The 121896-nt window shown below is 42.3% G+C and overlaps 1 protein-coding gene across 8 annotated transcripts; it reads left to right on the top strand.

Moving 5' to 3' along the window:
* Positions 1-371: 371 nt before the first annotated feature.
* Positions 372-63339, top strand: LOC115336504 (splicing regulatory glutamine/lysine-rich protein 1). 8 transcript variants are annotated; one of them, XR_005931801.1, is made up of 13 exons: positions 377-612; positions 11522-11655; positions 19967-20082; positions 27655-27819; positions 28849-29027; positions 29635-29765; positions 31230-31344; positions 33769-33888; positions 37917-38414; positions 45622-45708; positions 46540-46675; positions 52176-52351; positions 63136-63339. XR_005931801.1 is itself a non-coding variant. In XM_041121564.1 (12 exons), exons 1-12 carry the CDS (start codon positions 452-454, stop codon positions 48630-48632), a joined length of 1995 nt encoding a protein of 664 aa, XP_040977498.1. In that variant the 5' UTR covers positions 375-451; the 3' UTR covers positions 48633-51170. The 8 variants fall into 8 exon arrangements, 7 of the variants coding, with proteins under 7 accessions (XP_040977502.1, XP_040977498.1, XP_040977500.1 ...); XM_041121564.1 differs by lacking the exons at positions 52176-52351; positions 63136-63339 and adding an exon at positions 48480-51170 and having other exon boundaries at positions 375-612; XM_041121566.1 differs by lacking the exon at positions 52176-52351 and having other exon boundaries at positions 63136-63335.
* Positions 63340-121896: the final 58557 nt, after the last annotated feature.

The raw sequence follows: 121896 nt of genomic DNA, 5'->3' as shown, positions 1-121896 counted from the left end.
CGTCGTGCTTGCTTCCTCCGCTATGCAGGAGCCGGGGCTGCTCCTTCCTGCGCCCCCCCCCCCCCCGCGGGATCTGCGGTCCGGTCCCCTGGCAGCGTGTGCATGAAGGGAGGCCGGTGGAGCTGGTCCCGCCCTGGTAACGGCGGCCTGGCTGGCTCCTGGGGAAACAGGAGGGAAGAGAGATTTCCCCCCCCTTACAGGGGGGCCCTCGTGGCCGAGCTCGGAGTCTCGTCTGCGCGGAGCGAGGGTGCCCGCTCCCCCGTGAGCGCCAGCCGGTACGGGAAGAACGGTTTGCCCGCCCAGAAACATCTCTAGGGAGCAGTCGAGTTCGCCGCTAGAGCGCCCGTATGCTAGGACGTTCTGGCAGGCGCCGCGCGCTCTCTGTAGTCAGGCCCGCCTCTCCGGCCGTGTGTGGCACCGCCGCGAGCGGAGTATTCTTGCAGGCTCCGCCATGATGAACAGCGGAGGGATCGGGGTACCGCTAGGTTTCCCCTTGGGTCCCACGTCTGTCATCCAGGTCACTAACCTGTCCTCGGCAGTGACCAGTGAGCAGATGCGGACTCTCTTCGGCTTCCTAGGAGATATCGAGGAGCTGCGCCTCTATCCCCCGGAGTAAGTAGGGTCTACGCCAGCCTCTGGAGCGATAAAGACTTGGGATGAGGAAGAGGCCTAGAGGGGTCGAGAGGATGGAGGGAAGGGAAGAGGCAGAAGGCCCTATGTGCTATTTTGAGTGTGGGCACCAGAGTCTCCCGCACGGGGGTCGCGTGGTCCCACCCCTTTGTATGGGGCAGGAGCGTTAGGGGAAAGGGGCTTCGCCCGGACCTAAGATGGCGGCCCCGGTCCGGAGGAGGAAAGTAGCCGCGGCATCTCCGGAGCGGCCTGTAGAAACACGGCGGGTTTTGTGTTCTCGTGGTGGTGGTTAGGGCCGCGGTCACCCGGTGGGGGCTGCCGGTACTGAGTCGCAGCCTAAGGCCTGGCGAGAAGCGTGCTCCCAGGCTGCCCCGAAGCGCTTCCCCGGCGCAGGTCTCGTTTCCCCCCTTTTCCTGAAAACGTATTTTCTGTGGCCCACCTTTCTCTTCGCTCGGACTCATCCCAAGTGGAGGGGGGTCGCGCGGGAGTGTCCCAGGCCCGACCCCCGCCCGGCTGGCTGCCAGGCCGCGCCGCCCGGGCGATGCGTGCCGGCGGGACCAACTCTTTTTGTTCGAAGGGCTCTTTTCTCCTTCGAGAAAGGGCCGCTCGAATAGAAGCCAGCATAGCCGTTAACAGAGGAACGGTACCTGCCCTGTGCTCAGAAATGCCCCTGATAAGACGTTTGCAGTAAATGAAAGTTAATACACGTTTCTCTAAATTGTAGCTGTCCTCATTATGTCAGCTGCATGCGAGGGATCTGCTCAAATGGTAGAGAATATTGTTATTTTGCAAACCTCAGTATTTCTTCCAAGCAGATGGTGGCCAACAAAACAGGGGAGGAAAATAAATAATTTTTTCTTAACGTATCTGTTGTATTAGGAAGTGAATGACAGACATGATCTTTCAAACTATTTATCTTTTCCTTGTGAAAATTAAATGGGAATAGCAGAAAGGGGCAGGGGGGAGTCATTCACATCCATACTTCAATTTTAATACAAAGAAGACAGAGGAATAAAATTTCAATTTTTTTTTTAAACTAAATAGCAAAAAGGTTGGTATTTGTCCATTTTTATCTGTTACTAGATTATACTTGGCTGGGTTTGAATGAGGGCCATTCAGAAAAATTAAATGTGATTTAATATGTATATAAAGTTGTCGTGGTTTAACCCCAGCCAACAACTAGGCACCACGCAGCCACTCACTCACTTCCCCCCCCCACCCAGTGGGATGGGGGAGAAAATCGGGAAAAAAAGTAAAACTCGTGGGTTGAGATAAGAACAGTTTAATAGAACAGAAAAGAAGAAACTAATAATGATAACACTAATAAAATGACAACAGCAATAATAAAAGGATTGGAATGTACAAATGATGCACAGTGCAATTGCTCACCACCTGCTGACCGATGCCCAGTTAGTCCCCGAGCAGCGATTCCCCACCCCCCCTTCCCAGTTCCTATACTAGATGGGACATCACATGGTATGGAATACCCTGTTGGCCACTTTGGGTCAGGTGCCCTGGCTGTGTCCCCTCCCAACTTCTTGTGCCCCTCCAGCCTTCTTGCTGGCTGGGCATGAGAAGCTGAAAAATCCTTGACTTAGTCTAAACATTACTTAGCAACAACTGAAAACATCAGTGTTATCAACATTCTTCTCATACTGAACTCAAAACATAGCACTGTACCAGCTACTAGGAAGACAATTAACTCTATCCCAGCTGAAACCAGGACAAAAGTATATGTAGTAGGCATCCATTCATGTAAAGATAAAACAGCCTTACCAGACTTTAAATACTCTTTAATAGATTAATGGTGATTTTTGTACAGTTTTCTAGGTTTTTACTTTGGACTTGTTCCACAATACACTTAATACACTTGTTTTCTCCTGACTTAATATATTTTTTGGTATAGCTGTTGCTCTTATTTTTCACCAAGTTATATAGCTGATTTTAAGGCAAATAGATATTTTCTTGACATTTAATATGCAAATACTGTTTGTGTCTATGTATAAAATTTTGCTAGTCTGTGTATATGCATAAAATATTAAAATCCAGTACCATAGCATGGTTTGACTTGGAAATGTCAAGGTTATAATGCAGTAAACATCAATTCTAAATGATTAATGTAGTTTTCAGAGATAGGATGTGGGATTACTTATTTTACTCTTGGTTTTATTTACAATTTTTATGTATAACTTTTAGAAATATGCTTTTCCTTGCCAAATAATTTCGGATGTTTGACCTGACTTTCAAATTATTACCTTGGAAAAAAATTAAGCGTTTAATGCCCTTCTTGTGAAACAGTAAAAAAATGCTTCCTACTGAATCTCTGAAAATATATTTTAATAATATTATGATAAGTTCAGAAAATAGTGTTTCATTGACAAGTGCACGGGTAGCAAAGGTATCCCAAGAAAAGAGATGCTACAACAGATGTCTGTAATTTGTTAAAATTATTTTCTGCTCCTATTTTTTCCTTAGGTATTTAACAATTTAAGGCTTAGATTTTTTGAAAATAAATTCTTTCTATTAATTAAAAAGGAAGTTTGCTTTTTACATTAGTCAACATCAGACAAAAATTCATGTCATCCCAGTCTTAGCTTTAATAACGTTTCTATAAGCAATCCAAACTTCTGATGTATTCTAGAGCATGAATTTTGTTGCCTTCATGGAACAGTGGGAAACTTACTTTTCAATCTGGTTTCTAGCTGAAAAACATAATTCAGTAAATTGAATTAGTGAATTACAGGTCTCATGGATATTGACTACTGAATGACAAATATTAATGTGTCACGACCCAGACTGGACAGACCAGGGAGTCATGTTTAATTCGAAATTCCCTCGGGCTAAATTAAGGTGAAACGACACAAATAATTTATTTATGACAGAAGCAAACTGAACTGGGGAGGTGTGGTAGTAGGTGGCAGGGTTTCTCACAACAGGAATTGGCATAAGACTAATTCTGTAAACCGTGTAACCATATACATCGATTCAGGGAATAAGGAGATCCCTCCCGTCGAGTCACGAGGTTCAGAGCAGACCCCCTTGCTTTCTAGACTCCTCCTCAGAGAGGCTGGATCCACTCTTAGTCCCAGACTTGGTCAACGGTTTTATGTCTTAAAGGGATGAGGTGTAGGGATTGTGGAAAAGGAAAGAGAGAAGAAGACAGAGAGAGAAAAAGGAAGAGAGAAAGATTTCACCAGTCCTGGGTCCAGCGTTGGTTCAGTCAGCTGAGGGGTCCAGTCCCGGTGGGCTTGCACACCCGGGGCTTCAGTTTGTGTCCTTTTATCATCCTTGCCCCTCCTTCGGGTGGGCACCCGAACTGTCAGGTTAATGAGCAGTTTGTGAGCCTTTGGGCTTGGGGGTCGTTTGTGGAGTAACTTCTCCTTCCCTGCAGACACTGCCATTGTTTGATCTTTGTATCAGAACAGGTTATCAGACCAGGGAGCTGCGCACCCTCCAGCACGCCCTCCCCCTCCTGTTGCTGATGTCTGAGCTGATGGGCTTTTCACCTTGGTTCCTTGCTGTGCAGGGTTTGTCTTTAAGCAGAACTTGCCCCACCACGATGTTTGAGACATTAACTCTTTCAGTCTCTCACAATATGGTCTTTTAAATTTATTTCATGCTGAGGAATAAGAGGAAGGTGACATGGTAGCTTTCAGTCATTCCAGAATATTTGTGTTACCTAAGTTAAGTAAAAGTTTTCACTGAGATTGGGACCCCATTTGCTAGCCTTTGTACAGAAGCACATAGTTAAAAAAATAAAGCCAACAGTTCTTGTTTCAAGAATAATATATAGTGTAATATTAAAAGAGTATTATCCTAACTTTTTAATAGATAAAGCGATGTGGTGAAATAAAGTTACATGTTGCATTGTGTAGAATTGTAACCCGTTTTCTCTCTAATTCTGTATTGCAAATATTCAGTGTACACACAAAATGTTTTTACTTAGTCAAGCATGAGTTTGCAGAGCAGAGTGAAGTTGTGTTCTCTTCTGTATGTATCATCCTATATTAAAAAAAAGGGTATTCAAGTTAAGAGATTTACTGTAATATTTGTATAAATTATCCTTCACCTTTTCCACGTCAGTCATGTTTGTCAGCCTTCTACTTTTTCCCTTAATCTGCTGAAGTCTAATCCATAAAATCTGATTGTATTAAATACTCAAATTTTTTAATAACAAAACTACCTTTTTTTATTGAAAGGAAATAAATCTCATTCTGGTATTTGTGAATTAACTTGGTGTGGTGGGTTGACCCTGGCTGGGTGCCAGGTGCCCACCAAAGCCGCTCTATCACTCCCCCTTCTCAGCTGGACAGGGGGGAGGAAATATAACAAAAGGCTCGTGGGTCAAGATAAGGACAGTTTAATAAAGTGAAAGCAAAGGTCGCGCGCGAAAGCAAAGAAAAACAAATGATATTATTCTCTACTTCCCATCAGCAGGCGATGTCTGGCCACTTCCTGGGAAGCAGGGCTTCAGTACTCGTGGTGGTTGCTCCGGAAGACAAAAATGCCCCCCTTCCGTCTCCCTTTACTTAGCTTTTATAGCTGAGCTGACGTCATATGGTATGGAATATCTGTTTGGTTAGTTTAGGTCAGCTGTCCTGGTTATGTCCCCTCCCAAGATCTTGCCCTGCCCCACCCTGCCATTGAGGGGGGGGGCAAAAATGTTGGGGAGACAGCCTTGATGCTGTGCCAGCACTGCTCAGCAGTAGCCAAAACACTGGTGTGTTATCAACACCTTTCTAGCTACTAATGCAGAGCACAGTTCTATGAGGGCTGCTATGGGGACTATTAACTCCATCTTAGCCAGACCCAATACACTTGGTCAAGGACATGGACCATTTTGGAGCATTGCTCTTGATAATTTAATTTCTTTTTGAAATATTTTTTCCCAGTCTTGGAAGATGCAGCATTACATGTTAGCTTTGGATTTTTTTTTTTCTTCCTAATTCTCTGATATTTTGCTCTGTCAGAGTAATCCAAGAGGTTTGTAGAAGTGGTGAATTTGATCAGGTGATCATTTCAACCTTATAGGAAATTCCTTTGATAACACTGTTCCACTATAATTCATTGTGCAGCACCCTACTGCTGACTTGAATGGAGAAAAAAAAAAAAGAGGTGGTTTATGACTTACTGGGGAGTGAGGATGATGTATCTGGCACCTATAGGCTCTTCAATGATTGTAGAACAAAGTATAGGGCTATGCTATGGTTGTCTGAACTAGCATTATGAGAGAGAAGAGTTCCTTTTTATCCATTTTCTACATTTCTCCAGTTTCCTGTCATTAACATGTCCCTTGGTTTTATAGGGTGCAGCAGAATTTCTTTAAAAAACTAACAGGAAGTCTCAATTGTTGAATATAATTACTTACAGATTACATTAAATAGAAAGCATATTAATGTTAGATTAGTTCACTTAAAGTTCTTGTAAGCATGTAAAATGTGGAGGGGAAGAGAGAGAAACCACCTCAGTTTTTTTAATGCATTAAATAAAATGCAGGTTCTTTAAGATGATTCTTCAGTATTCCTAACGAGCTTCCTGAACCCGGTAGCTTTCCCAGCAATTAATATCTTAGGACTGTGGTTTTAAAGTAGCAGTTTCTGTTAGGGTCCTTTATTTTGTATACTGAATTGATTGGGTGGACTTTTATGAATGTTGAGTTAAATCACACTATGCTCTTTGGTAGTTTGTCACTTCATGTTTTATCTTCGTTCAGCAGTTTCTTCAGTCACTGCTAATCAGACATCCCTTTAAGAAGGATGGATTTCATACCTGTCATGTTCCTGAAAGCCTAGCTCTCTGTGAGGAAGTGTCTATCCCGTGTATTAGAGGCTTTCACACTTTATGCAGATGGCAGTAAATGCTACTTTGTTATTATTGTTATTTTCCGAAGAGACCTGTGTGAACTGTGAGTAGTCCACTTTCAGATTCAGTGTTGAGAGCATTGGAAACTCTTGGCACTGAAGAAGTTGTTTCCATATGGTCATCATCCTGATTTTAGCTACTTGTCACTCATTGGCACTGAAAGCAATATTTCTTTTTTATTGAAAAACCATTAACATGAATCATCTTTCAGTGGGTCAGAGATGCTTGTTACTAGTGGCTGTTTGTATTTACCTATATTCTTACAAGAAAACTTTAAATTTGACTTGATTGTGTAACTATATACTGTTCTGCTCTCTGGAAGGCTTTCCATTGAAACTTTAATCTAAAAACTTGAAAGCACCTATTTGATGAATAACATCAGTAAACAGGTATAAGTTATGTGGAGGTGGGAAAAGAGGTGTGGTTGTTGGTTTTTTTTTTTTAATCCACTCATTTTACTCTGAAGTAATTTGTATTTTATTATCAAACCTTAAAGAGACTAGCTGAGTTTGTTTTATCATGCTGTAACTGTCTGCTGTATTGGTTTAAAATTGGTGTCAAAAACTTGCCCAAGAAACTTTGACTTCATGAGATTTTTAACCCTTTCCTTGTAAGACTTGTCTCTCAAAGACTGCTGTAGGTGGCTTTCAGTGCTCAAAGACCCCTTTTATTCATTTCATTACTATTGCCAAGCATTCTTTTTTTTTTTTTTTACCAACTGCTCAGAAATGAAAGTAAGGGATGATTGCAAAATCCTTTCAGAAAATAGGATTTCTATGTTGTTGGGTTTTTTAATTTACTTGTACGTATAGTATTTTCCCTTTTGCTTACATCTTGAGGAAAATAGGATGACTGAATTGCAGGTTTCTAATTTTACCAAATGAGATCTAGTTTTTTCCTGAAGCTAAAGACTTAAATATCGTAAAGAAAAGTTAAAGGTGTATATGAAAATTACTTGGAAAATTATGGTTATATAGGGTGAAACAGTCAACAAGAACAGAAAATATTACAGTCACAGCCTGTGTAAGAGAATTAGTTTATGTACTAAGAGTTGTTACTATGTCAGGGTCTCGGTGTGGATTTGCTGCTTCTGCGTAGAAGAGGGTGGTTTTAGTGGGGCTTTGCTGTCAGCTTCAGTAATATTTTGCCGTCACTCTGAGGAAAACCTCAAGTTTTGAATACCTGTGTATGTCCCTGATTTGGCTAGAGATCTGAATTCCCATGTTGAGAATGGAGAATTGCTGTCATTGTTTAAAAAGTGCTCCCCTGTTTGTCATTTGCAAAACTTTCGGTGCTTATTGAGTTTTCTCAAGTGGGAATACACAGAGGCCATTAAGGAGGTAGGAGGGAGGCATCCTGCAAGCACCTGTGTGCAAAAGATCTCTGAGAAACCATGCTTGCGTGGTGATGCCAGGAGCATGAGAGGGTATGCTGTGTTCCCTGCTTTGTAGAGTATTTTCTGAAACTTTTGTCTCTTTGCTGCGTGTTTTTTTGTTTTGTTTTGTTTTTTGTTTGGTAGTGTTTTTTTTTAAATCAGCCTAAAGTTACTTACACTTAAACTTACAAAATGCATTGTCCAAGAAAGTATTAATTTGGTACCTTTCTGTTGGCTGTTTAAATAGACTTGTGCGAAGATGAAGTATGGCTTTTTCTCACAGTTCTGGACAAGACTGAGACCAGTCTTTATAGATCACTTTCAGTTTGCAGTACAGTTGAAATCTGAAGCTGGTTCGCAGGGTGTGACAGGTCTTTTGCCTTGGGTATGTACTCCAGTATGCCAACTACTCATACAGCTTAGAAATTTTTTTTGGCACACTAGGAGACCAGTGACGTCTGTAATCAGATTCTTAGTCCCAGTCATGCTTTTGCATTATGCTTGTCACCCAGTTGAAGTCTGTGTTTCAGAGAAGCCTTCAAAATTACATTTGTAGCGATAAGCCTTCAAATGTGGCTGTAAGAGGATTTTTGAACAGTGAAATATTGAAAAGCTTTATTGAGCAACAATTGAATTTTTGCAGAATGAATTGTTTGAAAGCAGGGAGGCACAAACTGTCTGCATTAGGTGTTGAAAGCCCTGCTATAATACTGTTTGCTTCCAGATGTTCTGGAGTGGTCTTGGAGGGTAGTACACGAGTGTTTCTTAGACATTGTTATATCCTGCAGTGACTGCAGTATAGATAAGGCTTTTGAGATAAAACACACAGAGTCTTATTTAAATGTGATCTGCACAATTATTCCAGAACATCTTATTTTGATAGGTTATTCATTTCTGTTGTCTCCACCACCACCCTGAGAAAATTTGGACCCTCAGAAGGGATGTTTTGTAGCCTTTTATTTGATTTTTCGCTGTAGCTTTCTGAATAGGTCATTCTTACGTTTTTGGTTGGTTGTTCTGTTGGGAGATGGATGTTACTGTCACCCTACAAAGGAAAACAAAAATGGCAGAAACATCTGAATACTATTCAGATCTTTATTTCCTTTTTGAGTTTTCTTGCTTTCCTAAAGAAACTGGATTATAGTAACCTTAAATCAGAGATGTAGGACTTGCTTTTTTGCATTGGTGCATTGTAACCCTAGGAAGATGATTATGACTCTACCTCAATTCGGCCTCAGAAAAGATTGGCAGAAAAAATGGAACAAAAGGAATTAAAACAGAATAGGACTTTTCTGTTTTAAGAGACTTCTTACGAAGCCTACTGGGGAAGTTTGAGGCCCACTTTGTAAAAGGAGAGGACTTGATCACTGTGAAACCTTTCAGAATTTTAGATCTTTTGTATCTTAATCATCTCCCTCGATGTAGATGCAGCATTGATGTGTTTTCAGCAGAAGTGGTCTCCTTATAAGAGAATTTCTCCTCTTCATCACTTCTCCAGTGAATTGCATGATTAGCTTAACCTTCAGAAAACACTTTGTGCCAAGACTTCTTTTTAGAGCCTTGTTGCAGCAGTGTTCTGATGTTAATATTTTTTAACATACTTTCCAGATAGCTTTTGTGATTGAAATCCAGGAAATACAGGGGGGGAAATATAAAAAATACACTCGTTGTAGCTGGCTCTATAGATGTTGAAATTTATAAGGATTATTTATGGAGCCTGGAACAGAATTATGTTTTTGAGTTGGCAATGAAAACAAAAAAGGAAAAAGCCAAGAGATGTTAGAAGTCTGGACCACAGAATCTTCAGTGGAGGCTTCAGCCATTTGGATTGTAACACTGACGTGTATTTAAAAACAAACCAACCCCAAAACAACAACAAAAAACCCAAAACACCCTCCCCCCCAAACCCACGCGCACAGACCCCCTTCTAGCCCCCCAAACCAAACAAAAAAACCTGTGGCCATTAAAAAAAAATAATAATCTTTGCAGTGAGCAGTCTGGCTCTTCAGAATATGTAAGATTACAAGTTGTATGCAAACATTACTGCTGAGTGCTGAGGAAGTCCTAGCTCTTTGTCAGCTCTGATGGAAAGTGTTCTGAACCAAGACCTTACAGATGGATCAAAAGCCATTTTATATGTTTATTTCCTTCCTGAACATGAAAGCTTGAAACTGTGAAAACATTGTCCACTACAGACAAACTAAATGGACAAAAGAAATATAGTCATCTTGCGATGTTTTTCTAAATTGTATAAGGTTGACTTTCATATTTATGTTTCTCCTCCTCCCTGTTTATTTTTGCTTCCTCAGTGTTTCTGTTTTCACAGAATTTTCTTCCTAATGTTTTCTTCCTAAATGTTTCTGATTGCCATTCTGAAGTTGGCCAGCTCTCTAGATATTTTACCTAGATGTTACATTTCTGGTTACCAGAAATGTGCCAATCTGCCTGCCTCGGACTAAGTTCCTGGTTCATTTATGCAATTAATATGATGAAATAATGTATCTAAAAGTTCTGAGTTTTAGTATTTAAATACTAAAGCCTAATTAATTCCATACAACAACTTTGGGAGCACCTGCTTGGAATTTGAGGGACTACAAGATAGATTGGGCTAAACTTGAACTGCTTCTGCTACTTCCAGAAAGTTGACAAGTGTTTCAGTTGAGGGAGGGTCAGGGTTAAACAGTTTATGCAGTGTATTTTCCATGATTTACTACTTTGCTAGAAGACAGATGTTTTGGGTTTTTTTTCAAATGGAACTTGCTGATGTTCCAGCAATATCCTATTGTATTCTGTCTTTGAAGGTTTCGCCTGTACTTACTTCATATGAGGGAATGAACTACTTGTATAGAGTATAAACCTTGACTAGGGAATACATTTTTTTAAAGCAAACTTCTTTGTTTTTGATCAAGATTACAAAGTTTACGTATTGTGCTTTCTGATGTCTCTGTTGGTGTACTTTCTAATGGAAAAGGAAATTACCCAACATACATATTTTTAATTTTCTTCCTTATTCTAGCTTAATAGTGAATTCCTCCTACCTCCTCCAGTGTTATCCTGTACTACACTATGCCAAACTAAGGCAGATGATAAAAAGGATTTTTGTTACGTTAGTGAACTAAGACTTAACATTTGAAAGAACTCTCAAGAACTGCTTTTATCTTAATATGAATTAATAAAACATTTGTGAAGGCCTAAGAAAGAGTATTGGTTAACATGGGCTAATATCTGAAGGACCTACTGAAAAATGACCGGGCTTATTGTTTGACTTTCTTAAACAAGGATTATTTGGAGGATAAAAGATAAACTATAAATTATTTACTCAACAAATGTGTCGAGTAAATGTGCTACTTGCAATAGTAATTTGGAATGTACTGGTGATTGTTGTTTAGCAAGATTTGTAAAGAAAATCAGCCTTGTTAATTTGGGATTCTGGCTTCTGTAAGTTTCCATTAAAAAGGAGGAGGGGCTATGCTATGCTTTTTTTAGTGACATAGTAAGTAGGCAAATTAGTAAATGTCTATACTCTTGTCTTTTGGGTAACTTTTCCAGGAAGTCTAAAACTTTTTTTTTTTTTAATTAAGAAATAATAGTTGAAAATACATGCATACAATTATTTAATATGGCTAATTGGTTTTTTTTCCTTTTATCTTGCAGCAACGCACCTCTTGCTTTTTCCTCCAAAGTATGTTATATTAAGTTTCGTGAAGCATCAAGTGTTGGTGTGGCCCAGCATCTAACTAACACGGTTTTTATTGACAGAGCTTTGATAGTTGTGCCCTGCGCAGAAGGTTGGTATTTTGGACATTCTTCTGTAATGTTGGTCTTTGTCCTGTCTGCTAATTGTTTTAAGCTTTTTATGTAAGGAGGTGGTGCTCTGCTGTTATTTTATTTTATTGCTTTTTAAAAAAGTCTTGAAACAAAATTGAAAATTGAATGAAGGAAACCCAATCATATAGATTTAATTGAAATTCAGCATTAGAAAAAATTAGTTTATTTAAATTAGGATAATTCAATTTTCTGTAGTTATTACATATTTTGGGGGAAAAGAAGGTAAAATAATTTCTTTCAATATGGTTTGTGTTGGCAAGCTTATTCCCACACAAAGTTCTCACTGAAGTCAATGGAGCACTGAAAAGATTAGGCAATTTGCTGGCATTGATAACACTGCAGTTTGGATCTTAATGTATTGCCCTTGTGGTGTTTTTTTTGTTTGGTGTTTTTTTTTAAGATACTAATTATTTTTCCTTTTTTTTTTTTTTTGACTGAATCCCAATTTTGTCTTGTAGACATGTAATATATGCATTTAACCATTTTAGATTTATCTAAAATATTTTGCATTTGTGGTGATAATTACTGTTTGAATATAAATGTTTACCTGCTAGTTTAATTAAAAAAAATTTCAGTTTTCCTTTCTTGTTCCTATGGAAAATATTACTTTGTGTACAATAAAAAGGTTTTCTTATGCATACTGGTACTCCTTTTTGATTTTAGATATCTCTTTAAAAATGCAGTCAGCTGTACAGAATGCTTCTAGTGTAAAATATTTTTATAACTCTTAATAAAATAAAATGCTTGGTGAATACTAAATTTACAAGTGTTCCTTTAACTAGCTTTGAGGTCATGCTTTTACAGATGTGTCGAATACAAGGTAGTTCTTATTGTTAGTATACTATCCCAGATCTGAATGCAGTTCTATGAAGTATGGCTCTACTGTAGGCAGATTGCTGGAGTTAGGCAGAGCCCCATTGACTTCATTGGGATCATTGTGGGAATTGAGCATCTGCCCATTTGGAGCTGGACTTTTTGCCTCTCTGGAGTGGAAACATTCCAGCTAGTGGTGTGAAGTTAACTTCACTTTTGAACATGGCAGCTGTTTAGCCATGAACAACAATATTTAGAATGATTGATCCATAAACTGCAGCAAGTCCAGAAGTATCTCCTATTAACAGGAATTTTCTAACTGCAAGAGTCAGGTTTTGGTTCAAAAAATACTGTTAACTACTTGGAGTTTGTTAACAGCGGTCCCAGAGTACCATTTTTTTTTGCATGTTTGCCACATTGTGATCTGGATGGTATGAGATTAGTGCTGCTGTAATAATGGTCTGGGGTGTTCCTAGCAAACTCTAACAAGTCTCCAAAATTTCATAGACTCTAAAATGACCTACAATATATTGTCTATTCTTGTAGCCTTGTTAATATGGGCATATTAACAAGTCTTTGTGAAGCCTAGATTTTTAGTTGTTTTTATGCTTTGTTTTGGGGGCTTTTTTGTTTTATTTTTGGAACTTGTTCTTAAACCACAAAGAGGATATTGCTGTATCCACTTGAAGCTTTTGTAGAGGCTTTGGGTAGGCAACATGTATCAGACCAGAGTCCTTATTATTGAAAAATTGCCCTTAAATAATTGACTACAAATTCTTCAGGATCTTAGTTTTACGTTTCATTGAAAAGACCTTAACGCTGGTTCAGTACTGCCAGAGAGGAAAGATTGCCGCCTAATGAATGAACAACACTTCCTGGTGTTTTTCTTGTGATGAGATCACTGCCTGACGTGATATGGCAACAGGCAGGTAAAGCTACATTTTTCTGTGTCTCTTGATGGTAGACAATGAGTGGAAGGAGAATAAAATCAAAGTTCTGAGAAATCTTGTTCCAACCCTGTTTGTAGCTGACTTATTAGGCATTTCTGAGAAAATGTATTACAGAAAAATTGTCACTGTTCCAGATCATTCTGGACCCCACAGAGATTTATGCATAATTAGGTGAACAAATTATTGGGTTGTGAGGTCAAATTTTTTTTTTTTTTAAGTCAGAATGCTGTTTCCATGTAACTTTCTAACAGAATCACTAATTTTAATTTGTAAAGATGTGAATTCATATAGGTTTAACTTTCTGAGGAATTTATTCTGTGGAATAAGCATGGCTTTGGAGACCAGTGCAACGTATTTTTATTCACTATGTATCATTGTTAACGGAGTCAGTGGAGTTTATCACAGGCTTTAAAAGTAGCAATGGCTCTATCCTACTGTAAGGTTAAATTATATCCATGGCTAACAGTGCCAGTAATAAAATGTTTCATGTGCTGATTCGAACATAGAGGAGGGGTAAAATGGAACTCTGAAAACTTGGTTTTAAAAACCAGAATAAAATCTGAAATTTGGAGTGTAAATCAAAGGAGTATGAGGAGGGAATTGCTACACAATGAAAACAATGTTAATTTTGTGACATTTAATAAACAATTTAACAAAAATGTAAATGAAGTAACATTATCGAGTTGTCAAAATATGACTTTCTTTTGTTTGTATCAGTAGGTTTTTCTTTAAATGTTATACTTTGAGAATGCAAAGGTTGAAAGATAAACAAAGATGCCACCCTAATCATTCTAAATTTTATGTCCACATTGTCTAGTAGATGGATTTTGACTATTAATTTGGTTTTGTATGTTTTCTCTGTGTGATATTTGTGCATTATTAGATGACTAGACTGGCCAAGGCAGACCTGTTACACTTGCCTGAGTTAGGCATTGTTTGCCATGCCACTAAACCTGCTGCCAAGTGAAACCTTCATGGGGGAAATGAGATCGAAGTCTGGCCTGCTGAAGATGGACGCCCTGTCTCTGTTTTTATTTTATTTTGCTTTCTTTCCTTTTGCTTCTTTTATTTTTATTTTATTTTTTCCCTTTTTTGTTTTGTTCTGTTAAATCTCTTTCCCTTGTACTTGTGAACTGGTAATTCAGTTCTGGAAAAATGATGTTTTGTAAAGGGTTCACAGTGTTTCATTTTGAAGTTGACCTGAAGCTGCTTGTGGATGGTATACACAGAATTTAGAATATGATTAGCTAAGTTTTATGCTGTGAATCATGGATAAATTTGGTTTGGAATACATTTAAGCATCTAAATTCAACAGATGAGCACATTGTATCAGACTGGAATAGTGAAAAATATATCAGTTTTAAGATGCATTCTTTCATATGTTATGCTTTATGAGCTTATCTTGGAAGAGGACAGTTGAAACTTACTTTCTGGAGAAATTAACTTTACAAAGTAAAATCATGATCTTTCTCTGCTATTTTTCTTCTCAGCAGAGTAGTTTTATTTTAGGTTGCATGGTCTGTTTAAAAGAAAGCTTTCTATTTATATCTAATATGAAGAGTTTAAAATAATTATTTCTGATATTGAACTTTCATGAATATGGAATGTCATGAAATATTTGTTTGCTTCTGATGAAACCTTGCTCCAGTGAGGTCAGTGGCAGTAAGGTTTCATCCTTTTGTTTTTGTAAGTTTTAGAAAAAAACTGTTTACCACTCATAAGTACAAATGCAGCCTGAGGTTTTGGTTGGAATGTGTTATGTGAGGCATGTTGTCTTTTAACCCTGTTATTTGTGGGAAGATTGAAAAGTTCTCTGTGTGTATGTATGTATGTGTGTATTGCACTTTTACATGCTCCAGTGGCGATTATTTCAAGAAGAGGGTTTTTTTTTTGTTTGTTTGTTTCTTTAAAAAAAAAACAAAACCAAACCAAAACCCAAAACTGTTATCTCACAATCTCAGAAGCCCTGACAGTTCATGCTGGAGTGATTGAGAAGGTTCTCATCCCTAAATGATGTTCGTTCTTGTTTCTTGTGAAATGGAAGCCCTGAAACAGAAGTGCTGGACCAGGTGGTGTGTCTAGTCCTCAGGCATTGCTCTTCCCAGCCAGCTGCATTGGGACCAATTGGTTTCACTCTGGTAATGCACCAGGCTGTGAACTGCAACTGGGAAGAGCTTTGCTTTGTGATCTCTGTTGGATTTAGCTGTGCCAGTCGAGGTAATTACCAGTAGTTGTAATCTCTTTAATCTCTGCTGCTAAATCCAATAAGAATCATGAACTGGATCATACAGAAATTATTTTATTTGTAACTGTGTGTTGTGGTTTAACCCCAGTCAGCAACTAAGCACCACGCAGCCACTGCTCACTCACTCCACCCCCCCCACCCAGTGGGATGGGAGAGAAAATTGGGAGAAGAAGTAAAACTCGTGGGTTGAGATAAGAACAGTTTAATAGAACAGAAAAGAAAAAACTAATAATGATAACACTAATAAAATGACAATAGTAACAATAAAAGGATTGGAATATACAAGTGATGCACAATGCAATTGCTCACCACCTGCTGACCGATGCCCAGTTAGTCCCCGAGCAGCAATCCCCCCCCCCCCCACTCCCCCAGTTTATATACTAGATGTGATGTCACATGGTATGGAATATGCCATTGGCCACTTTGGGTCAGCTGCCCTGGCTGTGTCCCCTCCCAACTTCTTGTGCCCCTCCAGCCTTCTTGCTGGCTGGGCATGAGAAGCTGAAAAATCCTTGACATTAGTCTAAAACACTACTTAGCAACAACTGAAAACATCAGTGTGTTATCAACATTCTTCTCATACTGAACTCAAAACATAGCACTGTACCAGCTACTAGGAAGACAATTAACTCTATCCCAGCCGAAACCAGGACAGTGTGCGTTTTCCGTTGATTTAATATAGTAGGTAAATAACAATTCCTTTAATTATATTTCGAGTAGATGTGAACAGGAAGTATTTTTAAAAGAAACGTACATACTTATTGCTGAAGCAGTTTTGGGGGGAGGATTAACCATGGAGTTTCAGTACAAAGAGTAGGAAATTAATTTCTGCTGAGCACATGGAGGGGGATAAAAATACTGTGATTAGTACTTGCTTAACACAGATACTTCTGTTCAGCATTTAGCAAAATGGATTCTGGTATGGACTCTTAAGCACTTTGATACAAAAAAGTAACAATCATAACATGTTAGGACAACTGTACATTTCTGAAGAAGCATAAGGTATATCTAGGCAATGCATAGCTACTCTACATTTGCTTGCAGATTCCTTTGCAAAGTGAAGAAAGAAATAAATGAATGATCATAGAATCTGCAATTTACTAAACACTCATAAGCTTCTAAGAAATATTTCTAAGGATGTGGTATAGATGGTGGTATATTTATTTTGTCTGTTTCCCTTATTAGAAAATAAATATCTTTACCTCATTTCCCTTCAGATTTTAAATAACCATGAGTTTAAAAACCAAAACAGTTATTCTTAAACTAAAGTGTCCTAATTTGTTATGTCATTACCCACATGTTTTGTTGTATCTTTGTGGGCTCGTATTCCTTTTATAAATAAATTCAGGAAGATAACACTCCAAAACTTAAAGAAACTTAAAGGCTGTAACTCATGAGGTTATTTGGCCTCACATATTAATTTGTTTTTCAGAACTGTCTGAAGAACAGGGAAGTAAATTTGTAAGATATTTCAAGTTTTGGTGGTGACGTTTTTTTTTTCCACCCACAACCGTTTATTTTCTATAGAATTGTTAAAAAGTTTGACCTGATCTTAAAAACTAGAGGGGGATCTTTTGAAAAGGCAGTATCTCTGAAAATACAGGCAAATTTTCAGGGTTCTGTCTGTAGAGATAGACCTTTCCTCATTCTTGAATAAAATAAATGAGCAGATCTTTGTTTGTGGCATGGAACTGACTAACTAGATTTTGTATTTAAAATAAAACATTACGTTGTTGAGGGACCAAAGTATTCTGGAAATAATACTGCTAACTTTATAATATAGGTATGTATGTTATTCATTTTTTGAACTGCTATAGTAGTTTACTTAACTGAAAGTGTTCAGTTGATTCCTTAAGCAATGTTTGAGCAAATGAATAATTCCAATTATTTCAGTAAGATGACCCATATGCTTAAAGTTTAGAATTGTATTTAACTACCTTTCTGAACTTGACTCCCTGTCTGTTTAGTTATGTGCATAACTCAGTTCCTATTTAAAGGGGCTAAATGCCTTAAGCATCTCTTAAGTTTATCTGGTTAAGTGTATATTGAATTGGCTGTATGTAAGTGCATACTTAAGTTAGGCATATGCTTATGTACATTACTGACCAAGGATCTAAGTTAGAATGCAGATGTACCACTTTAGGAGCCATTTCTGCCATTGGATTTACTTGAGCCATGTCTGTTGATCCTGTAGAAACCTGTATGAGTATCCAGTTAATAGCAAGATGCTGGCTGTTCAGGATAAGGTCTGGTTCATCAATCATTTGAAAACACAAGTATTTTGATTTTCAGAAGAACTGGTATATAATTGTATGCCTAATTTGCATGTACAGTTGCTGGAACTGTATATTTGGAAGCCTGTTAGTTAGCTACATGGTAGGCAGGATGTGAGGCAAGGTACCTGATTCTCATGAACAGTCAGGCAAATCAGGTACACCTCTCATTGCATGCCTGACTTCAAAATGAGACCTGTAAAGAGTGCTGAATATTGTGATGATAACTCAGATTCATGCATGTTTTTATAAAAGCCCTGGAAGACATAATTGCACAGTTAATTCATAAGTGCTAATAATTTTCCTATTTTTCTCCTTTAGATAGCAAAATCAAGTGGTTTGTTGCATGTTAAGGAGCAAGGTGCCTCAAAACTTAACATAAATAAAATAAATCTAAATAGGAGGCATGAAAAAAAAGAGTACTGTTATTTTATCTTTTCTATTCCACCCATGCTACATATAAATTAATTTTAATTTAGATTTTTTTTTGTCCTTTGGTCATATCCAACTGTAACCTAGTCCTTGCTGCAGATCTGTAGAACAGGTTTGCAACACTTGTCGTCTTTTTATTTTTTTAAAGTAGTATGATTTCTGTGGGGTTTATTGGATCTTGTATAGCTAAAATTGCATGGTGTGTTGAAACTTGTATTTTGCTTTTTGATAATATTTATATATTAATTTTTAAATCCTTAAGTTAATGTTTTTATAGTTAAAACATATACAGATTGAACCTAAGCAGTAAAAGCCTCTGGCACAGTATTTGTATATACCTTGACTTTCAAAACAATGTTTAAATAAAAGCACTTACTTGAATAAAGTACATGGGGTAATACCAAAGGGCTCAGTTGGATAGCATATATACAGTTACGCCAGTAATTTTGAATGCATCATAGATACCTAGTATAATTAGAACTTCATTTCTGTAGTTTTTCAGTTCAGTGTTTAATGTTTGTACCAGTTTAAATCCCTTTGCATTTCAAATTTAATACATACGTTTAATTGTATTTGTATTTTGATTTTTGAAGGTTTTTGGGGGGGGGTTCATTTAGCAGTCTAATTGTAACTAACTTTGAATGAAACCTGTGTTTAGTTCATATTAGATATTACTTAAACTTTTAGCATGCTGGGGAATATAATATGGTTGAAATAGTAGGAAATACATATTTTAGGAAAATATAGCTTGCTTATCTGATCAGTTATGATTTTCTTCAATCTCAGTAAATTTAAAGCTAATTTATCAAAGTTTCAGATAAACTGAGGTGACCTAGAATGTAAGACAGTACAAATCTGAATTTTTCTGCTCTCCCCTCCTCCACTTCCAACTTCACTTGTAGTATGTCTTGTGTGGAGTCACATTAGTTTTTATTTTATTTATTTTTACATCAAAAGTAAGTAACACCAGAGGGGGAAAAAGCACACAAATTTCAGTTAGCACATACTTCGTGGCTTGTTTTTTTTTTTTTTGTTTTTTTTTTTTTTTTTTTTTTTTTGTTTTAACTGATTTGGTTATTTGCCATTTCTGGGGATTAAACTTTAAAAAATGTTCTTCTTTTCTGTATCTGATGTTCTGTGTGCTATTAGTGATGCAGCCAACACGAACGGTTGTCATGTGTAAAACAACTTTCGATCACCGTGAAAACACCGCCCTGGGAAAGCGTCCATGCTTGATATCGTTTGGTTCATGAACGTTAAGTTTCCAGTACAGGTGACCCATAGCTCAAAGTGTTAAATAATTGTGTACATTATTCAGTTTTTAAAATAATAATCCATTAATGAGATTGCTAGTCTTTGAAGTTTTGCTCACTTCTGTTTTTCCTAGTAGAGGCAGGCTAAAAGGAAATACTTAAGTTCATATTTGTTTGTAAGGATCTGGTAGATAGATTCATTCTTACTTATTACTTATTTAAATGCAAGGGTAATTGTAAAATCATAGAAAGAATAACATCTGTGTAGTGTTCCAACTCTGTAACGCTTTCATTTGCTTCTTCAGGTAAAATCCCAGATGAAGCCAAAGCCCTTTCTCTATTGGCGCCTGCTCCTACTATGACAAGCCTGATGCCTGGTGCAGGGTTGCTTCCTATACCTACACCAACCCCTTTGACTACAGTAAGTAAAATTCAGTCCCTGTTTGATTTCTGGTTTTCCTCCATACTTGGTAGCCTTTCTGTGTACAGAGAACAAGAACTATCTGATCCGTGGATGCTGTCCTCTTAATGCTAAATCAATGAGGATTTAGCTGTGGTGCCTCTTTTGAGGGTAGATCACAAGATTACTACCTTTCCTGGCTGTTTCTTTCAGATTCTTGTTTTGCAGAATAGTGGGTAAATACTAGTTTTGGTTGTGTCCATTTTAATTGTTGTCCCTTCCCTAGACCCATTAATTTGATCCAGTGGCAATGCTATCCACCTCCTAAAAATTTGTTAAAACATAATAGTTAAATTGACACAGTTTTTCAGAATATTGAAATGCTGCATTAGGGGGCTTTTACTTGATATCTCTGTGACAGGGTTTTTGACTTAGCCTATGTCCCGATCCAATGTCGGGGAAGGTTTCGATATGATCCCAAGAGCGAGATTAAGACACAAACAAGGTCAAATGCCATATACCCAAAAGAGGTTTTATTATCAAAAGTAGAAAATAGTAGCAATAGGATAGAATGGAAGAAAAGGCAGAAATCAAGCAAGCAGTCGGGATAGAGTTGCAAGAATAGTCACCACCATGGATCCAGTGGCGTCCCGTTGGTCCTCAGTCTTCAATTCTTCGGTGGTGGGTGCACACCACGGCTTGTCTCCACGGTTTTTTATAGGGCATAGTCCGATGATGCATGCACATACGTACTGTTCATGCACTGTTCACGTGCTGCAGGTTTGTCTATCACAGGACCTTCCCATGATCAACACCAGAAACCAGTACATTATCTCAAAGACTACAGTTTCCATGAGAATGGTAGTCTCCACATTCTTCGCTGGCTCCGGCCTGTCTCCTCCCCTGGATGCCTCAGTGGCCTGATAATCATCCTTTTGGACCGAGGAGTGCCCTGCTTAAACAAGCCATCTCTGGGATAAGTGGCCCGTCACAGCAAACAATCCTTGAGAGGAATGGCTTGAGATGATAGTCCAGTCTCTCACACCTAACAATCTTTGAGACAAACAGCTCGAGATAACAATTCAGTGTCTCACAGCCTAACAATGTTTTCACTGCAAAAAGCCTAGGAGCTAGATGCTGCTGCTTCTGCTCAGTTCCCTTTTGCCTCTATAAGCCTTTCTTGACATCAGCAGGTTGCTGTGCCCTATTCAGGGAGAATTCTGGAAATAGTAAATCCTACTTCCAAAAAAATTGGGCTTAATGTCACTAACCCCGTGTTATTTGAAGATGAAAGTCCTCAGTCTTCCAAGCATATTGCAGCAGTGTGCGTATTGATGTTACTGGTAACATCCTGTTTTTTTGAGTTGTGTTAAGGGTGTCCTGCAGATTCCCAAACCTATCTGCCCTTAAATGATTCCTCATCTGTCTCCGTTACTAGAAACATTATTCCCACTCTCATATTCTTAGCTGATACTGATCAGCGTCCTAAAAGAAATGAATGTAATTAGTGTCTTCCTTCTTTCCTTCCTTCCATAAAAACATTGCTTTAACCAAGTTTTATTTCTTCTGCACTATTTCAAAAACCTGCACAAGGGTCAGCATCCTTTTTGAAGCTTGTGCTCCAACAGCTGTTTTAGAGTGTATATATAATATATAATGAAACTTATATAATGAAACAGTGGGACCAAAGTCACCAGTTAAGAGGTTTAGGCTAATTCTGTTTATAGTTCATAACTGTCATCGCATAAGAGATGTTGCATGACTTTGAAAATAATTTTTAGTTCACAAGTGTTGGCTTTTTTTGCCTTAAAATGGGTGATACTGCCCTCATTGATATGTGAAGTATATAGTTTAGTGATTTCATTTTTTAAAAAAAGTGCTTACTCATGGTTCCACTGCATAATTGCTGCTAATGAAGCATAAATAATCATAGAATTATTTAGGTTGAAAAAGACCCTTAAGATCATCAAGTCCAACAATTAACCTAACGCTACCAAGTCCACCACTAAACCATGTCCATAAGCGCCACATCTACACGTCTTTTAAATACTTCCAGGGATGGTGACTCAACCACTTCCCTGGGCAGCCTGTTCCAATGCTTGACAACCCTTTTGGTGAAGAAATTTTTCCTAATATCCAATCTAAACCTCCCCTGGAGCAACTTGAGGCCATTTCCTCTCATCCTATCTCCAGCCACCTGACAAAAGACCAGCACCCACCTCACTACAACCTCCTTTCAGGTAGTTGTAGAGAGCGAGAAGGTCTCCCCTCAGCCTCCTCTTCTCTAGACTAAACAACCCCAGTTCCCTCAGCCGCTCCTCATAAGACTTGTGCTCCAGGCCCTTCACCAACTTGGTTGCCCTTCTCTGGACACGCTCCAGCACCTCAATGTTTTTCCTGTAGTGAGGGGCCCAAAACTGAACACAGTACTCAAGGTGCAGCCTCACCAGTGCCGAATACAGGGGGATGATCACCTCCCTGCTCCTGCTGGCCACACTATTTCTGATACAGGCTAGGATGCGATTGGCCTTCTTGGCCACCTGGGCACACTGCTGGCTCATATTCAGCCAGCTGTCAACCAGCACACCCAGGTCTTTCTCTGCCAGGCAGCTTTCCAGCCACTCTTCCCCAAGCCTGTAGCGCTGCATGGGGTTGCTGTGACCGAAGTGCAGGACCCGGCACTTGGCCTTGTTGAACCTCATACGATTGGCCTCAGCCCATCGATCCAGCCTGTCCAGATCCCTTTGTAGAACCTTTCTACCCTCAAGCAGATCAACACTCCCGCCCAGCTTGGTATCATCTGCAGACTTGCTGAGGGTGCACTCGATCCCCTCATCCAGATCATTGATAAAAATAAAGATATTAAACAGACCTGGTGTGATAGCAGTGTTTAGAGACATTTGTTTCTAAACTAGCCTTCTAAAGTAAGTTCAATTTGTTTTTATATACATCTTTAATAAATTATCCGTACATTTTAGAATATCAAAGAGGAAGTCAAGCTATATAACCCTCTGTTCAATAATAAACAGATGATTTCAAGTAAAGATAGAGTAGTTTTCTGTTGTTCCATAAAAAAAAAATAACTGGTGATTTGTTGAGAATTTCTAACACTTGTTAGAAAATTTGTTTGCTGGAAAGGCAGTTGCTTTTTTGGGTGGAGAAAAGAAAATTCAAACCAGGAACTCAGCAGACCAATTTAGTACCGATTTTTAAGTGACTTTTTTTATAACATTCTGTCCTGGTTTCAGCTGGGATAGAGTCTTCCTAGTAGCTGGTAGGGTGCTATGTTTTGAGTTCAGTATGAGAAGAATGTTGATAACACTGATGTTTTCAGTTGTTGCTAAGTAATGTTTAGTCTGAAGTCAAGCATTTTTCAGCTTCTGATGCCCAGCCAGCAAGAAGGCTGGAGGGGCACAAGAAGTTGGGAGGGGACACAGCCAGGGCAGCTGACCCAAAGTGGCCAATGGCATATTCCATACCATGTGACATCACATCTAGTATATAAACTGGGGGAGTGGGGGTGGGGGGATTGCTGCTCGGGAACTAACTGGGTGTTGATCGGCAGGTGGTGAGCAATTGCACTGTGCATCATTTGTACATTCTAATCCTTTTATTACTACTGTTGTCATTTTATTACTGTTATCATTGTCATTATTAGTTTTTTCTTTTCTGTTCTATTAAACTGTTCTTATCTCAAGCCACAAGTTTTACTTCTTTTCCCAATTTTCTCCCCCATCCCACTGGGTGGGGGGGTGGAGTGAGTGAGCGGCTACGTGGTGCTTAGTTGCTGGCTGAGGTTATAACCATGACAGTCCATTTTGGCGCCCAATGTGGGGCCCAAAGGGTTGAGATAATGACAAACCTAACCAGAGCTTGTTAAAACACATTTGTTACAAGCATTCATTATATTGGTCTAATAGTCACTGGTCACTATGTTGATTTATGTGTTCTTAGAGTTGTTGCTCTGGTTTTTAAACTTCTGTTATGTATCACCTCGCTTGCTGTATGTAGTCCCTCTTCTGCTGCTTATCATCTGTGGGAGGTGGATTAAGGTTTTCACTTTGATGTATTGTGTAACACTGGTTTATGGTATGATAAAGTCATCGGTTGTGGGATTAATCTGGTATTTGCACTCAGCATTGTTGTCACCTCTATACTTCGGGAGCCATCTGTGGGAAACTATTAATAATTACACCCTTTACCTTTCCTCCTCAGAAAGCCAATCTATGGGTGGGGTACCTTTCTTCCCCTCTCCTTTCTCCTTCAGTCCAGTTACAATGGTGTTTGAGAATTTTGGAAAATTTGAATACCCTTGGGATGTTGAGACCAGCATGGTCCTAGTCCTACTGCTAGGAACTATCATCATGCTCCTGAATGTGGTTCAGCTCTTGTTTAAGGTTAATCAACTATTTAAGAAGATCACCCAGAGGTCTGCCCCAAGGCTGGATAATTATGAGTGGCAGGGTGTGTGGGGTAGCATGGGCAAATACCTAGAACAGTGGGCACCTCCGGTGTTTTGGAAATTCACCCCTGAACAAGTGCAGAATCTGGAAGAACTAGTAAAATATTTGGATAAGGTATGCTGTCACCCTGGCAACTTTAGAGAGATACAAATCACTGCAACGTGCTGGGGCCTGGCCCATGCCTATCGAGCCCTGTTCAACACTATTCAGTACCCTCAAGGGGAAGAGAAGGTCTCTGGATCCAACAACAAGACAACGAGCTCTGTGCCTACCCAAACCTCAGCAACGGGCACTGCAGCCCCTCCAGCCCCAGCGATGAGCACTGCAGCTACCCAAACCTCGGCGACAGGCACTGTGGCCCCTCCGGCCCCGGCCACAGACACTGCGGTTACCCAAAACCTGTTGAGCAATACTGCAACTGAACCAGCGGACCAACCTGCACCAGTATCAGTTGCCCCCATATAGAAGAAAATATACAAAAAAAATCAGTTTGCTTAGCAAAGAACGAGCCAGGGTCATCATGGGAACAGGAGGAAGAGGCAGAACCAGAGGCAATCACCCGATCCCTATCCTTGAGTGAGCTGCAGGATATGCGAAACGATTTTGGCCGTCATATAGGTGAGCACATGTGGTGGGTTGACCCTGGCTGGATGCCAGGTGCCCACCAAAGCCGCTCTATCACTCCCCCTTCTCAGCTGGACAGGGGGGAGAAAATATAACAAAAGGCTCGTGGGTCAAGATAAGGACAGTTTAATAAAGTGAAAGCAAAGAAAAACAAATGATGTTATTCTCTACTTCCCATCAGCAGGCGATGTCTAGCCACTTCCTGGGAAGCAGGGCTTCAGTATGCGTGGTGGTTGCTCCGGAAGACAAAAATGCCTCCCCTTCCGTCTCCCTTTACTTAGCTTTTATAGCTGAGCTGACGTCATATGGTATGGAATATCTGTTTGGTTAGTTTAGGTCAGCTGTCCTGGTTATGTCCCCTCCCAAGATCTTGCCCTGCCCCAGCCTGCCATTGAGGGGGGGGGGCAAAAATGTTGGAGAGACAGCCTTGATGCTGTGCCAGCACTGCTCAGCAGTAGCCAAAACACTGGTGTGTTATCAACACCTTTCTAGCTACTAATGCAGAGCACAGTGCTATGAGGGCTGCTATGGGGAGAATTAACTCCATCTCAGCCAGACCCAATACAATCTATCACCTGGCTCCTCCGATGCTGGGACAATGGGGCTAATAGCTTGGAATTAGAAGGTAGGGAAGCCAAGCAGCTGGGATTGCTTTCCAGGGAACGTGGCATTGACAAAGCAATTGGAAAAGGAACACAAGCCCTCAGCCTCTGGAGGTGAGTCCTGTCAAGTGTGAAGGAAAGGTACCCCTTTAAGGAAGGTGTTATATCTGACATATATCTGTACCAGCTACTAGGAAGACAATTAACTCTGTCCCAGCTGAAACCCGGACACATTCCCAAGGAGATATTTCAGTTCCCAATTCTAAAAATGAGAGTTGTATTATCCTCCTTCTCTAGGAAGTGACTGTGTTTGTAGGGAAAGAACTTAGACTTAATATCCTTCGTGTTTCAACTGTAATTAATGTTGCCTTACGTGATATGTTCAAAAGGTACCTTATCTGTCCCTTTGATGGACAGATGTTTGTTATGGAACAAATTGGCCCTGGGCACTGCAAATTCCCTTCTTCCCTTGCTGGGCAAGGCCTCAGCAATTCTTTATCCACTTATAATACTTGTTGTGGCAAAAAAAAAAGAATATTAGCAGTTTTTGAAGGCATCTTACTCAATTTGATTGACTGTAAGCATTAGAAATTCAAGCCTGTATGTTTTCTGATTGATATACTGCATCCCTGGTCAGACCTTTTTGATAAGATAGTAACTGATAGCACACAGAAAATCTTAATTATAGGTTATTTATGGGTAGATTTTTATTCTTTTAAAAAAGTACTTGTGGTGGGTTGACCTTGGCTGGCCATCTGGTGCCCACCGAGCCGCTCTATCACTCCCCCTCCTCAACTGGATAGAGGAGTGAAAAATATGATGAAAGGCTCGTGGGTCAAGATAAGGACAGTGAGATCACTCAGCAGTTACCGTCACGGGCAAAATAGACTTGATTTTGGTTAATTAATTTAATTTGTTGCCAATTAATAATAGAGTAGGATAATGAGAAATAAAACCAAACCTTAAAACACCTTCCCTCCACCCCTCCCTTCTTCCTGGGCTCAACTTCACTCCCAACTTTCTCTACCTCCTCCCCCCAAGCAGCGCAGCGGGACGGGGAATGGGGGTTGTGGTCAGTTCATCACACGTTGTCTCTGCTGCTCCTTCTTCTTCGCACTCTCCCTGCTCCAGCGTGGGGTCACTCCCATGGGACACAGTCCTCCATTAACTCCACCAGCATCGGTCCTTTCCACAGGGTGCAGTCCTTCAGGATTGAACTGCTCCAGCATGGGTCCCCCAAGGAGCCACAGGTCCTGCCAGGAGCCTGCTCCAGTGTGGGCTCTCCACAGGATCACAGCGTCCTTCAGGGCACATCCACCTGCTCTGGCATGGGGTCCTCCATGGGCTGCAGGTGGAGATCTGTTCCACCATGGACCTCCATGGGCTGCAGGGGGACAGCCTGCCTCACCATGGTCTTCACCACGGGCTGCAGGGGAATCTCTGCTCTGGCACCTGGAGCATCTCCTCCCCCTCCTTCTTCACTGACCTTGGTTTCTGCAGGGTTGTTTCTCAGTCTCACTCTTTCCTCCGGCTGATGTTGCCCATTTTTTTTTTTTCCCCTTCTTAAATATGTTATCACAGAGGTGCTACCACCGTCACTGATTGGCTCAGCTTTGGCCAGTGGTGGGTCCGTCTTAGAGCCAGCTGGCACTGGCTCTATTGGACATGGGGGCAGCTTATGGCATCTTTTCACAGAAGCTGCTCCTGTAGCCCCCTCCTCTGCTACCAAAACCTTGCCACATAAACCCAATACAGTACTCAGCTGGGACCTTACATTTTAAAGTCTTGCCAATATTAATAAGATTTATTTTTACAGAAATGCACAAGGTAGGCAAGTATTAACAAACGAAGTATCTCCCAGCAGTGCTTGGTTGCAAAGCATATTCTGTTTTTGTGTTTTCCAGCTCGGTGTTTCACTTGGCACTTTGGGCGCTATGCCAGCAGCAGCATTGGACCCTAACATTACGGCACTGGGAGAAATACCACAGCCACCAATTATGGGGAATGTGGACCCATCCAAAATTGATGAAATCAGAAGAACAGTCTATGTTGGAAACTTGAATTCACAGGTAGCTTTTTTTTTATTGGCAATACTAATGAAAAATGTAGAATTGTAATTTATGAATTATAATCTTACATTTTAAGAGTTTTTGGTAGCTGATGCCAACAGGAATTTAAACAAAACAAGAAAATACTCTTTTTGGTTACTAGTGATATTTCAAATTCTTAATGTTCCTTTGCCAATTGGATCAGACCAGACTGTGGAATTCATTCTAGCAGGGTACCAGCGAAATCACGCTGTAGCTGAATTCAAGAAACATACTTATGATTGTGTATGTTGATCAAATGTCCAGCTGGGTTGTGTTAGCTGAACAGTGCCTAGAAGTTGTGAGATCATGGTAACTGTCCTCCACAATGCTGTGCAGTTACTTAAGTACAGTAAGAAGGAATGATTTGTCCTAGTGGAAGTTGCAAAATTAGCATAAATACCTTTGAGTTTCTCTGACAGGAAAGTTAGGTCTGTCAGAAATTTGTTTTTTCAGGAATTGATTGAATTAATTGAAAAACAATTTGCTTTTGACTGATGGTAATATAATTATTTGATTTTGGGTTTTTTTTGACTGCCAAAGTAGCTACTAGAGTGCTGTTGATCACAATAAAACAAAACAAGCTGGAAGCTAGTAGAAAAACAGATAAAAGCAAAGTCTTGTAATACTGTTTGGATTTTTTTTTTTTTTTTGAATTGATCAAAATTCACAATCAGTTGCTTGGACATAGGTGTATAAGGAAATTCCTCATCAGTGATTTCAAATGAGTTGCCCGAAAAGTGCAAAATCCTGTGCAAGTGCTTTTTTAACCTAGATGTAGGACTTCAGGGCTTGTGGTTGCACTATTTTAAATTGTAGTATATTCTTTAGATTAATGGAAGAAAAAAATACCTTTCTCTCTTAAAGTGTAACATTACCAAATTCATGTCGCCTGTGTAATAATGATGAGATGTCTTTCCAAAATCTGTAGCTCTTAGATTACCTGATATGTTGGATAAGTGGTTTTCATTATATATTTTTACTTCAGCTGAGCTCTTTGACTCTTTCTAGACTACAACAGCAGATCAGCTGCTTGACTTCTTTAAGCAAGTTGGAGAAGTCAAATTTGTGCGAATGGCAGGTGATGAGACGCAACCAACACGATTTGCTTTTGTGGAATTTGCAGACCAAAATTCTGTACCTCGAGCTCTTGCCTTTAATGGAGTTATGTTTGGAGACAGGCCACTGAAGTAAGAAATTAATTATCCATATGAATATTGAATGAGAGATTTCTTAGTATCTTTATACATTTATGACTGATGTGCAGGAAACTGCTGTGATAAATATTTTTTCAATATAAAGACCTATTGTTAGTAAACTGGAACACTTTTATGAACTCCAATTTCAAGGTTGGGCATAACTTTCTCCAAGAAGAATATGGATGGCATCGAGTAAAATATTTCAACATCTAATCTTGAGTTAGTGAAAGCCATAACAGTGAGAGAATCTGCAAAGTCCTTGGTACTAATAAAGCTTTATGTATGATGTGTATGTAATTAGTAGGCCTTAATGTAGGGATTTGATCTGAAATAGAGAAACAGATTTCTAGACTTCTACTAGAAAATATTTTAACACAGAAATATTGTGGTGCATTTATTTAAGAGTGGTAAGATTTGAAAGCAATAAAAGACAGACATTTCAGATACTTAAATGAGTGTTAGGAAAAATCTGTAGTTTTGCTGAACTTTGAAGTTTTTAGTCACATGTAGAAGTTGAGGTGTTTCTCTTTTCTTATTTGTTTTTCATTTTCCCTTTTCAAGAGTTTGAGAGTTAAAGGTTTTATTTTTCCTTAATTAGAATAAATCACTCCAATAATGCAATAGTGAAGCCTCCTGAAATGACACCACAAGCTGCTGCCAAGGAACTGGAAGAAGTGATGAAGAGAGTAAGGGAAGCCCAGTCTTTCATATCTGCTGCTATTGAGCCAGGTACGTACATCATGTTCATTACCTAACAGACATGTTCTGTGTGTACCTTGCATGTGTTTTTAAGAGCACTTTCAAACACAGGAAAAGGGTACTCAAAGGTGAACAACATGTGTGGGGGAAAACAAAAGAAAATAATCAAAATCGTCTTCGTGCAACAAAGCAGTGGAATGAAGCTGACTTTTTATTTCATCATATCTTATTTTCAGATACATGCTCACTGAATGTTTTCAAAAATACGAAGTCAATACTAAATTAATACTTAATGTTGGTGCTTTTAAAGTTCAAAGTGCTTACAAACTTAAAAAAAAAAAGCTTTATATTTTGTTTTGTTCTCCTCTAGCACTCATTAATGCCATAGTTTCATGATCAGAGGGAGCTAGCATGCTGCTGAAAGCAGCAATATTATGCTTTCCTTCAGCAGGTTAATTTTGTCGCTGTGCTATGCTCTTTTTCATGCTGGCTCGAAACTATGTGCATCCTCATAGCAAATGGGATCAGAGAATGAATCTGGGATAAAACTTAACATATTGTAATGGACTTTTTTTTCATCCAGATTGGTTCCCTGATCCCTGTTAACACTGAAATGCCAGGTCAAGGAGAAAGGTGTTGGTGGGTTGAGTGGTTAGACAGACATTTCAGTGCTGATTTATGCTGGCTTAAATTGATAAAACCACAGCATAAAAAATTCTCAACTTGTTAAACTTGCAGTTGAAATCCTCCTTTTTCTTTTCATCAACAAAATTTTGTCATTCTTCTTACTAAGAAACCCAGACATTGACTTACGTAGGTTAGATAGTGGAGGGTCTTGAGGGTTTGGGGGGGGGGGGAGTATTTTCTGTCATTTTTTAGGGTTGGGAGTTCTAACATTTCCTCAGTGTTAAGCAGCAGAATAATAATCTTTTAGAGTCTGCTGAGGTCACTGGTAAGCTTTCTGTTGACTTCCTGGCCTTTGGATCAAACTTTTCACCCCCTTCTCTCTATCCCTTCCTCCCCCAAAACAGTGTTTGAGGAATTGAACTTCAATATTTGTACAGTGGTTGGAATATCTAAAAGTATAAAAAGTACTAATTATTATTTACTTTTTATGGTTGTTTTCAAAATTATGCCCTCTAAATTTACTCTGTTCTTCTGAGGTTATTAAAAAAAAAAAGTAGTTATATTAAATAATATACCAGAGGAGAACATGTTGTAATCTTGTGCATTGTGGCAGCAACATAAATCCCATTCCTAAGAGAGCTAGCTGTTTATAATTATCTGCTTTATGTGTACTGCTGCAGGATGGCTGCACTCAACAAGTATATGCAATGACTTCCTGGGATGTTTCTGAAGGATATTTGCAAAGGAAGATGTGTGAAGTGTAGGCCCCTTGCACTATATGTGTGGTACATTCCACTTGTGCCAGATTGCAGTGTAAGCTCAGAACATTTAAAGATCCCAGTTAACAAAGTGGTTTTTTCTTCTCAGAGTCTGGAAAGAGCAGCGAAAGAAAAGGTGGTAGATCTCGTTCCCGTTCTCGTTCAGAATCCAGGTCTAGCTCAAAATCCCGATCTAGAAGGAAAAGATCACACTCAAAACACAGGTAAGTATGTTTTTTATTTTGGACTAAGAGATCATACTGGGGTTTTTTTTTTTTTTTTGAGTGGTGGTGGTTACTGAGATTTCTTACTGAGTTATGAGACAAGTATCCCTGTAGAGAAGATTAGTAACTTACACTGACCAGATCAGAGCAACTAGGAACTTTGTCTCTGAACAGATACTCTTTCCCTCTAAATGCTAAATGTTTTCAGGATTACTTTCAAGTAAAACACACTAGATGGTACTTTTTGTGCCATGTAGCATAACTATTTCTATGGTTTCATGGTACATTTTGTGCCATGTGGCATAATTTCATTTTGTGACCTCTGTATTTTAAAAAGAAATAGTTATGTTTTGTGGATGGAAGGCTTTGGGGCAGTTTTTCATTCTTCAGAGTTTGCTTGCTTTGCTAATTTGTTCAGTTCTGAAACAGGCTTTGAAATACAGGAGGAAATAAAAATTACTAGGTCACCCTTAAAGTTTACCCATTAAGATTTTTTTCCAAGAATGAGACAGTCTTGCTATGTGAGACTTACAAATGCTTCCTGAAATGGTTCAATGTCAGGAATGTCTTCTGATCATTTATATAATCAATCTAAAGATATTTGGCTCCATTAAGTATAAAAAAACCCCCAAAAAACAAAAAAAACCCCACCCCACCCCCAATGTATTTGATAGCTTACGCTTTTAAAAGGTGAGTGTTGTCAGCATTGCAGTGATAGCACTATTGTGTTCTTTCATCCATTGTCTTTCAACGGGGCAACTAGAATTTTTTTACGTACAGAAAAGCTGGCCAGAGGGACACACCTACCACACACCTACTACCAAACAAATATGATCTAAGTGCAGGCTTCAGTTTTGTAATAGTGTTACACAGTACATGTTATCTAATGACATCAAAACATTGGATACCTTTTTAATGCAAGAAGAATCATTTGTTCATTTCCTTATTGCTTGCTTCTCTTCTGTTTCTCTAACTCAGGACATAACTGAAAAACAGTCTTTGTTTTGTGTAACACTGCAGTAATCTCAGTGCTATTTTGTACTGACACAAACCAAATTGATTTTTAGAAGATAAATTTGCTTTTTTTTTTTTTACTTGCAGAAAACCTGTGCTTTAAACAATTGTTGATAGTTATATTTTTTGTTTTTAATGACTTTACCACTGTTACTGTCAATTTTGAGAACATGCTGAAAAAAGGCCAGTCTGATCTGTTGAGGCAACTTCATCCCCAAGAATAAACTGTCCTTACCACTTTCCAGTTTTACTGTTTTATAAAACCCCTAAATCGCTCTCATCTCTGATATAAAATTTATTCAAGGTCTTATTTGGACTAAATTGTAATTAATTTTCCCTGTAATTAGTTTGTATTTCTATACTGATACGTGGAGCAAAACTGTAGGCAAAAAATGATTGCCTCTCCTCTCCTCTTGGTCTCTGTGTGTCTTGAGCTGCAGAAGACAGGTGGAGCTGGTATTTTTTGTATCCCCCTGTTCTTCAGGATTTATTGAGTAATATACATGAATTTCTGTCTTTGGTAAGTTTAATTTCATCATACCTTAACCTCTCAGGCAAAGTATCCAATGATGTGTTCTTTTGAAACTTAATGTTCAAATTTAGCTTTTTATTTTTGTTTTCCTAGGGAATAGGTTCTTCCAAATATAGGGAATATTTTGGGGAAAAAATAATATAGTAATTTTTAGAAGGCTTGTTTTCCTCATCAAACCTGAAACTATACTATATATGTTTATAAGAAGACTTCAATTGGATTTCTATTGGAGTATCTGCACATTATTTGCATTCCTTATTTATCATGTAGTAAATGCTCGTTCCTTTTCTTGAGAACTCTTATAATTCAAATCTATGCTAACATATCCTTTCAACTGAAAAGGTAACTTGACTAAATGCTGAACTACAGGTAGTAAGGTTCTTCTTATTTTTATTATTTATTTTTTTTAAAGTTCAATTAAATTTTAAGGCTGGAGAACAAAGAGGCCAGTTAAAGCCATCTTTCTTCATTGACCAAGACTGCAATAAGTGACTGGGCCTGGAAAAGAAGAAAAATGTAACTAATTATTTTTACAAGCTGCTAGAATTTGTCTGTAGTAGATTTTATGCACTAGATTTACTAAGGACAGCTATCCTAATATGATATGAATTTATATTTTCCAGAATATTCATGGAAGTTATTATGAAACATGAGTATTACTTAAATGGTGCATTGTTTCAAAGGAGAGCATGTGCACCTGGTGAAGCTTAAAGTATCCATATTTACAAAAATGTTGGTAGGCAGTATATTACTGAAGTATACCTATATAATTTTATATAGTGAGGCAAGATTTATGTGGGTTTTTTCCCTTCTTGGTTGACCTAATTTTTATGAAGTTTCAATATTAAAGTGTTTTTCTTCTGGCGTCGTTCATATAGAAATAGATCTGGCAACAGATCGCTCTCAAGACACAAGGACAGACGCAGATCCAGAAGTCCCCTGAAAAAACGGTCTAGATCTAGGGAAAGGCAGAAATCAAGAAGTCGCTCTCATTCTCGGTGAGTTCTGTTCCTAAGAAATGATACTGTTCTTTGTAGCACACAGTACAAAGTTTTTGGAAAAAATCTAACAAAACTTTTAGGTGATGGCAGAGGATGGAATCTCTAAATGCTTGTTACGGATGCACGACTAACCAAATCCAACAGGTGTTAAAACTCAGATTTATTCTTCAGCAAAAGTTAGTTAGAAGTCCGGTAACATTTTATAAAACCACAGGCTCAACGATGTAAAGAGAATTAATACTACACGGCCGACTTAAGAATCCCCAAGATTTAAAGTGATGGCTCAAAATGCACGTATCACTCACCTAAAAGCTGAGGGCTCTCTCCCTCGAGGAGTTACCTCGGGCGGTGCCCCGACCCGAGGGGGAGTCCCCGACTGCAGACCCGCTGCTCCGAGGAGGACTGCCAACGTGTCCTCCGGCGGGACCCCGTTTATACCCCTGTCGAATCTGACCTGTGGTCATTTAATTCTATTGGCTAGGAGGGTCACCTCGGTGTACCTGGCGCATCTCGATTGGCCAGTTGAAATTTCAACCTGCAGCCTCCAGGGTTTCCTTCCCCTTATCCCTTCCTGGAGAAGTTTTGTTTCCTGCTGGCAGGATGGGGGGGCGGGGGGGGCAGGATGTACTGCCACAATGCTTTAGCCTGTCCCTAGGCTTTTTTTGTGGGACAAAAGAATAGAAAGTAAATTTTTATGTTGAGTGTACTGGTTTTGGCTGGGATTAATTTTCCTCACAGTAACTCGTATGGTGCCTATGGTGGCTAAACCACAACACTGAGGTACTTAAACTTTGATATCAAAGTCTACTCTACATTTATACCAACACGCAAGCTGATCGAAAAATAGGTAACTTTAATTGTCAGACTTTAACCAACAGGTTAGGTATGTTCCGTGTAGCCTGTGCAACGCACAAAAAAGTGGATGATGCTACTTCAGCCTTCTCAACAGATATAGATTGGATTCAGGCTGAACTTGATCCTGCATTCTGAGAACATGTATAAAGTTTTTGTGCATGAGCTTTTATTTTTGCCTTTGGCTATTTCATATTGGCCATACACTGTTGTAGGCACAAATGCATATGTCTGTTATGTGGCATATTTACATTTCAGGATCTAATACATCTGTATTTTACCTAGTCTATTAATTCTTAAGTCTGATTGTCTAATTATTGAACTGTGAAATTTCAGCAAGGTAATTCCTTGAATGATAATGTAATTTTCTGAGGATGAAATAGTGAATATTCACTAAACAAAAGTGCCTATGAAAGTAGCTTCATGAATAGAAGCCTTGGTACTTTTCTTTCTGTTTCATCTCTGCAGTTCCCCTGACTCATTTAAAGGGAGCTTCATACTTAGGTTGTTGTCCTGGTTTCAGCTGGGATAGAGTTAATTTTCTTTCTAGTAGCTGATATAGTGTTGTGTTTTGGATTCAGTATGAGAAGAATGTTGATAACACACTGATGTTTTCAGTTGTTGCTAAGTAGTGTTTAGACTAAGTCAAGGATATTTCAGCTTCTCATGCCCAGCCAGCGAGAAGGCTGGAGGGGCACAAGAAGTTGGGAGGGGACACAGCCAGGGCAGCTGACCCAAACTGGCCAAAGGGGTATTCCATACCATGTGATGTCATGTCTAATATATAAACTGGGGGTGGATAGCTGCTGGGGAACTAACTGGGCATCGGTTGGCGAGTGGTGAGCGATTGCATTGTGCATCACTTGTTTTGTATATTCCAATTCTTTTATTATTATTATTGTCAATTTATTGTTGTTATCATTATTATTTTCTTCCTTTCTGTTCTTTCCTTCCGATTCTCTCCCCCATCCCACTGGGTGGGGGGAAGTGAGTGAGCAGCTGCATGTTGCTTAGTTGCTGGCTGGGGTTAAACCACGACAGTTGTGCAGTTGTCTCTTGTTTTCTGAGGGGAGAATTTCTGTAGGAAAGAGAACTGCAGATCTGTGGACCTCAGTGGGAACAGTTAGGAGTAGGCTACGTAGCTGGGCTTCATTGACGGATCCTTTCGACTCTGTTGCTGTTGTCTGGATCTTCTTGAGATATCTGCTCACTAGAAGGGGCAAGTCCAATGAAATCTCTGTGATAAATAACTGGAAGGTGCTTCTTGGGTCACTGTGAGACTCCTTGCTATTGCAGGGATTGTGTGCTGTTTCATCTTTATGATGTGAGACATCTAAAGAGGTATTTGCCAAAACCTGATGGGAACCAAAGACTTCAGGTCACAGACCATGAAACAAGCCTACTATTTATTAGTAGCCAAACACTTGTTCCAATGAAGAAAGGTGGGGGCTGTGTGTAGGGCCTGTAATGTCTGAAGGAGTCTCTTTGAGAATCTTTAAAAATCCTAGAATAGGTACCAATACCAATAGACACAGCAACTTCTGTCAGTCTGGTTCTCTTGGACATGAAAGGGCCTGATGATCAACTGCTTCTGATGTGCTTTCTCCTGTTTCTCCCTCTGAACTATTTGTTTGTTTTCATATGTCCTAGAGGCAGGTCTAGGAGTTGTGCGTCTCTCTTCCCTTTGCTAGAAAGGAAAGATGGTTCAGAGTCTCACACTTCCAAATAATACTTCACCAAAATGTAATCTTCCAGGCAAAGCTATGATCTAATAAATTTTTATTTGGCTTGACTACTAGAACATCCATTAGAATTTTCCTCACTGTTTTTATGAACATGTATCATTCTGCCTATCCCAAAGAAGCTGACTTGTTCTGTTATCTTGCTTCTGTTTTTACTGTCTTACCAATTTTTCAATAATTTTCAAATTCCTAATGACATTACAGATGACTGAATTGTCTTGGTTGAGTTTTGACCTTACATTTGCCTTTTGAGGGAATTTGGTGAAATTTTATCCCTGTGTTTTTGTTTGTTTCTGTGTATTAATTGATGTTGGACTTCCAAGCAGTTCCAGGATGTTTATGTGAGAGAACACTGTAGAATCATAGAATCGTTTAGGTTGGAAAATAAAGACTTCTGTCCAGTCAGCTGTCATTATTCACGTGGGGGTGGTTAATATGCATTCCATTTTATGCAGACACACTTTATTAAAGAATGGATTTACGAATTGTAGAGTTTGTCTCACTCCTGACAAAAAGTAGAAAACTTATGTATGTATAGTAACGTAGCTGTGAGGTGAAAAGACATATTCTTTCAAAGTGTAATAATATCCCTGTCCTGGTTTCAGCTAGGATAGAGTTAATTGTCTACCTAGTAGCTGGTACAGTGCTATGTTTTTGAGTTTGGTATGAGAAGAATGTTGATAACACACTGATGTTTTCAGTTGTTGCAGTAATGTTTAGACTAAGTCAAGGATATTTCAGCTTCTCATGCCCAGCCAGCGAGAAGGCTGGAGGGGCACAAGAAGTTGGGAGGGGACACAGCCAGGGCAGCTGACCCAAAGTGGCCAAAGGGGTATTCCAGACCATGTGACGTCCCATCTAGTATATAAACTGGGGGGAGTGGGGTGGGGGGGCCGCTCGGGGACTAACTGGGCATCAGTCGGCAGGTGGTGAGCAATTGCTTTGTGCATCACTTGCATATTCCAATCCTTTTATTATTACTATTGTCATTTTATTAGTGTTACCGTTATTATTATTCTGTTCTATTAAACTGTTCTTACCTCAACCCATGAGTTTTACTTTTTTTTTTTTTTTTTTTTTTTTTTTTTTTCAAATTCCCTCCCCCATCCCACTGGGTGGGGGTGGAAGTGAGTGAGTGGCTGCGTGGTGCTTAGTTGTTGGCTGGGGTTAAACCACGACAATCACTTTGAAGATTGCAGTTTGTTTTGATTTTTGGCCCTCCCTTCCCAATTTGGTTTCCAAATTTTTCCTAGCTATATAGCCTCTCCCTTATTGTGAACAGGGGTGGAAAATTAAAATTTTGAATAATTACTATTTTTCAACAGAAACACATATTTTCTCTTGAACAATTAATGTATGCTAAAGAGTTAGTTGTAATTTTTATTGAAAGTTTAAAAATTAATTAATGGATTTGTGTTTGGCTTTTCACAGGGACAAGAAAAGAGACAAAGAAAAGGTCAAGGAAAAAGAAAAGGAGAAAGAGAGAGACCGAGACAAAGAGAAGGAGAGAGACCGGGACAGAGAGAAAGAAAGGGAAAGAGAGCGAGGTAAAGAGAGAAACAGGGATAAGGACAAGGAGAAGGACCAGGAGAGAGAGAAAGAGCAAAACAAAGATCGAGAGAGAGTCAGAGACAAGGATAGGGATAGAGATGGGGACAGGGGAAAGGACAAAGACAAGGAGAAGGAAAAAGACAGGGAAGAGGTAGACCAGAACAAGGAAAAAGATGATGTTGAGAAAGACGGGGAGAAGGACAGAGAGAAGATTAAGGACAAAGAGAAGGACAGAGAAAAAGAAAAGGAAAATGATGAGGATAAGGAGAAGGATCGAGAAAGAGAAAAAGAGAGAGATGATAAAAAGAAGAAAGAGAAGAGATCCAGAACACCCCCAAGAAGCTATAGCTCTTCAAGAAGATCTCGTAGCTCCAGCAGGTTTGTTTAGTATTTTTTCATGCTTTTTTGGACTTGTCAGTACAGTGACACACCATGAAAAATGTGCATCTTAATTTTTATGTATCGATATCACTATGTCAGTTACTAATTCAATTTGTGTTCTTTCTGTTTTGTAGATTTCCCTATAAAGTAAAATCTATTACAAAGGGCTCTGTATGATGCTTGATAGAAAATAGTTCCTTGTTGGGTAGCTGGTGCTTGCTTTTCACATAACTATATAGTATAGTCCTTGAGGACAGTAAGTAGATGGTTCTTCTGCCATTTCTCTGTGTTGGAGCCATCCAAAAGTTATGATAGAGGGACATCGAACATCATCTTTGTCCTGATGAAAGTTTGAGTTGCTGTTGCATAGTTCCTTGGTTACATACTGTACAGTGTTGGTCTGTAGAGCAATTTGTTGGGTTTACGAACAGTTGGGTGGTAGTATTTGCCACTTGGTCACCTTAAGGATGGCAAGCAATGAATTTTCTTGGCTGGATGGCTGAACAGCAGGAAACAAGCATGTCACTTGGCTGGCTAGCCATTCAGAAAGTGAATGTATCTCAGTTGGAAGATTGTTTAGCTGGTTAGATGGCCAGATACAAGTAAAAATTAACATTCCTTAATCATGCTGATAGTAAACAGCAAAGCAGTCAAGGTTAATCTAGCTGTTGTTTTTGCCTCTGAGGGAGGGTAAACTGGGTGGAAGTCTGGATAAATTCAGTACAGCAAAAGGAGGCTGTGAGATCGATTATAAGCTCCGTAAGTGGACTAATTCAGGCATATTCTAAAAGCATTGCAGCTAACTTAAGTTCAGAAGCTTTGGTGGAAAAAGTCCTTTCTGAATACCTCAGCAATTATGGAGTTCAATAATATCACGTGTCAAATTTAGATACCAAACTTTATCTGTTTGTGATGGGTTGACCCTGGCTGGTTGCCAGGTGCCCACCAAAGCCGTTCTATCACTCCCCCTCCTCAGCTGGACAGGGGAGAGAAAATATAACAAAGAGCTTGTGGGTCGAGATAAGGACAGGAGAGATATCACTCATCACTTACCGTCACGGGCAAAACAGACTCAACTTGGGGAAATTAACTCACTTTATTACAAATCAACCAGAGTAGGGTAATGAGAAATAAAACCAAATCTCAGAACACCTTCCCTCCACCCCTCCCTTCTTCCCGGGCACAACTTCACTCCCGGCTTCTCTACCAATCCCCCCAGCGGCACAGGGGGACGGGGAATGGGGTTTACGGTCAGTTCATCACACGTTGTTTTCTGCCGCTTCATCCTCCTCAGGGGGAGGACTCATCACACTCTTCCCTGCTCCAACGTGGGGTCCCACCCACGGGAGACAGTCCTCCACGAACTTCTCCAACGTGGGCCATTCCCACGGGCTGCAGTTCTTCACAAACTGCTCCAGCACGGGTCCTTTCCACGGCGTGCAGTCCTTCAGGAGCACACTGCTCCAGCGTGGGTCCCCCACGGGGTCACAAGTCCTGCCAGAAAACCTGCTCCGTGGTCTCCTCTCTCCACAGATCCACAGGTCCTGCCAGGAACCTGCTCCAGCGCAGGGTTCCCACGGGGTCACAGCCTCCTTCGGGAAACCCACCTGCTCCGGCGTGGGGTCCTCCACGGGCTACAGGTGGATATCTGCTCCACCGTGGACCTCCATGGACTGCAGGGGGACAGCCTGCCTCACCATGGTCTTCCCCACGGGCTGCAGGGGAATCTCTGCTCCGGCGCCTGGAGCATCTCCTCCCCCTCCTTCTTCACTGACCTTGGTGTCCGCAGAGTTGTTTCTCTTACATGTTCTCACTCCTCTCTCCGGCTGCCGAATCTGCCTATCCCAACTTTTTTTTCCTTCTTAAAAATGTTATCACAGAGGCGTTACCGCTATCGCTGATTGGCTCGGCCTTGGCTGGCGGCAGGTCCATCTTAGAGCCGGCTGGTATTGGCTCTCTCTCGAACACAGGGGAAACTTCCAGCAACTTCTTACAGAAGCCACCCCTGTAACCCCCCCCCTGCTACCAAAACCTTGCCAGCAAAACCAATACACTGTTACCTTGAGAGAATGAAATGCTGGATGAATTGGGAAAAGTTCTATGTATTATAATCACTTCCCTGGACAAAAGCAAAATTTCCAGAGCCCTCAAAATTCAGGAGTTCATGGTTCATCTAATGCAGAAAAGGCTGTAATGGTTTCTAAACATTCTGTTTGGCTTATATGAAATGTCCATGTTGTTTTGGAGGTTTATGGGCAAAATACTGTGGCTTCTTTAAGCATCTGCAGCTTCCTATTTTAATGCATTGTTAACATTTATTTCATGGGTTGAATACCTGCACAGAGTAGAGAGAGTTCTGTCAGCATTGAAAACAACATTTTCTGCCTGTATGCCTCAGGAGTATTGAATTAGATAAGTAATTGTGCTGGGTTGACCCTGGCTGGACGCCAGGTGCCCACCAAAGCTGCTCTATCACTCCCCCCCTCAGCTGGACAGGGGAGAGAAAATATAACAAAGGGCTCGTGGGTTGAGATAAGGACAGGGAGATCACTCACCAATTACCGTCACAGGCAAAACAGACTCGACTTGGGGAAATTAATTAATTTAATTTATTGCCAGTCAAACCAGAGTAGGGTATTGAGAAATAAAACCAAACCTTAAAACACCTTCCCCCCCACCCCTCCCTTCTTCCCAGGCTCAACTTCACTCCTGATTTTCTCTACCTCCTCCCCCTGAGTGATGCAGGGGGACTGGGAATGGGGGTTGTGGTCAGTTCATCATACGTTATCTCTGCTGCTCCTTCCTCCTCACTCTCTTCCCCTGCTCCAGCATGGGGTCCCTCCCACGAGAGACAGTCCTCCATGAGCTTCTCCAGCATGGGTCCTTCCCACGGGCTTCAGTTCTTCACGAACTGCTCCAGCATGGGTCCCTTCCATGGTGTGCAGTCCTTCAGGAATGGACTGCTCCAGCGTGGGTCCCCCACGAGGTCACAAGTCCTGCCAGAAAACCTGCTCCAGTGCAGGCTTCTCTCTCCACAGGTCCACAAGTCCTGCCAGGAGCCTGCTCCAGCGCGGGCTTCCCACGGGGTCACAGCCTCCTTTGGGCATCCGCCTGCTCTGGCGTGGGGTCCTCCATGGGCTGCAGGTGGATATCTGCTCCACCGTGGACCTCCATGGGCTGCAGGGGGACAGCCTGCCTCGCCATGGTCTTCACCACAGGCTGCAGGGGAATCTCTGCTCCGGCGCCTGGAGCATCTCCTCCCCCTCCTTCTTCACTGACCTTGGTGTCTGCAGAGTTGTTTCTCTCACATGTTCTCACTCCTCTCTTCTGGTTGTTGTTGCACAGTAGTTTTTTCCCCCTTCTTAAAAATGTTATCACAGAGGCGCTACCACTATCGCTGATTGGCTCAGCCTTGGCTGGCGGTGGGTCCGTCTTGGAGCCAGCTGGCACTGGCTCTTTTGGACATAGGGGAAGCTTCTAGCAGCTTCTCACAGAAGCCACCCCTGTAGCCCCCCTGCTACCAAAACCTTGCCATGCAAACCCAATACAGTAATGTGTAGCTTTTACGTAAGAGCCTTGGTGGAAGACCCAGTTCCTAATGTCAAATAGCAAGTGTAGTTAGCTGGATGTTACAAAAAATTTATACTCTAGTTTGCAACAGTTATGTTCGCCTTTAAGCATCCCGCTATTTAAGACAGCATCATGGAAGGCTCAAATGTCATGTACTTGGGCAGAGAATTCTAGTGAAATTTAGTGTATCTCTTCTAATGGTCTCACAGTACAAAGTCCTACTTTTATACGAAATTAATTTTTCGTACGGATGCCATTAAACAGGGACAATGTTCTTTTTGAAGATAGAGGATGAGAGAAATACATTGGTTTTTATATGTATCCATCATACAAGGAGAGGCTGAGAGGGCTGGGATTCTTTAGCTTGGAGAAGAGAAGGCTGAGGGGGTATCTTACCAGTGTGTATTGAATACCTGATGGGAGAGTATGAAGAAGATGGAGTCCAACTCCTCTCAGTGATGGCCAGTGACAGGGCAAGAGGCAATGGGCATATATTGAACTATGATTAAATTTTGTGGTTTTTGGGCAAACTGTAACCAGTTGCCCAGAGAGATTGTGGAGTCTCCATCCTCGGAGATATTAAAAACCTGACTGGACATGGCCCTGAGTAACCTGCTCTAGTTGATCCTGTTTTGGGAGAGTGGGGGTCTGGACTAGGTGGTCTCCAGAGGGCTCTTCCAACCTCAGTAATTCTGTTATTCTGAAAAGTATTTGTCAATAGGTTGGGCTACCAAGTCCTGATTAGCTTGTATTTAGGGGTGTCTGTTTACTTTGGTGATTGACTTTGCCTAGTGGAAATGGTTACAAACCATTCAGGAGAAGATTATCCAACAACCTGGCATTTCAGTTGTCTGGATTTACACTGTAGCATTGAGTTGGGACCATTTTTGAAGATGCAGATCCTTTTTCTGAAGAGTGTAAAATATTGGACAAATAGTCTTCTAGTTGTCTTTTTGGAGAAGAGGTGGAATAGAACATACAAGACCTTCTAAGAACTAGGTGGCAGCTCACCTTGCTTTACTGACAAACAGCATGCAAGTACTAGAAATGAGGTGGCTATTTTTCATTCTTAGCTGAAGGAAGAGACACAGACCAGAGGAAGAGGAGAATTGGGATCCTTTTCTAAGAGGCATCTACAGGCTAGCAAAGGAGATAGGTAGGGACTTTGTCCAAAGAGAAGACTTCTTGATGGCTGAAGTGGTATCTTCCTTCATAACCCTGTAATGGCCCAACCTGAAGGTGGTAATATCAAGTCCAGTCAGTCTTACCCATTAAATATTGTTTCTCTGGGATTTTTTCTTAATTTTTTGCTTTTTTTTTTTACCTAAAGAAGGCAGAGGGACCCCATATATTCCACTGGCAATTTCTGCTGGCATTAGCAAGGCTCAGATTCCATCAGGGTAAGAAACAAAATTTGTGCTTTAATTAGGGGCAAACAGAATATGAAGAGGCTGAAAGCTTGTTCTCTTCCTAGGAAGTTAGTTCACACTGCCACCATTCTTCCAAGTGCTGCTAGTTGGAGACAGGTGTTGAAAAATCTCTCTGCCCCAAAGCTTCTGTCTCAAAATTAAAAGATTCTAGCAATGCTAGACCTGGTGTTGATCTAAGGCAAATCTTGGAGCCATTCCTAGTGAACTTTATTTAAATCAACAGAAAGTTGCCTCCAGTCATTAGCCTGTGGGATTTTTCCTTTGAGACAAGAATGTTAGTTCTGTGTATGATTTAGAGACACAGGATCACTATCAAAGTTTTCAAACCTCTTTTTCTTAAATTTTCCTGTATTAGTGTTGCTTAAGAGTGTTAATAAAAACAGGCACACAAAAATCTTTGTACAGACAAATGTAACAGAGGTAGTAATGCCATCAGACACAGCTGTAGTTCTTCAACTTGAAATATGAAAAGCAGAAACTGAAAATTAGATTTCATGAATAAACAGTTTCTAGTTTGAACACAATTACTAGGGCACTGTCCCGATCCAGTGTCAGGGAAGGTTTTGATATGATCCCAAGAGCGAGATTAAGACACAAGCGAGGTCAAATGCTGTATACCCAAAAAAGCTTTTATTATCAAAGGTATCAAAAGTAGAAAATAATAGCAATAGGATAGAATGGAAGAAAAAAAGGCAGAAATCAAGCAAGCAGTCGGGAAAGAGTTGCAAGGATAGTCACCACCATGGATCCAGCGGCGTCCCGTTGGTCCTCAGTCCTCAATTCTTCGGTGGTGGGTGCACACCACGGCTTGTCTCCACGGTTTTTTATAGGGCCGATACATGCACATACCTACTGTTCAGGCACTGCAGGTTTTGTCTATCACAGGACCTTTGCATGATCAACAAACCAGTATCTTATCTCAAGGACTACAATTTCCATGACAATGGTAGTCTCCGTGTATTCCTGCATGCTTCGGGTGGCTCCAGCCCCTCTCCTCAATGGACTGGTAATCGTCCTTATCGGCCAGAGGAGTGTCCTGCTTAAACAAGCCATCCTCGAGACAAATGGCTCGAGATAAATAGTTCACAGTTCAGTCTCTCACAGCAAACAGTCTTTGAGACAAATGGCTCGAGATGAATCAGTATCTCACAGGCACTTAATTGGTTGCTCACAGATATGTATGCAGGAAAGCAAAATAAAGTGGGCATGTACTCAATGTAGACAAGTGGGAGCACTGTCAGAATAATATATTCATTTCCAATATCCTCATTTGGAAAAAGGTGATGATAAATGTGAGGATGCTCAAATGAGGTGCATGTTAACCAGTGAACAGCTGATCAATGGTTGTGGGTTTTTTTCCATGATTTTGAGGCCACTTTATATTTTTGTTTACCAAAGATCGAATCAAACTTAAGAGTTTGCTGAACAAAATAGTTATGAACTTTTGTCCTATGCAGCTTCAGGAGGTCAGGCTAGATGATATTGTCAGAGTATGAATCCAGATAGTGATACTAGGTATATCTTAATATATCCTTTTTTAATTTATCTAATAACTGTTGCTTTCTTGGCCTTTCTAAATATTAAAGAAATTAGGTGTGAATTGCAAAAGCTGGTATCCATAAGTGTAGCTTTTGTGCAGTATCTTAAAGTGCCCAGTCAATTAGTTTTTAACTTCTCTGTTTTCCTTTGATGGTTCTTCCTGTCTGCTTTTCCTGCTCTATGAAGAGGTGATAGGAAAGAGTCATCTTACTTTGACAGAGATAGGTTCTATGTTTACATTGAATGAAGCTTTACTTGCTCAATTTTTAATTTTTTTAACATGTGCCTCAATATGTTTGCAATGTTATTTAATGTTCTGTTCTATTTGAGATCAGACTCCATAACAGCAACTTCAGCAAATTCCATACATCTGTGTAAAACAGCTGTTTTGTAAAATACCAAGAGCTCTTCAGTGCATTATAGAATGATATGTAGGTTTGCTGAGCATGGAGTGCCAGGAAAACAATAGATATTATTCATTTTGATTTTGACAACAGCTTGAGCTTCATTTTACACTGTTTGCTTCTAAACCAATAGGAATGCTAGCTCATGTATTCAGGAATTAAACTTCAGTTGTGTCAGATCATTTTAAGAGCTTTCTGGTTTTATGCAGTTCCTGAGTTTATTATTTTTCTTTGGTGATCTTGAATTTCTTGGTCCTCCAGAGAAAGGCGTAAAAGGAAGAGTAGAAGTCCCTCTAAGTCTCCTAAAACAACAAAAAGAAAGTCTTCACGAACTCCTTCTCCAAGAAGGTCAGTTTGATGTAAACATAAAAGTTCATGAGCAGTAAAGGAGGAAAAAGTTACAGTATTTTTGTTAAATTGAAATGTGATATAGAGATCAGTGTTATGAAAGGAGCTAACTCAATTTGTGTTTCTTCCGGATTTTTTTTTTTTTGTTATGCAAGAAGCTCTTCAATAATAATTTTCTTTTCGAAGGAAAAGGTTTGTTTTTCAATAAACAGAACACTTGAAGGTGGATGCAGATACATATATTGAAAACAATTTAAGAAGTATTTTAATTGATTTACTGCCTTTTCACTGGTCATCTCAGATAATTTCAATTGGTCAGTATGATTCAGTTCTAATTTAAAACAAAACAAAAAAAACCCTTCATGGATTTGATCTTTGGTATGCTTTCAGCTGGAGAGTTTTAAATGTTAGTGATGCAAATTTGCTTTAAATCAATAAAAGCCCTTCATCGGATACAGATTAATTTGGTTTTCTCTTTGCAAATACAAATACCATGTATACTGAACACATGCATTCTTTAGCTCTCTTCCTTTGTCTTTCTGAAGGGGTTTTTGTTATGTTTTTGTGTGTATTTTTGTGGGTTTTGTTTGGGTTTTTTTGTTGTGGTGGGGTTTTTTTGTTTGTTTTTGAAACCCCCCAGATAAGAGTTTAGTTTGCAGTTAAATGGTTTGAAGGTGACTGAACCTTTCTGAAGGAAAGCAAACCAGGATACCAACATTCTTAGTTACTGTACTGTGCAATTTAATGTACAGTACACTCAATGTATGCATTGGTAGTACATTTGTTGCTGATGGATCAAATTCTGATTTGAGTAAAAATTTTCTTATACAGAAACAAGAAAGAAAAAAAAAGAGAAAAGGATACAAATAATGAAAGAAGAGAAAGGGAACACTCCACCTCCAAGAAAAAAAGTAGTAAAGAAAAAGAGGGAAAGGAGGAATCTGATAAAAGCACCACTACTTTGAAGGTAAGCTGTGTGACCAAGTGATAAGCAGAGTGGAGTGCTGCAAGTAGAATGATTATTGGAATTCCCTCCCTTTTTCTTTCTTTTCCTCACCCTTCTTTTTCCCCTGTTTTCCTTACCAAATTATTGCCACTTGTGTTTAGGTTTTGCCAGTCAAGAGTGTCCTGGTTTTGGCTGGGATAGAGTTAATTTTCTTTCTAATAGCTGGTGTAGTGTTATGTTTTGGATTCAGTATGAGAAGAATGTTGATAACACACTGATGTTTTCAGTTGTTGCTAAGTAATGTTTAGACTAATGTCAAGGATTTTTCAGCTTCTCATGCCCAGCCAGCAAGAAGGCTGGAGGGGCACAAGAAGTTGGGAGGGGACAGAGCCAGGGCAGCTGACCCAAAGTGGCCAAAGGGATATTCCATACCATGTGACATCATGCCTAGTATATAAACTGGGGGGAGTTGGCCTAGGGGGCAGATTGCTGCTGGGGAACTAACTAGGCATCAGTTGGCGAGTGGTGAGCAACTGCATTGTGCATCGCTTGTTTTGTATATTCCAATTCTTTTGTTATTATTATTATTATTTTCTTCCTTTCTGTCCTGTTAAACTGTCTTTATCTCAACCCACGAGTTTTACTCTTCTTCCCCCCCCCCCCAATTCTCTCCCCCATCCCACTGGATGGGGGGGAAGGAAGTGAGCGAGCGGTTGCGTGGTGCTTAGCTGCTGGCTGGGGTTAAACCATGACATTGGGAAGACAAAATGCCATCACTCCGAACGTGTGTGTCCCCCTTCCTTCTTCATGCTCAGCATATAAAGCTGGAGGAAGATGTCATATGGTCTGGAATATCCCTTTGGTCAGTTGGGGTCAGCTGTCCCAGCTGTGTCCCCTCCCAACTTCTTGTGCACCTCCAGCCTACTCGCTGGTGGGGTGGGGTGAGAAGCAGAAAAGGCCTTGGCTCTGTGTAAGCACTGCTCAGCAATAAGGAAAACATCCCTGTGTTATCAACACTGTTTCCAGCACAAATCCAAAATATAGCCCCATACTAGCTACTATAAAGAAAATTAACTCTATCCCAGCCAAAACCAGCACAGGCTCTCAAGCTGAAAAGATTTTTTTCATAAACTTTCACTCTGCAGTTCAGCTTCTGCCTGGTTGTTTTGGTCCTGGGCTGTATATTGGACTCTGCAGGAGTAAAGTTGAAGTTTTGAGGAAGAGTAGTATGGCATTTTTCCCTTGTAAAATAGAAGGTGGTGTGATTAAAAAAGAAACATCTTCAAATTGTTTAATCTTAGAATTTGAAAAGCAGCATGCCTTTAAAGAGTAGTTTGTGGTAGTCAGAATTATTCAACTGTTATAAAACAGCTGATTTAGGTGACTGTCCACATGCTTAAGTAATTGTTTTACCCAAGAACTCTCTTATTTTTTTCAGGTAACTGATAAATTTTATGAAAGAAAAATTGTAATCCTGTTTTATTTAAAAAGTATGGTGAGGTCTTAATTTCTGGAGCTGTTTCTCATAGGTCCCGTGATGCTGCTTGTTCTATTTTACCTGAATATCGATGATAAAGTCAGATGACTTTATGGCAATGATTTCTGGGTGATGGGTTGTTATGAGTGCCTACATTCAGCCAATTGAAAAGACAGCTTTTTTTTTTTTTTTTCAGAAAAAAAAAGTGACACCTCTGTTCTGAAAATTGCTGAGACAAGATAGGCGTGTAAAAATTTAGGCAATCAAAATACCAAGAGTTGGTTCAAAGTCATATCCCGTAATGCTAAGAGTATGGGTTTTTTTGTAAAATAATTTTATCTTTGGTAGGACAAAGATCACACTAAAGAGGATCTGAATTCAGAAACTGACAAGGAAGTAGGCAATAGAGATACACAAAGGACAGATGAAGTCAAACTACAACAGAATGGGAACTGTCAACCAAATGACGAAAACCTCTCAATTAAAATGGAAGAGGTTTAAAGCAAAGAATAGACTTCTGACTCAACTGAGGAATGAAATCCAAAGCTTTTTATTTCCCAGAATGAGGAAGAAAATGTCAAAGCAATCAACCTGAACATGGTGATAGTACTAGTGGCTCTTCCAATTCTTGTGATAGCTTCGTCGATTTCTTGCTGTAAAGCAGGAGAGCATGGACCAGTAGTTATACCATGAAAAGGCAGATGCCATCAGAACTATTCATCTCTGAAAATCCATGCATTTCCATGATGGCTGTCCTTATTTGTATAATGATTTATGTTAAGTTTTGCCATAAGCTGTTACAAATAAGTAGAAACTGAAAGATGTAAACCTGTACTATCCAAAAAAAGCTGAAGATATGCATTGAAGGTTGTTTAAAATACTGCTTGTTGATGAATTTTGTATTATTTTACTTTGTGGGTTAAAAAAATCCACAAAAACTTCAATGTGTATTGTTTGATGTGCTTGGAAACAGTGCATAAATATACACACTTTCTTTTGTTGTAAATGAAAATATAGAAAAAGGGTTTTTAAACATAAACACAGTTTTACAGTTCTTACGTTAAATGCCCACTGACTAGTTTGCTTTTCATTTGCTCACTGCTTGAGATTTTTTGGGTTATATTTAAAACAATTTCTTACTAATATCCCTAAAATGAATATTTCTTTTAAAGTATTTGAACAACACATGCTACTTTTCTGTTCCTAAAAGGAACATTGCAATGTTATAGATAATACATTGGCTTACTGGGCTATTTTGGGGTTGTTTTGTTTTGTTGTTTATTTTTGTCCTTCCAGAAGTGAGCACATCTGTATGATATTATTAGAACTTACAGTTTTGTTTTGAGCTGTACTGCAGTGTCTGTTCAGCTGCAAATAGTACAGGTGCCATTATGAAAATATTTTTTTTTTCCTTATTTGTTAAAAAAAATGGGAGCACAAGCAGAAGCTTTAGTGCCTTCTTAAAATAATGTGGTATTTTCTAGAAATGTATATGTGCTATTATTACTCATTTTCAGCTAAATCTTACATGATCTCTATTGCTATTTTGCCACCACTATACTGTAGACAAGAATGCAAGTGATTTGTCAGAACAATTGTTTGATTCACTTGTTAAAATACTAAAGCTCCATTTTTACTTTTATTTTTTATTTTTAGAAGAGATTTATAGGTGAAAAGATGCATTTTGGGGACCACCGCTGTACAAAAGTAGTAGCTGAATACAAAGCATTTTCTGATCACCTGCATCAAAGGCAGCCCTTTAGACATGTAATCTACATTTGAATGGCCTTAATTGTTACCTCTCCATCATCATGTCTGATACCTGTTGGGTGTTATAAAAGGAATCATATGCAAAGCTGAGGGGATAAATAATTTGGGAAAAAAAAAGTTCTAATTTACACACGAGTTATATGATAGAGATTCTTTTTTCATTCTTTAAAGAGAAAGCACGTAAGAAGAGAATGATAAAGCAAATATTTTTGTCAAGGTAAAATATGGCTTGTGCTCTCTGAACTGATTTAATCAGTTTCATCATTGTGAGATTTCTTAAGAGTCATACCTTTAAAATTAATACCTAAAATCAAGTAGAATATTTTTAATACAACTTAATACAATCAAATGACTTAATTGCCTTACCTCATGGGAAGAGTTATTTCTTTCAGTTAAAAAAAACTTAATAGCATATTAGCTATTTGTTTTTCTTTTCCTTTGCATAGATAATTCTTACAAAAAAAAAAAAAAGCATATTACAGGGAATGAAAAATTTGCCCAATTCCTAAGGTAATGAAACCCTATTTGATTGTGAAGGTGCTTAATCACTCTTTTTTTTTTTAATAGGATTTTATGTTCTTGCCACTGTGTACATTTAAGACTATAGAAAATGCTTTACCATGTAAAGTATAGACAGTCATTTTTGTGATGTTTAAGCCACATGCTGTTGACTGGTAAACAGCTTATTCTGATAAAAGAATGACAGATCTGTATGCTTATAGAAAGACTGTGAAGGACTGTGTCTTGCAACAACAGCTGTCTTATTTATGACGTGTAAGTAGCATAGAGCAAAAAGATTCTTTGTATACTTGTTATCTTTGGTACCATTTCACTAATAAAATTAAGTATTTTAGAGGGAAGTTTCTGCTGTTACGTACTTTTAGTTGATCTGGTCTTAGTCAGGCAGCTTCTTTGATTTGAAATGTGGATACAAGTGAAAATATACATGTATTATTTATAATATCTTTGAAAAGCTAAGCTTCTCATTTGGGAGAAATTAGAATTCTTGCAGTGTATCATGTTTCAGCTGAGATTAGTTCGATTTCCTGAGTTTCGTTATCCTGAAATTGCATAGTTCTATTATATAGCAGTTACAGAATATGTAAAGGATTGTGTATAGTTAGCTAAGAAACACGCCTTTAAAAATTAGTAGTTAAGGATGGCAGCCTTAGTAGCTAACTTACCACATGTGTAAGTCCATATGCAGCACATTGTTATATTGTATGTGAATTAATGGTTCCCTTAAAAAAAATTGTGGGCTTTTTTTTTTTTTTTTAAAAAAAGGCAAACAAACAAAAAGAAAATCCACCAAACACATACATTTCCTCCCCACCCCAAGTCATATTTTCTTACAAATGCTGTATTTTCTGGTTTTGCTTTGTAAATACTGTGCAGATCTGTGAAGTAGTTAAGTTATATCTATTTGTATTAGGTGTTCTACAGTTCCCCTCTTCTAAAAAGCAACCACTAGAGAACTATTATTCTGCAAAATGCCTATCTCTGCAGAGGGTAGCTTATTTTTAAACCAGTAGCATAGCACAGTAATGAAGTTCCTGCTTGCTCTGCCAGGACTGTGTGCATCATCCATTAAATGTGTACATCTTGCACTGGAAGTTCATTGCCTTCATTGTTAATAAGTTTGCATGCTGTGCTATCATGTCCGGTTGTTTGGTTTTGTACTTTATAAATGAGATGAAATTGAGTGGAAGTTTTGAGAACAATGTAGTTCATGATAGCTGTATTGTTTTAAATGTAATTTCATTTGAATCAGCCTTTATTTGAAAACATTATGATTCGTAATTATTCAGAAAAGTGATGATATGGTGCCATTTTGCTAAGACCATGTAAAGCACTTATGTGGAAGCTTCCATTAGTGACCACAGTTATTTCACAATGGTGTTTCTGGAAAACAGATAGGATTTTTCTTTGGATTTTAAAAGAGGAAGGTAGCAGAAAACAACTGCTGGTGGATGAAGCAGGATTCCAAGCTCAAAATAGAGGTGGCTGTGACTTAGATAAATTAATTGAAGTAAATGGTAAACCTGGATGTGAGGGATGAAATTTTGTTTGCAACCACTGTTAGTAGTATGGTGTGTATAAAAAAAAAATAAAAATAATTTTAAAAATCTTGGCTTTCAGAATTAGAACTGGGGGGGGGGGGGGAAGCACTTAAGTTGGAAACTAGAAACATCTGAACAATGCCTGAGAAAACAGTGAGATGTGGGTTCTGCCTACTCATTAGTTGCCTGCTAATTTCTTTGATTGCAATTTCAGATACATATGTTTGAACGAGCTTTAAATTAGCTGGCTAACAGTGGCAACCTACATACAGCTTGGATTCTGAAATGAGCTGACTATTTGAGTGCATTTACTCTGCTGCTAAGAAAGTAAATTCTGCAGTCTGAAGCATGCTTGTCATTGCTTGCTAGTGTTCTCCAGCCCAGTTACATGTAAGTCAATACCTGAAATTAATTTGAAACTCTGCAAATCTATTTGTTACCTGATAGCTTATCTGTGTTGCCCTTAGCTTGAACTGGTATTTTGTAATAGTCTTTAGATTTAGGGATTTCTGAGGTTTTTCTTCTGGTCTAATGTACTGGGTTCAGCTGGGATAGAGTTAATTTTCACAGGAACCTGGGACGGGGCACAGCTTGGACAGCTGACCTGAACTAGCCAAGGAGCTATTCCATACCATGTGACATCATGCTCAGTATATAACTGGGGAGCGGGCTGGGGGGAGCTCTCGGCTTTAGGTGGGGGAAGTGGCGGAGCGTTGGGTTCTGGGTGGTGAGCAGTTGCACTGTGCATCACTGGTTTTGTATATTCTTTTATTAGTACCGTTGTTGTTGTTGTAACTTCTCTTTTTGTGTTGTCCCAGTAAATTGTCCTTATCTCAACCCTCGAGGTTCCCTTGGTTTTTTTTTTTCCTTTTCTCCCCTCTGATTCTCCTCCCCATCCCACCGGAGGGGGGCAGGGAGGAGTGAGCGAGCGGCTGCGTGGTCCTTTGTTACCGGCTGGGCTGAAACCAGGACAGTCCTTTTTGGCGCCCAACGTGGGGCCCTAAGGGTTGAGATAACGATGGATCTGGCCAGAGCGTGTTAAAACAAATTTGTTATATGCATTTCTTTTATTGGTTAAATTGTTGCTAGTCACAATGTTGGTTCATTTGTTCACATGGTGGCGTTGTGTAAGTTCTTATATGCTCTATGTATTCCCTGCGGTGATGTTTATCACCTCTGGGAGAGGGATCAGGATTATCATTTTGTTAGACTGGGTAATGTCAACTTATGAAATGATTACATCACTGGTCATGAGGTTAAGCTGATATCTGTATGCGGCAGTGATATAATTTCCATACTTCAGGCGCCATCTATCGGAAATTACTGGTAATCACACCCAATCCATGGGGAAGTCAAGGGGGGATACTTCCCCCTGTTTGTTCACCTCCCTTTTCTCCTTCTGGCTAATTACAACAGCTTTTGAGAATTTTGAATATCCTTGGCATGCACAAGCCAGCATGCTGTTCCTGCTATGTCTCCTGAATGTGTTTCAGGTCTTGTTTAGGGCTACAAAAAAGTTTCTTAAGAATACCACCCAGAGATCTGCCCCAAGGCTGCATATTCATGGGTGGCACGGCATGTGGGAGGATATGGGCAGGTATCTAGACAACTTCTCACCTCCAATGGTTTGGAGCTTCACTCCCAAACAACTACAGAACCCTCATGAAGTGGTAGAATATTTGAAAGGAAAATGCTGTGGCTATTCCAGAGACGCACAAATTACCACACTGTGCTGGGCCCTGGCCAGTATCTACCAAACACTGCTTGATATTAGGCAGCACCCTCAGGGGGAAGAGAGGGAAAACAGAGTGACAGGCACCGTGGCTACCCCAACCCTGGTGACAGGTACTGCAGCTGAACCAGAGAACCAACCTGTGCCAGTATCAGTCACCCCTATACAGAAGAAGAAACACACAAAGAAATCAGTTCGCTTAGTGAGGGATGAAAGTGAACCAGGGTCATCGCGAGAACAGGAGGAAGAGGCAGAACCTGAAATAATCACCCGATCTCTATCCCTGAGTGAGTTGTGCCACATGCGAAAAGATTTTGGCCGCCACCCAGGTGAGCACATTGTTACCTGGCTGCTCCGATGCTGGGATAATGGGGCCAGTAGTTTGGAATTAGAGGGTAGGGAAGCCAAGCAGCTGGGATCCCTGTCTAGGGAAGGTGGCATTGACAAGGCAATTGGGAGAAAAACACAAGTCCTCAGCCTCTGGAGGCGACTTCTGTCAGGTGTGAAGGAAAGATACCCCTTCAAGGATGAAGTTACATGTCACCAAGGCAAGTGGACCACCATGGAGAGAGATATCCAGTACCTGAGGGAATTAGCCGTGCTGGAGGTGATTTATAATGACCTGGAAAATGCGCAGTCACCCACAGATCCAGGTGAAGTCCAACGCACACAACCCATGTGGCGGAAGTTTCTACAAAGTGCACCGCCAACCTATGCCAACTCATTGGCAGTAATGTCCTGGAAAGAAGGCTATGGACAAACGGTGGACGAACTGGCTGTTCAACTCCGGCAATACGAAGGAAGTCTCTCTTCCTCCCTACGGGCCTGTGTCTCGGCTGTAGAGGAATTGTCCCGGGAGTTCCGGCAATTCAAAGTGGATATGTCCTTCTCCCCACCTGTACAGGCCCGCATTGCAGCTATTAGGAGTGTGGCAGTACACTTCCCCCCCTCCCCCCCGCCCCATCCCACCAGCAGGAAACGAAACTTCTCCAGGCAGGGAGAAGGGGAAGGAAAAAAACCCCTAAACCCTAGAGGCCGCAGGTTGAAATTTTGACTGGCCAATCGAGACGTGCCAGGTACACTGAGGTGACCTTCTTGGCCAATAGGGATTAAATGACCACAGGTCAGATTCGACAGGGGTATAAACGGGGTCCCGCCGGAGGACACGTTGGCAGTCCTCCTCGGAGCAGCGGGTCTGCAGTCGGGGACTCCCCCTTGGGTCGGGACGCCGCCCGAGGTAACTCCTCGAGGGAGAGAGCCCTCAGCTTTTAGGTGAGTGATACGTGCGTTTTGGAGCCATCGCTTTAAATCTTGGGCATTCTTGAGTCGGCCGTGTAGTATTAATTCTCTTTACATCATTGAGCCTGTGGTTTATAAAATGTTACTGGACTTCTAACTAACTTTTTACTGAAGAATAAATCTGAGTTTTAACACCTGTTGGATTTGCTTATGCGTGCATCCGTAACAAGGAGTAAGCGTTCCTCTGCTCAAGAGAGAGGAGATAGAAAGTACACAGGACAGGCTAACCTGTGGTTTTACCTGCGTGACCATGGAGAGGACATGAGGAAGTGGGATGGAGAACCTACCTCAATCCTAGATGCACGGGTACGTGAGTTGCGAGAAAAAGCAATCAGAAAAGAGGATTCCTCCTGGAAAAATGCCGCTCCAGTTTCCCGTGAGCAGTCCCCCAGACAGGTTAGAAGGGCTGATCTCATTTCTGGTCCTCTTGAAGGGACTTCTGAGCCAATTTTATGAGAAGTGAGTACTGGATACTCTGACCAGAATTAGAGGGGCCCTGCCTCCAGCCAGGTGGAGGAAAGGGATAACCGGGTCTATTGGACTGTGTGGATTCGATGGCCTGGCACATTAGACCCACAGGAATATAAGGCTCTAGTGGACACCGGTGCACAATGCACCCTAATGCCATCAAGTTATAAAGGGGCAGAACCCATTTGTATTTCTGGTGTGACGGGGGATCCCAAGAGTTAACTGTATTGGAAGCTGAAGTGAGTCTTAACTGGGAGCGAATGGCAGAAACACCCCATTGAGACTGGTCCAGAGGCCCCATGCATCCTTGGCATAGACTATCTCAGGAGGGGGTATTTCAAGGACCCAAAGGGGGATCGATGGGCTTTTGGTATAGCTGCCTTGGAGATGGAGGGAATTAAACAGCTGTCCACCTTGCCCCCAGCCTCCCTCAAGACCCTTCGGTTGTGGGGTTGCTGAGGGTTCAAGAACAACAGGTGCCAATTGCTACAATAATGGTGCACCGGCGGCAATATCGCACCAACCGATACTCCCTGATTCCCATCCATGAGCTGATTTGCCGATTGGAGAGCCAAGGAGTGATCAGCAAGACTCGCTCACCCTTTAATAGTCCCATATGGCCAGTGCGGAAATCTAATGGGGAGTGGAGACTAACAGTTGACTATTGTGGGCTGAATGAAGTCACGCCACTGCTGAGTGCTGCCGTTCCAGATATGCTAGAACTTCAATACGAACTGGAATCAAAGGCAGCCAAGTGGTATGCCACAATTGACATTGCTAATGCATTTTTCTCAATCCCTCTGGCAGCAGAGTGCAGGCCACAGTTTGCTTTTACTTGGAGGTGTGTCCAGTACACCTGGAACCGACTGCCCCAGGGGTGGAAACACAGCCCCACCATTTGCCATGGACTGATCCAGGCTGCACTGGAAAAAGGTGAAGCTCCGGAACACCTGCAATACATTGATGACATCATCGTATGGGGCAACACAGCAGAAGAAGTCTTTGAGAAAGGGAAGAAAATAATCCAAATCCTTTTGAAGGCTGTGTGAGAGACTGAGTTGTTATCTCTCGAGCTGTTTGTCTCAAAGATTGTTAGGTGTGAGAGACTGGACTGTCATCTCAAGCCATTCATCTCAAGGAACTGAACTGCTTATCTTGAGCTTTTTCTCTCTGAGATGGCCTGTCTAAGCAGGACATTGCTCCATCCATAAGGACAATTACTAGGCCACTGAGGCATCCAGGAGAGGAAATGGGCTGAAGCCGACAAGCATGCAAGACTGTGGAGGCTACCATTCTCATGGAAACTGTAGTCTTTGAGATAAGATACTGGTTTCTGGTGTTGATCACGGGAAGGTCCTGTGACAGACGAAACCTGCAGCGTGTGAACAGTGCATGAACAATACGTATGTGCATACCGCATCAAAATATGCCCTATAAAAAACCATGGAGACAAGCCGTGGTGTGCACCCACAACCGAAGAATTGAAGACTGAGGACCTGATACCGAAAAGCCGGCTGAAGAAACTCTCTTAAGACTCGTTTTGGAGTTTTAGAAGGCAGGCATTCTTTATTGCAGCGCTGGATGCACGGGGGATAGTTCCACCTAGCGTGCATACCACAGCTTTAGCACTAACAGGTTATATAGAATAACTAATTGCATATTAATCAGATTAGTATACATATACATAAAAATAATTGCAACTGATTATCTTAGTACTGCCTACATCCGATCATGCGCAATGAAGGATCCATTTGAGTCGAAGGGCTGCTTTTGCGACCACCGACCCATTTGAAGTTCTTGTTGGCTGTCCTTGAAGTCTTTATTCTTGTTCTTTGATCTTGAAGCTTAACGCAGCTTCGATCACGTGTGGTCAGTTTCAACATTGTTCTCATCTAGCGTACAGGAACATCTAGTCATAAGAGCCAAGAACTGCAAAACTTCTGAGCAACTACCTCTACTAGTAAATTGCTTGGCTATACTTTTGTCTATTGTTTCAATCATAGTGTTAGTATAAGATTTCTAATAGTTATTTACCAAATCTCACTTTTACAGTCACCTAGCAGCAAACCAGTTTCCACGGCTGGTACAAAATATTAAAACCATCAAAATATTTAGACATACCATACAGAATGTATGGAAATATGCTATCAGACCAACGGGACGCCGCTGGATCCATGGTGGTGACTATCCTTGCAACTCTATCCCGACTGCTTGCTTGATTTCTGCCTTTTCTTCCATTTTATCCTATCGCTACTATTTTCTACTTTTGATACTAAAACCTCTTTTGGGTATACAGCATTTGACCTCGTTTGTGTCTTAATCTCGCTCTTGGGATCATATCGACACCTTCCCTGACATTGGATCGGGACAGGCTGGTTTTGCCATAAAAGAAAGTAAGGTCAAGGGACCTGCACAGGAGATCCAGTTCTTAGGAGTAAAATGGCAAGACGGGCGTCGTCAGATCCCCATGGATGTGATCAACAAAATAGCAGCTATGTCCCCACCGACTAATAAAAAGGAAACACAGGCTTTCTTAGGTGTTGTGGGCTTTTGGAGAATGCATATTCCAAATTACAGTCTGATTGTAAGCCCTCTCTATCAAGTGACCCGGAAGAAGAACGATATTAAATGGGGCCCTGAACAACGACAAGCCTTTGAACAAATTAAACGGGAGATTGTTCATGCAGTAGCCCTTGGACCAGTCCGGGCAGGACAAGATGTTAAAAATGTGCTCTATACCGCAGCTGTGGAGAATGGCGCTACCTGGAGCCTCTGGCAGAAAGCACCTGGGGAGACCCGAGGCCGACCCCTGGGGTTTTGGAGTCAGGGATACAGAGGATCCGAGGCTCGCTATACTCCAACTGAAAAAGAGATATTGGCAGCATATGAAGGAATTCGAGCCGCCTCAGAAGTGGTTGGTACTGAAACACAGCTCCTCTTAGCACCCCGACTGCCAGTGCTGGGCTGGATGTTCAAAGGGAAGAAGGTCTCCTCTAGACATCACGCGACTGATGCCACGTGGAGTAAGTGGGTCACACTGATCACACAACTAGTTCGCATAGGAAACCCCAGTCACCCAGGAATTGTGGAAGTGATCATGGACTGGCCAGAAGGCAAAGATTTTGGAATGTCGCCAGAGGAGGAGGTGACACGGGCTGAAGAGGCCCCACTGTATAATAAACTGTCAGAAAATGAGAGGCAATATGCCCTGTTCACTGACGGGTCCTGTCGCATTGTGGGAAAGCATTGGAGGTGGAAAGCTGCTGTATGGAGTCCTACACGACAAGTCGCAGAAACTGCTGAAGGAGAAGGTGAATCGAGTCAATTTGAAGAAGTGAAAGCCATCCAGCAGGCATTAGACATTGCTGAAAGAGAAAAGTGGCCAGTGCTCTATCTCTATACTGGTTCATGGATGGTGGCAAATGCCCTGTGGGGGTGGTTACAGCAATGGAAGCAGAGCAACTGGCAGCGCAGAGGTAAACCCATCTGGGCTGTCGCACTGTGGCTAGATATTGCTGCTCGGCTAGAGAATCTGGTTGTATAAGTACGTCATGTAGATGCTCATGTACCCAAGAGTCGGGCCACTGAAAAACATCAAAACAACCAACAGGTGGATCAGGCCACCAAGATTGAAGTGGCTCAGGTGGATCTGGACTGGCAACATAAGGGTGAGCTATTTATAGCTCAGTAGGCCCATGATACTTCAGGCCATCAGGGAAGAGATGCAACATATAGGTGGGCTCATGATCGAGGGGTGGACTTGACCATGGACACTATTGCACAGGTTATCCATGAATGTGAAACGTGCTGCAATTAAGCAAGCCAAGCTGTTAAAGCCCCTGTGGTATGGAGGGCGATGGCTGAAATATAAATATGGGGAGGCCTGGCAGATTGACTATATCACACTCCCACAAACCCGCCAAGGAAAGCTCTATGTGCTTCCAATGGTGGAAGCAACCACTGGATGGCTGGAAACATATCCTGTGCCCCATGCCACTGCCCGGAACACTATCCTGGGCCTTGAAGAACAAGTTTTATGGTGACACGGCACCCCAGAAAGAATCGAGTCAGACAGCGGGACTCATTTCCGAAACAACCTCATAGACACCTGGGCCAAAGAGCATGGCATCGAGTGGGTATATCACATCCCCTATCATGCACCGGTTTCCAGAAAAATCGAACGATACAATGGAGTGCTGAAAACTACTCTGGGAGCAATGGGGGGGTGGGACTTTCAAACATTGGGATGCACATTTATCAAAAGTCACCTGGTTAGTTAATACTAGAGGATCTGCCAATCGGGCTGGCCCCGCCCAACCAAGACTTTCACATACTGTAGAAGGAGATGAAGTCCCTGTAGTGCACATGAAGAGTATGTTAGGGAAGACAGTCTGGGTTAGTCCTGCCTCAGGCAGAGACAAACCCATCCACAGGATTGCTTTTGCTCAAGGACCTGGGTGCACTTGGTGGGTGATGCAGAAGGATGGGGAAGTTCGATGTGTACCTCAGGGAGATTTGATTCTGGGAGAGAATAGCCAGTGAATTAGGCTGTATGATGTTAACTGCTAAATAACCTGCCAACGTACGTCATTACATCTACAGTGGCTATATGCCATATCAAGGGTATTACAGTAAGAATTACCCAAATGACTGAAGGATGGACTTTGAAACCGAGCCAAGTGCAACAGTGATGGAACTTGAGCTGGCGCCCAGCGATTTCCTCAAGATCAACATCTTCATCCTGCAGACCAAGGGCGTGGGTTGCACCAAATATACCAGCCGCAAGCTCCAGAGGCAGCATGCAACAATCCAACACCACACACCATGTCTCCTGTCCTGAAGGACTGTAACGACAGATGGAGCCCCAAAGTCATGGACTAAGTAAAATTGATGGACACATTAGAGGGATGGCCCATCGACTAAGGGAAATACTATTTGCATGTGTGTGTGTGTATATATATCTCAAAGACAAAGAAAGTGGTGGTGATTAATTGGAAAGTGTAGGATCTGGACATGATGTAGATGATATAGAATAAGGGGTGGATAATGTCCTGGGTTCAGCTGGGATAGAGTTAATTTTCACAGGAACCTGGGAGTAGGGGCACAGCCGACCTGAACTAGCCAAGGAGCTATTCCATACCATGTGACATCATGCTCAGTATATAACTGGGGAGCGGGCTGGGGGGAGCTCTCGGCTTTAGGTGGGGGAAGTGGCGGAGCGTTGGGTTCTGGGTGGTGAGCAGTTGCACTGTGCATCACTGGTTTTGTATATTCTTTTATTAGTACCGTTGTTGTTGTTGTAACTTCTCTTTTTGTGTTGTCTCAGTAAATTGTCCTTATCTCAACCCTCGAGGTTCTGTTGGTTTTTTTTTTCCTTTTCTCCCCTCTGATTCTCCTCCCCATCCCACCGGAGGGGGGCAGGGAGGAGTGAGCGAGCGGCTGCGTGGCCCTTTGTTACCGGCTGGGCTGAAACCACGACATTTAAGGAAGAGATAAATAAAGGCTGCTTTGTATGATGCAAATTCTTTTATGCGGCATACTTGTCCTTATTACTGTGACCATTTATTTTTCTCATTCATGTGTATGACTGTTGCAAGCAATAATGCCATACTGATGTGTATATCTTTTACTTTTAGGTCTGAGTCATGTCTGCATCACTGTCTTTTTGTTAGTTTGTAATGAATTTTTTTTTTGTTAGTTTGAAAATTGCGTTATAATGGTAAACCAAATAATTTTGAAGACGTGAATTCTGAACAACAAAGTATTGCAATTTGGGGCATATTATGGGTCCCGTCTGCCACTTGGTGATACTTTCAGTTTTATAGCAATGGATTATTGCCTTTGGTGTTGTCATAATTTTAAAAGTGAGAGTTGGACTTAGTGACACAAATGCTGAGATCTGTAAATGGCTAAAATAATGTAAATCAGTAGGCGCTCAGTTCAGAGATGTCATTTTCTCACCAGAGAATAGTGTGGACAGTTGTAATTTGTAGATACTGTTAGTGTTATTACCTAAAGAGAATCTAAAACTTAATTTTGTTTGCTAATAGGTAAACAGGAAAAAAAGTTTTCAGCCTGTACCTTAGGTTTATTTTTATATGTTGAAAAGTGTAATTAAAATAATATTGAAAACTAAAAGCACTGTATAAAAGGGTTGGGTTTTTTTAATGTAAGAGAAATACACTTTCAATTGTGTTTAATTTTAAACTTCTCAGAAATGTCTCTGCATGCGCTATTTATTTTTATTTCGAATTCAAGAATGCTTCATTTGTAGGTAAGTCCTATTGCAGGATCTGAGTATCTTAGTATGGGGTTTTCTTTTGTACTCTCTTCAATATAAAACAGCTTACTGAACTTGTCTGACAATATGTGGAGGCAGCTACTTTCCCCATAGTTTGAGGAGGCACAGCTCTAACTTCGATTCTGTATTGTTTAAGTAAATACTACAGTTGAGAAGCCATCTATGGACTTCAGTTTTCACAATGTTTCCTGAAACCATGAACTCTTACTATCCAAGAGAGCAAAAAAAAAAAATTTTTTTTTTTTTTAAATGTCATGGCAGTTTTATGATTGAGCTTAATACAGGAGGACACTGACAGCAAAAGTGAGTTTTTAGCTTTTTATATTTTTTTTTCTGGAAAGTTTCAGCTTACAGTTATTATTTTTGTTAGTTGCATCTTTTCTGTTAATCTAGTGCCAAATAATTACTCACTAAAGCAGGAAATAGAAATGAAGAGAAATTATTTTTAGAGGAGGTGATTGAAAATTGACTAAAAAAGTGACAGTCTTTTAAAATCAAACGTTTTCTGTACATGGCTTGTTTGTCTACTTGTTTTAAGAAAACAGGCAGACATGAGTGTTAGTATTAGTCTTTCCTTAAGTGTGCTGCTTCAGTTTCAGACCTGGGGAAGACTCCATGCTTCTCCTCCCCTTCTGTTTTTCTCTCTAAATCTTACGTTTCTTTTTAAAGATAGAGCCTAAAGAAAACATTTAATTTTCAAGTAATATTTTAAAGGGTTGATTCAGATTACTGGATTTAGAAGTTCAAAGCAAATGCATTGATCCACATGGAATGTGAACACTGAACAAATGTATAATTGTCTGCTTTCATCAGATTTGTGTATTACTGTGGTGACCTAGCATTTTCCGTAATTGCTCCTCTGCTTTGTTCAGTTTTAAGGGGATACTATTATTTTACTAAGACTAGTTTAATAAGTCTTTTGAGCTGTTAAATATTTGTCTTTCTACTAGCTTGGCATTTTCCTCGCAAGTATTCAGTTCTCATGCATCCCAGTTGTCCTGCCTAGTCTAGTCTAGACTACGTATCTAGTAATAGACTAGACTTGTCTGAACTGTGCTGTAAATCATACTAACCCATGTTCCAGGTCAGCCTCAAGCAAAATGATCTGTATTTCTGAATGAAACATAATACAGAATAAATAGAGAGATGTTATGAGATATATATATTAACCAGGAACAAACATGAGGTGCTCTTTGGTTTACTTTGGTGTGCCCACTTTAATTCTCCTCTTGCTGGAGGAGATTTTGGGAAGATATGTTATTATAGAGTTAATTGGGATGCAGAGAAGAGGGGCCAGCCTCTACAAAAGATGTTGACTGGATATTTATGATGTTAATTATAAGGTGTTATTTGATCTGTCCAAATTTCACTTAGCAAGGAGATCCTTTGATCCATTAAAGATCCTCAGAGCTGTGATATGTTTGTTCTGTTGCTTAATCTCCAAAGAGGATGGAAAGATGACAGCTGTACATTTATGGTGTGGGCCTGGAGAGCTGGAGACTGCTTTATATTGCCATTTCTCAGATAATGTGGAACATACAGTAAGTCACTGAAATATTGTGTTCTTCACTCTTCTAATTTTATAACAGGACTTACAATACTTGCTTTGTTCAACTGAAGTACAGCAAAACTGAATTTATTAGTTTAAAGTATACTTTACAAGCTTTTGATGGAAGAAAGTGTTAGACCTGGGTCATTGCACTGCACTGAATGTATTAGAAATGGCGTTTATTGTGCTTTTATGGCTAGATGAAAGATAGTAGCCAAGTATTGCATAAGTTAATTCAATCTAATAAATCAGATTCCCTTTGATCATTTTTACCTGGGGTAATTTATAGTTGTAAGGAATGTAGTAATTCAGTAGATAATAATAAAACATAGAAAGCCTACTTCTTTTATTTAAGAACTTTCTGTTCTTCTGTCAGATGTGTAACTCGATTCCAATAGTAGTTCATAACTGCAATTGGAAAGAGTAGTACATCCTTTCTGAAGTGATCTTGTTTCATGGCCTGTGTGTCATCCTCTGCCTATAAGATAAGAAATTTTGCCTTTATGCTCTTTATAGAGAGATATGAATAGAGATCTATAAAGAGCATAGAGGCAAAAATTATTACTTTAGAGGCTATATCAGCCTTCCAGATCATAGCTCTCAAGAGCTTTATAAAAGCAGTCAAGCATCATTCCTCTCCCTGCCTCCCACAAATTTAGAAGAGCACAAAGGGGTGCATAACTATCCAAGCCTGCTGGTTCCACTATTGATTCATTTTCTTAGTTACACATGGGAGATGTAAAATGCCTAGCATTAGTGATCAAACATTTCTGGCTATGATAATATGATTATTTATACCATGTAAACTGTTGCTGCTTAGCTAATTGGAAGCTGTGACGATGTTGGGGGTGGGTTGTGTTGTGTTGGTTTGTTTGGGGTTTTGTTGTTGATTTGTTGATGTTTGGCCTTTGGTTTTTTGTCGTTTTTTTTTTTTTTGAGAACTGCGTATGATTCGGTCTCCCCATTCCTTTTTGTATTATGAAGGTATGAACTTCATGAAGGATTAATGGTTATACTGGTTGAAGAGGCCTGCATGTGTAGAAGTGGGTTAGGTGCAATGTGAGGCAGAGGAATGAAAGTAGTTTGCAATGAGGCCCTGCTGTTATAGGGGTGATGCTGATTTGGGGTTTATACAGAAACTTGGCTTTACCACTGTGATTTGATAACCTTGAACACGACATTCCAGAAAGCTGGTGGTGGTCTTACTTTTTTGGATCACTGGGCTACTGTTGACAATATACCCTTTCCATCACAATGCTTTGAATCAATAAATGGGAACCTTCCTTCTATAATGTGGTTCTGTGTATCACTAAGGCTTTGCAAATTGCAGTCTGGGATTTGCTGTAGCAATATCTTGTTTTGAAAACGTTGCCCTTCATTGCTGTGAACGTATGCTGGTTGTAAGTCCTAGAGAGAAATCTCCAAGAAAGGTTCAAGTTCCTTAAGGCTTGTTGAGGGAATTACAGTGGAGAAACAGAAATCTTAGAATGGATTTACTTTCAAAAAGTAAAAGTGTGGTAGCTGGTGTAGGAAGAGCATTTTTACAGTAAGTTACACTATGCTTCACTGCAGTATAAAATTCAGTGCTATAGCACCCTCTTTTGAGCTATTGCAGTAACTTTTCAGATATCATTTGAAATACTGCATATTTAGATATATAATGTGCTACAGACTTTGTTACAAGCCTACTACAAAGCATTGATATTTTTAGTACCCTACCACTGCTATTTTAGTACCCTGATGCAGTAGTAATCTGCTAAAATGCACTGGAATGTGATGTACTTATTTATACATTAATAGGAGATATTCTGTGTATGGGTTACAGGACTCTTTTAGTCATGTCTGGAATAGCTTCATTTTGACTTTGAGGACATCACACTTGTTACCTGGTGCTTTGGACCAACACTAGGGGACTGAGGCTGATATGTGTTGGAGGTTTGCATTTGATTACATGCAGCATCATAGCTGATGAAATGTATTTGTTTAAACTGTTTCTTTTGGGGGGAAAGGGTAATTTAAAATGCTTGGGAGCAGGAAGGTGCTTTTTACTTAATCTAAATCAAGAGAAAATGAAATAAATCTGAACTATGTAGTCCTTATTCAGTCTTTGACTGTAATGAGGTGGGAACTCCTAAAGATATGGGAACTACAAAAGAAATGGAAACTGTAAGGTTGGATTCTGCAGCTAAGGCACTAAGCAGAGTACCATGGTGCCAGTATGCAACACTGGGCCTCCCAGGCAGCACGGCTGGTTCCAGGTCCAAGACACATTGGGACTGCTGGAAGGACAGACTATGCAAGTGTAGGCGTATAATGAAAAATAAACAGTGTATCTTCCATTCTGTTCCTAGTGCTTGGAGCTCTGTCAGTCAACATGTTCTCTGCATCCAAACCTTCCCTTTTGTTCCTTGAAACTTTCCAATAACCAACCAATATTAAAAAAAAAAGAACAACAAAAACAGCCCACGACCTTATAAAAGATGCTGTCCTTAGAAGATGAAAAAGTAGCATTCTCTGTTATACCTGTAACTGCTTCTCCAGTGTTGCTTCTCCATGTGCTAGGATCAGCACACCTTTTCATCGGATTTGGAGAGCAGAAACTGAGTCACTGTCCTTGTTTCAGCTGGGATAGAGTTAATTGTCTTCCTAGTAGCTGGTATAGTGCTATGTTTTGGGTTCAGTATTGGGTATTCCATACCATGTGACATCACATCTAGTATATAAACTGGGGGGAGTGGGGGTGGGGGGATTGCCGCTCGGGGACTAACTGGGCGTCGGTCGGCAGGTGGTGAGCAATTGCATTGTGCATCATTTGTATATTCCAATCCTTTTATTATTACTATTGTCATTTTATTAGTGTTACCATTATTAGTTTCTTCTTTTCTGTTCTATTAAACTGTACTTATCTCAACCCACGAGTTTTACTTTTTTTTTTTTTTTTTTTTTCTGATTCTCTCCCCCATCCCACTGGGTGGGGGGGGAAGTGAGTGAGCGGCTGCATGGTGCTTAGTTGCTGGCTGGGGTTAAACCACGACAGGCACTGTATTGGCTTTGCGTGGCAAGGTTTTGGTAGTGGGGGGGGTTACAGGGGTGGCTTCTGTAAGAAGCTGCTGGAAGCTTCCCCTGTGTCCGACAGAGCCAATACCAGCCGGCTCTGAGACGGACCTGCCACCGGCCAAGGCCGAGCCAATCAGCAATAATGGTAACGCCTCTGTGATAACATTTTTAAGAAGGAAAAAAGTTGCTGGGACAGACAGAAACGGCAGCCAGAGAGAGAGTGAGAACATGTAAGAGAAACAACCCTGCAGACACCAAGGTCAGTGAAGAAGGAGGGGGAGGAGGTGCTCCAGGCGCTGGAGCAGAGATTCCCCTGCAGCCTGTGGTGAAGACCATGGTGAGGCAGGTTGTCCCCCTGCAGCCCATGGAGGACCCCACGCCGGAGCAGGTGGGTTCCCAAAGGAGGCTGTGACCCCGTGGGAAGCCCGCGCTGGAGCAGGCTCCTGGCAGGACCTGTGGATCTGTGGAGAGAGGAGCCCATGGAACAGGTTTTCTGGCAGGACTTGTGACCCCGTGGGAAGCCCGCACTGGAGCAGTGTGCTCCTGAAGGACTGCATGCCATGGAAAGGACCCATGCTGGAGCAGTTCATGAAGAACTGCAGCCTGTGGGAAGGACCCATGTTGGAGATGTTCATGGAGGACTGTCTCCCGTGGGAGGGACCCCACGCTGAAGCAGGGGAAGAGTGTGAGTAGTCCTGCCCCTGAGGAGGATGAAGCGGCAGAAATAACATGTGATGAACTGACCGTAAAACCCATTCCCCGTCCCCCTGTGCCGCTGGGGGGGTTGGTAGAGAATCTGGGAGTGAAGTTGTGCCCGGGAAGAAGGGAGGGGTGGAGGGAAGGTGTTTTGAGATTTGGTTTTATTTCTCATTACCCTACTCTGGTTGATTTGTAATAAATTGAGTTAATTTTCCCCAAGCTGAGTCTGTTTTGTCCGTGACGGTAATAGGTGAGTGATCTCTCCTGTCCTTATCTCGACCCACAAGCCCTTTGTTATATTTTCTCTCCCCTGTCCAGCTGAGAGGGTAGAGTGATAGAATGGCTTTGGTGGGCACCTGGCGTCCAGCCAGGGTCAACCCACCACAGGCACTTATAGTATTACAAACAAAATAAATTTACTATTTGCCAATAAAATATTTGATGGACACAGAAGGCTGGATTTAAAGTAAAATTCACTGCAATCCTGCAACTTCAAATACACAAATATGGAAACAGAGAGGAGAAACCCTGATGGAAACCCTGATGCTTGATGAAATGTAAGAGTAAGAAACATTCTTACAGCAAATGGCATCAAAACAATTGTATAGTGGGTTTATGAGTACACACACAACCCTTTTTGGAACTGCAGACAACTTGATCATTCTAATGGAGATATGGGCTATATATGGTGAATTTAAGTATACTGTTGTAGCTTGGCTTTTCTTATTTACATTTTACAAAATCCTGAGGGTCTTCTGACCAAGGTTGAATGGACATTGAAATAGGGGGAATAGAATCATGTTCCACTGGCTTGTGTTTTAACTTTTTGGAGCCAGGACTTTTCTCAGCATCCACAAAATCTGTGTGTTAGTAGTGGAAATATTTTTATTTTTTCCTGGTAGGTTCTTTACTAGCAATGTTAATTTTCATTGAGTCAGTGTATTCCATATAAATTTTATCTTAATTTTTCCACAAATGCTCTGTAGGATTGGAAGGACATTTGTATGACCTAGCATAACTGGAGCTAGCACATACTCACATTGAAGTTCTAAGTTGTTATTGGTTTTTTTATCTATGAGGTACTAAGCCATGCAGTGTTGAGAAGCTACAGTACGCTCTGTGCCTATATAGATAGCTCGTCTATGTATGTTTTATGGGTGCTGGAAGTTACAACTGGTTTGACACAGCTATGATAATTAAAAATTGCAGAAACACAGGTAGTCTCCTTTCCAGAAGTGAGTATGTATTACTTGAATATAACACACAAAAGTCACAGTGGCCACGTTCGTTTCAAGATAGAATGTAACCTACCAAAGCCATCCAGATACTGAACACACAGCCACACTATCATAATGTGATGAACCCATTTCATCACAAGTTCCCTGGTCTGTGCTGGCTGTTGCTGTGCCTGTTGTTCCTTAGGATTTTTCTTTGTCCTGCCTGTGTCTACCACTTCAACAAATCCAAATTACTTCCTTGGTTAGTTTGTTTCTGTAAAGTTTCTGCCCTGGCCCGGCGTGGCAGTACATCCCCCCCCCCCCATCCTGCCAGCAGAAAATGAAACTTCTCCAGGCAGGGAGAAGGGGAAGGAAACCCTGGAGGCCGAAGGTTGAAATTTGAACTGGCTAATTGAGACGTGCCAGGTACACTGAGGTGACCTTCTTGGCCAATAGGGATTAAATGACCACAGGTCAGATTCAACAAGGGTATAAATGGGGTCCTGCCGGAGGGCATGTTGGAATCAGTCCTCCTCGGAGCAGCGGGTCTGCAGTCGGGGACTCCCCCTTGGGTCGGGACGCTGCCCGAGGTAACTCCTCGAGGGAGAGAGCCCTCAGCTTGTAGGTGAGTGATATGCACATTTTGAGCCATCACTTTTGTGGAGGACCTTGGCTGGACCGAGGGGCCTGGGGAGGATATTGACCTTGACAAGATTGCAGTGTTCCCGTGAGAGAACAAGAAAGGAGGAGAAGAATGCCTGGGAAACTAAGTTTAAGGAGTATGTTGACTGTTTGCAGTTGTGATAAGGAACCTGAAAAAAGCCACCCAATGAGGGGTGAGAAAAACAACTTCTAACAACTTTCTGACCAATAAGGGACAGACATATGTACAAGGTAACAAATATAATAGGTATAAATTTGCTGGCTTGTAGTAATAAAAAATCCCTTCTTTGCTTGTACTATAAGAATGCGTACTTGTCGTTTGTCCGTCTCGACCACGACACACTTTAAATCTTGGGGATTCTTGAGTCGGCTGTGTAGTATTAATTCTCTTTACATCACTGAGCCTGTGGTTTTATAAAATGTTACTGGACTTCTAACTAACTTTTGCTGAAGAATAAATCTGAGTTTTAACACCTGTTGGATTTGGTCAGTCGTGCATCCGTAACACCCGGGGAAGGCTTTGTGCTAGAAAACACTGTGAAGGGGTCTCTGAGGATGGGTGATATGAATGACAGTTTCTAGCACTGCAGATTGTTTTCAGGTTTATTAATCAAACTGGTGCTTCCACTGTAGAAATAAAATAGGTATGGGGATAAGATTATTTCTCCCCATAGGCATGGAGTGATTTGTCTTAGTGACAATCTTCTGTAAACAGTGCTCAGAAGTGACTGATGTAAGCCATCCCGAGTTTTATTGCCTACTTTAATACAGATCCTATCAACACAGTACTAGAACACTGTTAACATCATTCAGGCAGTAGACACACAGTTCTTCAAGAAAATAATGCCATTGAGAGAGAAAAAGGAAACCCAAGAGCCTGTGACACAGAGTCAAAAGCTCTGAGACAAGTGCCTTTTTTAAGTAGAGTGTTTTGATGAAGTGCTTCATTATTTTACAATTTTTGTAGCAGTAACTGGGGTTGACTCAGACTGACAAGATCCCCCTGTGCTCTCTGCTTTCAAGAGGACTCTGTTCAAGTGCAGATGCCGTTGCACCATAAAGGTGGCTTTTAAGGTTGCCAAAGTACCCCAAAGGCTTAGGTTTTTAGGGGATTTATGGATATCTTGTGGTTGTTGTTATTCTATTTGGTAGTTAATAGAGTGAAAAAACTCTGGAATATTGTCACTGCAATCTCCTGTTCCAGGTTGAGTGGCTGTATATCTTGTATCTGAAACATTGTAATAATTTTCAGTGCTCTCTAGCTACTGCACTGTAGTCTGACCTTAAGTATAAAAAGAAGTGTAGAAAAATATATCTCCGTGTCCATACTACATTAAAGTACGCAAGAAAAAAATTATCTACTCTGAGTACCAGAAAAAATAGGTATGTATTAACTTTGCTCTTTGGTGCTAATGTACTTGCTACCATAACTATACTCTTTTTGGTGTCACAGCTGACTCAGTAATGTGTCATGACTTGGCACCCACAAGTCTCTCTTTCTGGGTTACCTACCTAGCTTTTGAGTCTGTGTTATTAGATACACTTTAGAAATGTGTTTACTGAGAAGAATTTGTTTTCAGGAACACACGTATGGAAGCACTCCTTTCATGAAACAGATTTGTTACATTTGTCTAATTCTTTCTCTGGCATCACGCACTATGCTGCTGGCAACCAAGGTATTTAGCCATAGACTTTATCTAGGCTCTATGAAAATGGTCATATCCTGACCATTTAAATGGTGACATACAGCCAGGTGTTATCCTTTGTTATTTGAATATAGGGCAAATTCACTTACCTTTTGTGTTCACCAGTTTTACCTCATTGTTCATTATTGTCCTATACTGTGATTCTGGATGTTTTTTTAAACCCTCTACTACTGCTCAAGAGACAGGCCATATTAGAGACTGAATATTACATTAGTTTCTCTGTAAATATAAAATGCTAAAACACTGTAACCCTGCAGTATAATACCCCATGCTATAAATCACTATGCTTATGTGCCTCCCCAGGCCTACAGTTAAGTGTCTAAGCTTTTACAATGTGTAAATTCTCAGTAATGCTAACAGTGGTCATCTAGAGCTATGCTGACTAAAAAAAACATTAAATAAATAAAAAATGCCATGGTATGGCATTTATGGTCCCGAGCCTTTATATTTGCGATTTCACTCTTAATGTAGCACACATCAACAACACTGAAGCTAAGAACACTACTAAAACCACTTGAACAGTACTATAACACATGAAATAGCTTGCACGTGTATTAGTAGAGGTAGCCTTCTGCAGTCATTATACAGATGTATATGCACACATTTTTTTTAAACTAGTTGCCCCTAATCTGAAGACCTGAGCACTATGTGTCTCCTAGTCTGTGTCCCTGAGTAGGTATGTTATTCCACCAAAGCCTCCTTTTTGGCTGGATGAAACTGTTTAGCAAGTGTACTATTCTATTTCTCTCCATGTAAAAGGTTCTTTCTTTGCTCTTGAAGGATACATCGTGATGGGGTGAGTTCGTCACTTATATCTAATCTCCATACCAGAATTTTTAATATATCTCATTCTTCCAAATGTACAGTTTACAGCCATTATACAACTATTGAGTATGGTATTATCTCTAGTAAGATCAATAATTACATATACTGTGAGCTTTATAACTGAAAGTGGAATACATCTATCCCTTCTATTTGAGGCAAATAGGTCCATGTGTACTTCTAGTGAAATTCTCCTAGCCTGATGAATGGATTTTCCTCAGCAAGATGTCAGTCAATGGCTAATATCATGGAGGCAGTACTCACCGAGTCAAAAGCCCAAACTGTCTTTTCAATTTCATGTATGAAGGTCGCTTTGTATACTGAAACTGCTCACAAGCCTGTCCTAGTTTCAGCTGGGATAGAGTTAACTGTCTTCCTAGTAGCTGGTACAGTGCTACGTTTTGAGTTCAGTATGTGAAGAATGTTGATAACACCGATGTTTTCAGTTGTTGCTAGTAGTGTTTAGACTAATGTCAAGGATTTTTCAGCTTCTCATGCCCAGCCAGCGAGAAAGCTGGAGGGGCACAAGAACTTGGCACAGGACACAGCCAGGGCAGCTGACCCAAGGTGGCCAACAGGGTATTCCATACCATGTGACGTCCCATCTAGTATAGGAACTGGGAAGTGGGGGGGGAATTGCTGCTCGGGGGACTAGCCGGGTGTCGATCAGCGGGTGGTGAGCAATTGCACTGTGCATCATTTGTACATTCCAATCCTTTCATTATTGCTGTTGTCATTTTATTAGTGTTATCATTATCATTATTAGTTTCTTCTTTTCTGTTCTATTAAACCGTTCTTATCTCAACCCACGAGTTTTACTTCTTTTTCCCGATTTTCTCCCCCATCCCACTGGGTGGGGGGGAAGTGAGTGAGTGGCTGCGTGGTGCTTAGTTGCTGGCTGGGGTTAAACCACAACAAGCCATTGGTTTGATTCTACTTATTTACTTTATACTTTCTACATAACATAATAATATGTACTGTTTTGGTAGGTGCAGAGTAAGAAAAAAAGAATTCAGTGTTATGAGGGACCGAGAGACTGGCAACCATTTTGTCTCAACCAACCAAGCAGGTAGCCGCAAGCAGCCAAAACAGGACATGCCCTGTGGAGGTGGGGTAGTGAATTGTTTCTGGGAGGCTTTCCAGCGGTTGTGCCTCAAAGAGGCTTTCTGGCGATTGTCTTTCAGGGAAGTTTTCTAGCGGTTGAGCTTCGGACGTTTTGTCACAGGTTTGGAGTTTTGCCACGGGCCCTTACCATGGCAGTTGTGTAAACAAGTTAAATGGGATAAGGGGGCATCAGCGACCCCCCCCCCCCAAGAACTTTCGAGAAAACCCCACAATGCATGGGCAAAGGGCTCTTGGACGTGTATAAAAGCGGGGGGAGACCAACCCCCACGCGCATGCCTGATGCCTGAGGAATCCAGACAGCTACTACCACCGCTCTTTCTTTGCTGGATCCAAGGGTGGTGATACTTACCTCTCCTTTTTTCTCTTTCTTCTTTCTCTCTCTCTCTTATCTCTTCTCTTCCTCCTACCTTGTTGTTAGGAATATTTTGCTACGGCTGTTAGGTGTCAAGTTTCTTATTCGAAATATCTGCTATGCCAAATTTAGCCACACTTGTGTTATAAGTCAACGTTAAATAAAACATATTTCGAGTATTTAGGAGCCATTGTCGTGACTCCTGCCCTGGGATTTACCAAGCAAAACGGGGTGTTGAAATTTTCCCTGTCCCTCCTGAGTCATTGTCATAACTTCTGTGTGCGGCAATGGACTATCTAAAAGATCACCTCCCCCGAGCCCACCGAGTGGGATGGGACAAATGTTTACAGGGATGAGTAAGTTATTGAAGGTATCAACTACACCAGGAAGATAAGTCGTTCTGAGCAGAAATGAAAGAAATATTATAGGTAAGGAGCATGGATATTTCTTAGATTTGGGAAATGGACACATTAGGCTGTGTTCTGATGACTACTTGATAATGATTGTATATGATTTGAGGACTTGATTGTTCATAACAGCTGTTCATTTTAGTCCCTCTACTAGATACTGCAAGTACCAACAGCTCCACTAATAGCAGCATCATATGTGTTCTAAATTCAAATCAGGCAAAGTCACCTGAATGAAGTTAAACAAATTAAGAACGATATTTAAAAGATTGCTGAAACCTTTGAGGTGGTCTAGGGAGTGCTCCTGTTACTCCTTTCAAGGAGCAGAAATAACAAAGGTGGGTGGAAATGGGTACATTGCTTTGTGGCAAAACAATGCATTTTAAGTGCTAAGAACAATGCAAAACCCACAGTGAAATACAGGTTGGTCCCTGCCAATCCTAACAGAGAGAGAGAGAGATATAAATAAAGAGAGACCGAATATAAATAAGGAAAGTGAATAAAATGGGTTTTGTTATAGGGCTTCACTGAATCAATCAAGCAGGGGGATTTGCAATTTTTTTGAGCTTTTTCCAAACATGGCTATTCTATAACTCATACTGCCTAATATGCATTGAAATATTTGTGTGAATATGACTCATCCTTCACTTTTAATGACAGAATTTTAAAAGATGTCCATCTAAGGAGCCTCCGGTGCTTAGGGTACAGTTGATCAATTTCTTTCTCCACAAAATAATGTTAATAAAATGCTCCATAAACTACGGATGACGGTAATAAACTGGGTCTTCTAAAATAACTGCAAACTATTAATGCCTACAGAGTTCATGGGTGAGAACCTGTTGTAAGCTGGAAAACCAGTTCGGACTCCTTGCAGCGTGGAGATACATGATGGAGTCACTGTTGCGTTAAAGTGTAACAAAGTTTGGCAGAAAAAAAAACCCCTTGCATTCCAGCTTGTCCTCAAATAGCAGAGGGGCTGGGGGCGGCTAGGCTTAGATTCTGAGTGATGCACAATTCAGCACTATAAGTCCAGTCACGTTCAATATATTGAACTATCACGATTATGGATGCACTAATAGCACACTGTACTTTCAACTTAGTCATGTTCAATGAACTATCATGGCCAGACTTAAAGACTCTGGTCACGTTTGAGGAAATATCACGGCTAGATTTTAATGAATAGTACAGTTTATTAAAGCAGCAGGAATACACGTTCTTTTGGATTGCCTGTGATAAATACACTGTCTGCAAAGCATGTGCAAATAATAATACAGTCGACTACAAGCACATTAAATTATGGAAAAACTCTGTAGGGTACGGCGTTCGGAAGATCTCGCGATGTCACGGAAAGGTAGAAGGCTAGTCGTCGCCTCCCTATGACATATCAGTAATCCCACCTACCGTTGTTAGTATAAAAGGAATTAACTGCGCAATAAAAGACGGAGTTGACGCTCACACCATGTGTGTTATCTGTCTCTTCCCTGGTCCGGGCCGACCAGTGATCTAATCGCGGCACCTTGATATGTAGCAACGCTACATAGTGGTGACCCCGACGTGATCGGTCGCACAGGCGACGATGAGGCTTGCGCAAGCGATTAAGGTGTTAGCCGATGAGGTGGGTGCCCGCGGTTCGATTAGGAGGGGCCCCACGGGCGAATGCATCCAATGGATGCTGCGCCGGGGAGACATTGGGTCTCCTAGAGAAGTTTTGAGCCCCCCAAATTGGGGAGAGATTCGGGAGTCCTTGCTCCGAGCTGCTGAACGATCGCAGAGTTGGGGGAAGGTGGAGCAGGTGGTCGCGGCGGGACGGGAGGCTGAGGCGTGCTGGTTGGCGGCGCGAGCTGCTGTGTCTGCGGGTGCAGCGCCGCCTCGGGGACAGCGGGGACAGTGCCCTCGGGGACAGCGGGTCGGACTCAGACGGAGCGGGCGGCCGTGGAGCGGGGCTCGCAGAGTGGTCCGTCCTTAATTGCGGACATGGGCACGGAGGGTGCGGCGGAGACGGAGGTTTTTCCTGCAGAGGCGGCACCAGCGGGACCTGATGCGCCCCCCCCCCCCCCCCCCAGTATCCATGAGAGGAGTTGCGGCGGGTGGTTCGGCAGCTCATGGGGGAGGGACGGTTTGCAACGCCTCGGGCACAGGCACAGGGCATACGCGGGCGTGACTTTACGGCACTTGCAACAACTGCCTTGGCCGCACTTGGGCGTGTCGCGGCCATGGATAGAGCGGACCCCCCTTGCGTGAAAGTTCCGCAGGGGATTGCCGAGAGGTTTACTGCCTGTTTAGATCGGCTTCAGCTTGCTGTGCAGGCGGCAAACCTTCCGGGGGCGGCTAAAGAGGCGATTGTGCTTGAATGTGCTAGGGCTCAAGCTAACCCACAGAGCGCAGCGCTTGTCTCTCATTTGCCAGCGGGTTCGTCCCTAGGTAACATGATACGCCATGTACTGGAGAGAGAGCAACATCGGGAAGCACGTCCGGTAGTGGCGGCCTTGCAACAAGTTTTGCAGGCGGGTACAACCTGATACTGCTTTTGAGGAGGCAGTCTGTAAGCAGGCCGCTAATGAGCAGGATTCTGATTCTGATAATAATTCTTTTGTATCAGGCAGGGTGGACTCTGAAAAAGAGCCGGATTTATGTCCCTCATTATCTCCACCGCTGCCTGCCGCGGCCGTCCCGCCGCTGCCTCCCACGGCCTCTGCGCGGCCGGGACCGCTGCCGTGCCGCCGCCGTCCCCCACCCCCCCACCCCAATCGCCTGGTACTCCCTCTGCAGGGTCTGCAGAACTTACAACGGAACCTGGCTTTGCTGCACTGCCTGTATCTCCTTCTCCTGCTAATCCCTCTAACTCTGTGCCTCTGTCTAATCCGTGACGATTCACTTAATGATTTGGGAAAAAATACACATAGCGCGATGGAACGCTGTCGAGAAAAAGCTCTACAGCAAGGAGATACCATGTTTACTTTTCCTGTTGTATGCACACCTGCCTCAAGAAATGCAAGAACCTCCAGAGTTAGAGTTGTTAAGATCAGTCATCATGAATCCCTGTGTGATGTTTAATTACACCTATAACACCACTCGAAAGGGTCAGAATGTAAATGCTATTTTGCCTGTATATAGAAATGCTACAGCTTGGTGTAACTATATCTATTCCAGAATATCACACTCTTTTTTCTATTCCAGCTGCTTTACCTGCGGGGATGTTTTTTTTATTTGAGAGAATAGAGCGTGGGAGAGGAATTCTATCACAACTTAACGGGAGGCCATGTAGCCTCGGACGACTTACATTACTAACACCCGATATCAATATGATTCACAGTAAAAGGCTCACGATAACTGACACAGGGTTAAGTGGATGGCTAACAAGTTTTGGAATTACGGGGTGGTTGAAAGATTTGCTTATGCATGGCTTAGTTATTTTAATTGTAATATTAGCAGTTGTAATGATTGTACCACGTATCATAAAACAGTTGAATGTATGATTGCAAAAGCATTTCTTGTAACTTGGCTTGCAAAAAAAAAAAAAAAGGGGGGGGGAATTGTGGGAGATTTCATGGAAAATGGGGGAACATTTCTTTGAGCCTGATTATTTAGAGTTAGCATCAGTAGGCCGCAGTCAACATGAGTGGACCGGAGTACGCTCCCTTTAAGCCTCTACAGTATTTGCATGTTACTGTAGACACCTATAGTAAATATATTCTCGCTACAGCGCACAGGAAGCAGAATAGCTTGGCGGTTGTACAACACTGGCGTGCTTGCATAGCCCAACTGGGGATTCCACGACAGATCAAGACGGATAATGGTACAGCTTATACTGCGGAAAAGGTGAAACGATTTTGTGCAACCTGGGGTATAGCCCTTGTACATGGCATTCCTTATAACAGCACCGGCCAGGCCATTGTAGAACGAGCACATCGAACCTTAAAGACCCTGCTAGATCGTCTTAGGGAGGGGGACCAGGCGGAGCCCTCCTGCTTACGGGATAATTCACCTGTTCTCCGTACACAGCGTCTCCTGTTAACTGCGTTAACTTCATTAAATCAGACAATTCGGGGGGACCTGGACCAGACGGCGGCGCAACGACATTTTACGACTACGGAAGAGAAAGGCCCCTACCCACTGGTCCGTGTGCGTGATCCCCAGACACGCCAATGGGACGGGCCGTTTGAGCTGCGTTGCCTCGGGCGGGGGTACGCCTGTGTACAGACACCTGAAGGGCTACTGAAATGGGTCCCTAGTCGTATGGTTCGTCCTGCCCTAACCTCGTAGTGTTTGAGTGTTTTTCTTTACAGATTGCTGTTATCCTTTCCTTGCTTGTGACGTCTTGGGTATCTGCTATGAATTTCTGACGCTGGAGCAATTAATAAACAAGATAACAGAACTGCAGAGGCAAGAAGGAGCTGCAAGACCTTTATAGCAATTAAGAAAAATGTCATTTCGGCTTGGAGCATTTAACTGCGGGATGGGGACTTAGGAGTTGGTTTGTATCTTTGTTAAAAATCGGAGTTTCTTTTATTCTTGTGTATTTTATTAGGTATAATCTCGCTTTTACTGTGTTTAATTAATTGTGTTCATAGATCTTGTAGGTCACCTTAACCAACATAACAGGTCAAGATTCTCTGTGCCTTGCAACCGCATCACAAAGCCCATGAACCAATAGACAGGATGGCTATGACTCGTGTGGCACGCCTGGCCAGCGACCGCATGTGCCATAGGCTCCCTATGTTTCAACTGAGGCGAATTTTAGCACCCACTGGCCACGTGTGCTGAAATCTGTTCCTCTGCAAATGTACAAATGCCGGGATTTTCCGAAGAGCATTGGGCTGGTGTACGGCAAGGCCATCGTTGCCTCTGTGGGGACGCCCACGTAAAGCTGGCACCTACCGATTGCTGGGCTGAGTTCGCGGATGGTGGTGACTAGATCTGTTAATGCTCTTTTAATAGAAAAAGGGAGGGGGAATTGTTGTGGGAACATTTTCAGCTAACGGTCACAAGAGCATTCCAGACGCCTTTAGAAGGCCTTGAACAAAATAAACAAAAAGACAAAAATAAGAAAGATACTAATTAGAAAAACACAGGTGCGCATTCCACGATAAAGAGAACTTGGCACAACCAATCTCAATTCGGCAGTTTATCTGGACCAATTAGACTGAGATAAGTCTCGTATGTTTTAGTATAACCAATTATATTTTATGTTTGTGCGCGTGTACAGTGTTGATACAACCAATCATTAAGTGCAACTGGACGCGTGGACAGTGCATGAATAATGTGTGAATAGTGTGTGTAACGAATAGGAGCTAGTTGGACATGAGGAGGGGGAAATGTAGGGTACGGCGTTCGGAAGATCTCACGATGTCACGGAAAGGTAGAAGGCTAGTCGTCGCCTCCCTATGACATATCAGTGATCCCACCTACCGTTGTTAGTATAAAAGGAATTAACTGCACAATAAAAGAGGAAGTTGACACTCACACTGTGTGCGTTATCTGTCTCTTCCCTGGTCCAGGCCGACCAGTGATCTAATCGCGGCACCTTGATATGTAGCAACGCTACAATCTGGTTAAAAAGAAAAACAACAAAAAAACCCACAAAGCTACAGGCTTCCTTGTTAGCCACTTTGGCAGAAAGACAAAGGAGAGGTAGAGGAAGAGGCAGAGCAAATTCACCAAGTGGATTTAGGGGCTGAGGAGGCAGCTGTGGAAATTTAAGGGGGAATTGGTGCGATACCCCTTTAGGATCTAATCAGTGTGCATATTGTAAGCAGGAGGGCCATTGGAGAAAGGAATGTCCACGCCTTTCAAATAGCCAGGAAAGAGGGACAGGGGAAGCCGTTGGAGTCATGACCAAGATTGGGTTGGACTGAAGGGGACCGGAGGAATCTATTAAAGTTTCCCTAGCTGATCCTCTGGTTCCAGTGAAGCTGGGGAATGAAACAATAGATTTTTTTAATAGATAGTGGGGCAACACATTCCGTACTTACAGACTGTAAGGGACCATTAAGTAAAATCAAAACTAGTGTAATTGGTGCCACTGGGAAAAGGACTCTAAAATCATTTTTGCAACCAATGGAGTGTACAATTGGAAATACTATGGTAACTCATTCCTTTCTCTATATGCCAGAGTGTCCCCTGCCACTGTTGGGGCGAGATTTTATTATGTAAATTGAATGTGCAAATAACTTTCTCTGAAAATTCTGTACAGTTACATATTCCCCCAGAAAATGCTTGGAAGGCACAGATATGTTTGCTGACTCATTGTGAGAATGATGAAGATGCAGATATTCCTGAAGAAATATTGAATGCAGTAATACCATTGGTATGGGCATTGGGAAAACCAGGGCGAGCAAAGAATAAAACTCCAATTAAAATTGAACTGAAACCTGGAGCTCAACCGGTAAGAAAAAAACAATACCCTGTAAAATTGGAGGTGAGGAGAAAACTGGAACCACCTATTAACTCCGTAGAATATTCTCAAGAATATAAATTAGCGCAAGACTTGCGAGAAATTGACATTCGGACAGTCGATGTCCACCCCGTGGTACTGAACCCCTATATGTTGCTTGCTTCTATCCCTGAAAATAATGTGTATTTTACAGTTATAGATTTGAAAGATGCTTTCTTTTGCTTCCCAGTGGATAAACAGAGTCAACTCATTTTTGCTTTCAAATGGGAAAACCCAACTACCAGACAGAAAACCCAATTTTGTTGGACTGTACTGCCACAAGGATTTAAGAATAGCCCCACGTTATTTGGTAACATATTGGCAAAAGAATTGGAACAATGGCAAAGTGACAATGAACATATAACTTTGTTACAGTATGTTGATGATTTATTAATTGGTTCAAATAATTACAGCAAGTGCCTTGAAGCTACAATTAGTTTACTGAATTTCTTAGGACTTGCAGGATATCATGTCTCCAAGAAAAAGGCACAAACAGTAAAAGACAGAGTTCGATATTTGGGATTTGACATAATGTGGGGACAGAGGGAATTAAGCGCAGAACGAAAAGAAGCAATTTGTAGAATTGCAGTACCCACCTCAAAGAAACAATTAAGAGGATTTTTTGGGCATGGCCAGATGGTGTCAACTGTGGATCCCTAATTTTGGACTGATTGCCAAACCATTATATGCTGCTATTAAAGGGCCAGAAGAGATGTTGGAATGGACTGCAGAATGCCGAAAAGGGTTTGATGAAATCAAAAAAAGACTAATGGAAGCCCCTGCATTAGGACTTCCAAATTTGGAGAAACCCTTTCAGCTATATGTACATGAAAGGCAGCAAGTAGCCCTAGGAGTCCTAACCCAAATATTGGGAAGTTGGAAAAGACCCGTGGAGGTTTTTTATAAACCATTGGATGAGATCATTAAAGGATGTCCTGCTCGCCTGAGAGCTGTTGCAGCAGCAGTGATTTTGATTGACGAGGCCAGGAAACTGACTTTGGGACAACATATAACTGTATTTGTACCCCATGCTGTGATCTGTCTCCTAGAAAATAAGGGACACGATTGGATTTCTCCCAGCAGATTGGGTAAATACCAGGTGTCTTGCTGGAGCAGGATGATGTCACCCTTTCAATATCTACTACTTTAAACAACTCCTAATTCCTGAAAGGACAGTGGAATTTTTATTGAAGAAATTACACCAGGAAACACATATGGGCTCTGATGCGTTGGTTCTTGTTGCAAAAAAATATGTCATAGGACCAAAAATGCAAAGCCTTGCAGATATAGCAGTAAAGAAATGTCCAGTATGTTGTGCGACTAATCCAAAAATTGAAAAGAAAACACCAGGAGGAAATATAAAACAAGGAATAACATCTGGAGAGTATTGGCAAATAGATTTCTCAGAGTTGCCTAGGTGTAATCAATATAAATATCTACTAGTTTTAGTAGATGATACCTTTTCTGGTTGGCCTGAAGCTTTCCCCTGTCACACCAATAAAGCTAGAGAAGTGGCTAAGGTAATGCTAAAAGAAATTATTCCAAGATTTGGTATTCCAGAGAGAATATCTTCAGATAATGGATCTCATTTCATAGCAGAAGAAATACAAGGAGTATCTAAATTTTTAAAGATAAATGGGATCTCCATACTCCATGGAGACCTCAATCCAGCAGTAAAGTAGAACGAATGAATCAGATCCTTAAAAGACAAATTTCAAAATTATGTTAGGAAGCCCACCTTAAATGGGTAGAGGCCTTACCTCTAGCCTTATTAAGGATTAGGATAACTCCAAGAACTGGAGGAAAAAGTGAGTCCCTTTGAAATACTATATGGAAAACCATATCCTCTTAACTTAATCACACCACAAGAGGATCAAATACATATTAAAGGACAAGAGACAGTCAAAGGGTATTTAATCTTTCTTTTGCAGATTTTATCTTCTAAACCAGAGGACACTGTTACCATTGGATACCCATGTTCACCCCTTTCAGCCAGGAGACCTAGTCTACATATGGATTTGGAAGGACGAACTATTAAAGGAAAAGTTGAAAGAACCATACACTGTTGTCATGGTTTAAACCCAGATGGTAACAAAGCATCACGAGGCCACTCGCTCACTCCTCCCCACCCCTCCAGTGGGATGGGGAGGAGAATCAGAAAGGAGAAAGAAAAAAAACAGGAACCTCGTGGGTTGAGATAAGGACAGTTTATTGGGACAACACAAGGAGAGAAGTTACAACAACAATAGTACTAATAAAAGAATACACAAAACGAGTGATGCACAGTGCAACTGCTCACCACCCAGAACCCAACGCTCCGCCACTTCCCCCGCTGACCGAGTACCCCCCAGCCCGCTCCCCAGTTATATACTGAGCATGATGTCACATGGTATGGAATAGCCCCTTGGCTAGTTCAGGGTAGCTGTCCTGGCTGTGCCCCCTCCCAGGTTCCTGTGAAAATTAACTCTATCCCAGCTGAACCCAGGACATTATCCACCCCTTATTCTATACCATCTACATCATGCCCAGATCCTACACTTTCCAATTAATCACCACCACTTTTCCTGTCTTTGAGATATATATACACACACACATACGCAAATATCATTCCCTTAGTCTATAGGCCATCCCTCTAATGCGTCCATCAATTTTATTTAGTCCATGACTTTGGGGCTCCATCTGTCATAACAGTCCTTCAGGACAGGAGACATGGTGTGTGGTGTTGGATTGTTGCATGCTGCCTCTGGAGCTTGCGGCTGGTATATTTGGCGCAACCCATGCCAATGGTCAGTGGGTTGAAGATGTTGATCTTGAGGAAATCGCTGGGCGCCAGTTCAAGTTCCATCACTGTTGCACTTGGCTCGGTTTCAAAGTCCATCCTTCAGTCATTTGGGTAATTCTTACTGTAATACCCTTGATATGGCATATAGCCACTGTAGATGTAATGACGTACGTTGGCAGGTTATTTAGCAGTTAACATCATACAGCCTAATTCACTGGCTATTGTCTCCCAAAATCAAATCTCCTTGAGGTACACATCGAACTTCCCCATCCTTCCGCATTACCCACCAAGTGCACCCAGGTCCTTGAGCAAAAGCAATCCCGTGGATGGGTTTGTCTTTGCCTAAGGCAGGACTAACCCAGTCTTCCCTAACATACTCTTCATGCGCACTACAGGGACTTTATCCCCTTCTACAGTATGTGAAAGTCTTGGTTGGGCGGGGCCAGCCCGATTGGCAGATCCTCTAGTATTAACTAACCAGGTGACTTTTGATAAATGTGCATCCCAATGTTTGAAAGTCCCACCCCCCCATTGCTCCCAGAGTAGTTTTCAGCACTCCATTGTATCGTTCGATTTTTCTGGAAACCGGTGCATGATAGGGGATGTGATATACCCACTCGATGCCATGCTCTTTGGCCCAGGTGTCTATGAGGTTGTTTCGGAAATGAGTCCCGCTGTCTGACTCGATTCTTTCTGGGGTGCCGTGTCACCATAAAACTTGTTCTTCAAGGCCCAGGATAGTGTTCCAGGCGGTGGCATGGGGTACAGAATATGTTTCCAGCCATCTGGTGGTTGCTTCCACCATTGTGAGCACATAGCGCTTGCCTTGGCAAGTTCGTGGGAGTGTGATATAATCAATCTGCCAGGCTTCCCCATATTTATATTTCATCCATCGCCCTCCATACCACAGGGGCTTTAACAGCTTGGCTTGCTTAATTGCAGCACATGTTTCACATTCATGGATAACCTGCGCGATAGTGTCCATGGTCAAGTCCACCCCTCGATCACAAGCCCATCTATATGTTGCATCTCTTCCCTGATGGCCCGAGGTATCATGGGCCCACAGAGCCATAAATAGCTCACCCCTATGTTGCCAGTCCAGATCTACCTGAGCCACTTCAATCTTGGTGGCCAGATCCACCTGTTGGTTATTTTGATGTTCTTCAGTGGCCCGACTCTTGGGTGCATGAGCATCTACGTGATGTACTTATACCACTAGCTTCTCAAGCCGAAAAGCAATATCTTGCCACAGTGCGACAGCCCAGATGGGTTTACCTCTGCGCTGCCAGTTGCTCTGCTTCCATTGCTGTAACCACCCCCACAGGGCATTTGCCACCATCCATGAGTCAGTATAGAGATAGAGCACTGGCCGCTTTTCTCTTTCAGCAATATCTAATGCCTACTGGATGGCTTTCACCTCTGCAAACTGACTCGATTCACCTTCTCCTTCAGCAGTTTCTGCGACTAGTCGTGTAGGACTCCATACAGCAGCTTTCCACCTCCGATGCTTTCCCACAATGCGACAGGATCCGTCAGTGAACAGGGCATATTGCCTCTCATTTTCTGACAGTTTATTATACAGTGGGGGCTTTTCAGCACGTCACCTCCTCCTCTGGCGACATTCCAAAATCTTTGCCTTCTGGCCAGTCCGTGATCACTTCTAAAATTCCTGGGTGACTGGGGTTTCCTATGCGAGCCCGTTGTGTGATCAGTGCAATCCACTTACTCCACGTGGCATCAGTCGCGTGATGTGTAGAGGAGACCCTCCCTTTGAACATCCAGCCCAGCACTGGCAGTCGGGGTGCTAAGAGGAGCTGTGTTTCAATACCAACCACTTCTGAGGCAGCTCGAACTCCTTCATATGCTGCCAATATCTCTTTTTCAGTTGGAGTATAGCGGGCCTTGGATCCTTGATATCCTCAACTCCAAAACCGCAGGGATTGGCCTCGGGTCTCCCCAGGTGCTTTCTGCTAGAGGCTCCAGGTAGGGCCATTCTCCCCGGCTGCAGTATAGAGCACATTTTTAACATCTTGTCCTGCCCGGACTGGTCCAAGGGCTACTGCATGAACAATCTCCCATTTAAATTGTTCAAAGGCTTGCTGTTGCTCAGGGCCCCATTTAAAATCATTCTTCTTCCGGGTCACTTGATAGAGAGGGCTTACAATCAGACTGTAATTTGGAATGCATTCTCCAAAAACCCACAACACCTAAGAAGGTCTGTGTTTCCTTTTTATTAGTCGGTGGAGACATAGCTCCTATTTTGTTGATCACATCCATGGGGATCTGATGACGTCCATCTTGCCATTTTATTCCTAAAAACTGAATTTCCTGTGCAGGTCCCTTGACCTTTCTTTTATGGCAAAACCGGCTTTCAGAAGGATTTGGATTATTTTCTTCCCTTTCTCAAAGACTTCTTCTGCCGTGTTGCCCCATACAATGATGTCATCAATGTATTGCAGGTGTTCCGGAGCTTCACCCTTCTCCAGTGCAGCCTGGATGAGTCCATGGCAAATGGTGGGGCAGTCAATTACAGGTGTACTGGATGCCCCTCCAAGTAAAAGCAAATCGTGGTGGCACTCTGCTGCCAGAGGGATTGAGAAAAATGCATTAGCAATGTCAATTGTGGCATACCACTTGGCTGCCTTTGACTCTAGTTCGTATTGAAGTTCTAGCATATCTGGAACGGCTGCACTCAGCGGCAGCGTGACTTAATTCAGGCTATGACAGTCAACTGTTAGTCTCCACTCCCCATTAGACTTTCGCACTGGCCATATGGGGCTACTAAAGGGTGAGCGAGTTTTGCTGATCACTCCTTGGCTCTCCAGTCAACAAATCGACTTAGGGATGGGAATCAGGGAGTCTCGGTTGGTGCGATATTGCTGCCAGTGCACTGTTGTGGTAGGAATTGGCACTCGTTCTTTAACCCTCAGCAATCCCACAACCGAAGGGTCTTGAGAGAGACCAGGCAGGGTAGACAGCTGTTTAATTCCCTCCATCTCCAAGGCAGCTATACCAGAAGCCCACCAATACCCCTTTGGGTCCTTAAAATACCCTCTCCTGAGATAGTCTATGCCAAGGATACACGGAGCCTCTGGACCAGTCACAGTGGGGTGTTTCTGCCATTCATTCCCAGTTAGGCTTACTTCAGCGTCCAATACAGTTAACTCTTGGGATCCCCCTGTCACACCAGAAATACAAATGGGTTCTGCCCCTTTATAACTTGATGGCATTAGAGTGCACTGTGCACCGGTGTCTACTAGAGCCTTGTACTCCTGTGGGTCTAATGTGCCAGGCCATTGAATCCACACTGTCCAATAGACCCGGTTATCCCTTTCCTCCACCTGGCTGGAGGCAAGGCCCCTCTAATTCTGGTCAGTGTCCATTACTCACTTCTTGTCCATTCAGTGTCCATTACTCACTTCAAAACTGACTTAGAAGTCCCTTCAAGAGGATCAGAAGTAAGATTAGCCCTTTTACTCTGTTTGGAAACTGGAGCGGCATTTTTCCTGGGAGAATTCCCTTTTGTGGTGGTATTTCCTCACAACTCATGTACCTGGGCATCTAGGACCAAGGTAGGTTTTCCATCCCATTTCCTCATTTCTTCTCCATGGTCACATAGGTAAAACCACAGGGAACCTCGTGGTGTGTACCTTCTATATTCTCTCTCAAGCAGAGGAATGCTCACTCCTAATAGCTGAGATGCTGGTCTGTACAGGTTGGGACTACGACTTTTCAATCTGTTCGATCAGTTTTTTGGACTTTTCAGACAGTTTTTCCACACCTGAGATGCAGGCTTGGAGGGAGGAAGAGAGATTTTCTTCGTATTGCCAGAGTTGGCGAGCCACTTCATCCACCATCGGTGCCCCTTCATCTTTCCAGGTCAGTATTTCCAGTGAGCTGGCATAGGACGATGGTGCGCTCCGTACAAACTTCCGCCACATGGGTCGTGTGCATGGGACTTCGTCTGGGTCTTTAGGTGACTCTGTGTTGTCTGAGTCACAATAAATCTTCTCTAGCACGGCTAATTCCCTCAGATATTGGATACCTCTCTCCATGGTGGTCCACTTGCTTGATTGACATATAACATCTTCCTTGAAGGGGTACCTTTCCTTCACACTTGACAGGAGTTGCCTCCAGAGGCTGATGGCTTGTGTCCCTTTTCCCATTGCCTTGTCAATGCCACCTTCCCTGGAAAGCAATCCCAGCTGCTTGGCTTCCCTACCTTCTAATTCCAGGCTACTAGCCCCATTGTCCCAGCATCAGAGCAGCCAGGTGATAATGTGCTCACCTGGACGATGGCTGAAATCATTTCACATATCCTGCAGCTCACTCAGGGATAGGGATCAGGTTATTACCTCTGGTTCTGCCTCTTCCTCCTGTTCCCATGATGACCCTGGTTCATCTTCGTCCTTCGCTAAGCGAACTGATATTTTTGTATATTTCGTCTTCTGTATGGGGGCAACTGATACTGGTGTGGGTTCGTTTGCTGGTTCAGCTCCAGTGCCAATCCCCGGGGTTGGAGAGGCCACAGTGCCTGTCGCCTTGTTGTCAGATCCAGAGACCTTCTCTTCCCCTTGAGGGTACTGAATAGTGTTGAACAGGGCTTGATAGGCATGGGCCAGGCCCCAGCATGTTGCGATGATTTGTGTGTCTCTGGAGTTTCCGGGGTGACAGTATACTTTTTCCAAATATTTTACTAGTTCTTCCAGATTCTGCACTTGTTCAGGGGTGAATTTCCAAAACACCGGAGGTGCCCACTGTTCTAGGCACTTGCCCATACTACCCCACACACCCTGCCACTCATAATTATCCAGCCTCGGGGCAGATCTCTGGGTGATCTTCTTAAATAATTGTTTAACCCTAAACAAGACCTGAACCACATTCAGGAACATGCTAGGTCCTAGCAATAGGACCGTGCTGGTCTCAACATCCCAAGAGTATTCAAATTTTTCAAAATTCTCAAACGCCATTGTAACTAGACTGGAGGAGAAGGGAAAGGGGAAGAAAGGTGTCTCGCCCATAGATTGGCTCTCTGAGGAGGAAAGGTAAAGGGTGTAATTATTAATAGTTTCCCACAGATGGCTCCCGAAATATAGAGGTGACAACAATGCTGAGTGCAAATACCGGATTAGTCCCATGAACAATAATTTTATCATACCATAAGCCAGTATTACACAGTACATCAAAGCAAAAACCTTAATCCACCTCCCACAGATGATAAGCAGCAGAACAGGGACTACATACAGCAAGCGAGGTGATACATAACAGAACTCTAAAAACGAGTGCCGCAACTCTAAGAACACATAAATCGACATTGTGACCAGCGACTATTAAACCAGTATAATGAATGCTTGTAACAAATTCGTTTTAACAAGCTCTGGTTAGGTTTGTTGTTATCTCAACCCTTCGTGCCCCACGTTTGGTGCCAAAATGGACTGTCGTGGTTTAACCCCAGCCAGCAACTAAGCACCACGCAGCTGCTCACTCACTTCTCCCCCACCCAGTGGGACTTGGGAGAGAATCGGAAAAAAAAAAGTAAAACTCGTGGGTTGAGATAAGAACGGTTTAATAGAACAGAAAAGAAGAAACTAATAATGATACTAATAACAATAATAAAATGACAATAATAATAAAAGGATGGGAACATACAAAACAAGTGAGGCACAATGCAATTGCTCACTACTCGCCAACTGATGCCCAGTTAGTTCCCGAGCAGCGATCCACTCCCCCAGGCCAGCTCCCCCCAGTTTATATGCTAGACATGACATCACATGGTATGGCATACCCCGTTGGCCAGTTTGGGTCAGCTGCCCTGGCTGTGTTCCCTACCAACTTCTTGTGCCCCTCCAGCCTTCTTGCTGGCTGGGCACGAGAAGCTGAAAAATCCTTGACTTTAGACTAAACACTACTTAGCAACAACTGAAAACATCAGTGTATTATCAACATTCTTCTGTCCCAATCCAACATTGCGGAAAGTTTCGATATGATCCCAAGAGTGAGATTAAGACACAAATGAGGTCAAATGCCATATACCCAAAACAGCTTTTATTATCAAAATTATCAGAAGTAGAAAATAGTAGCAATAGGATAGAATGGAAGAAAAAGACAGAAATCAAGCAAGCAGTTGGGATAGAGTTGCAAGAATAGTCACCACCATGGATTCAGCCGTGTCCCGTTGGTCCTCAGTCTTCAGTTCTTTGGTGGTGGGTGCACACCACGGCTTGTCTCCACGGTTTTTTATAGGGCACAGTCCGATGCATGCTTCAGCCCCTCTCCTCCCTTGGATGCTTCAATGGCCTGGTAATCGTCCTTATTGGCCAGAGGAGTGTCCTGCTTAAACAAGCCATCCTCAAGACAAATGGCTCGAGATAAATAGTTCACAGTTCAGTCTCTCACAGCAAACAATCTTTGAGACAAATGGCTCAAGATGAATCAGTCTCTCACATCTTCTCATACTGAATCCAAGGCATAGCACCATACCAGCTAGTAGAAAGAAAATTAACTCTATCCCAGCTGAAATCTGTACAGTCTCTTATTAGGTCTTTCAGTTCTTTCTGAACACTCAGAAGAAGATGGATATAAAACATGAGGTCTAAGCACAGAGAAAAGATATATTTTCCCTGTAAAACAATACAAGTATTAAAGGATCCAATTCTCTATCATATATGGCTACATACACAGACAAAGCAAGTGCTGCCACTCTGGGATAATGTACTTTGCAGTGGTTCAGGGCAGGTTCAGGAAAGAAGAGAGCTTCTGAGTCACCAGTTCCAGTCCTGTCGAAGGCATGTGCAGTTAGCCTGTTTGTAAATTAGTCAGATTCCAACTTAAAACTAGTTGTTTCTGATTCCCATTACTCCTTATAGAAAGCTATTCCAGAACTGTGCATCTCTGAGAGCTAGTTGGGAGAAAACATCTGTGTGTATAGTTTGTTTTCCCTTTTGGAATAATGTAGAGGCAGGATTATAAAGAAATACAACAAATCACTTTTCTTTCTTCCTTTCTAGTATTCATGAGAGGGGAATACAATCTTGCAAGACACTATGTTTAATCCCTTGTCTTTGGAGTGATTGTGGCAATGGCCCTCTAGTTCCATATTTAATGACAACTTGGAGGTTAGCAATATTCTCTCCAAACACAATAGACTTTATATGATAAAAAGAACTTGAAGCATCCTTTGATGCAATCATTCCATTGCATAACTCAATAAAGACCGTCTGGATTTCCTTAATTTTATTATACTGCATTACAAGTGGCATCACAAATGCATAGTACATAGGTATTCACAATTCAATAATTTTTACTAGAGGGAATGGTCTTTAATGATATCTCTTAGTCAGTAAGCATGGATAGGTAGTGAAATGCAAAATCTAACTTATGTCTAATATTTCATACTGGCTCTTGATAGCGCTCTGTTCACTGTTTTCCTCAGTCCCTCCTAATCTGCAGTTACCAAAGTACCTAGAATTTTCCACTGACTAGGAAATTATTAGCATTAAAACCAAATATGACTCAAGCAATGCCCGTGGTCCTGTGTAAGCCACAGTGAATGGGATGGAGTATTGTCAGCTGGGTCTAAAAAGCCATGCTCTAAGCACCACACAGGGGCTAGTTGTGGAGCTGGGGCTGTTGCTGATAGGCCAAAGGTAGAATAATCACGAGGCTGTAAGCCCTTCTGCAGTGATCCCACCTTGGTGGAAAGTAGAAGATCTTGTCCCTCTGTCTTCCCCTTCACTGATTTTTCCATACAAAACCTGGCTGAGTTATGTGAAGACTGCTTAAACTTGGCAGTGCCTCACTATGACACAAAGCCAGTAATGCCTTTTCTCTTCACTGAATCATGAAGAGTAAGAAAAAAAATAACATGCACATCGCAGATCTGAAACTTTGATAAGTTTCTGAGTAGTGTTATGTAGGCTTTGTACATATTTGTACATCAAGTTCTCACTCATGGTACTAGATAAGCTTACCACAAGAAAAGAAGCATTTACTAAAGGGAAAAATCTAAGAAAGGTCACATTTATTTACATTACTTTCTTACAAATTATTTAAAGGTTTTTTTCATTAAAAGTAATTTAAAAAGTGAAAATTATAGTGCAGGCCAGAAGCAATTAATGTGCATCCTGTACTAGTTAATCTGCTCGCCTCAAGGAAGTTTATCTTCAGAGATCAAAAGACAAAAGACACTCAAATATGTTCTCTCACATCACCTTCCATGCTTTAAAGAGCAAAACTTAAAGTTGAAGGAGATCCTGATGCTCATGTTGAAATATCCCTTTAGGGGCTTGTTATGGATTTGTGTGGTGCAGGTTTTTTTGGTAGCGGGGGAGGGGGCCGCAGGGGTGGCTCCTGTGAGAAGCTCCAAGTCGGACCTGCCTCTGGCCCAGGCCGACCGAATCAGTGACAGTGGTAGCGCCTCTGGGATAACAGATTTAAGAAGGAAAACCTGCAGTGAGTAGGGGGATTGGAATGTGAGAGGAACACCTATGCAGATACCGAGGTCAGTGAGGAAGGAGGGGGAGGAGGTGCGCCAGAGGAGATTGATGCCCCTGCAGCCCGTGGTGAGATGGCAGGCTGTCCCCCTGCAGCCCATGGAGGTGAGCAGTGGAGCAGATGCCCCTGAAGATGGCCGTGACTCCATGGGAAAGCCCATGCTGGAGCAGTTTGTGATCGGCCTGCAGAAAGGACCCACGCCAGGGAAGTTTGTGAAGAACTGCAGCCCATGGAAAGGACTCATGTTGGAGAAGTTCGTGAAGGACTGTCTCCCATGGGAGGGGACCCCACGGTGGAGCAAGGGACAAGTGAGGATGTGTGGCGAGCTGACCCCAACCCCCATCCTCTGTTCCCCTGTGCTGCCGGGGGGAGGAGGTAGAGAGAACCGGGAAGGAGGGAGGGGTGGGGGGAAGGTGTTCTAAGGTTTGGTTTTACTTCCTAATATCCTTGTTTTTTATTTGATTTGTAGTAAATTAATTTGCTTTTGTTTCTTCCCCAAGTTGAGCCTGTCTTTTGCCCATGACCATAAGTGGGGAGTGATCCCTCCCAGTCCTTATCTCAACCCATGAGCCTTTCTTTATATTTTCTCCTCATCCCACCATGGCCGGGAGTGAGCGAGCGGCTGCATGGTGCTTTGTTACTGGCTGGGCTGAAACCACGACAGGGCTCTGGGGAGTTTGATGGAGTTAGCATTGTCTTTGTGTACAGGGTGCAAGAGTTGAAATTCACTGTAGCTTCAAACTTGCAAATCATACCAAGAAAGTTTTCCTATTTGTTATTAACCCATGACAAAAGGGCAAAATCTACTGAGCCATTTCTGAATTACTGACAAAACACAGAAATTTGTTGTTTGAGAATGCCTTTTCAGAGATTACTGCACAATGAAGTTGCGTGATTTCTACTGCTGCTAGTAAATAAAGGCACTTGATTCCCATTGCATGTAAGAGACCATAATTCACAGCAGCAGTTATAGGAACCAGCAGTGTTTTGAATTGGCAAGTTATAGTTTTAACAGCTTGTACTGATCAGAAATTGGTTTTGCAAAGTCTTGTTTGTGAAACCCTTGTGTCGACATAATGCTGTCAGTCTGGACAAACTGTGTAGATTGAAAAGCTGCTTGAGAATAGTTCTTTTTTGATAGAAAAATTACATTAAACTTCTCTTTCCGTAACACCTTGTCCTGGTTTCGGCTGGGATAGAGTTAATTGTCTTCCTAGAAGCTGGTATAGTGCTATGTTTTGGATTCAGTATGAGAAGAATGTTGATAACACACTCATGTTTTCAGTTGTTGCTAAGTAGTGTTTCGACTAAGTCCAGAATTTTTCAGCTTTCATGCCCAGCCAGCAAGAAGGCTGGAGGGGCACAAGAAGTTGGGAAGGGACACAGCCAGGGCAGCTGACCCAAAGTAGCCAAAGGGGTATTCCATACCATGTGATGTCATGTCTAGTATATAAACTGGGGGGAATAGGGCTGGGGGGAATTGCTGCTCGGGAACTAACTGGGCATCAGTTGGCGAGTAGTGAGCAATTACATTGTGCATCACTTGTTTTGTATAGTCCAATCCTTTTATTATTGCTGTTGTCATTTTATTATTGTTATTATTATCATTATTAGTTTCTTCTTTTCTGTTCTATTAAACTGTTCTTATCTCAACCCACGAGTTTTACTTTTTTTTTTTCCGATTCTCTCCCAAGTCCCACTGGGTGGGTGTAGGGAGAGTGAGTGAGCGGCTGCATGGTGCTTAGTTGCTGGCTGGAGTTAAACCACAACACACCTATTAGAAAATTATTTGTTGAAATAGTATAAAATAAACCCCTAGGCTTTTCTAACACATACTTCCTTAAATAAAAACATATTTGCTCTTTAAATAGAGGTGAATGGAAAATTATTTATATTCACAGAAATGTTCCAATTTTTTACTAATCAGGACAAAACAAAGAGCATTTGAAAATTCTTATGAAAAACAAAATGAGCGCACACTCCAGCACAGAGGAGCTTTATGGTCCTGGCACTATGAAAGGTGACAGCCACTAACCAAAGTCAAGTGTGGTTTGGAGTAGAGCACGTCACACACAGAGCCCAGCAGAATACCCTCCTCATCAGCTTTCAGATACTCTTAGTTTTTGTGCTCCTGTCCTTCTTCACTCCATTCTATATAGGAAGGTTAGTCAAAACTGGTTTAGTTCCACAAAATGTTCTTATGTGTTAACATTTTTCAGAGAAAAAGTGCTGTCAAAAATTCCTCATCCATTTCCATATCTAAGTCTACTTGTGGTTTATATTGTATAACAATAATGTGATAATTTAATTGTTCATAAAGGCTATTACAACTGAATTTCCCAGACACATAGATATCAAATTGTTATAACAGCAAAACCATAAAATCACTACAGAGATTAATAAAGCTATCAAACTTGAGCTGGAGTTCTGCAGACAACTGAATTTTTCAATTTGGCTGCAACAAAACATGAAAGATATGCTGACATTTTCAAATCTGGCTTCCAGAAGCCAGGTACCTGATCCTTAAGTAGACAGCTATACAGTCACAGTCTTGACTGACTTATTGCTTCTGAAAATCAGCTGTCAAATTAAGGACCTCATGAAACTGCAGAAACCCAAGCTTGAAAAATGTAGGCTCTGCTACTGAAGTCTGCAAGAATTAATCCTGCGTAGGATTTTAGATATTTCACACTCAAAATTAGGTGCTCTGTTGCTGCTGAGTTTTGGGTGGCCCCCTCCACCCATGCTGCCTGGCTGCTGGAGGGTGAGGGCGTGGCCCAGGTGAGGCAAACCCTACAGTCCTCCTCCACCAGGCACTGGACAAGGCCTGTGGTTGCCTCTTCTGAGATACTTTCTTGGTAGCCTGTGGTGTGTTGGGGTGAGGAACCAGCCGTGGTTCCTCACCCTGAGGGTGTTGAGCCGCAGGCCCCTCTCCTGGCCAAGCCCAGGGGTGCCCTGCATCCCATCCAGCTTCCGGCACCCCGCTGAGGGGCTTGGATTTTGTGTTTATTACCTCACAGTGACACCTGCTGGAAAAGGCCCTTTATTTAGGCAGGGAAGATGTATTTTCAGCATGAATTAAACATTAACTGGATGCCAGAAACAGGAGATTATGTCAAGTGTGGCAAGGGACATAGAAAAGACTAGTGCAAGTGAAAAATATCAGAAGAACATTAAAAAAATTTGTGAGACCCAGTACAAGTCCATAAAGTAGCCTGTTGTATATTCCTGAAGACACATAATGATTGACCACAGTTTTATATCAAAAGTGCACCACTTAGGTCCTAGTCCAGCCCTCAGAGGAATGTGTTGTGTTTCTCTGTACAGTGATTTCCGAAGATGCTGAAGTCCATTCACAGACATCTGGGGGGGTCTGATCCATAGATGGAACAACCATTTTTCTCCCATTCTGGTATTTTATGAAACTGTTCTTTCATTTATAAAGTGTGTGGTGGTTCTTGGAAGTCCTTAGGGACTCTCGCAGCTTCCAGTAGGATTGAGAAAGCAGAAGGAAGGTAGAGAGGAAATTTGCCATAGGGTGCTCAGAGGAGCCATTCCTCTAACATAGAAGTCCAACATTTAATAAAGACTGAATGTGCTTTTCCTACTCAAGAAAATACCACTAGGTGTCACTAAATGCCAAGGATTATCAATACTAGTCTCATAGGACATACATGAAAGAGGTAACACCATGAATATTTCATCAGTACACCCGGTTTATAACTATGGCTTTTTGCAGTGACCAAAGTATGAGGTCATTTTAGCTTTTAGCAAGATTTGAGTTTGTTTTGGGAAATACCTCTGGCTTCCAAGTAATACACATAAACACTCACCTTTCACTCTAATTTTAATGGAAATAGTTTATTTTATGTACAATGTGAATGAAATAATCTTGGTCTGTAGAAGCTGTTAAATTATATATGTTTGCATTTGAGAGGAGCTACTTTGGTCTCAGGATTAAAATAATGGTGGCATTTCAGACATGGTTTTCCTGCTGTGTTTCTTCAGTGAGGTTGCTCTCAGCATAACTCTCCTCGTCATGTCACATAGGCAAAGTAAAAGCTGCCCCAATGGTATTTGCTTTTAGACTATTTTTGTATGTGCACATTCAGCCCATATACAAGTGATAGAACTGAGGCTGGCTATTCTATGAGTAGCTTCAACCTCAGTTTTGTCCAACCCTTCTTTAATTTGTAGAACAAGTACCACGTGGACCATTTTTTTCTAAGTGCAGTTTCTGTCTCAGGCTGAGTCTTCCTTTGGGGTCGTGGGAGAGCACAGAGAGGAAGAAGGTTTTGGGTACAGCATCTGAGTTGGCTTTGAGAGGTGAATCAGAAGTCTTCCAGCAATCTCTTAAAGCAAACTCTGACCTCCTCCCTGCCCCAGTGCCTGGTCTTTCTTAAGAAAGGAAGGATGAAGAGTCAGGATGTAACGGTGCACACCCAGAGAGCAGGACTAAGGATTGTGCCACCAAGTGCTTCTGCACTGCAGCAGGGACATAGCCCCAGAATATGTGGCTACCTTTGCCTCTAGTGTCTGCAAAGTGGCTCAAGTGACAGAAGTCTGTACTGGAGCTACTAATGCTGGTCTCTGACTGATGGCCCAAGGTGTAGTTCTGTAAGGCACAGTTTCTTTAAACTGGCAATGCTGAGGACCTCCTGGGAAAAACCCTGAAGATATTTATATTTCTTTAGTTGAATATTTGGCACCAAAGGCAGGATGGAAGTGTATGTTGGAGAAAGAAATAACAAAGTGAATACTGAATAACCATTCCTTCTACTGAAGGAACAGAAGCCCTGCAGAAAAAAAGTAGTGTTCATGCCTATTAGTAATGACTGCTTCATAATGCATGCAAGGAAACTGCACTGAGAATACCTGCTCAAGTTTTGTTCTTTTTCACATGATAGGAATATTCCATGAATTTTTCCTTTGCCAAATGTACACTCCTTTTAATAGTTTTTCAATATATATTTAGTTTAACCTCTGCTCCCCTGAGGAAAAAACCCTCCCTCTAGCACCCCAGATTTTATAATTACAATTTTCACTGATGGGGAATGATGAGAAATAAGCCTCTCATTGCTCTGATCATTTAGCTTGCCTGTACTTCTCTTCCTCACTCAGACAAACTGTTGCTGATTTTGATCTTTGATGTAGTCTTCTCATGCACAGAGCAGTAAAATTCTCTCTGGCATGTTTTTTTCCACACAGAAAATGAAGATGACCTTATGTGGTGGTGATCTCAACCCATGAGCCTTTCATTATAGTTTCTCTCCCATGTCCAGCTGAGGAGGGGAGTGATAGAGTGGCTTTGGTGGGCACCTGTCACCCAGCCAGTGTCAACCCACCACACTCACCACCCGCTGACCAATGCCCGAGCAGTGATCTGCCCCTCCCAGACAATTCCCTCCAGTTTATATACTGAGCATGACATTCTATGGTATGGAATATCCCTTTGGCTGGTTCAGTTCAGCTGTCCTGGCTATGCTCCCTCTCAGCTTCTTGTACATCTGCTTGCTGGCAGAGCATGAGAAACTGAAAAATCCTTAACTTAGGATAAGTGCTACTTAGCAACAACTAAAACTTCAGTGTGTTATCAACTTTATTCTCACACTAAATCCAAAACACACTGTACCAGCTACTAAGAAGAAAATTAACTCTATCACAGCTGAAACCAGGACACTCACAGAAACCACCCCTGTAGCCCCCCTGCTACCAAAATCTCGCCATGCAAACCTGATATATCTTGTGTACCTCATGAGAATGTTTTAAGGGATAATACATGCATGTTTGCAGAGCGTATTAAAAATGAAAAGCAATATATGATAAACATTACTTTATACTACTTGGATCATAAAAGGCACATTAGTGTTTTTCCTCATCTCTCAAATAAGCAGTAGTGCTGTCCTTTCCTAGCCATCCTTCAAAAATATATCTATAAAACTGGAAGAAAAATAATTATAAGATAACGAAGATAAAGAATTATAAACAAATACAGAAGTAATTTATTTTCTTAAAATTGGAATTGACAATTGGAATCTTTCTCACTTGGTTCTTTTGATCTCCTTGAGGCTCATTAAATTGTGGGTGGCAGACCCTGCTTCCGTGTTTGAGAAAGAAGCTAGAGTGCTGCTTAAGCAAAAGTTTCAAAGGTAGTGAGGCTTGGGACCTATGGACTGGAAAGTATAAGTTGATTCGCATGCATTTTCCATCTTCCCTGCTGCTTATTTGCATTGTTCTTCATTTTCCAGCCAGCTCAGAAATCCTTAGCTGATTTGTTAATATTTGCATAGTGCCCATAAGCATTACAGATATTCTTCAGGTAGGCAGGGAGGAAAAGCACTGCCCTGGTGAACTTCTAATCAAATGAGTTGTGACACTCACTTTCTGCTACCTAACCTGGAGAAGCATCAAGGATTTTCCATAGCAACTGTGAATGATAAATTCACAAAAATGGGTTCTAAATGGAGAGCCTATAATTAAAAGATTAAAGGAAGGAGTGAAAAAAAACCATTTCCTTGGGTTCAACTTGTAAGGGATATAGGCATCCTCTTTTTTTCTGCATATTCCCTGTTTTATTTTTCTTTCTGTTGGTTTTGTTGTTGTGGCTGTTTTTTTCTTCATGTTCACCTGGTTAGGGTTGAGGTACACTGCAAAACAAAGGATGTGGAACTGTCTCAGCAGAGATGCTAAGAGCAAAATGGCTCTTTGACTCGTGACTGACTACCTTTGCCCAGCTTGTGCCACATGCTGTGCTAGTTAGCTCTGTAGGCCAGTGCTGCACATAAGCACAGAGGGAATTGAGACCCTCTGCACCTGGAATGGACTCCCATGACAGGGAAGGCTTGCAAACTTGAGCCTTATATTATGGACAAGAAGTAGTGTCCTAATGCCCTACTGTGGCAGGTACACCCACCCCGACAGGAAACGAAACTTCTCCAGGCAGGGAGGAGAGGAAAAAACCCCCAAACCCTAGAGGCCACAGGTTGACAATTGAACTGGCCAATCCAACACATGCCAGGTACACGGAAGTGTTGACTTTTTGGCCAATGGGGATTAAAATGGCCACAGATCAGATTCGACAAGGGTATAAACAGGGTCCTGCCGGAGGACATTTTGAGTCAGTCCTCCTTGGAGCATTGGGTCTGCAGTTGGGGACTCTCCCCCTGGGTCAGGATGCCGCCCTAGGTAACTCCTGCAGGTTGAGAGCCCTCATCTTTTAGGTGATATGCGCATTTTGAGTCATCATTTTAAATCTTAAGAATTCTTAAGTCAGCTGTGTAGTACTAATTCCCCTTACATCATTGAACCTGTAGTTCACAAATGTTATCGGAGTTCTAAGTAACTTTCTACTGAAGAATAAATCTGAGTTTTAACACCTGTTGGATTTGATTGTGTGAGCCTCTGTAACATTTTAAATTGGTGTAGTCAGCAGGATGGTGTTAATAGGGGAATTATTACGGAGGCACGGCTGTAGCCCTTTCCCCCCAGAGATGGAATGGGCAAAGGAGAAGTGGTCTGACACAGCAGCAGTCATGGAGAGAATAGAAAAATGCCGCGGAAGTAGTCGAGACAGCAAAGGCAAAGGCAGTATGTGTGCTGTCCTAGGCGCCTGCTTGATTCAAGTGCAAAACCAAAATAGTGATTTTGATAGATTGGCAAAGGATAATTTTAAAAAGCAAGGGGAAATAGATTGTTTGAAGGTGGAATTGAAACGAGAAAAGGAGCAGACACATCTATTGGAACGAAGGATTGAAATTATGCTAGCACAAGCAAAAAAAAAGCCCCCCAGTGGTACGCAAATCTGAAAGTTAATCACGGGTACAGACCCTGAGGATTGGGATGGGGACATTTGGGGAGACTCTGATGAAAACAGCTCTGAAGAGGTAGAGGAATTGGAGGAAAGGGATGTGCGACCCCTTATTAAAACGGAAAGGCACAGGGGTCCACATGGTGGGAACCCCCGAACCACTATTCGCACAGCCCCTTGGACGGGACCCGAACTCAGTGAGCTACAAGCTAAGTTTTCACGCAAGCTGGGCGAAACCGAGACTGAATATTTGTGGAGAGTTTCTTTAACGGGGGGAGATGGGATACTGTTGAGTGATGACGAAGCAAGGGGTTTCTGGGGACCGGGAATGTTTCTGAGTGATGGACCGGCAGGTGATCAGTCGATAACGTACCGAGTAGCCTATTGGGCTGGGGGTGCGGACCCCAAGGAGGGAGGAGAATCTGTTACTATCCGGGTAAAGGGACTGCTGGAGTTAACGGAGGGAGTGCAAAAGGCCGCCTGTGTTCAGGCCGTGTACGATAGAGGGCAGCAAGGGATACCGATGACTGCACCAGTGGACCCCTGCCACCTCAGACCTCTTATTAGAGGGTTGCCGGATGCTTTAAAGATACACGTCCAGTCCCTCAGAGAAAGCACTCAGGGGGCCATTGAGCGCAATCAGCAAAACCCCCAGAACCCGCCAGCGCATGTGATGACTTGGGCGGAAATACTGCACAGCATAGTTGTTCACAGGCGTGAGATGGGATGGGCGGAGCCGAGCGGTGGCACGGAGGGCAGCAGGAAGGTCCGGGCAGCCGGTTGTAAACCCCGCCCCGAGCGGTCTCGAACTCGCGGGCAGTCGTGTCGGAATTACGATCCCGGAAGGGACGCTCTCTGGAGGAAGGCACCGGCACTGGGGGCAGCCCGAGCCGTGCTGCACGGGCAGTCCGCCGGCGGCATCCGGGAGTGGGATTGCTGGAGGGGAAAGCTAGAGACCCAAGGGAAGCGCCAGCAACCCCGCCCCCTCGGGAAGAGAAACGGGACCCTTTCGTGGCACTGCGAGAGGAACTGGAAGGGCTAAAAAACTAGGAGCTGCGGTTTGGGGTTCAGGCCGCCCAGTCCGCATGGTGAATACCTGCCAATGGTCTGCTGATAAAGAGCCTTATATACACATTCCTGTAGGCCCAAGACGGATAAGTTTAGAATTCTTAATTGATACAGGAGCCCAAATTAGTGTTTTAAACAAACGACAAGCTAATGGAGTAGGCATTAAACCATTGAGAAAGGCTATAAACATTAGAGGAGTGACAGGAGCAGCAGAAAAATGTCCCATAGCTCGAACTCAACTCTGGCTACCTGGGGAAAAGAGAATGACAGCTGTGGAAGTGGCTTTGAGCCCCTATGAGGGAAATATACTGGGATTTGATGTGCTGGCAGGCAGACAATGGGACCTACCCAATGGTAGGGTGTGGAGCTTCGGGGGCAGGGAGGCAGAGGCTATTCATGTGAGAACATTGCAGGTTGCTCCTGCACTACTGCAATCTAAAGTAACCCGTGTCTCTCAATACCTGCTGCCAGCCACTGCCAAACGGGGCATTTTGGAAGTAATTAACAACCTGGAGAAGAGACAGATCATGTTGCACACATTCCCGTTATAATTCTCCTGTTTGGCCAGTCCGTAAACCGGATGGGAGGAAAAACATATGATGTTATTCTCTACTTCCCATCAGCAGGCGATGTCTAGCCACTTCCTGGGAAGCAGGGCTTCAGTACTCGTAGTAGTTGCTCTGGAAGACAAAAATGCCCCCCTTCCGTCTCCCTTTACTTAGCTTTTATATCTGAGCTGATATCATATGGTATGGAATATCTGTTTGGTTAGTTTAGGTCAGCTGTCCTGGTTACGTCCCCTCCCAAGCTCTTGCCCAGCCCCAGCCTGCCAGTGAGGGGGACGAAAATGTTGGAGAGACAGCCTTGATGCTGTGCCAGCACTGCTCAGCAGTAGCCAAAACACTGGTGTGCTATCAACACCTTTCTAGCTACCAATGCAGGGCACAGCACTACGAGGGCTGCTATGGGGAGAATTAACTCCATCTCAGCCAGACCCAATACAGAGGTGGCGACTAACAATTGATTATAGGAGATTGAACAGTAATACCCCACCATTAAATGCTGCTGTTCCAAGTACAACCTCAATAATAACAGCAATACAGGCTGTGGCCCACCCATGGATGGCTGCTTTAGATGTCAAGGATATGGTTTTTATGGTTTCCCTAAGGGAAGAGGACAAACACCAGTTTGCCTTCACTTGGGAGAGGACACAATACACCTTTAATCAACTTCCCCAGGGATATAGGCGTTCCCCCACTATTGTTCACAATGCTTTAGGCTAAGCTCCTTGATGCTGTGGAAGTGCCATCAGGCGTTCACATATATCAATATATAGATGATATCCTAGTCAGTGGGGATAACAAGGAACAGGTAGGGCAAGTGGCTGAGGCCATATGGAATCTGCTAGTCAAGAATGGGCTAGACGTTCCATCTTCTAAATGTCAAGGTCCTGGACAAGAAATTAAGTTCCTGGGGGCATGGTGGATAGCTGGAGCAGTTGCGGTACCCGACAACACTCTATCAGCTATTGAAAAGGGACAGACTCCGGGCAATAAAACGGAATTACAACAGATGTTAGGTACTTTGGGCTACTGGAGAAAACATATACCAGGGTTTTCAGTGATTGCCCGCCCTCTCTATGACTTGCTCCGAAAGAATAGGAAATGGGATTGGACTTTGCAACATACGGAAGCCCTTAACACTCTGAAAGATGAGCTTAAGGCTTATCAGACACTAGGCCTGTTGCACCCACGAGATCCATTAAGGGTGGAATGGGGATTCGCTGAACATGCCTCGTACTATGGCATGTTTCAAAAGGGACCACAAGAACCAGCTAGGCCTTTATTATTCTCTTCCACTTCATTTAAGGAGACTGAGCTATGATATTCAGATTGGGAAAAGGGGGGGCCTTTCCCTCACTAGAGCGGTTAAGGAGGCTGAAAAGCTGCGTACATCACAAGATGTTATAGTACAGGGTCCTTTTCCTCTCAAATTCAATCCTCAGTGGGTCACCTCCTCCCGAGGGAGTAGCCCAAAAGGCCACAGTAAGGAAATGGTATGCATACCTAGAAGGGATAAGCCAATTGCTCCCACTAAAAGAGGGTCCGACTAAGGTTTTCAAACTACAGCAACCTGTAAACCCTGACCCAGCCTTGCTGGGTCAACCGTATAAACCTTCTCCGATTGAGGAGGCACCTGAATTTGTGGCAGGCTCAGATGTGCAGGGAGTGTGGTTCACAGATGCATCTGCCCATTGAGTGGGATCAAAATGGCAGTATAAAGCAGTGGCATTGGAAATTGGTAGTGGGAAGAAAGTCAAGGAAGAGTGTAAAAGTAGTGCACAAGTAGGAGAACTACGGGCTTTATTACTGGCCACAGAGAATGGTGCTACCATCGTCTGTACTGACTCTTACGCAACCTTTAAGGGTGGATATGTCAGTGGGAATCTAGTAAGTGGGAAGTAGGTCATGCGAAAGTGTGGAGGACAGAGGACTGGCAAAGTCTCCTGGCAATAGGGAGGTCCTGACCTTTAAAGGTGGGATGGGTGAAGGGACATGCTTGGGATGGAACCCCAGCTGTGAAATGGAATCAGCAGGTGGACCACCTGGCCCAAATCAGGATGGTCACCAGTGAGAAGGAAGATTGGGATAGACTAGCAGAATGGTTGCATATCAAACGAGGCCACTCAGGGAAAGCAGATCTCTATTATGAATGCCAATCTTGGGGTTGGCCAGTGTCTATGAAAACCTGTGAAGCAATTCTCCCAGCTTGCCTGCAATGCCGAATAAGGCTTAAGGCTAATCACCCAAACCAAGCTCTGGCCCAGCATATCAGACAAGGCAAGGCTCTTTGGAGCATGTGGCAGGTTGATTACATTAGTCCTCTGAGACCATCTCATGGGAGGAAATATATTTTGGTAGGCATGGAGGTAGTATGAGGATTGTCTATGGCAACGGCTGTTGACACAGGTACTGGAGACCAGACAGTCCAGGTTTTGCGAGAATGGTTTGGTATTCTACCTATTCCTGAATGTATTCAAAGCATTTGGGTCGCATTTCACAGCCACAGTGGTACAAGACTGGGCACGAGGGGAAGGCATCAAATGGGTGTTTCACACCCCATATTACCCCCAAGCCAATGGTATAGTTGAGCGAACCAATGGCTTGATTAAAAGACATGCTGATGTCTCATGCCATAACTGGGACACATGATTACCACAGGCAGTTTTTACTGTTAATAACCAATGGGGAAATTATGGTAATCCAAAAATTCGAGCATTTTGTCCTACAGGACCATTAACAGGCGATCACTCTATACCAGATGATCAGAGACTCCAGTTCCCACTGGGGACATATGTGGGCCAACCTGTCATGGTGAAACTGCCCTCCATTGGTATTGTTCCTATGACCTTAGCAAAACCCAGAGGCTTGTATGCCTGGGAAGCCTTAGATGGGAGCGGAAAGACTCACCGCATCAGTGCCTGGTGGATAATCCTGGACTTCCAACCGTGTGACCCGGTTTAAGACCGAGGCCTAGTTTGTGCTTTCTTACAGGACAATGAAGAAACGAGCCATTCCAGTGCTTCTACTGGCAATGATAATGGTGGCAGGTGTGAATGGTGAAGATCTGGATGATAATGTCGTGGCAAAAATGATGGACATCAATATATCGCGAGCCCTTGAGCTCACATGGGAGCAATGTAACAATTGTAGTTGGAGTTTCAGATTGTATGGGGGAGGAAGTTATACTGATGTTGTTTATAGTTGGTCACCAGATACGATTATACCCTCCAACTAGCCCATGAGATCACGGGGTGGAGTTGGAACAGTACTACATCATGCCCTGAAATTTCATAGGGGTACCCAAGGAAACACTGACAGAGGCACTCCAGAAATGAGTTTACAACTATCAACCTTAGCCAATGTTACATCTGATAATTTGGGGATTCTTGAACAATCAGTTATAACATACCTGTAAAATGACTATCAAAATTGGGAAAGAGAAGGGTGCATGTGAAGTTTGAACCTGTTGATGGATGACTGCTGTGTTCACTCCAAATGTGTCAATGTAGTTTCAAGATTAAATCAAAAAAAGAAAATGGCAAGAGACCTAGAGGCAATTGCTTCTGCACCAGGGACTAACTGACTCGGGAAAAGGTTTTGATATGTTTGGATTTTCTTTCATGGGGTGGGTGACCAGCCTTCTCTAATCTTTAATGATGCTTGTAATTATGATTACTGTAATCTGTATTGCAATAAGTTCTATGAAATGCTTGGTAGTGATGCCTGTACTAACGGTTAAGTATACTCCCTTAAACCTGTTCATGTGCTGGATATTCCTGTCACATATTCCATTTTAATTCTAGACCAGAATGAAATGATGACCCACAATGAGCGTCGAATTCATCAGACTGCGCTCCCTTTTAACTTTGAAGGCAAGAGGTGACTGTACCACCCCTCCAAGGAAACCAGTCAAATCATGACTGTGGTCATGGGGTGGATTCTGTGGCAGTACATTCCCCCCCCAGCAGGAAACAAAACTTCTCCAGGCAGGGAGAAGAGAAAAAAACCCTAAACCCTAGAGGCTGCAGGTTGAAATTTGAACTGGCTAATCGAGACATGCCAGGTACACAGAGGTGACCTTCTTGGCCAATAGGGATTAAATGACCACAGATCAGATTTGACAAGGGTATAAACAGGGTCCTGCTGGAGGACATTTTGAATCAGTCCTCCTCGGAGCAGCAGTTCTGCAGTCGGGGACTGCCCCCTGGGTCGGGGCACCACCCTAGGTAAATCCTCAAGGGAGAGAGCCCTCATCTTTTAGGTGAGTGATATGCGCATTTTGAGTCATCACTTTTAAATCTCAAGGATTCTTAAGTTGGCTGTGTAGTACTAATTCCCTTTACATCATTGAGCCTGTGGTTTAAAAAACGTTATCGGAGTTCTAACTAACTTTTTACTGAATAATAAATCTGAGCTTTAACACCTGTTGGATTTGGTTACCTCTGTAACAAGGGGAGGAAAAAGAGACAGGTGAGGGAAATGAGGTAAAAGAGGCAAGGGAAAATAGGGAAAAGAGAGAGGTGAGGGAAAAGTCGGAAAAGATGTAAAAGAGGCAAGGGAAAAGCAGGGAGACACGCGAGGAAAAAGAGACAGAGAAGGGAAAGAGGGAAAAGAGCGAAAAGAGGGAAAAGAGCGAAAAGAGGGAAAAGACACAGGCGAAGGAAAAGACACATGCAAGGAAAAAGAGGAAAAAGACACACAAGGGAAAAGAGGGGAAATAGGGAAAAGAGGCAAGGGAAAATAGGGAAAAGAGGCAAGGGAAAATAGGGAAAAAGAGGGGAAAGAGACAGGTGAGGGAAAAGAGACACACTAGGGAAAAGAGACATGCCAGGCAAAAGAAATACACAAGGAAAAGGAGTGAAAAGTGGAAAAAAGAGACACGCAAGGGAAAAGAGTTAAAAGAGACAGGCGAGGGAAAACATGGGAAAGAGGGAAACGAGACAGGGAGGGGAAAAGACAGAGGCAGGGGAAAAGCGAGGCAAGGGGAAAGAGGTAAAAGAGCAAAAAGAGACAGGAGAGGGAAGAAACATACAAGGAAATGGAGGAAAGAGAGACAGACAGGGAAAAGAGGGAAAAGACACAGGCAAAGGTAAAGAGACAGGCAAGGAGAAAGAGACACACTAGGGAAAAGAGAGAGGCGAGGGAAAACAAGGAAAGGAGTGAAAAGAGACAGGAGAGGGAAGAGACACAAGGAAAAAAGAGGAAAAAGGAAATAGAGGAAAAAGAGAGACAAGGGGAAAGAGACACGCAAGGGGAAAGCAGAGAAAGATATGGAGGGAAGAGAGGAAAAAGATATATGCGAGGAAAAAGAGAGAAGCGAGCGAACTGCAGAAAAAGCAGTAGGAAAGTAAAAAGAGGGAAAAGACACAGGCGGGGGAAGAGGGAAAAGAGACAGGTGAGAGAAAATAGGGGAAAAATAGGGAAAAGAGGGGACAGAGAGAAAACAGAGAGATCTGAGCTTTCCCAGAGATGGAACATCTCATCAATGTCGTTCTCAGCAGAGCCTGTTTCCAAATTTGCAAACGTCCGGCTAGTTCTCCCACAAGGAAGGTGCCAGCCCTCAAAGCTGTTGCTGCTCTTCACCTTCCGTTAGCAGCCTATTCACTCCTCCATCACCTTTTGCTTCACACAGCAAGGTTAGGAACGAAAGGTATGTCTTGGGATTTGAAATAAGTGATCCAACTTTGAAGAGAGCAAAGGGATGCATCTGGTAACGTAGCACCAACTGACCATGACTTTGACCATATGAATTATTAAAAACACACGTGACAAAATATGTAGGGATGAGTGTTATAAACGCTCGTGACAAATTGGAGGAGCCAATTTGTATTGGATAAAAAAATCGAATTTATTAGCAAGCAATAAGAGAGCAAAACAGCGCTGGGCGGCCGGGGAGGCAACGCTCCGCCATAGGCCCGCAACTTTATGTTACCGTTACATTCCTTATATACATTTCTTGTACCCCTTTCTTGTAAGTCTCCGCCTTGTCCCGCTTCTTCTTTCTTCATTCGTGCAGGTCTGTTGCTATGCAGATTCAGTAATTTTCTCAAGGATGAGTATCCTTTGATGTAGAATGTCTTTTGAGGTGGAGAAATATAGTCTTGGTAAATTGCAGCTCTTGTCCTTCCTCTCCTTATCTAGTAAGTTATAGCTGTTGTTCTTTTCTCTCCTTATCTAGTAAGTTATAGCTGTTGTTCTTCCCCCCCCCCCCTTATCTAGTAAGTTATAGCCATTGCCCTCTTCCCGTGACCTTTACGCATCACTTAAGCAAGCTTTGTTATTTACACCAGGCATATGTTAACTCTCAATGTGTCTCTTCCCCCTTCTTGATTTCATGAACAAAGTTAACCCGTTCATTACAATCCCCCCTTTTCTATTTTATCCTGATTTTGTTCATTAAATCGATCCAATGCTTCTTTTGCTCGCCCAAGGATAGGAGTAATTCCTCCATCTCCGATCTGTTCATATTGCTTTCGTAGCAGCATTAAATGTGCAGCTTCTAAGCGCTCCTTAACAACAGCGATCAACTTATTAAAAATGCATGGCCCAAAAGTCAAAAATAAGATCAACAAAATAAGAGGTCCTGCAATGGTTGACAATAGGGTGGTTAACCAGGGTGAATAATTAAACATGGATTCATACCAGTTCTGTTGTACTTCGCAGTCTTTTTTCCGTTTTTCTAACCCCTCCCGTAGCTTGGCCATTGTATCTCTAACTACTCCAGTATGATCAACATATACACAACACTCCTCCCGTAGGGCTGCACATAACCCCCCCCCTGCTGCATGAACATTAAGTCCAAGCCCCGTCTGTTTTGTAATACTACTTCTGATAAAGACCTAACAGACTGTTCTAGGGCTGTCATGGCCTCTTCTATCCTAGTCAAATCCTCGTCGACCGCTACCCTTAGGGATTGAAATTTTTGATTTTGTTGTACGAGGGAGGTTATTCCTGTACCAGCTCCAGCAGCTCCGATTGCCATGAGAGTTGCCACCATGAGGGCTGTAAAGGGCTCACGTTTCTGTATGTGATGGGCCTGAGTAGTTTGATAGTCATAAACGAAACTTTCGGGATGGTAAATAAGCCTAGGTATCACAGCTACTTGTATACAATATTCAGCTGTCCAATTAAAGACCTTTAGGGATATACAAGGTGTAACCCCAGTTTGGGAGCAAATTCACTTAGTATTATCTGCAGGAATTAACCACTCAGCTGTTATTTCTCCTGATTTGCAAGTTGTGTTACACAGGTGTCGTTTGTCCTTTGGGACATTTCCGATACACTTTCCTTTTCCCGATACTTGAGACATTGTTGTCCCTTGTTTACATCCAGATTCTTTATTTCACATGCACTGAGCTGGATTTGTTCCATTGGACTTTTTAAATCTACTGTCCACCCCAATAGCTTCATAAAAGGGCGGTCGAATGTCGTAACACAACCAACAATGCTCAGTTATATTAGGGTGGGTGGCATTCAGTACCTGATAACTGGCTTGGAGCATATCCCATAATGGGTTGATTTTTGTTGATACGTCCGAGATATTGTTTTCAGCGATGTCTATGTTAGGGAGGATAGTAACAGTCTGTACAATACTGTTACTATCATCTTCCTCTGCTACGACCGAATTTGGTCCTACACCAGAGGGTTCATTTGGCACCAGCTCTTTCCTTATCGTAATTATTCCTCCTGAATCTGTGCCTGGTTTCCAAAGTCTGACTCCCCATGTTCTCCCGGTTAACCAAGCAGGATCTTTCGGGTTGGTTACATTAATATAAATATATGGGCAATTTCCACTCCATAGTCCTGTTTGGCTTCCATCCCAACCATGTGAGGCAGGTGTACATCCATGAGGCCCCCACCCTACAGATAGGAATTTATCTGGACCTCCCCCAGGAATCCAATCAGAAGCTATAGTTTTGCAACCCCAATAAGCACAATAGTAAGAGTCGGGATGGGTGCAATACCCCTTTCCAGGGTTAGAACTGGGACAAAAGTAAAAGCCTAAGTTATGTAGACATGGGTTCCTGGGTACGATTTGACATAAGGATTGATTAAAGCTTGGGGCCCCGGCAGCAATTACTTGCTGTAGTATCTTTTGATCCTCCCACCTATAGAGCGTCCATTTGTAGGGTTGGTGGGGGTTCCCTTTGCCTTGGGTTGTCCCTATTAGCATTAGTAACAGTCCTATCATCCAAGTGCTTAATCTCAATTTTGAGAAAAGTGGTGTCCCTTTACCCTTGCGATAGGTATTCCGAGGGTGCTGATAATCATTTTGATTTTTGTCTTCATCCCTGGTGAGAGATGGGAGACTTTGGGGAAGCTCTGAGGACATTTTGTTTGGGAGTAATAAGTCAAGAGGCTCCGTGAGCCTTCTCTGGAGGTAGTTCATCAACCTTAATCCCCACAGCAGTACGTCTCTGCCCTCTTCTCTGCCTACTCTGTTGCTTAGAGCAGCGAGGTGTACCATCTTCTCGGCAGCAGTCGTATTCTTCAGGGGAACCTCCTTTATATCTATTTTGCTTTGACTTATATGCGTCCCAGTTTGTATCCTTCACTTCCCCAGCTCCCCACCCCACTCTGACCACTGTTCGTCTGCGGGATACTTGCACTATTTCAGCTTTCGTTGGGCATAACTCATTTACATAAAGACAACACCTCTCAGGGTTTATGCCTTTAGCAAAAATATCCCACCATTCTTTGGAGTTTGTTTGTTTGTTTTGGTTTTGGTGGTTTTTTTGTGGTTTTTTTTTTTGGGTTTTTTTTGTTTTTTATAATTTTCCGAGTTGATACTCCCACACGTAATGCTTGCTCAATTAATTCCTGTTCGTAATTATAACATTCGTGGCAAATGTCACTAGGGGAATACCCATAGGAGCAATGTGTCCACCACTTTTCTCTACAAAGTTTACACCTGTAACATACAAAGATAACATATACAGTGAGGATTTTTACAAAAGACAGTCTCACTCCTCCACTTTTCTTCAGAACTTGATTTTCAAGCTGTCAGGGTCTCTGGTCGCCTCCCAATGAGAACTCTGAATTGATTCTTTGATCCTGCTTGCATGAGTCCATCCTCGTTCTGCAGTTCGGACAGCAGTTTCTGTGGTAAGTAAAACAAGAAAGGGCCCCTCCCACCTAGGAGTGAGAGAGGATTCTTTCCAGGCTCTGATTAATACCATATCACCTGGCTTCACTGAATGTATGGATATATCTAAGGGTGGCCTCTGTACCACCATTCCCTTCTTTCGCAATCGCTCCCTCCTTTTCATTATCTGAACAATATAAGGGTTAATACTATCTTCATCTAAAGTAAGATAATTGGCTGGGCATTCCATATCATAGGGCATGCCATATAACATTTAAAATGGAGAAATTCCAGTATCTGCTCGGGGCTGAGTCCGAATATTTAATAAAGCAATTGGCAAACATTTTACCCAGGACATTTTGGTTTCTATCATTAACTTAGTTAGTTGCTTCTTTATTTCTCCATTCATTCGTTCTACTTTCCCGGAGCTTTGGGAATGCCACGGGGTATGGAACTCCCACTTGGTTCCAAAGGGGGCTAGAGCTTCTTTTACTACTTTGGAAATGAAATGTGGGCCTCTATCTGAATCAATAGTTTCAATATTTCCATATCGCGGTATGATATGCTCTAAAAGTACTTTTACCACTGTATTGGCAGTTGCCCTAGCAGTAGGGAACGCCTCGACATAATGAGTGAGGTGGTCTACCAATACAAGTAAGTGTTTATATCGCCCTACTTTAGGGAGATCAGTAAAATCAATCTGTATTTTGGCGAATGGTCGGTGTGCCAATTCCCGTCCCCCTTGTACTTTTTCTCTAAGATGCTGCTTATTGATCCTCTGACACGTTAGGCACCCTTGTACGATTCCCTTGGCTACATTATAAACCCCAATACACATGTACTTTATTGCGAAATGATCAACCAGTGCTTGGACACCCCAATGAGTCTTTGAGTGCATACCTCTCATTATTTTCCATGTTAGTGCTTTTGGTAACACCTGTCTCCCATCGGGTAGTTCCCAATTACCCTCCTTTTCCACTACTCCCATTTCCTTCAATTTATCCATTTCTGGTTTACTAAACTGTGGGCTTAGGATTCTTGCCGGCGTTTCACCTGCCAGCGGGGCGGTGGTCACAGTAAGTAGTGCTGCTGCCTTGGCCTCTTGATCAGCAAGATTATTCCCTCGAATTTCAGGGGTTGTTCCTCTTTGGTGTCCCTTAACATGTACCACAGCTATTCGCTTGGGCCCTCTTATTGCTTGTAGAATTTTTACAGTCAGTTCCTCATGAATCAAACCCTTTCCTTGAGAATTAATAAGTCCTCGTTCCTCCCAAATTTTCCCAAAAGTATGTACCACTCCATACGCGTATTTTGAATCCGTGTACACGGTTCCTTCTTTATCCTTTAAAAGTTCCAATGCCCTAAGTACTGCGTATAACTCACATGCCTGCGCCGACCAACTAGGACTGAGGGGTCCGGATTACTTTACTTCTAGGCTCCCCCCGTCCACAATTGCATATCCTGACTTCCTTTTCCCTGCTATTACTTGAGATGACCCATCAGCGAATAACTTTTCTCCCTCTCCCAATTCTACTTCTTCCAGATCTAGCCTAATTTTTGTTTGTTCTTCAATGGTCTGAAGGCAATTATGTGTTAGGTCTTCTTCAGGACCCCCATACAAAAATTGCGCCGGATTTTGCAAGTTCGTTGTTCCGATCTCCAATTTAGGGGAATGGATCAGGATCCCCTCATATTTTAAAAGCCTAGCATCGGTGATCCATTTTTCAGCTTTTTGTTGGAGAACCCCTCGAATATTATGAGGGGAGAACACCCTTAATTCACTTCCAAACGTTACCTTATTCGCTTCTTCCACTATCAGAGCTACAGCAACAACTGCCTGTAAACAGGTGGGCCACCCTCTACTGACGGGGTCTAATAATTTGGAAATGTACCCTACAGGTTTCTTTTTTCCTGCCCACTCCTGGGTCAAAACCCCGTATGCTGTCCCCTCCTCAGTGGCCACAAATAAATAAAAGGGTCTCCTCACATCAGGCAGACTCAAGACAGGGGCGTTAACTAGATCGGCCTTGAGACCCTCTAATCTTTCTTCATCCTCTTGAGTCCACTTAAGCAATCTATCCATAGTTAACTTTTGATACAAAAATCGCACTTTCGCACTAAAGTTCTCGATCCACTGCCTGCAATACCCAAATAGCCCCAACAATTGTCTAATCTGTCGTTTACTCTTCGGGGCTTTCAGTGATAAAATCCCATTTACTCGTTCAGGGTCTAACTTCTTAGTCCCCTTGCTTATCCAGTGTCCTAAATATTTTACCTCCTTTTCCACAAACTGTAGTTTTGACCGTGATATCTTGAGGCCTGAAGGCTCAAAAAATTTAACAACCATATGCTTTCTTTTCTGACTGTCTCTTGATCCTCTCCTGCCAACAATAAGTCATCCACATACTGTATTAGCACGACCCCATCTTGCAACCGGTATTCCCGTAGAATCCGTTCTATGGCTTGTCCAAATAAGTTTGGGGATTCCGTGAACCCTTGGGGAAGTACAGTCCACCTTAACTGCTGTTTTCTATGAGTGTCTGGGTCTTCCCACTCAAAGGCAAAATAATCTCTACATTCCTCCTTAAGAGGGCATGACCAGAATGCATCCTTAAGATCTATTACACTATACCATTGGTTTTCAGGCCCCAATTGACTCAACAGGGTGTGTGGGTTTGCCACTACCGGGAACCGGCTGACAGTCCGTTTATTGATTTCTCTTAGGTCATGCACCAGCCGATAGCTACCATCGGATTTTTTTACTGGTAAAATCGGGGTATTAAAAGGGGACATGCAGGGTTCGAGTACTCCCTTTCCCAATAGTCTTTTAATCTCAGGTTTTAGTCCCCTTCTCCCTTCATTAGATAAGGGATATTGTTTAACTCTCACTGGAATCTCTGGGTTCTTAATAACCACTTCAAACGGTTCAATATCCAGTTTTCCAACTGTTTCGGGAGTATACCACACTTCGGGGTTAATTTGCTTCTCGTCCACCTCTGTAAGGGGACAAAGCTTGATTTTCAACTCTTCCTTTTCCACATCCACCCGAATCCCCATTTCTACAATTAAATCCCTACCTAATAAGTTATATTCCGCTTCAGGTACCAACAGCAGCGTTCCGATTCCGTATCTGCAACTTGATTCCACTGCCACATCTTTTATAATGGGGACCCTAAAAGGTTCCCCTTTTGCTCCAATTACATTAACTTTATCCTCAGATATTTTACATCCCGGAGGTAATGATTGTACCGTAGACCTTTCGGCCCCGGTATCTACAAGAAAGATCACCTCCTGATGCTGAGGACCCACTTTTAAAGTTATCAAGGGCTCTTTCTTACCGGGGGTCCTCAGCACATAGAGCCCCTGACCCCGCTAATCTTCCCGAAACACTTTTTCATCCTGAATCCTTTTTCTACATTCTTTCTTCATGTGTCCTTTTTTTTCCGCAATAAAAACATTCTACGGCTTTATCTCCTCTCCCCCCGATTCTTTCCTTATCCCCCCCACCAGGCCGACCGGGTCTCCTTATCACACCTTTCTGTCCCTCTCTTACCGCTGCAACCAGCAGCCTAGTCTGTCGCTTTTCTGTTTCCTCTTCTCGCCTCACATACACCTTCTGAGCTTCTCTAAGTAATTCATCCAACCCCCGCTCCTGCCAGTCCTCAATTTTCTCCAACTTCTTCTTAATATCTCCCCACGACTTGGCCACGAACTGAGTTTTCAGCAACGCTTGTCCTACAGGAGCGGCAGGGTTCACTCCAGAATATAGCTGGAAACTTTTCCTTAACCTTTCAAGACATTCCGTTGGGGTCTCATCTTTCTTTTGCTGTTCACGAAAGGCTTTATTAATATTCTGTCCTCGGGGAACAGGTTCCCGTATCCCCTGAATTATAATTGTTCTCAAGTCTGACATATTATTCCTATGAGCCGGATCCTGATTATTCCAGTTTGGCCGATTTAAGGGCCATTTTTGATCCGCCGCCGGACCAGCCTGATGTTGCTGGTCCCACACTCTCATCCCAGCCCCTCTAATCATGTCTCTTTCCTCTTCGGTAAATAATATGCCCAGGATAGACTGTAATTCATCTCACGTGTACAAATTCGGTCCCAAGAATTGATCCAACCTTTCGGCTACCCCCAGGGGATCATCTAACAGATTCCCCATTTCCTTCTTAAATTCCCTTACATCCCCTGTATTAAGGGGGACTGCCACATACCCCGTTCCCGGTCCTCCCTGTCCATCCCCACCAGGCACCAACATTTCCCGAAGAGGAAACAATCTTTCCTTTCCTCGCATTATTCTATTACGTGCAGACCTTCTGGGAGGGGGTGCCGGGATTGGGGAATCAGGTTCCGAATCTGACCCCCCCCCCGGGCCTGGGCTATTTCCTGGCCTTGGGGTGGGTCCTGAGGTGGAGGGGCCTGAGGGGCATAGGGAGGGGGCCAAAGGGGGTCTTCATCATTTTTTTTTTCGAGGTTTATCTGATCTGTTGTCCCTTAAGGCAAAGAGGAATGACGGCTCCCAAGATTGGGGAATCCATAAGGCAGCATATTCACTCTCCTCTTGGCTGGCTGGTGGTCTTTTATTGTTTACCCATATATTTAATTGTTGACACACCCAATCCTCAGAGGACCCGAACACAAGCCAGAGTACATGAGGATTGCTGAGAGGTTTTCCACCCCAAATCTCAATACAATAAGTGATCATTTTTTCCTTAGACTTATCCTTTCTCTTTGGTGAACTGTCCCAAGATCTTATCATCAGGCCTAAGGGACTATCCGGGGGTATGTCTGGTAACTTATTTCCCTTCCCCATCCCCATGGGTCCAGAGGGCTTGCTTTTCCTCTGTCCCATCTTCCGAGGTGCCCTTATCCACACACACACTCACTTCCCCTCGGTCGTGACTCGCTCCCTCGCGGGCTACGAGAACTGCACTACTGGAGGGTCCGCACTCGCGTGATCTCAGAGAGACCTCTCACACAATCGCACCTCGGGATAACCACCCCAACCAAACGGCTCACGCTTTATATACTCACCCGCTCCTGGGTCTTCGCTTGGTCTTCTTGCACAAAATTTAAGGGGTCCTGCAGGTTCTTTTGCTCAGTTATCGTAATTTAAAGGGGTTCGCGGGTCCAGGGTGTGGCGACGACACCTCCTCAAGACGGGGCTATCCGGGGATAGGGCGCCTCCCCGCTTGCGAGGGTCCGCACCAAAGAACCTGGATCCGAGTCACGGCACCAAATTTGTTATAAACGCACGTGACAAATTGGAGGAGCCAATTTGTATTGGATAAAAAAATCGAATTTATTAGCAAGCGATAAGAGAGCAAAACAGCGCTGGTCGGCCGGGGAGGCAACGCTCCACCATAGGCCCGCAACTTTATGTTACCGTTACATTCCTTATATACATTTCTTGTACCCCTTTCTTGTAAGTCTCCGCCTTGTCCCGCTTCTTCTTTCTTCACTGGTGCAGGTCTGTTGCTATGCAGATTCGGTAATTTTCTCAAGGATGAGTATCCTTTGATGTAGAATGTCTTTTGAGGTGGAGAAATATAGTCTTGGTAAATTGCAGCTCTTGTCCTTCCTCTCCTTATCTAGTAAGTTATAGCTGTTGTTCTTTTCCCCCCTTATCTAGTAAGTTATAGCCATTGCCCTCTTCCCGTGACCTTTACGCATCACTTAAGCAAGCTTTGTTATTTACACCAGGCATATGTTAACTCTCAATGTGTCTCTTCCCCCTTCTTGATTTCATGAACAAAGTTAACCCGTTCATTACAATGAGGAGGAGGATAGGAAATCCTGTTCATAATGCATGCAGTTTTGTGTTGATTTGTGATCACTTCGCAAGACGTTTAAGACAACCAGCAAAATAAGGCTGCCATCACCTGTTGTAGCAGCAGATATTGCTGCTTTTAACAGGGTAGTTTCTCATGATATATTCTCAGGAGACGTGGGATAACAACTCTTCTATTTGGTTTCCTCTTATATACTTACTGTGTACTACAACGAGAAGTCAACCTTAGTCCATGTGTGAGGTCTGCTATTTGCTTCTTCATTGTCTCTACTGGATGATTAAGTCTGAATGCTGAGAAAATACTTGAAAATCTTACCTGTACAGTCTATTACAAAAATCAGTTGCTGACTTCAGAAATACCCCATTTATCAGAATAATTTTTTTTATTTTGCATATTGATAAAAAGCCCATGCAGAATGACTACTAGCAGAGTTGGTACGTCTTACTGTTGTCCCACAAGTGGGGTCGTTTACCCGGTGTGCGAAATGCCAATATACACACAGAGCAGAGGTATTTTATTCCAATTCATGTTTGCGCAAAGATGGGGGCTAGGTGGTAATCCACAAAGCTAGCACCCCTCATACCTAAACGGGCAAGCAATTTATACAGTTCAGTCATACATATTCGATTTCCAAAGTTCTTCCCCAAAACCATTACTGGGAGTCGCTTATCTAGTACAGTTTTTATTGGGTTAAAGTTTCCTCGCTTCGAATTAAAGGTACAGTGTTCTTTTCTTCTACAGCACATGCTCAAGGGGGGGGGGTAAGTCTTTTAGTCTTGAATTGAGTCGGTGGTCTGATCTCCCTCTGCCCCCTTTACCTTTCCTCCGGTTATCAAAGATTTTTGCTGACTTCATGCCTATTAGCAATTTTTCAACTTTCGGTCGGCGCCTCCTGGGGTAGGATGTTCCCTTCTTATCAGTCTTTTAGTTCTCCTTCAGGGGCCCAGTCGTTAGCAAGGCATGCCTTGTATATACAAAGGATATCTTATTTCACAAGACCTTTGTGGTCTTAAGTAAATCACTCCTTAAGTACATCACTTCTCAAGTACATCTTTTCTTAAGTAAGTACATCATTACTACTTTGGAATCCAGTAAGATTAATGCTTGCTGCACCTCTGTTGAGAGAAGTCTCTTAACTGAAATAACCCCTCTTTCAGTACTTAGCTGCTCTTCTTGGGATCTGCTAACTCACTGTTTTGGGTTTGTGTGGCGGGGGTTTTTGTGTTGCGGGGGAGGGGCCGCAGGGCCGGCTCCTGTGAGAAGCTGCTGGAAGCTCCCCCGGCTCCAAGCCGGACCCGTCTCTGGCCCAGGCCGAGCCAGTCAGTGACGGTGGTAGCGCCTCTGGAAGAACAGATTTCAGAAGGGGAACCCCCAGTGAGTCAGCAGATTGGAATGTGAGAGGAACCCCTCTGCGGATACTGAGGTCAGTGAAGGAGGAGGAGCGGGGGATGCCCCCGCAGCCCGTGGTGAGACAGCAGGCTGTCGTCCCCCCCCCAGCCCATGGAGGGGAGTGGGGGAGCGGAGGCCCCCCAAAATGGCCGTGACTCCATGGGAAAGCCCGTGCTGGAGCAGCGTGTGACTGAAGGACTGCACCTTGTGGAAGGGACCCACGCTGGAGCAGTTTGTGAGGAACTGCAGCCCGCGGAAAGGACCCACACCGGAGAAGTTCATGAAGGGCTGTCTCCCGCGGGAGGGACCCCACACTGGAGCAGGGGACAAGTGAGGAGTCCTCCCCCTGAGGAGGAAGGAGCTGACGTGCGGAAACGGACTCCACAATCAGTGAGATTGTAAAGTAGGTATGTTCATTCAGCACTGGGCAGCACGGGGGGTAGTCCCACCAAAGTCCTGCGCGCCTGACTCGGCAGTTCGCTTCAAATTTATACAGTCAAGTGTTACATATACATGGAGTTTCGCAATACGCCTATACATAGGCATGATCTATCCCCGCTTCATATTAAAATTAGTTCCAAAAGTCACAAGGCTGGTCTTGGCTGGTTTTTGGGGTCGACTGCTGCTTCTTATCAGGGACTATCTCCTGCCCCAGCCAGCCTCAACAATGCAAACATTAAGCATCACTTCTCATCCCCTTGGGCCAACAATGCAAACGTTAAGCACCACTTCTCATCCTCTTGGGTCATGTCTACCTCTATTGAAATTTCTTTAACTTCATTATAAGCTAGATAATTATTAAACAGTTCTTATCTACATCCATATATATACTATATCTACTAAGGTTCCTTTGGCTCCCCGTTTCAGTCCCCCCTTTTCTAGAAAATATTAAATTCTTTTACTATATCCAACTCTAGTATTTCTAATGCATTGTTTCCCTATCTAGCATTCTTTCAAAATATTTATTGGACTCGAGTTTTCGTTGCAACTGATTCTTTTTCCATTCGCTGTAGGAATCTCCTGTGCTTTGGAAACACCATAAGCTGCATCGAATTGTTGTACAAAGGATTATGAGCAGAAAAATGATTACTATTGCTGTCACAAACAGTTGTTTTGGCCATGTTAAATTTGGCAACCAGGAAGTTAGTTTTTCCCATATCTCAGAAAATCCCCATGTTTCACAAATTGAGCATTCGGTGATAGAGTTAAGTATTCTTTATTGCAGCGCTGGAAGCACGGGGGATCGCTCCTCCAAACGTGCTTAACCACGAGCTTAACTGTATGGGTTAAATACATGCCTTACATACATATTCACTAGATTTCCGAGAAATGTTATGCATAGTCATTAGTTATCCGAAAAGCTATTAGCATATGTAAATGTCCTTTACGCAAGCGCATTGGAGGTCTCTGGTGGTTGTCCGGAGTCCTCTGGTGGTTGTCCATAGTCTTCCTCACTTGTCCACTGTTTGACCCTTGTTGTATGAGTTTGCACAGTATGCTCCTCTTCTGGGCCTCACAAACAACTTCTCTGCTTATCTCCTAACTTTAGCTCAGACATCACAAAAGACAGAACATCTCCCCTTACCACACAGGATACCTCCACAAACAAGACATATCATTACATACACAGGCTTATGTCCTTGGCTTGTCTACGTAAATCAACTTATGAAGACAGTTGTTAATCTTCTAACAAATTCTGAAGTCCTTTATCTGACAATACACTGAGTCAAAGCATACGTTCTATTTCTGCATCTACTAGGCCTAGTGTCAACCTCTGCATCACCCATGATGTGTCAGCCATAGTGATAAGATGTAACTCCTTAGAAATTTCCCAAATCTTTCCAATATCTGTCTCTACTTGCTATCTTTCATTTAAATAGGCACAACAGCTTTGATTTATAAGTATGCACACACACCCTTCCTTTGAGGTTAACATATCTAATGCAAGGCGATTTTGTATCGTTATCTTTGCCAAGGAATCAATTTTGGCTTGTAATTTTCCTAGACCGTCAGCAGTAGTATTGGCTAAAGTCTCGACCACTGCTGATACATTGACTATTGCTTTTTCCAATTCAGATACTCCAAGCATTGGGAAAAGCCATCGTACCACACTGTGGAATGTGGTACCTCGTTCTATAAGAGGGTTAGAGGTTCTTTTAGTCCTCGTGTGGTGCCATGGGGATCGGAATATTCCCTGTAATTTTCCTAAGATAGGGAGTGTTTGTGGGATTATTATTCCCTCTGTGCATTCTCCCCACCAATCGATAGGTAAACTCTTATGTGCCTCCCCGTTTGCACAAAGGTACCAACGCCCGTCAGGGAGATTACAATTGGACAGCTCCCGAGGAGGAGGAAGATAACAACTCCCTGTTAGATTTCCCCATCCTGTATTAGCTATCCCTGTAGAGTGTGATTCATTACATCGAAAGCAAGTTCCATTCGGTGTCCCAAGAAAACTAGAAGTGTTGGCATAATGGGGGCGCTTCATTACGGGGTCTCCCCCTCTGCCTCTTTCCATGTCTTTTCATCTCCAAGACCAATTGTATCGATCATTATTATGTGGGTCTCTGCTATCCAGATCAAGTTTATACTTCACTATAGTTCTGGAACTATTTCCATATAAACAAGTATAGTTAGCAGTTCTATTCAATAGTGTTTTAGTGCTGTTTGTTCTGAGGGGGACACCAATAAACGGGAAGGTTTCTCCTTGTCTGGGTATTAAGGTACACATCCAACAGCTTGATATATTAATATCCTTTGCTAGCTTCTGGTTATATCTGACAAACAGGTTTTCATCCCACGCTTTACACAGAGTCCCCACAACTCCCCATATTACCACGTAAAAACTAAATGTCCATCGGGTTTTGTGGTGACTTTCCATGGAGTTTTGGGTGTCTTTTTCACTCTGGTGTGATGAATCCAAGCGTCCTGTTCCTTGATTCTGATTGCAGTAAAGGAGGTGAGTAGTACTTGGAATGGTCCTTCCCACTGTGGCTTTAGGGTTTTTTTCTGTAAGAGACTTTATATATACATAATCCCCAGGTTGTATATTATGTACAGGTCCATCCAAACCTCTCCCTCGAGTCCCAGCCACATGCTTCCTGATTTTATTAAGTTGCTTGCCTAATGCTACCATGTAAGAAGTCATAATTTCATCCCCCGCTTGTACAGACACCCCTCTCTGTATCCCATAGGGTTGTCCATACAGAATTTCAAAGGGGCTCAGTCCTTCTTTCGCCCTTGGTCTTGTTCGTATACGCAGAAGGGCTAAAGGGAAAGACTGAGGCCATGTCAAATTTGCTTCTTGTCCTAATTTCACAATTTGCTGTTTGATTAAGTGGTTCATTTTTTTCCACTTGACCACTCGACTGGGGGTGATATGGAGTATGAAGCTGCCAATCTATACCTAAATGGCGGCTAATTTGTTGTACTATTTTTGAGACAAAATGTGGTCCTTTGTCAGAGGATATGGTTGCTGGAACCCCAAAATGTGGTATTATCTCTTGTACCAGTATTTTAGTTACCTCCCGAGCTTTAGCTGTTCTTGTTGGGAATGCTTCTGGCCAACCTGAAAAGGTATCAGTTAATACCAATAAATATCGATACCCCCCTTTTCTTGGAAGTTCTGTAAAATCAATTTGCCATTGTTGTCCAGGCCCATTGCCTTTTCCAATCTGGCCCATTTCCGGCTTGGGGGTATTCTTAGATTAGTCTGAAGGCAAAGATCGCATTGTTGAGTCACCTGTCTCACCGTGGTATATAAATTTCTAGCCACAATTTCTCTTATCAAATGTTTATACAGAGCCTCTATCCCCCAATGTCTTTTCCTATGTTCCTCCCGTATCAAATGCCACAGTAAGCAAGAGGGAATGATTAGTTTTCCCTGTGGGGTATGAGCCCACCCCTCTTCATTATATGACCCTTCCAAATCTGTAATAAGCTTCTGATCTTCCCTGGTATATTCTGGCTTACCTTTTAGGGAGATTTGTCTATCAGGAATTAAAGCCCCTTCTGTTTTTACCTTTGTTTTGGCCACTTGTTTTGCCTCTCTGTCCGCCAGTCCATTCCCTTTTTCCAAATCTGAGCTCACTTTCTGGTGTGCCTTAATATGCATAATTGCCACTTTCTTAGGGAGCTGGACAGCTTCCAGTAACTTCAGAATTTCTTCTGCGTGTTTGATATTTTTCCCTTGAGAACTCAATAGTCCTCTCTCCTTCCAAATTGCTCCGTGTGCGTGTACAACTCCAAAGGCATATTTTGAGTCTGTATAAATGTTCACAACTTTGCCCTGGGCCAATTCCAGGGCGCGGGTTAGAGCAATTATTTCTGCCTTCTGTGCGGAGGTGTTCATGGCCAAAGCCCCCAATTCTATTACCTCTTGGCTGGTGGTGATGGCGTATCCCGCATGTCAATTACCATTTAGGACGTAACTGCTTCTGTCTGTGAACCAAGTTTCCCCGCTTTCCATGGGGCTGTCTTTCAGGTCTGGGCGACTGGCGTATGTTGCTTCGATGGTTTCCAAACAGTCATGATGTACTGGTTCTCCTGTGTTCCCGCTGAGAAAAGAAGCTGGGTTGACAATGTTAGTGACTACAATCTCTACATCATCCTGCTCTACCAATATGGCTTGATATCTCAGGAATCTTTGCAGAGAGAGTCAATGTCCACCTTTTGCTTCCAGTACTGCTGATACTGTGTGAGACACCAAAACAGTCATTTTCTGGCCCAGAGTAAACTTTCGGGCTTCCTGTATGTTCAGTATCACAGCTGCAACTGCCCGCAGGCATCCAGGCCAACCTTTTGCAGTCGTGTCTAACTGCTTAGAGAAGTAGGCAACTGCCCGTTGATATGGACCCAGGTTTTGTGCTAATATTCCCAGGGCAATGCCCTGCTTCTCATGGGAGTAAAGAAGAAATGGCTTACTCACATCTGGGAGTCCTAAGGCCGGGGCTGACATCAAAGCCTTTTTTTAATAGCTCAAAGGCTCGTTCGGTCTCCTTGTTCCACTCAAGGTGTTTCTGCTCAGTGGCTGTCAGCGCATACAGTGGTTTAACAAGCAATCCTGTCCTAGTTTCAGCTGGGATAGAGTTAACTGTCTTCCTAGTAGCTGGTACGGTGCTATG

Source organism: Aquila chrysaetos (genome assembly GCF_900496995.4).
Source record: "Aquila chrysaetos chrysaetos chromosome W unlocalized genomic scaffold, bAquChr1.4 W_unloc_3, whole genome shotgun sequence".
Classification (NCBI taxonomy): Eukaryota; Metazoa; Chordata; class Aves; order Accipitriformes; family Accipitridae; genus Aquila; species Aquila chrysaetos.
The sequence above is the reverse complement of the archived record's forward strand: the minus strand, read 5'-3'. Positions and strand labels throughout refer to the sequence as shown.

Coding starts and splice junctions, on each gene's coding strand:
- LOC115336504 (XM_041121564.1), top strand. CDS start 452: ATGATGAACAGCGGAGGGATCGGGGTACCGCTAGGTTTCCCCTTGGGT. Junction 31,345..33,768: donor AGATCACACTCAAAACACAG/GTAAGTATGTTT, acceptor TCGTTCATATAG/AAATAGATCTGGCAACAGAT. Junction 33,889..37,916: donor AGAAGTCGCTCTCATTCTCG/GTGAGTTCTGTT, acceptor GGCTTTTCACAG/GGACAAGAAAAGAGACAAAG.